The sequence below is a fragment of the Lutjanus erythropterus genome, chromosome 9, assembly GCF_056507025.1.
Source record: "Lutjanus erythropterus isolate fLutEry1 chromosome 9, fLutEry1.hap2, whole genome shotgun sequence".
NCBI classification, from domain to species: domain Eukaryota; kingdom Metazoa; phylum Chordata; class Actinopteri; order Lutjaniformes; family Lutjanidae; genus Lutjanus; species Lutjanus erythropterus.
Genome location: NC_139325.1, coordinates 22,756,482 through 22,871,794, shown reverse-complemented (window position 1 = coordinate 22,871,794; position 115,313 = coordinate 22,756,482). Strand labels below are relative to the sequence as shown.

The following is a 115,313-nucleotide window of genomic DNA, read 5'->3' as shown; positions in this document are numbered from 1 at the left end:
TAATTTACACATTTCACCACCAGGAGGTTCAGTGGCTCTTGAAAACCTGCATGAACCTTCACTCAACATTTCATGGAGGTATCATAAGCAGCCCACACTGTCCAACACCTGTCATCATTCATATTAATGCATTATTTATCGGCTAAGTAAAGTGGAACCCCATTTTTCACGAATTATGCTCAGTTTATGACATTGACGACAGCTGAGAAAGACTCCGCAATTTGCAAGAAAAGACAAATTAATATTCAAATTGCAAGTGTGTGTGTGTGTGTGTGTGTGTGTGTGTGTGTGTGTGTGTGTGTGTGTGTGTGTGTGTGTGTGTCTGAGTCAAGGCTTTCCGGCTCCTTTGATGGTCCTGAGTAAAAGATTCTGTGTTCCTCATTCTCAGTGCACACGATTAACATCCTAACACAGGCATGATTACCATCCTTAAAAATCAGAGCTCGGTGATTAATCAAATCCTAGAAGTATAATAAAATGATTAAGCCTGAGGTTAAGTTCTTGAGTTATGCTTAAATCATATCTAAAATCTCATATCTGTATTTCTTAATAATGATATTGATCTGGAAATGGAGTTTTTTATTTTGGGACGATCATTTTTAAACCTGCTCACGTCGATGTGATTTTTATTTGCCAATGCATTTCATCCACATTTTTTAAAGCAATACGGGTGTTTGTCTGGTATTTAGAGATAATGTTTGTGATTTAAAAGGCCAGTGATAAAATTACAGTCTTGGTTTCATCAATCAGTTATTTGTCAATATTAATCTATACTATATATACTTTTACAGGACAATCTAGACCAGGGGTGTCAAATGTACGGCCTGTGGGCCAGAACCGTCCCGCCAAAGGATCCAATCCAGCCTTATGGATGACTTTGCAAAATGTACAGTTACAGAGCAGTCATTAATTCCAAACCAGAACATAGTCATCTGAATAAACAACACCTGTTGCAAACATATTTAAAGATATTGAAAAATGTGTGTAATATTGTCAATCAGCAGCTTCAGTAGCCTACAAAAGAAACTCTATCAGACTTCTATAGTAAAATAATTTTGGTAGGACCCTGTTGCTAAGGCAATGCCTAAACTATTGATTTGTAAATGGTTTGTAAGGCAGGAGATAACTGTGTGTTTTAATGTAATGACAGAAGACTGACTGCATCAAGAAAAACTGCACATATCTTTCTTAATACATCTCAGTCTTTTCATTTGTTTTTGTTTTCATGATGTAACTGTAATTTGATACATTAAAAGGGGAACAATTTGGAGTTGTTGTTATTGGTATAATGCAGCTATAATGCAGCGGTTTTACTGGTCCTGCCCTCGAGATCAAATGTGGAACTAAAATGAGGCTGACAACCACGAACTAGACAGACAAACAAATGGGACTGAGAAGAGAGATAGTAGAAAGAAAACAGAATGTGGTGTAGATTGTTCAGGAGAAACATCTTCTCAAAATAAAATGTACTTTGGTATTTATTACAATTAGGGATTTATGATCCACTTTTTTCTGTTCTGATCTGATTGTGATACCTGAATTCAGATATCTGCTGATACCAGTACATATCTTGTAAATGACTCAGCCCTCATTCAGACAGCCACACAGGGATCATAAGTATGGCTGCATGTCTGCTCCTCTCTATACATCCATCTGTCTTTCACCTCATGTCTTCTCTTTCCTCTCTGTGTCTTACTAATCCTCACAGACATATAGACCTATATAAAAAGCAGAAAAACAAATTAACTCCAGGAAAGCCTCAGACGGCTGTCATAAAAACATCACACTATGAAATCTGGATTTGTGACATCAGTTGGATAATTGATGAGTGAATGACATCAGTATCGACACCTGATACCAGTATTGGATCGGATCGTTCCTAACTCTAATTACAATTACTAATCTCCAATATATATACAATAGAGGTGCACAGAGACGCCGCTAATTTGTACCTGTTCAACCAATAAAATTATCCGTCTCTGTGTCTGTATTCACACAGAAAACCTGAAGTGTGAGTTGATTACACCAGATGTCACATTAAATAGGGAAAATGTTGTCTGTCCCAGCCTAATATTCATGGACAATGCAACTGTTGTGCCTACGAGCATCAAAATGATTGAATATTGGCATAAAATGAATCATCATACTGAACTTTTCATTTCTCTCTCTTTATTTTTAGCTAAACTAAGTTCATACCAAACCTCACTGGATTATACCTGTCTAAACATGCAGATTATACATAGCTGATGTAAAGTTCATTATAATGATAAGCCATTTAAATATTTACTTATATGCCATAATTCAAACCCTTTTTAATGCTATCTTGACTGCCTAGCTCCAATAATAATTTGCAGTAGCTGGGTGGTAGTTAAACTACATTCATATCACTGTTTCAGTAGTTAACTTGCACAGTTACATGCACCTAATTACTCTCCAACACTGCTAGTGGGTAAACCTTGTTTTAACCTAGCAGCTGTTGATAAATTGCAGCCCCAACCAGCCAGTTAAGAGGAATGAGCAGTTGATATATTATATTGGTTTTATATAGGTTTTAATGCCTTGAAAAGTAGGCACCTTGTTTCTAAACTAAAAAACATCTTAACGGTACTTTTGACCTTTGTATTTTCATGAAATTTCATAGTCAAAGACAAACTTTTTTTTTTCCTGGGGACCCACTTCTTAAAAAAGATAAACCGTTGTGACTCAAGTCACAATAGGCCTTATCAATAAACTCTGGGAGAAGTTATTTTGTGTTGTGTTTTGTTTGTTTTCTCAACACTTTATTGAAAACATATATACATGTTAAAACTTAAGAAATTAGAAAATAATACCATTTAATCTGAGTTAACAGACCATCTCATTGTTTTTATTTCCTCTTATACGGAAAACAACATAGATCATTTTTATAAATGAGACAAAATAGATGCATTTAGAAGAAATTAACAGCTCTTGTTTTTTCCTCTCATCAGTAAAATAATAAACACCTTGCGAAAGCTTTATAAAAGGTGCACTGCAAATATAAAGTTTAATTTGCAGAATTTGCTCAAGAGTATTTTATTTATTTGGGGACCCAAATAAAATTTCCTGTGACCCAGCTGTGGGTCCCGACCCAGTCTTTGAGAATGACTGGTCTAAGATATAATATTCTTATGGTATAACAGGCCTATAAGGCATCAGCCATTATGCAGCCTGAGGAAAAGTTATCATCCTCTACTGAGACTGAGTATCTTTTGATATACTCTTACAGAGGGTTGTGGGAGTGTACTGGACACTTATTATGTGAATATGAACCGTTAGTGTTAAACGATCCCCTTTAACCAGACGGTGGATCCGTTGTGAGCCCTATTCAACCGCCCGTGAGCCCCGCTCGTGCTACCCGGAAATATTACAAGGGCCGGAAAGGACCAATGTTAAGAGAGCACACGTCACTCACTTTTACCCAAAAATATTATCACCGACCACCCAAATTTTCCTCGACGGGAAACCTGTTTAGCAAAAGCTCTCTGTCAGCGCAAACGGTCGTAATCCAATGGAGAGGAGGCGGCTGCGGTGTCGGTGTCCGTTGATTTCTGCGGGGATCGGTGTAAGCTTTCACCCAGCTCAGCATCAGTGAAAATGGCTCTGGCTAACGACTGGAAAACAGCACGCAGAAATGGAAGCGGACGATAGCTAGCTAGGCGGTTAGAAGAAGGCGTGACAGGCCTCATCCATCTGCAACTGTGCTCTGCGACTGGATGCGTAGGTAAACATTTGCCGAAAATAGGTTACGCAGATGTATATGCTAACGCTAGCATCGTAATGTTAACGGTAGTCGGCATGCTTTTAATATTGTGGTGTGGAAGGATGGCTAACGTTAGCAGCAGCTGCAGCACCAACGGTTATGTGGTTTTCTAGACTGCGTGTGGCACCGAACGGCTAAACGCGCCGAGCCAGTGTAAAATATGATGCTAAAGAGAACCGTGAAGTTTTTCATGCAAGCGCGTCCAATGTTTTCCTTTTTTTCATCCAAATGCTTGTAGCCAATACTATTACAGGATGCTACCTCGAGTGCATCCGTTATTACTTGCGCCTGCTAATGTTTACATTGTGCACCGAGTGTGATACTGATGTTAATTTACTGATGTATTTCTGCTCTTCTTCTCCACAGGATTGGTGATTTACAGTAAAATGAGAGGCAGTCAAATATGCAATAGATTATCTCCCCCATCTGCCAGGGGAGCTCACTCCCCGCTAGGTTCATCGCATCGATTAGAGGAAACGGTAAGATTTTACGAGGTGAGCAAAATTAGATTCAAAGTGAGTGATTCTGCTACAGACAGTGCACTTTCAGCCTGTTCACAAGTAGAGTAATGGGATAATTTAACTTCACAACAATTCACCTTTATACAGTTCAATAATTAGGCATAATGCAACAGTTAAATTTTCAAATTCTCCCTGTTTTAACCATGGAAAGTATATTAAAGTGTTTTTTTTTTTTTTGTATAGATTTATCAGGTTGTTCCTGGTAATTAGAGTTAGATATACTTCAACTCTATTGTCATTGCACATAATGAGCACAACAAAAAACGTTTTTCTGTCTGATGAATAGGGCTACAACTAACAACTGTTTACATTATCGACTAGTCTTTTGAATATTTTCACAATTAATTGATTAATCGTTTAGTCTATAAAATATCAAAAAACTTACAAATAATCAAAAAACAAACAAAAAAAATACTCATCACAATTTTCCAGATCCCAAAGTGACATCTTCAAATAGCTTCTTTTGTCCAACCGGCAGTCTGAAGCCCAAAGACTGTTCATTTACTATCATAAATGACAAAGAAACGCTCCAAATTCTTACATGTAGCAAACTTGGGCCAGCAAATGTTTGAGATTATGCTTGAAAAATAACTGAAACAATTACTCATTTATCAAAATAGTTGGCAATTAATTTTCTATCGATGGACTAATTGATCAGTTGTTGCATTTCTACTGATCAGATAGTACAGTAACAAAGTACTATAGATGAAAATAAAAATGAGTCAATGCACAGGATAAAGTATAACCAAGTGGATTTATTTACTTAAATTATACAGAGTTATCCTATTGATATTGATAGTTGGAGTTAGATTAGATGTAATTCACCTTTATCGTCACAACACATAGCGAGTGCAAGTACAACATAAAACAGTTCAGTATCTGAACAGATGCAATTAGAGCTGAACAATTGGAAAAAAATATGTAATTACAATTATTTTGACTCATTACTATTGCAATGATTCACGATATTGGAGGGATGATCATTTTTATCATTATTGTCATTTCCCTTGACAAATAAATTACAGTGAGCATACTTAGTTTTTTTTTTTTAAGAAATATATGTGTCAAACAAAGATGACAAAGATATTTGTAGAACTTAGTCTGTAGAAAACAATTTGTAGGCTGGGACATCTCTACAGCACCACAAAACTGAATTGAGAATAGCATTTTGACTCATATTTTGCCTTTAAAAAGCATTGCATTCTGTGATCTGGATAAGGCACTAGTCCATAACGCAGATTCGATAAAATTCCTGTTAATTGTTCAGCCATTGTGCAAACAGTAACATGGTGTTATAGATATAAATAAAAATGACTCAGGATGAATTATAACCTATGTGCAATGTGAATCGATGTAACTTGATATCTACAGGTTAGTCATACTCTTGAACTACACACATTGTCCACTACTAGTATGCCTTCGAAACCCATCTATATATTTTTACATAACTATATGGACTGATTTTAAGATAAGATTGAAACTGACAGTTTAATGACATAAATACTTGTATGTCTTTATGACTGTCTGGTAATAAACAAACTAAAAGATAGAATGCAAGTTCAAAAAAACCCTGTTTTGATTCAGTTTCAGACCTGATAGTACAGGCAGTAACAAGGTGCTATAGGATGAATTATAACCAGTATTAGGGCTACACACTTAATTGAAATATTATTGAAATTACAATATCCAAATTGCAGAATCTGCATTTTTTTGATAAAAGGAAAATGTGTCACAAAACAGCATTGTAATGAAGTATTATACTGCTGCAGAGATTCCTTGGCCTACAGAGTTTGTTCCCCGGATAAAAGAAATCATATTTGTTTGGTATAGATCCCAACAAATATCATATCGGCATGATTTTAAAAAGTGAAAATAAAAAATGTGATGCAAAGTTGCAAAAATGATCATTCACAATAACCAGGAATCGTATTGAAATATCAAAGTAATTGCATTATGATTTTTACCATATCTTATCTGAATGATTTAGAATTATCCTGTTGTTATTAATAGTTGGAGTTAGATTTTATATAATTCAACTGTATTGTCATTGCAGTGATTGCAAGTACAGCAAAAACAGATAAGTATTTGATGAGATTGTGCAAACAGTAACAAAGTGCTATAGATATAAATAAAAATGAGTCAGTGTTCAGGATGAATTATAACAATATGAATGGATGTAACTCGATATCTGCAAGTTAGTCATCCTCTTGACCCACCTTAAAGTACTACACAGCGCAAGATACTGTGTAACTATGCCCATTATTATTACTCAGATGATTGCTTAGATGATTACCAGTATTACTTTGAGAACATTTATGAAAGAGAATACAATCCCATATACAGATTTTAGGTTGAGAATGAAACAGACATTTGTTTAATTTACTAAATACTTGTATGCCTATGTGGCTAGCTTATAATAAACTAAAACAGAAATGAAAAAAGTGTGATAAACGTTGGGGCTAGAAGATGTGCTCATGTAAGTTCTAAATGAGGATTTAATATAAATAATTAACATTTTTTTGCAGGACAGACTGACCTGCATTTGAAAACATTTAGTACTGCTCTCTGATGTGTAGTTCCACACTAATGACAAATGAATGGTTTCATGTTGAAAAGGAAAACGTGGATAAGGGACAGTGTCCCAATGGTTTCCTCTAATTTAAGGTATGCAGAAATATGACTTTAAAAGAACCTTAAGAATGAATATAATCTTAAACTGTATAAAAATGATCTGTTATTTGAACATTTTCATGATTCAATTTTAATGAATGTGGGTAAGTAATAAAAAGCTCTTTCATTTTTATTTCTGTGATATTGGATTTTCTGTTAACACAAAATGTAGTTAGTGTAGTGGGTAGCAGTAAAATGTAGCATTGTTGCCACCGATATAGGTAGTGTGGGTAAAATCCAAATAATCAGTTACATGTGTACACCTTCATTTAACCAAAAGTGCGTAACTATATTCTGTCAGTACCTCTTCCTCAATAAACATTTAGCCACTTATATACTGTATGTCATTTGTGAGAGGACTTTTTCAGCATATAAAGGTTAAAGCAGTAGACAGGCCAGTGTGTATTACTGTAAGAAAGTGGGTCACTCTCCAAAGTAGCTTTGTTAATTAAGTAATGTCTGCCTCTTTTTACTGCTAACTTACCTAACTCACTCTTATGGCAGAAGCCTAGAATGAACAGCTATATGTGTAGAAAGTAAGTTATAGTAAATATGAACATAGAGTATCATAAAAAGAATTGTGATTCATGTAACACATCTGGTTGTGCTGCCAGGAACCAAAATTTGCAACAGCCAAATGCTTGAAAAAATGTACAAGTAGCAGGTAGATTTATTTCACTCATCAACCAAAAAATCTGATCTGTGATCTGTTAAGTGGCTCAAAAAAAAGCCATTTGGCCAATGGACCAAAAAGTTAATTTTGCACCCTGTTGCAATCCGGCAGAACCACATCATGGTAAGTTATAAAATATGAGAGATTGCATATGTTTGTTACTGTGCCGAAATTGCTGTGAAAGTAGAATTATTTGGAAAGAGATAATTTTTAATTTGTTTAAATTTACATTTCTTCACCTGTCATAAACCAAAAATGTTTCTTTTCTTTTTTTTTTTTTTTTTTCCAGTGTAATTAGTAATTGCATTGGTCACATTTCTCACTTAAACTGAGGGACTAATTGGCTCACAATAATAAGGTAGGTAAATTGCAACATAAATAAGAAACTACTGATAATTGGAACTTAATAATTCAAGTACTTATTCGTGGTGTCAAATCTAATATAAATGTAGAAACGATATGTAAGGGAATTTAAACCCAGTGTCAAAGTATTCGACTTAGAATAAGCCTTGTGACTTTGTAATCACAATGCTGAATGTATGCAGATGATCATTTCCCCTAATATGACCCACTTACATAAACTTATGTGTTTTGTAATGTTACAGCACAGACTTAAGTTTCTGTCTATATAGTTTTAACAGTTGGTATACTTTAATTTTCAAGGGACAGTAAATAAATTTTTTTTCAAAATTATAGTCTTGTTCCTCTCTATGACTTTCATCCTTTTGTGAATTTTGTTTTTTCAGCTTTAGGAACTTCTTGGCTGAACACGGATGAGGAATCTTGCTTAGATGAAGGAAAATGTCAACGAAGTAAAAGGAAACAGGAAGGAGTCATTTGAACTGCTTCTCAATAAAAAACTATTCTAAGCAATTTTGAAATTAGGTGGAACTCATCTACCTGTTTTAAGACATTTTTACCCTGTGATCATAAACTCCTCTTCCTGGCTACCCCACTCATTTTGGAAGTAGAGTGTGGGCAGTGGATGATCAACAGGGAGTAGCAGCACCAGAAGTAAACTATCTGGAGTGACGAACTTTAGGTTTAAGACATTCAAGTAGTTCTGGAAAAATAATAACCTCACACTTATAGGATAAAGTTTGTCTTTCGCCAGTAAGTGGTGGGATCATTGTTGCCGCTCCTAGCGCTGGAGGTTTGGCCCCTACAACCCCATGTGCCAGTGAGTGGGAAATGTTCCAATTTGGAAAATACAATCTGGACATTATAGAGATGTTAAGTGGGCACCAGGCCCACCAGTTCAAAGGCCTTGGTTTAGATCGACAACTACAGCATCAACAGCAAGTGCAACTTCACCAGCATCAACTCCAGCAGCAGCAGCAGCAGCAGGCTGAGTCTTCTGGAGCTCTTCTGTCTGGACTTGGCTTGGGCCCCCTGCAGGGGTCTAGAGGTAACGCCTTTTCTGATTCTGCCTCCATTTTTGCCAAGATGAGTGCCCCTCCTCCCCCACCTTTACAACAACAGCCTTCCTCATCTCAGAGCTCTCGTTCAAAGTCAAGCAAGATGAGCAGCAGCAGCTCAAGCCATTCTTCAGGCTACCCACAGTTCCTGCGCTCTTTCCACCCGTCTGAGGCAGCACTAGCACAGGAGCAGTTACACCCAGGTGTAGGCCGCTTTGAGCACTTTGCTGGGGGAAGTAGCAGTAGTGGGAGTGCTGGGGGATTAGGAGGATTAGTAACATCAGCACCTCCACCCCCTCCTCCTTTGCATCCCGGCCTCTCTGTCCCCCAAGCATCATCTGGTCCCTCCTCTTCCTCTCCTTCCCCTTCAACCTCTGTGGCCACCTCTAATAACCCTCCTAGCAGCAGTGCAGTCAGCTCATTGGGACACCAGTTGGTTGGGGCCCAGTCTGATGCACGGAGTCTTCACCAACAATTTAGTTGCATGTTAGCTGCTAATCAGTATTTTCTTTCTGGGGTGCCTGCTAATGCTAGTTTAGAGCAATTTCTTGTTCAACAGGGAACCCATAACCACTTAGGGATTGGTTTAAGTCAGACAGGTGGGGAACCTAGTACTAGTCTTGCTCCGCCTCCCGCTTTGCATTCTTCTCACTCACACAGTCACTCCACTCCCCAGCCACAGCAGGGTCCACAGCAGCCTCCCCAGCAGCAACAGCTTCCACCTCACACCCTTTCTCATCCTCATTCTCATTCTCATCCTCACCACCCACTCCACCCAGGCTCCCAGCCCTCATCGCTGAGTGGCTTTGACTTCCAGGGCATCCCTGTCCTCTCATCAAATCAGATAGCTTCTCTAATGCAGCAGGAAGCAGGGTTGCCCCTCCCTTTGCCCCTTCATTTATCATTATCTAAGGATGATGGTAAAGGGGAAAGCAGTGGAGGTGGAAGTAGTAGTAGTGGTACCAGTAGCAGTAGGAGGAAGAAAGCTATGGCTGGCTATTTGCCGCAGAGAAAATCTGATAGCGCAAGTAATAGCAACAGCAATCATGGCCACAGTAGCCACAGCGGTAACCCTAGCACGACTAGTAATGGTGGGGGGCTTAGTCATGGTCAGCCCCCAGCTTTAATTGGGAGTGGGGTTGGTATGTCAAATATGGGTGGAGACCCATCATCCCTGCTTGCCTCATCATCTTCATCCTCTTCTGTAGTTTCTTCCTCCTCCTCCTCTGCTCCCTCTTCCACTGCTGCCTCAGTACTGGTTACTAATGATTCTCACCTTTCTAAATCTGATAACCAGAGCTCAATGCAACCCAACCCCACAGAATCTGATACAGAGCCCATTTATAGCTGTGGAGATTGTGGCAAAAGCTTCCCGCACCTTTCAAGCCTTCGCAGGCATATGCGCATGCATGAGCCAACAACAGCAGGTACTAGCAATACTAGCACTACTGGCCCGAACCCTGTTCATATTAAAACACAGTCTGACCCAAGCCTTCCCCATTCGACCCAAGAAAATCCCCAGCCCACCAATTCTTGTCCTAGCCCAGACAAAATATTTCATTGCCCCGATTGTGGCAAAGGCTTTAAGAAAAAAGGGCACCTCCTGCAACATGGTGTTATACACTCTTCAGCCCGCCCATATGGCTGCTCCACCTGCTCTCGGGCTTTTAATCGTAGAGAGTCACTGACACGCCATGAGAAGATACATGAGGAAAAGCCATTCCGATGTCCCGCCTGTGGTCGTGCCTTCCGTGAGAGCACCTCTCTACTCAACCATGCTGCCTCAGGCACCTGCGGCAAGCCAGGTAGGGGACCCAAACAAAGGGGCAGCAAGACAGGAACTGATGGTGAGGACAGAGTCGGGGGAGGGGGTGGAGGAGGTAACGGAGGAGGGGGAACTTATCAAAGCAATAGAGGGATTATTTATGGGAAAACTGAGGAAGAAGATGGGGTAATCATTGTGGGGGAAGGCGAACCAAAATCAGGTTTAGGATGTGATGGTCTGTTTCAGGCTGGAAGGGGAGGGAATTCAAATGACAGGGACAGAACAGATGGTAAATACCCCACTGACTACTCTCGGAATCGTTACACAGGCTACCATGATGACCACCGTTCTCAAGGTAATCCATCTCCATGCTACTCTGGTGCCTCCCCCTGTGGAAGTGGGATGGCCGGCCCAGCTCTGAGAAAGGCACCCCTGGCCCCAACACTGCATCCACACTCACAGAGCCACAGCCAGCACCACCATCCGCAGCAACAGCCCCACCTGCCCCTTTCTTCTCTACTGGATGACTCAGAGGATGATGTCACTAGCTCTGTCAATAATGCAATCTCTGCTATAACGGCAGCTAGTAACAGTGGAAATAGAGGGGATGATAGGGGAGACATCATAGGAGGTCTACTAGGTGGTCTTGGTTTAGGTCCTCTGGGCTCACCCTCCTCAACCTCTGGCATGGATAAGAATTTCAGAGGTGTTGGGAGTCAAGAGGCTATGAGCAGCAACCCACAGAATCCTACTGCCAAACCAAAACGCCCCCGCAAACCCAGAGCTAAGAAGGATCCTGCACCTGGTGGACAACCCCCCAAACGTAGGCAATACACCCCCAGAATGGGTCCCAGTGGACTCCCACGCACTCACCTCTGCAGTGTCTGCGGTAAGGGATTCGCACGTCGCGAGACCCTACGCAGGCACGACCGCATCCATACTGGAGAAAAGCCCCACCACTGCACTATATGTGGAAAGTATTTCAGAGAGGCGTTTCACCTCAGCAAGCATCAAACAGTACACTCTGGGGCAAAGAATTACAAATGCAGCATCTGTGGGAAAGAGTTTGGTTACTCCCAGAGCCTCCGGAGGCACAGCAAACTCCACCAGAAAGGTGAGATGGAGGAAGTGCCCACCACACCAGCTGCGGAGAACCTTAACAGCTTTAACCCAAACCCTCAATGTAGCGTGGCCCAAGACAGGAGCCAGAACCAAGCACCAAGCACCTCCTCCTATTACTACTCTCAAGACGTCAAGCCTCAAGACACCAACCCCCAGCCACAGCCTCCACCGCCACCCCAACCGGAGCCCCCACCTCCACCTCGTCTCTACACTTGTGCTATATGTTGGAAGTCGTTCCGCCATCACTTCCATCTCACCGCTCATCACCAGACGGTTCATGAAGGTGGGGGTGAAAAGCTCTTCTGCTGTGAGGTATGTGGGAAGGCATTTGCTTACTCTAATAGCCTCACTCGACATAGGCAATCACAGCATGGGATGACCCGAACTGAACCGTCTAACCCACAAGAAGGCAGCAGTGGGTCTGGAGACAACAGAAGTGGGAGTGATGTTAATCAGTCAGCATCAGAGAGCGAGGCTGCTACCAATGCCCTGCTACAAATGGCTCCTTCCACAGAGAGCCACGGAGGGCAGAGTCTTAGCGTTGTCACTCATAGCCACCAACAGGCGCCCCCTCAACCACCAGCTGGTTATTCTCCCCTCTTTTACGATGCAGCCCATTCTTCAGCCTCCAACGCTCCATCGTACTCACAGCCTCTGCCTCCAAATTCTACAATCATGGCCCCCCAGCACCCACATTCTCCAGCCGGGGTTAAAGGAGAGCACATATATCCAGCTGGATCCCGTAGCCGCACGCTTCACACCACAGCCCCGTTCCAGCCACTCACGGAACTGCCCTCCACTGAACATCATCATCTGCATCATCATCATCATCACTCCCACCATCATCCCCCCCATCAGTCAGGTTCCCAGTCCCACCAACAGCTTGACTGCAGCATCCAGTTATCACATGATGACATGAGACGACACAAGAAGAAAAAAAAAAAGTCCAACAGGAGAGATTGGAGGGAAAATAAGTGGGAATCCCAAGATTTAGTCAGGTTCGATGGAAGCAAAAAGAAGAAAAAGATAAGTTGTACAATAAGAGGGCAGCTGAATAAAAAACAAGGCTCTCTTCGTTTGACAATTAGGCGAGGAGGAGGATCAGGCGGTGGTGGGTATAAGCTTGTCAACACTGGGGGAATGAAGGTGCAGATCCTGTCGTCTCTCAAAGTCCCTGTGAAACGTTTTGGTTGCCCTATATGTCCCAATTCTGTGTTCTCCCGTAAAGCGGGACTGCTAGTCCACATGGCAGTAAAACACCCACAAAGAGCCTCGACCACTCAGGAGCGACTAAGGTGCAGTGTATGTGGGAAGCAGTCTCACAGAGCTTTGGCAGCCTTCATCCATCGGGCCTTCCATCGTGCCAGAGGGACTTTCTCCTGCCGACGCTGCTCCACTCGCTTCTGGAATGCAACACTTCTCCACAGGCACAAGGTGTCCTGCCGCCGCAGGGCTAAAGGACTGCAGCGAGGAGATGCAAACAGGCTGAAGCTTTCAAAGAGACCAGGAGAGAGACAGACCCAAGAGGGTCAGGGGGAGATGCCATACCTCCAGGGACCATACAGATACTGAGCATCCTGGTATCTGAAAAGAGTGGCATACAAGAGGGATATTTCAGTTCTAAAATAGAAAGGTGTGGAAAAAAGGGACTTGAAAAGGCATAATATGCTGCCTTTTAGGAGAATTTGCCTCATGTCTCTGTTGACATCTACTCTGCTGACTATTAGAATGAGTGTGTTAACAACTACTGTAGAGCATCCTATAAAATATCACCAGAAATTCTTCCAGATTATATTGGAAGGTGTTTTCAAAGATGTGACTGTTTCCATAGGTTCATTAACCCCTTAAGTGCATTGACACTATGCTTGGCTGACACTGTGCAGTTACTAGACAAGTTTAGGTGAAATGACCTGCTAATGTATCTCTCTCTTCCCCATAACTAGAAACCCTGCTACACCTCTTGCTGTATGATAAACGTCTCTGCCGTGTACTTTGTCTTGTTGTTGTTCACTTAGAGGCTCTGAGGATTTTTTTAAAATGTAAAGTGCATTTATTAGGAGTAGGGACACGGGGACAAAGACCTTTGTTGATAGTTTGTCAGTGCATGTTTGTTCTCTGGTCAAGTTTTTTGCTGAGGTTGTGAAATCACTCCTACAGTATGTGATGGTTTATTCAGTATATCCCCAGAAGTTTGTAGTGTTAAACTTGATTTGAAAGTTGCTCTATATTCCCTAGTGATTTAATCACGTATAGATAAAATGTCAAAGTTGCTGGTAATTAGCATTACAAGGATCCCTCTCCTGCCAAAATGAAGAAACTTACAAAAAGCCTTGCTTAGTATGTTCACTTTACTTCATTTATTTGAGATATTCCTAGCTTTTATACCAAGAGATTGAAAACAGGTTAAACAAGTGGACTGTAACACATGTTTATCTCATGTTATTTGTATGCTCTTTTTAGCAGTGATTATTTCTACAGTACTTCACAGTGTGTTAAAGACAAGGACCTATCATATTAGAAACAAATGTAATATTCCATGTATTTATGTGTGTAACCCAATCAGTCTTCATGCCAATCTTATACTTAACCCCTTCTACCTTTTACTTTTTTTTGCTGAGTTGCAATCATATTCTTACTGTCAAGCCTTGTTTTCTTTTTCTTCTAAAGAAAAATAAGTTTTAAAGTTTATTCACATATGAAATGTTCATACCCCTGTCAAGCCTTGTTTTTTTCTTCTAAAGAAAATGATAGTTTTAGTAGATTTCTATCACATTATTTACTGAGAAGTCAGTAGTTGATTATATTTCAGCAATGAATAAACCTTAAGTGTAATCATTTGTTTTCCTTTCATTTCTCCTTCAAAATTACCTACTGCAATATCCAGATGATGGTACAAACTGCTAGTAATTGAACACAAATAAGATGTTACTGTAACCAAAGTCAGTATTGAAGTTTTACAATTATATTTAACTCAATGTCCTATGTGAATTACATATCACTCGGTGGATTAAATGGATTTCAGGATGTAATTGATATACCAATAAACTTCATTGAAGTTTGTAGACTTACCAGTGTTACTGGCAAGATTACTCCAGGGTAATGAATTGTTTTCAGTAGTTAAAAAAAACACAGTATATTGTCATCATACTTGAAATAAATGGCTGTGTAAAATGTCTTACTCCTAGCTCCACAAGATGGCAGTAAGCAACTCATTTATACTATACTCTCTTGGCCTGGTGTGGATGAGTGTGGCAGTCACATGGATTTTGCACTGATAGGGGGTGGACTAGAGAGGCTGAGTGTTGTGTGACTGAATTATGTGCCTGTCTGCTGTTTACTACAAGATTAATGCCTCAAAGAAAACAAAATGCTTCCCAAGTACCACTTCATATAATCTGACTGTGTACAAGTCAGTGTGGTTTTAAGAATGAAATGTAATGCAAGTAGTTTTGCATTCATGGGAACTATAATTCCCATCATTAGAAAATCAAAAAATGTCTTCATGTTAACCTGTTCTGTTTCCAAATTGATAATTTCATGACAGGAAAAGTAGCTTCTCCAAATTATTTGATAGTCATGTGAGTGACACCAACCACAACATCCTGCAAGTGAAAATGCTTTCAAAGTTGTAAGTATCAGGGTTTGTAGGTGCTGTAAATCCTTGAAAACACTTAAATTTTAATGTAGTGTTATCAAGGTTTTAAAAGTGGTTGGATCTTGGAGGAAGTGATCAATTTGCCACAGACTGAAATATTGCAAGAAAGCTTTTTTTTTGATAGAACATAGTGTACTGTTCAAGTCACATCAAAGTTATTTTTCTTCATCTTCATTCTTTACTACTAATTTAGGGACTGAGTAACACTGGATTTTTGGGGCAGATACAGTCATTACGGAGTTCTGATAAAATCTGTTCTGATGAAAATCTGATATTGATATGTCAGCTTGCAAACTTACAAAATATGATGATATGATTGGTAACTGTCTTAGGGGCCCACAGGTGGACAAAACCTTCAGTTATTTAGTTTTATTATAAAGAATTATTACTGTATTTAATGTTATTAACATTTAGTTCATCATAGTCATGTTCACTTAATTATTGAGCTGTGCGATGACTTAAGTATGCCAGCTATTTAAATGCCAAGTTTTTCATGTCTAACTCTTAAAAGAAAATCACAGGGGTGAATTCCTGCAATGCACAATGTTTTTCATGCTCCCTGCAACTGTGAAGTAGGCTACTTTTTCTAATATTTACTGAGACGAGTTCCTACCAGGAGGAAGAACTAAGGCAACTGGCTTCAAGTGATTTTAAAGGCGGTTAGTAGGATGTGTCTGAGCTGTTCATAAACACACTGAAAAGATGGCTGATTCTTGGGTCTCTTTTTGAAAACATCAAATAATAATGAGAAAATACAGAAATATGGGCAGAGGTCAATTTCACTGCCACCGCATACTTCAGTGTTACATGAGTCTACATTGTTTTTTAAAGAAAAATATTGCACATTAGGCATCTAATGTCACAAGTAAGTGCATAAAATCCATCTGCCATGCATGCAAACATAAAAATATGATGATTCATACCCAGTACTGTCTGAGGTGGGGTGACAGGTGGTGCCCAACTTAGGGGCCCACAGCTGAACAAAAGTTTCATTTAGATGGTGTTATTAAAAGTCAAGGAGTCTCACAGCCCAGAACCCTTTCATACAGTTAGCAGCCTTGATGCAGCCAATATTATTCATATTTACTTAATAAAATTCATTCTGACTCTGTAGTATTCATTTTGACTTTATAATTTTTGAGGTGTGTTATGACTTCAGTCACTCAGCTATTCAAATGTCAACTTTTTCACGTCCAACTCTGTCAAAAGAAGTATCAAAGGGGTGTATCAAGGTGGCGCGCAGTGTTGTTCATGTGCTCTGCAACTGTACAGTAGACCAGACAGCCCTCCTCGCGCTTCTTTGTGTTTCGAACTGGTCTCACGCGGCAGTGGCATGCACGGGGGGGAATCTGTGCGGGCGGGTTTATTCGACCTATTTCTGCCCAATCCGCGCTCGTCGTGGGCGGAGCGTCGAATGTTCGAAGCCAATCAGAGGCAGAGCCGCCAGCGGACAGGCCTGGTCTCCCCGTGCTTTCTACACGTGAGCTGGAACAGCTATTGTACGCCGGGAGGCAACGTGCTGAAGCGTTCCTCCCGCCTGAAAAAACGGCACACTCACGTTTTCTGTGGATTACAAGGGAGCTGGAAAAGCCATGCTGCTCTACCTGATTATTACAGAATGCCAAAAGAGACATGAACAAAGTTTTGAGCCAGTGAGCATGAGTAGAACTGCATGAGTGATGTGTGAACGCCTACAAGTTTAAAGGGTCCATTGCACCAGTGCCATCAGTATGTTGTAAAATTTAAACAATAAGCTTAATTATATATGTTTTTCAGCACCGTATCTAAAAACACACACTTAATCTTAAAATGTGTAATGACTAATCTCAGGCCATTTTATTTATTTATATATGGTTTCTAAATGGAAGACGGTGCATGTTTCAGAATAGGACTGAAAATGGAAAGAATAAGTTTTTAGCATGGCATTTGCAAACACATGAAATGTAGCCACATGGCATCAATAAAAACTATGAGAACACTTATAAAAACACTTACTCTTGGTCTTCCCGTGACCTTCAGGACACTAAAATTTTGCTACTTTTTATTCATCGTATCACTTGTGGAATGTCCCAGATTTTTGGACAAGGAGCCAACTAAAAATGTGTAGAAATTATTTTTTGTTAAGTGTGATGACAATATGTTTGTAATGGAACTATTAAAAAAGGAAATTTCCATAAATATTGTGCTTTCTTAGCAGCACTTGAATATTGAAGTGGCTCCTATGAGATGACAATACCAACAGTGGCCCCTAGCCAATTTGAGTTTGAGACACCTGGTGTATCTTCAAATTGCAATTAGGAAAAAGTGCAGGACACTTTGTTTGAGAATACAATAGATACTTTTTATCCATCCATATATGCATGTAATGTCCTGGGGACCAAAAGAGCACAGATTTGGTGCAATGGTCCTTAAGTTAAAATCTTCATTTCTGCAGCACAGACAGACTGTAGGAACAGTCAGTGTGTTGGTACCTGTCAGACAAAACAAACAGCCTGTTCTCCTCGAAGTGTGGCACGAGGGTAGGTGTGTCTCATGAATAATAAGGTCTGTTAAACCTCCCCAGGCCCCGCCCCCCTCGCTTGTGTTCCGCGGGGTGTGACGTCACGTGAACTGCCCGTGTCCGTTCCAGCTGAGAGAGAGAGAGAGAGAGGTAGAGAGAGGACGGTCGTACGTGGACGTCGCACGGCCCCAAACACAGACCGAAGCTCGTGCGCCCGTGACTGGATCCACCGGATGCAAAAAAGTACAGACAGAGAAAGAGGAAACGACCCCCCCCACTCCTCCTCCTCCTCCTTCTCCTGCCCCCGGAGAGGGACAGCAGAGCGCGACAGCACAGAGGAGAGAAACACCAATACAACTTGTCATCTGACCAATACAGCCACTGCCCTCGTCGCTGTGTGTGTGTGTGTGTGTTTTCGGTTGTTTTGTTTTGACGGACTGCAACTATTTTGGATCCATCTGTTTGATTCACTCGGGATTTTACTCCTTAAGTTTGAATTCCAACATTTTCGCGTCCAAGCAGCGCGGATTTCATTTTGATTTTCACGCCTTTGCATTTTTTTTTTCATTATTATGGACAGTATTCTCACTCAGATGGTCTGACTGTCCCTCCCACACTGCTCCTCTTGAGAATAACAGCTTCATCTACTGAACAGTTTCAACAACATTCAACTGCAATGGAATATTTCGATGAGAATATTTCTACGAGGAAATAACTTCAGAACCAAAGGTGAAAGGTAAAAGTTGCATGTGTTTTTTTAAAACTTGAAGATAGAATTAGTAGAATTTGTCAGAGCTGCTCGTAAACGGACCAGAAAGACAAGTTGATTACTGAGTTTCATTTCCAGGACGTCAAATACCGACGTTTTGGTTTGGTAAAATGTCCCGAGCACGGCAAAATAATGAGAAAGCATGCACTTCTCGTGAGTCATAAGTGTTGATTGAAGGGGTTTTGTGTTTTTATGAGTCTATACATTGTTTTAAAGGAAGATATTGCAAATTATGTCTTTAAACTGCGTCATTAATTATGTGTCCATACTTGTATGAACATTACAATGGTTGCTTTATTCTGCATGGACACTTCTAAAAACTATCTCTCTCTTTCTACCCTCCACCCCAACCCTCCCCTCCTCGTGCACACACTCACTCACGCACAGTCATCCAGCAGCACACTTGTCCTATTGGTAGGTGCTCCGGTCAGATTACCACGCCCCTTCAAGTGCCCCAGGTGTCTCTCTGCGACCCCGTCTGGTCCAGGATGTCCAGGCAGCTCTCCCAGCTTCCGACCCCCGACCTCCCAGCTGGCGCAAGCCCACAGTTTGGAAGTTGTACCCAGCCTGCAGGGTCCCTCACAGGGGGGCATCTGAACTCCATGACAGGTCTTAAATCCCTCCTGCAGCACCCAATGAAGGGAGACCAACGCTTAAAAACGCCATGTGACGCAAAAGGTGAGAAACCCCTCTCATTTGATGATGTCCCAGTTGTTGTTTATGTTCAGCACCAGTAGCACCTGACAATCTATCTTCAATATGTGTACTGGCAGAGCATGAATAAATGATACAGGGCTGTTCCACCTACTGCTGCTTTTATTGTTACACAAATATGTAACATTATTATATAACAAACACAACATTTGTCATATTTTACACACAAAAGTCTGATGAAACAATCACACATATGGGGACTATTCCATGACCCTGACGAATTATAATCCCTGCTGTGACTTCAAATTAGGATCCAGATTACAATGAGTGATAACAAGTTTTGGTTTAGCTGTAGTGCTGTGCAGGCATGCGTTACGGTGGCCGGCGGTGCCAAAACGCACCAATTGTGAGATTTGTTCAGGAGCTTATGTATATGTTGTGACAACAAATTGGTTTTGGCTCTTGCTTAATGCTGCAATTCAGCTACCATCTGGTCCATCTGTGAGTATGTTTTTGTGTGTGTGTGTGTGTGTGTGAGACAAAGATGGACATTTTACAGAGGTGCATCTTAAGTTAGCATTTGTTACAGAATAAAGTATCTCAAGAAAAACCTTCTATGAAGTTTTTAGAGTAGAACCAAAATTATTCTTTATCATCTTTAATATACCAACTATACTGTATTGTAATAAACATGTCTGGAAAAAAAATACTGTACATATACTGTGATGTTACATGGTTAATTATTTTATTTCATATTTTCTTTATTTTATTTAAGGTCTGCTACTGACTGCTGCATTGTTTTTGTTTTGCAATTGAGCTGTCCTTAGTCCCGCCCATTTTTGCACTGTGCTCCAATAACAAACTTGGTACCCAGTGGAACCTCTGTTAACTTTTTCCTTTCCTGTTTCTTGTACTTAGATATGCTCTGTGCTACGCTTATCTATGATGAGAAAACATCTGAAGTTGGTTAAAAGATGTTGCTGGCAGACCTTTAAAAGCGACATATAGTCACGTCTTAAAATGCTCGCAAACTAGCGAGCTAATGATTGATGTAGATTAGCTAGCTAGTTAGTGTTTTGCTAAAATTGGCTATCAGATTTAGCTTGAGCTGGGCACCGGTCTTCAGTACTTTGAGGTATTGATTGAAATAACCCAGTACCAAGTAGTATCAAAACGTCTCCATTCAAATGATGCCTGCATTCAGTACTTTTGGTACCCTGCTCTAGAAAAAAATGATTATTATAGTTTTAATCACCACAAGTGTTCTCTATAAAGAAAAACCTTTGAAAAAAGACATCAAATGAAGTACACTGTTGGTATTAGTATCACTTTAAGTGGACTGGTATTGAGTATTTTGAGAACTTTTCTAAATAATGCCCAGTCCTAGATGTACCTAGCTACCTGATGATTGATGTTGATTAGGTAGCTCAGTGTTTCCCAACCCTTGTCCTCAGGGACCTCTGCCCTGCATGTTTAGATGTCTCCCTGCTCCAACACACCTGATTCAAATGATCAGGTTGTTATCAGGCTTCTGCAGAGGCTTGATGACAAGCTGATTATTTGAATCTTTTGTACATACATAATTAAAACATTAATTGCCAAGGACAATTCAATTATTTATTTATTTATTTTTTGCCATGGCTGGCAACTTTATTTTATGTTATTAAAGGAGGAAAGCAGAAGAACTTTAAATTGAAAATGAAAAACTGATTTTATCTGAGCAAAACTGCTTATTTAATAAAGGACATTTTTAAAGATGTAATTTTTCTTTTTTTAATATCCTGATAAATATCAGACTTTTTATTGTGGTGTTATCATACCTTGAGTTTCTAGCATCATTGCATCTTTATTCGTTATTGATAATGTTTCTGCTCTCCTGTCTCTGGCAGATAAAGACAGGCTGGACCTTGACGAGGACTCCTTGGGAGTGTGCTCCATGAGGAATGGCAGTGGAATAGGCAGTAACAGCAGTAGTAGTTGTGGTGGAAATGGAACAGGAAGTTTCAACCAGTTCTTGGGGCCTCTCTTGTGGGATCGCACCCTGCCTGCAGATGGGGGCCTCTTCCAGCTCCAGTACATGGACTTGGAGGAGTTTCTGACTGAAAATGGAATGGGCAGCATGCATAATAACAACAGCTCCAGCTCAGCCCAGATCCCCTCACAGAGCTCCCAGTCCGCTGTCCCCAACCAGAGCTCCCAGTGCCTACCGCCCTCATCCCCACCTGGCTCTTCATCTTCATCAACCTCGTCCTCTTCTTCTCCATCGCTCATTGGCTTGGAGGTGGCTCAGCCGCAGGGCCTCGCAGGAGGCAGCGACTGTCTTCACGGTGAGTTCACTTAACATGGACCATTCTGTTCTTAGCTAAATTGTTGGACAGTTGAAGGACAGTTTATTCTCCAAGGTCTGACCATATCAGCTCCATGGAAGTTCTACAAACTTTGCAGAGTTGACATGTTGAAAAAAAAAAACAAATTGTCCCCTGATATGAGACTAGTAGACCCTACAATTCAGTATTGGTGGAAATGTAATCAAGGTTATGTGGTGTGCTGCATATAAGGTTCCCACGGGCTTGTGATTCAGCATTTTAACTCTCCTTTGAGTTTATAGCAAATACCATGGTGACCAAGCATTTTTCTGTGCTGTGGGGACAAACTGAAGGCAGCAGACACAGTCACATGGCTTGAAATGCAAAGTCAACCTGAAAGAGAGAACACAGAGTTTAGAAATGGCTGCTTTACTTTTCATTTTGTAGCAGGGTGCAGGGTTAAACGTTGGGTGAGGGATCCATGGAGAAAGAGGTGTAGTGAAGAACGAAGTCTGGAGCTTTTTGATGAGTCAACCTCACAGCAATGACAAGGAGTTTTTGGTTCAGTTTGGCATGTGATGTGTGCACTGCAGTGTACAACACAATCAGCATTCAGTCCCAGCCAATTATTAATGTGCAGCAGGGTCAAAACAGTACTCAGAGAGAGGCAGAGAGAGAGAGAGAGAGAGAAAAAGAGAGAGAGAGAGGAGTGTGTGGAGTGTTTTGCGGTTGCGTGTCTTTAAATCTCTCCCCACTTCACACGCCACAGCCATGTGTACGCGTCAGTACACGTGCCGAGCCTGATGAGAGTACTGGAGTGAGAGAACTAGAGGCAGGGCCAATAGACAGGGAGGAGGAGCCCACAGGGGGAGGGACAGACACAGCAACAGGAAGAGTTTCCCTCTGCTGCTGCTGCTGCTGCTGCTGCTGCTCGACTTCTAACACAACATTTTAATCAACAATGAATGACATCAAGTACACTGACATCCACAAGACAGCTTTGTACTGTGCGGGATGTTAAAGCAGGACCTTTAATTCAGTCTTTGAGTGACAAAGTGTGCATTTATTAACTCTGACAATGCATTTATATTGCCCCATGCTTCTGGATTACAGTCCCTTTATATAATGTAAAATCTTATAATTACATGGAATTACAAAACATATTAATAAGAATATTAAGCCTCATCGTCATTTGAAAAGGGGAATATTTTGAGTCTCATTACATAGGACAGGACTGATACTGGATTTTTGGAGCCAATACTGATATTAAGAAGTAAAAAAAAGATCTGGTATTGATCCTTCTTTCACCTGCTCAGAGACTGCAGATGGAAATTAGCTAGTGAGGTAAATCTGGTCTTTTTGAGACTAATATCTTTTGTACATACTCACTGATATAAACTAAACTAAACTAGACTAAACTAAACTAAACTAAACTAATATATTGGCTGATATTCTTTATATAGCATATAATATACAGACTATATAATATATACACAAAGGTGTATTTTTTTGCAATGATCCTTAAAAAGAGGTTAACACTTTGGACAAAGATATGTGATGGAGGTATTTTATAGTTTAACAGTAAACTTTATTATTGAAAATAATATCAGGGAACTGAAACAGTGACATAATACCAATAGTTGTAAGTAAACTTGAATAAAGAAAAAGGATATAAAACTAAGAAATAAAAGCAATCTGCATTATGTTCTGTCAAAAATAAAAAGTTTTGTATTGGCACATATTGGACAACATATACACTGATACTGATGTGATAGGTAATTATTGATCTATAATATTGGTTGACCAATACATCTGTCTGGCTTTATATAAAATCTTACAATTATATGAAAATAAGTAGAATTTCTAATTACAACACATATTAAATAAAGAATTTTGTCTGATCATTGGTTAAAAGTATAATATATTTGAATCTTTTTTTATCAGAACTGCAACAAATTGTTGATTATTAATTGACTATTAAATTAATTGGCAAACATTTTGTATCATTTCTTTAGAAAAAAAACGTCCCAATTCTATGATTTAGCTTTCTCAAATGTGAATATTTTCTGGTTTCTTTAGTTCTCTATGACAGTAAACTGAAGATCTTACATCTGACATTTGAGGAAGTCATCTGAGACTTTCTGATCAACATTTCAGTTTTCATTTTTCACAATTTTCTGACTTTATAGACCAAACAACTAATCAGTTAATTGAGAAAATAATCAACAAATCAGTCAATAATGACGATAATCATTAGTTGCAGCCCTACTTTATATATGTCATTATGAGTTTGGCATGAAGTTGAGTGAATAATTCTCATCACCGCTCCCAAAGATTGAAAATAGAGAAGTTATATTCTAATCTGCTGCATCATAAAGGCTCCCACCCAACAGCTGCTGCATTAATATTGAATGGAGCAACACCCAACAACATGTGATTATATTAGGCACCTAAGAAGGAGCGAGGCTACTGTTGGTGTTGACTGCTGCGTCAGGCGTTCTTGGAATGCTGTTATACGAGTCCTGAAATGTGTGTTGTCATGTATTGGATCATTTTTTTAAAAACGTGAAACACGTTAACAAAAATGCACCAAATCAACTTAGTAAGCTTTCCAGAGCTGTCCGAAAAGCAGGGAGAGGTAACCTCGTACCACAGGAGGGCCGAGGGCTTGGAGGTTTTCATTCCAACAAAACGCAGCACCAAGTGGTTGCACTGACTTGTCCCTGCTGTCAGGTTTAAGGAGCAGAAATCACTTAAATCTGTCTGGAAAATGTGCATGTTTTCTGGCCTCAGTAGCTCTTAGTTGCCCTCGGTATCCACACCACGATCCAGTGACGTTTACACCCGCTGATTATTTCCTATAGCACATGCTTGACTTCATCTTGGTGTGTGTGAAAACACTCTTTCATTTGTTTTGCTGTGTTAAGGAGGCATTGTCATGTGGAACATGGGAATATCATGAGGGAACACTTTGCACCTTAGGGTGCACCTGGTGTGAAGACGTGTCCTTATGTTACCTGACCATTACACAACCATTACTCATTTGATAGCTGCTTATATATTACAGCTCCATAGATAATATGTTCAACATGTGGCAACAAATATCATAGACAGAGGGAATGTTTGTGTTTTTCTCCAAACAGTAACCTGACTGTTCTCCTAACACTCAGTGTTGAGATTTTTTTAGCCCATTTCACCATGTTCTGTACTTTTTATAATGCGTTTGTATAGTGTTTCCACATAGTAAGTCTGTATTAATTACCAGCTTTGTGGAACTGGTTTACAGGCTTTGTTTATGTGATTCTGTAGTAATTTGTAAAGCCAACCTTTAGGGCCGCAACTAATGATTATTACAATAATCTAATGATCAGTTGTTTGTTTAAATATCAGAAATGTATGAAAAATGACAAGCCCAAAGTGACATCCTAAAAGGTTTTGTTTTGTCCACTAGACACTACAAAATATTCATATTTAAGAAGCTTGACTATTAATCAATGAATTGATTAAAAGTCAAGTCTGAAATTAATCAAGTTTTCTTTTATCCCTGACTTATCAATGTTTGTCATATAATGTGATTGGACATGGTTCTCCTTGCCAAATGAAATCATTTTAAAGTTATTTTTATTTTAAGTTGAATTTGTTAGATAAATGTTAGGTTAACTCATTTCCCTGCCTCGCATTAATCTATAATAGTGTCAAAGTAAAAGTTTAAAGTTATCTTCCATTGAATCTGACCCTATTTATAAGAAGAGTATTGATTTTCCTGTTTGTATGGACATACAACAGGAACGGTTAGGGGGCGTTTTGCCTCTTATAGAGAAGGAAAGTCAGTTATGTGAGGTGCTTAAAGGGGGTGGGGTGAGGTATAGCCCTATACCGGCCCCACTTAAAGAAACTGGTTTTAAGGGGAGGGGTAGAAAGTTACATAACATTTCCAGTTTTAGATTTCTCTATTGGTATTTAGTTCTGGGTGTTGGCTTTGGGGTAGCAGAATTTGTGGTTTTGATTAGTAATAGTAACCAATATCATGATCACCAGCTGAATGCATGTGTTTGGGATTTTTCAAAGTGCTGGTTTGTACAGTAGAATAAAGGAAATTCCATTGACTCTCCAAGACCATAAGGACTGTAATTATGTTGTTTTAGCACTGGTACACACATAATAACGGTTTGTGATTGTAGTTTTTTATTATTTACAGTGTGCAGGTGTGTAATAGATTATAATGATCTGATCTAGTATGCAGTACTTTAAATGCTATATATAATCTATAACTATATATAATATATAATCACTGAGTATTTTTTCTACAGCAACCTGTAGTTCCATTATGTCTGTTCATATTAATACTAAAAATTATATGCATTATACTATGTAATTATTTGTATTTGCAGCGTATATTCACAGAATAGTCTTTAGAGATGACCTTGTCCCTGAAAACCTTACCATCCATGAAAGTTGATAGAAAAGCAGTGGAGGGTGAAGGAATGTTGTTTGTTGTTTATAACTCTATGAAAGTAGCTCTCTGCCTCCATCTGGTGGCCATCATCATGTATTACTGCATGTCTTTGTGCTGTTGTCATCAGTGGTTCAATCCAACACTGACAGTGTTAGCAATTTAAGGATAAATGCAGTTCAGTGAAAAGCATTTAAAACCTGTTCTTCTTCCCCTTTCGTTTCAGGGAGTCAGACGAGTATGAACGACTCCTGTGAGTCACCCTGCTCCTCCTCTTCGTCCTCTTGTCCACCTCTGCTGACGCCCACGGGCAGCGGGCCAGATGTGGTGGGAATGTTTGACCTGGATCCTTCAGACACTATGTCCAGCTCCTCTGGCCAGCAGAACTTTGACCCCATGAGGCATTCTTTCAGCGAGGAGGAGCTCAAACCGCAGCCGATGATCAAGAAGGCCCGCAAGATCCTGGTGCCGGACAACATGAAGGTGAGTCTTCACTGGAGCAATGGAGATATTCAGACCAGTAGTGGTCAATTTATTATTCTTTATTCTGCATATTATTCTAAGGTGGCAGCTACTATTCCTCGGATCCACACACGACGAAACATAACATATAAAACAAGACACACAACACATGTAAAAAACATTAAGATGTATGCACATGTTCCAGAGAAGTAATCTAATTGTTATACCTCTAATTCTAAGGTATGTATGATTTAATTAAAGGAAAGTGCACACATTAAACATACAAATAGGTAATATAAGAGCAGAAAAACTTATTGTCTTATAAAAAATAGTAGAGATGCCTGATACAGATTTTATAAAGCCAATACTGATAATTGATAATAACTGATAAGATAACTGACAATTTCACATTTTTGTATTTTAAAATCATAGAACCTGCAGTTTGTTTACACCCGAGGATAACAAAGCCTAAGATGCAGTGAGTGAAGATGGATAATTTAATACTCTGTAGCTCTGCCTAACCAAACTTATTTATCAGCTATAATGTCATCAAGAGAATAATGAGTGATAATTTGAATTTCCAATTATCTACCAATACGTTACCTAATATATCAGCTGCCATATTTATTGTGCATCCCTAAAAATGTCTCATATGGGGGTTCAGAATAATAGAGTAACAGAATGCTGTGAGTAAGTGAGGAAGTAGATATTTATTTACTTTTCAGAATAAGAAAGTCTATCAATAAAAACATTACACACACAAAGAAGCAGGATAATAATAAGCACAAGAGCCACAAAGTTAAGAACACAACATTCTGTACTGTCTATAATACCTTGATATTGATATTTATCAGTACAGGGACACTACTGAAGGGATGACTATTGCTGCTTTCACAAAATATTAACACAATGACAGTTTTGATAAATAATCATCAGTAATGTCGATATAATAACTAAGTGGATAAAAGCAACTAACAGAATGGCTAGAGCAGTCTGGTAAGTTCAGAAGATTACATCACTTTACTGTAATGAAGCCTTAAAAATCAGGAAAAGATAACACGTATGACATATCACAATATAATGATATCCAAAATCTAACGTATTGAAATAATATTGTTACATCAGCCAGTCCCAGTGTATGTTAGTTCTCCAGCAGTGGTTTTGTACAGCAAGTTGTTTGCATACTTTATTTGCTTTCAGACACAAACTCAGTACAGACCAAACTCTGAAGATAAAGCATCTGAAAGGAACTTGTCCCACGCTCATTCATGGCCAAACACCCACATCACCAATAGCATCATTGGAGTTAGGCTGCACAAGAGTACTACACACTTCTTAAGAAAAAACCCTGACCGTTCATTGATTATTTTATCAGAATGCTTCCTAATAATTCCATGATTGGCTCAGGTAAACGGTTTGAGTGGATAATCAATGTGTACTGTTTCTGTCTGTCCTCTGTTAGGACGAGAAGTACTGGACCAGGAGGTACAAAAACAACGAGGCGGCAAAGCGTTCCCGAGACGCTCGCCGTCTGAAGGAGAACCAGATATCCGTGCGCGCTGCCTACCTGGAGCGAGAGAACGCCGCCCTGCGGCAGGAAGTGGCTGAGATTCGGAAGGAACTGGGCCGCTGTCGCAACATCCTTAGTAAATACGAGAACCGCCTCGCTGACCAGTGATGATGGCGTGGAGCAAAATCAGCAAGAGGAGGAATCAAAGCTGGATTAAATTTAAGACTTTTTTTGGGTGGCACAGAATGGACAGAATGGGGTCGAGAAAATGATGATGATGATGAGGAAGCTGATGATTATGATGATGATGAATGTATAAGACAAGGAGAAGGTTTGTGTAATGAAGCTCAGGTGTCTTGTTTTGTCGAGGTGTCGGCTCTTAAAAGTGAAAGACAGAGAGAATAATTTAACAGATGAAAGATGTGACTTTTAAGAGTTTTGTTATTGGAGAATTGTATATTTTTATAATACTTAAAGAAAAATTAGAGGGAGAGCAAATTTGGAGAATAATTTTGTATATTTTCTACATGGCGGGGGACATAGAGGCAGGGCAAAGCTATGGTAAATATCTTTTTATTATAGATGAGGAGTCAGGAGACGTTTAACAGGTGGTCAGCCATCGATGGGTATTTTTCGACTTGATTATTAGTCAGGACGCAGCAGCAGGGGCGAGGACGCATGTAACAATTGTAATATAGAGAGCAAAAATTATCTTATAATCGTATAGTTCAACATTTTTGTGGATTTTACTCAAGCACTTAATTTTTTTTCCTGTTGTTTCTGTCACTGGGAATGGGGCATGCTAGAGAGAAATGAGGGGACACACCATGTAAACAGTCCAGCACTATCTTCAACACTTGTCTTGTGCATTCTTTTGACTTTTTTCAGTTCCCCGACGATATTATTTCTTTGTACTTTGAGCTTAACTTTACGCGACTGGTACATCTTCCTCTTGTCCACACTTGTATCTTTGACTCTTTTTCTCTATCCCAGTCGAGTGCTTTTTAATCTGCGCTGGTGTTTTTCGTATCTTACCTAAGCTGGTGAAAGCCTGCTGTTGTGATGCCCTGGGAAACTCTGCTCCTCTTGATCCTCTCTTTGAGTTGTTTGGGACATTTCTCTTCCTCTGTTTCTCTATTATCCAACTGCTCTATTTCCGTCTCGCCTACCCCCTTTGCAGCTATGTGCAAACTCTTCCCATATAACATTTTGTCCCTGTTCAGATCTCAGTGTTGTACTCAGAAATAGTAATCAATCTTCCCGGTAAAATGCACATCGTTACTTTACTGTAAGTATGAACACACTTTAATTAGCATATGGGAGGGGAGAGATGTGTAAGTGTATATTGGATAGGCCTCTATCCTATTTTGTGTGTTTGATGTATTCCAGGAGATGGGTTTGATGCCCCCATTGAGTGGAATGGTGTTAAATTCTCAGATTTCTGGGAGAAATAAAAGCCAAAATTTCCTATTGTTGATCCACAAAAGCTTATTGCTATTTAGTGCTTTTTCAATACTGCTCCTTTCCTTACTGTTTACTCCTGTTATTACTTTTTACTGTATCTATAAACTTCTCTGTGTACCCACAACAACTACACAGTGGCATGGTACACTATGTTATGTTCCTGGGGGAGGGATGACTAGTAATAGAGTGTGATTTTAATCCCCTTAATGACCATGATGAATAGTTACCATTTCTGCTATTATTATTATTGTTATGATTATGATGATTATCCCTCTTGTTGTTGCTATTCTATATTATTGAATGATTTTCTTTCTTTGGATGAACATGATCTGTTGCACCTTGAAACATCTTTGATCTTCAGTGTTCCTCAGAAAGACTATTCAAATGGAAAAACACCCTCACTGTCTGCTATTTGCATCCTGTCTCAGACCTCCAGACATTACTCGGACACTACCGCTGCCATGGATTTCACAAAGCGTGGCTCAGTAACTTGAACGCCACGCAGACTTACTTTACCTTTCATGATGACCTCTTCTGTTCCCTCAGCGGTGTATGGACTATGCACACTATCAATATGCTCCTTGTTGGTTTATTTCAGCCTTTATCACCTCAATCAGTGATTGTTTGCTCTCCCAACAGGATCTAGTCTCTAATATCCTCACAGATGTGGTTGATAAATCTTTTAGTGACTCTTAATTGAACTACAACTGCCCTGCTGCATCAGTGGTGTCCATGGTGCCCAGCCCCACTCAGTGCTGGTTATTTGGATGTAGTCGAGATTTTTCCAAATACACCAATAAAAGATTGTTCTCATTCACTGCTGCTTTGCTTTTCTCAGGTGTTTTCATCACATTTGTTGCTTTTAGTAGGGAGGCACAATATTGGATTGCTGATGCCGATATATGCACCATTTTTCCAGCTAACTGCAGAGAATGTGAAGGCTAGGTTGAAGAATTTATTCATCAACACACGTTTTTACTCTAAACCTAGATTACATTTAATTCTGTTTCACCAAAACTTGAAACTCTAATTTAAAGTTACCCTTGAGGAGGTTTAACTTTGAAAGCAACTGCCTATTTGAGGTCAGCTGAGCAGAATAATCAAATTCCTCAAAGCAAGGTGAGGGATAAACTGAGCAAGTTTTTAGATAGATAGTTAACAAATAATGTTTGTTCATTTCTTTTAACTGTTAAGATAGCTACCAACCAATGTAACATTTTCTTTTCATTTTTCAAAAACTTTTAATAGCAAACAGTACTTATGAGAAAGGTCCCAACAGCACTTAAATTTCTCATCCATGCTAAGCAGCTCCATATTGTTCAACTCTATTTAGTTTTAGTTTTCTATCACTAAACTTGGATTTAATAGACAGAGATTAGTTTTTAATTGTCCATTTTTAACCTAGTTTTGATTATAACTAATCATAAAATATATTAATCTTTGTTGGTGCAGCCTAGTTAGTCTCTCCTGTGGTGGAATTAACACATTATTGTGCCTCCTCTTATCATGGTGGCCTCCTGGCAGATGCAGACACAAAATAGATCACAATGATTTTCAAAATGTACAAAATTAGTGGGCAAAAGAAAAAAAGCTGCTGCTGACATTGTTTTTAATTGTAATTGTAAATAGCTAACTTTGATATCCATTTCAGACACTTCAAAAAACTCCCACACCACAGACATGGCATACTCGTGTCGCATGAGCACAATTAAAGCGCATGCCAATATGACAGGCGGATACAATATTTCATTTTAAAGCCTTTATTGATCCATGATGTGCTGATAATATTGTGCATCCCTTGTCTTAAGTCGTTCAGGATGCGTCTCTTCAGCTTTGTGTGCCTGCAGCTTGAAATAAAGCTCAGTTTGGACCGGGAGAGAATGGGCAACTGAGGTCAAATTTCCGGAGGACTACTTGTTCTTTTATTTACTTAAAGCCTGATAACCAGACTAGAACATGCAATGAAATGTCTCAAGGCTATTTGTTTTGGTATTCTTTGTTTGTTCACATTGTGTACATTCCTTTAATAGACAAAGCAGTCCAAATGTCTTGCCGAACAAAAGGCAATGTGCTCCCCTTGGACATTCAAGGAGTATTTTACACGTTTATAAATGAAATGCACTCAATATTTAGGGGAATAACGTGCTCAATGCAGCTGATGTAGAATATTCAGTTGAGAAGAGGGTATGATTACAAAATAAAAGTATGTATACCAGCCTATAGATCAGTAATAGAAAGAAAGATATAAGTCACAGTGGGTGGCATGACTGGATGTATAGGAGCACTCAGGACATCAGGTAAAGACCAGTTTCTTCCTGTTGTCTCCATTTCCTGTTTGTTTATTGTGTGTGTTTGTGTTATGTCACCTCATTTATCTGCTGTCTCAACAGAAATGGGTGAAAGGTCCTTCAGAGTGGAATTTTTCCCCAAATCTCTCCTCCTCAACGCGAACCAGATGTGTGCTCCTGGGCTGTGCCCTCTCCCCCCCCTCCTTCTCACTCCCTCTCCCCCTCACACCCACCCCTCGTTCCCCCCTTCCTTAAAACTGCTGTGTCTGTGCCTCTCTCCCTCATATCATCTAAGGCCTGGCTTCAAAGATGCACTCTGCACTGCTGCTGCTGTCCCTGTGGGCTCTGACTGGAACCGTGTCCCTGCAGGCTTCAGGTAAGACCCATGACTCCATTCATCATCACTCACACCTGGTTAGATGTCCGTGAAGCCTGCATGCACAATGAACGCAGCTGGACTGCCACTAAATACTGGGAATAAATGAGCAGGAAACATTAATTGAGGGTAATTACTGAATAGTTGTACTTCTCCTTACATGTGTTGTTACTCTGCAGATTGAATTTGATACAAAATAATAATAACATGAATGATAATATGAAGATGATCATGTTGTTTGTGCAATTAATCATTCAAAAGCTCTATTGGTGAGATTCTGTGCTCTTATAATTTAACTGCTTACATTGATTGTCTGTCTATGCTGTGTCTGTTGCAATGTGATTCCAATTCTGTCATGTTTTAACTGGTTAATTGTCTGCTTAAAACTGTTTTGAATTAATTGTGTGCTTGTTACATGTCCTTCTCATAATGCTACGGCCCTTGGTAAGCTTTTTATCCTGTTTAGCTGTTTACGTTATGCCTTCTCCAGCTCTGATCTTCTATATTATGTGTTGTATTTATTGTTTTAATGGCCAATTTAACATCAGGATGAGGGACAACGGTTAATAATGAGCTGTGTGGTTAACACTGGCATCTTTGTAGTTTATGGTAATCAGTGTGCATTGTCCCTTAGAATAAATAAATACATGAAATCAGGACTTTTAAATGCAATGGACTAACTAAGGCTGAGATTGTGACATATATGTGTGCATTTTGGATGTTCACTGATTGCAAAAGAACAGTGCACTGATTGCAAAAGAGCTAAATCAATATTTTTTATGTCAGTCTCCAGTCTGGATTGGCAGTAACATACTGTACAGGTGTTGCACGCAGTCGTGGTAAATCTTTTATATATTGTCTTGAATGCAAATATTTGTGTTGAGTCATCTTTGACCTTTCACACACCTCCAGTCCAGAGGTGATTCCAGGTCCATGTATGTACTGTACACAATGTGTACACAGTGTCTCCACGCTGTTCTGGGATGATCGTCATGTGTGCATTAGCACAGCAGCACATGTGTTTTCACATGTGCTGTGGGCAGAGTGAATGCAGCACAAGACCACATGTTTGCATTCTGAACAGTGAAAAATGGGGAACCCTGTCTAACGCCCCCCTTTCCTCCCCCTCTCCCCCTCAAATGTTCTGTACATTGAGGGTGTGTCGATTTAGCAAAATAAGTGGAGGTTTTATGATGTGTGATGGAGCGCACATGGAGAATCCAGAGAAATTTAATGATACTTTTAAGTAAAGGAAATTAAAGCTGCACAGTTACCAAGAAACAACAACAGCTCCCAGATAGTACAAATGTAACATAAATAAGATTTTTGTCCATTTTAAATTATACACACGTATTTTAACTTATGAAATTACTGTAAATATGAACTATTCCTTTTGACTCAATGAACTATGTAAATTGTTTTAATAGTTTTACATGTGAACTTAAAGGGACAGTTCACTCCAAAATCCAAGAAACATATTTTTCCTCATATCCGTAGTGCTATTTATTCATCCATCTAGTTTTGGTGTGAGCTGCTATGTTTTGTATCCCTTTTTCATACACATGTGCCGGCTTGGCTTGACTGAATTTGACTCAGTACATCAGTCCAGCACGGCAGGGATTTACATGTCCATTACAACATGGCGTCCTGCTTGAAGGTGTGTATTTTAACTGAAGATAAGCTTAGCTTGAGTCAAACAGCTATAAAACGGTAAATAAATACTTAATTTCCTGAAAATTCCCCAGAATGCATAGTCAAACTATCTACATGGATGGCACTAGAGGTAAGAGCAAAAATATGTAGTTTTACTTTTAGAGTGAACTTTGCCTTTAAATTATTACATACTTGTGTATTATATGTAGACTCCTACAATACTCAATTACTCCTAGAGACTGATCAAATATAAATTGCATTTTTAAACAAAGTTCCTGTGCTGAACAGACACTTGACACAGAAGCACTTCAGCAGTCTGACTTTTCTATATATAAAAAAAACAAGATTGACAGCTGAATAGCAAAGAGCAATAAAGCCTGCCATCTAAATACTTACTCATCTGGCAACCTGGGTGGCAAATGTTTGCCCAGCCACCCACACTGACTTCAAACAAAAAAAAACAAGGCAGAACTGGCAAACAAAATCTCAATTACGGCCCTCAGCATTTGTGTTTTTTTTTTTTTTTTACAAGAGGGCCATGAATGGAGTAGAGACAAACAAAGGGACAATTACTGCGATGGTGTGATAGTGTGTATGTGTGGTATCACACCAACAGGGTCGTGTCCAGAGAGACTTCTGGGAGAGGAGAGGAGGAGGACGTGTCCTCGGCCCTGCAAAGCTGACAAGGACTGTGGCAACAAACGGCAGTGTCTGTGTGACGGCCAGTGTGGTCTCAGCTGTGTGGCTCCAGGTAACTATTTGTATGCATGTGTGCCCCCAGTTGTCACCAGTGTGGGCTCAGCCATTAAAAGTGTTTGTGTGTGTGTTTATACCCAGCTGTGCCAACATACATCTGTGTGAGTGTTTTTCCTGGAAAATAAAATAAAAGCCTTGTCATGCACAGAATCCCAGCCTGTATGAGTACTGGACAAAAGCTTTTTATGATGCATTGTAAAAGGGGGGCACTGTGCACAGAACCAGTCGAGTTATACAACCTCATTAGTGCTATTTTAAAAAGGTTTAGCGCAAACTGTTTGATTTGTCTTGTACGAGGAACAATCGAGCACATTCTCAGAACTGCTTTTGTCACTCCTCTTCTCCTCCCTGCTCCGTCTGGATCGTCTCTTCTCTCCTCAGGTCGAACTTGTCCCTGGCCTCTCCCCCCCAGTGAGAACTCAGTGGCTCACCTCCTTTCTCCCACTCACACATTCTCTGCCCTGCTTGAAGTGCGCTGCAAGCCCGGATTCAAGTTGCCCAGTGGCTTGGATGTCACTATCCGCCGTTGTCAGGGTGACCGACAGTGGAGTGGGGCTGAGCCCAACTGCACAGGTGCGTCTGAGTTCAACAGGAAAATGTTCTTTATCTTTTAGAAAAAGGTAATGATACCACAGATGATGAACATGTGGGAGAATGTTGTGTTTGTTACTTAAATATAGTCTCGAGCAGCTGGTACCCTGCATGTGCTCAGTTCATGTGTTCAGGTCAGTGATGTGGTCAAGCATCAAACGTAGCTTTTACTGTGTTTTTCTGCGCAAGACAGACAGACAGAGATAGACTGAGAGATATTCAGGAATGAAACCCCTCTGCGATTGTGCCGACTGAGACATTGCACAACTGGGACCTATTCTCCTCATCACCATAGCAACCAGAGCTTTAGTTGTTCATACTGGCTGTCTGAAGATTTTACTGGCGAACTGCTGATAAGGTTAAAGAGGAGAGGAGAGCTGAGCACACAAGTGTCTGCATGAAGACCATACAAATGGATCACAGCACAGAAACCTATGTTTTCTGTTACTATATACAGTGCATGTGTATGAAATTATATTTGTTTATTTTTCAGGCCACAGTTTGTGGTGTTATTGTAATGGCTTGCGTTATGTAGTCCTCTAATAGAAAATTAGACTGTAAGGAGTTTCTATGTTGTTATTCAAAGGTGGACAAAATTAACTGTATTTAAATAATAAATATACTATATCAGTATTCGAAATACCTGGTGACAATCAGGAAGTCCCCCCCTACCTACACATAACACTAACAGTGATATACTGAAGTCTTAGACACAATATGCTTTTAAACAGAGCGTAGCCATGATGCCAAAGTAAAACTACTGGCGTTAAAAAATAAAAGCAAAAAGTACAATAAAAAACTTTGATATTTAATGCATTTACCAGTAGCAGGTATTCAGTCAAAAGGGGTTTCTATTTCTCCACATCTTCAGTCTAAATTACTCCCAACCCCTGCTCTGTTCTAGTCAGTGGTCACGTTCACGTCTACATAACTGTGGCTGCTGCAAATACATTTTTTGTCCTGGTTTTCATTGACCCCTTAATAATCAGACAGTATTACTGGCTGCAACAATGCAGATGAAAGGTCTGGATATTAATTGATATTGTTGGCCTATTCAGTTCTGAATCATGATTTTAAAAGTAGTAAAGTGGTTTACATAATGTAGTTCATACTTACATAAGATTAAAATTACAGACTTGAAAAAAGAGTCAGTTCCCAAAAGTACCCAAAAATGACTTGATTACAGGCACTTCCACCCCTGTATACAATACAACAAAAAGCAAAATTACAGCCTAAAATGGAATCAAGGTGAATCACAACTTCTTCAACACAGTTTCAATACAAATCTAGGATTATAAGTTTATTATAGGCTCTATACATGTTGTGTCAAACCTTGTGTTGTTCTTGAATTCGTCTGTAATCTCTCTATTGAACTAAAACTCACACGTGACCAGGTTTGCTTTAACGATGCACATATGTATGTAGACCACAGGACCCAGAACTGAGCACATGTAAACAAACGCATGAGTAACTGAAGTCGATTCTTTAAGAAAAAATGTAGACTCTGCAATAATTATACCCTATTTTTCAACCCAAGTGCCTCTGTGCCCTGACATAATCATGTGGTGAGACATTTGTACTTTCTGTTTGTTAAAACACGGAACAAAACATGATAATTTTGAATAGGTGGCTCACAAAAGATAAAACTTGTTCTGCTGCTGTGCAGCCTTATCACCTCTCCGCTGTGCCATGAGGCTGCACACCTGCACATAAAGTAAAGCCATCAATACTTCTTAGTATCTTGACACATCTCATCATCATACAGCACCTTGAAATATGTTTTTTCTTTCTTGCATTAGCTGATTTTAATTTTACATTAATAGTATAAATCTGCAAAATAACTAGTAACTAAATCTTTAAAATATAATATATAAAATATAGGGTAGTACAAGAGGAAAGTAGCATGACACAGAAATATTGAAGTTAAGTCCAAGTACATCAAAATTGTACTTAAGTACAGTACTTGAGTAATGTTACATTCCACTACTAAAAGCAGTAATACTACAGTGTCCAGCTTTCAACATTTTCCTCAAAGGTAGAACCAGTAGGATTCGTTTGAGCTGTTCGTAAACGCACTGGAAAGATAGCTGATCGTTGAGTCTTATATTCAAAGGAAAATGATGCATATTGTCTAGAGTAGCAATGGTTCACAGACAAAATTTGTCCTACTGCTGTGCAGTATTATTACCCGTAACACTGTGTTATGAGTAGAGCCATCAATACGTCTTAGTATCTAAGCACATCATCATAAAGCACCTGGAAATATGGTTCTTGCTTATTTAAATCATTCATTTTTATTTTGTATTAATAATAAATTAATAATCTACAAAATAACTTGTAACTAAAGCTTGTAACTTATACAGTACATGAGGTACTTATGTTCCACATCTAAAAGAAGTAATACTTCAATGCCAAGCTTTCAAGATTTTTCTTAGTTACAGCAGCAGTACAGAAGGTACGCTGGGAACAAAGAATAAAAGGATTCATTATGCAGATGACAATATTCTTATATATTTTTGGTTTTATGTTTTGGTGTTACATGCAACACTTAACATTAAGTCCCTCTATTTAGAATTTGTGAGCAGTATATAAATATTTAATAAATTGATTATAACAAACTAAGGTAAACTGCTACCTATATTTTAAGATAGCATATTACTACTAATGCATTAGTGTGTAAACAGCATTTTCTTAAAGAAAATTCAAAGGACTCTAGTTGTTTTCCACCAAAATACCTCTGTGCCCTGAGATAATCATGTGGTTAAACATTTGTACTTTATGTTGAACTAAATATAGAACAAAATGTGATAAATCTGAATAGATGGCCCACAAAAGACACCGTTTGTTTTACTGCTGTGCAGCCTTATTACTTTTACCACTGTGTACAGCAGCACATGAAGTAAAGCCATCAATACTTCTTAGTGTCTCCACACATCTCATCATCATGCAGCACCTGGAAATATGTTTTTTTGCTTATTGCTTGTGTAGACCTGACAGCTGTGATAAAAAAAAAACACAACAACACAAGTTCAGCCTTAGTGGTCTGCATTAATCACACACCTGGAGCTGCAGTGAACATGCTTTCTCAGGAAACCTCCACCCAGCTGGGTCCCTGTCTCACCCCGGAGATTTAGTATCTTTTCAAAGATGTGAAATAAGGATACGATTCTGGGCTCTCTCGTAGAGTATCCTCCTGCTGAGAGACAGGCAGAAGGTAGGTGGGTTCTGAACGTGTGAGAGCGTTTGTATTGTGTGTCCTTTGCATGTGTGTTAGAGTGTGAGTCGAGCTCCTTCATGCCTGTTGAGAGGCGGTGGGCGGCAGATCACTGTCAGAGTGGCACCGAGCTGTGAGTGTGAATGTGTGTGTTTGTAGCAGAGAGGTAGAGAGGTAGATTTTTTTTTCTGTATACATTAGATGTGTATGTGTGGGGGGGCGGATTGCACATGTGTGCGCTGAGTTTCTGTGAGTGTGTGTGTGTGTGTGCGTGCGTGTGTGTGGGCGACAGATCACAGTCAGGAGAGTCAGAGAGCTCTCTTGCTCATGCTGCTTCAGGCCTTTCTGTTCCCTGTTCTCCTCTCCTCTGCTCTCCTCTCTCATCCTGTTTTCCTCTCATCTCTTTCTCCTCTCATCCTCTTCCATCTGAGGCCTCTGATAAGGTCTCTCTCTACAATGGAAGCCAAGGACAAGCGCGCAGCTCTGGGCTATTTAGTTTTGTCGTTTTGCGCATGTTTGCGAAGGAAAAAAAAAAAACCTTTGCATCTTCAGTCTCCATCAGATTTCTGTGCATTTAACGTTGCGCTTCATTCAAAATCACTGCGTTATAATTTTTTAAGAGATGGATTTTTTTTTTTTTTTTACCTGCTTCAGAGCAGTTTGGTGCTGCAGCCTGTGTGGGCGGCAGCAGTACGAGGCAGGCAGAGGAAGGTGCGATATGTGAAAACAGAACTCGGCTTCGGGCTCTCATCCGCAGCCAAACAGACTCGTAACTCTCCCTCTCCCATAGGTCCCCTTTACATTCTTATATTAACGTTTCTCGGTTTCAAAAAACCCAAGACAGCCCTCAGGCGAGAGCTGTCTCTGCCTTTCAAAGCCGCGCGCAGCTCCGAAACCCCGCGCTTGATGGAGCCCGGGTCGCTCCAGCCTCTCTCCAAGCACCACTCTTGATATTTATATTTCCACGAGCGTGAGGCACTCAAAACTTCCAGGAATGAACAGTGCCAGGTGTTATACAATCACAGATATAGCTGTGATATCGGAGAGGTGTTTCACCTGCTCATCGAACTTTGATTTATTACCTAAGAAGGGTTATTTCAACTTAAATAGAACAAGACATTGAGTGAAACGCCTCTGTGGGTCACAAACTAAACAGAAACCTTGGTTTAAACAAGTCAAAAAGAGGTTTGTTCCTCTGTCCGTCTGTTTTGATTCCCCACTCTCCCTCATTCTTCATTCCTTCTTTACTTTTAATAGCTGTTACCTGAAAAATCATGTCCACATCCACCAGTTACCCCTGATTCTAATGTGTTTTCTGTGTTTGTGTGGGTTTTTTTTGTGGGATATCTCGGGTTGTGTTTGATTATTTGAATCACAGAGCACATTGGATTCACACTGATTGTCGCTACAGCTTTACACACTCTTCACACATCACTGTCACTACAGGACATTCAGCATCCAGATCCTTTACTCAATAAAATGATCAATACTACAGGGACAGAATGCTCTCTAAATAAAACTGTAAGTAAAACCTAACTCTGTAAGTAAAACTCTGGCATTAGAAATCCAACTTGAGAAAAAGTACAATAGTATTAGAATCAAAATATACTTTAAGTTCCAAAAGTGAAAATACTCATTAAGCAGAATGGCCCATTTCAGAATAATGTGTATTTTATCAATGGACAAGGCTATGATTATTGATTCATTAATGTGTATTTCACTTTAACGTTACATCTGGAGCTAATTCTAATTACTTTGCATAGTGTTGGGTAGCTTAATTTATAATAATATAGCATTTCTTTGACATTATAGTTTATATTAATAATCTAAATCTGCAATGTAATTAGTGAATAAACAGCATAACACTCAAGTGCATCCATATTTTTGAGTGGAGGGGGATTTAACCCCCTCCACTCAAAAATATGGATATCTGGTCTTAACTGTGCAGAACGATGAATGTGCAGAATTTGACACCAGAAGGATGTTTTCACATCCATCAGCTGAAAGAGGAACATTTCTTTGCGCTCACTGAAAGTCTGATTTTAAGGGGTGGACACATGAGCGTGATTACTGACATCACACTGGAACTTTAATTCTGGTCCAACTGGCAACTTAAACAGGTGTGATGTAGAAACTTGAAGCTGCCAGTGCACAGACATTATTATGCCAAGCAGATATGTTTCAATCAATGTCTGTCTGTCTGTCATGTTTAAGGACCTTTAAGTTAAGTACAAGGACATCAGAACTGTACAGTACTTGAGTAAATGTACTTAGATGTACTTGGTTACTTCCCACCATTGGTGAAAGTAATAATACTATGAAAAACTTTTAAAGATTTTCCATAAATACAATAGAAGTACATAAGTATCATCAACAGAATGTAATTAATTAACCAAAAGTGAAAGTATTTATTATGCAGATGATGGACCCTGACTGTAATATATGTTTTTGACTTGAAGCCCCCCAAGTAGCATGTATGAGCAGGATATGCACATTTAAATGATAGTTTATAACACATTAAAATAAAGTGTTACCCATATTTTATTCCTGCAATAATTATTACTTGTACATTAGTGTGTAAACATCATTTTAGTACAGCAGCTGGTTGAGGAGGAACTAATTTTAATCACTTTATACTGTTGGATAATAATTTGTAAAAATGCAGAATGTAACATAAGTGTGCAGGTTTTGTATGTGCTGGCTTGGTCTGCAAAGTAACTAGTAATTAAATGGAGTACAAATATTTACTACGGAGTTTAAATGGAGTAAATATAAAATATTTGCATCTGAACTCTAAGAGAAGTGAGGAAAATGTAGAAGTATTAAGTAGCCTAGTTTGGAAATACTTATGTAAAATATAAGTACCTCAAAAATGGACTTGAGTACAGTACTTGAGTACTCAGACACATTCCATCACTGCTACAGAGAACTTTTCTGTTGCAGAAATGTTATAACAGTAACTGAAGGCTGGTCTGACTGTTTGTTTTTCTGCTGGCCTGGATATTTTTGTCTTAGGTGCAGGACCTGTTCCTGCGGTGGAGTATTTCTGCAATGTGCTATTGCTACTTTTACTTAAACAAAACATCTAACAGTGAAGTCTTTCCCCTTCTGTTCTTGTTTGACCTTCAGAGGCCGAGTCAATCGAGGTTGCCGCTGCCCCAACATGCCCTCTGCCTAAGGAAGTCATCGACACCTTCAGCATCCAGGGTGACGCTACTGTAGGAACATCCATCCGCTACAGCTGCCTGTCTGGGTGAGACGGAGAGGAGGGGATGGGGGAGGATGGGAGGTTAAGGTTGTGAGTGCGTAGGTAGAGGCTCTGAAAACCTGAAATGATGCGAAGGTAGAAATGGAGGAAGTGAGAAGACGGGGATGGAGTGTGAAGAAGAAGAGGGAGGGAGGGAAGGCTTGATTACAGGAGAGGTGTTGGGGAACGACGGATGATGAGCGATGAATGGCAGGGAATTCATTTTGATCTCCCAGCTGACGATCTCTCCATTGAGCTAACTAGGTCATTACAGTCTAATCTTGTATTGACTCCCCTTTACACACTGACTCATCCGCAGGAGAAGATGAGCCTGAGTGGATGTGTCAGCCAGAACTGTGCACACAACATTTAGACACTGTGAAAGAGAGACAGGGCGGAAAAAGGAATCATTTACACCTTTTTTCATCACTTTTATTTAGACGGAGCTCCTTAGCTGTCAATACTGTACATGTCACACGGCCATCTGTCTCCATCACTCTCTCCCTTCTCTCTGCAGGGCCGACATAGTGGGGAGCAGTGAAAATTTCTGCCAGGATAATCAGACCTGGCAGTACCCTCACCCCATCTGTAAAAGTAAGTGTGCAGTCGTGTCCTTCCGTGTGTGTGTGTGTGTGTGTGTGTGTGTGTGTGTGTGTGTGAGCATGCATGTGTGTAACTCTGCCCTCATGTATCTTTCAAGGTTAGCAGGAGAGGATGGATGAAGAAGGTGGTTGTGTGAGTGACTGGGTGAAGAGACCTGCGTGTTCGTGTTGGGGGATGTACATTTGTTTGGTGTGTGCGCATGTGTTCATGTATGTGTGCAGATATGTAAAAAAAAAAAGAGTGAATCAAAGAAGGAGACAGACAGAAACACACAAACCCCTTCAAGTAATGTTCACTAGTCTGTTTCACAGTGCTTTTCTGCCATCTTGTGGTCAAAGCTGGCATTTCATGGCCTGTTCCACAGTGAGGAACATATACAGGATGCTTAATGATTAACACTATGAGGAAAAAGTCTGACCCTGGCTTTTGTTAAAACAAAGTAGATAAGAAAAACAGGACCAAGCAGTCAGTCTCTGTCCTGAAAGCAGATCAGCCAATGGCCAATATGCATGTTTATCTCAAAACAAAAGTCATGTATAATTCCATTATTTCATGCACATTACAATCTAATACACATGGTTATTTGAGCCAGTAACATGTTCTTTTAAAGTGTTGTTTTTATTACTTAATGAAATAGAAAAATACACTGGGTTTTGCTGTAGATTTCAGAGCACAAGTTGTGTTTAAGGAAGAGTGGGGTAAAGTATGTTTGAGTTGGAGCGCTTTCTGTGCTCAAAATGAGTTTGTTTCAGATGCTCTTCGGTAGGGATGTGTGTGCACAAAAAACTTCAAAACTCTCTTTTAAAATGCCTTTACTGTCATGACACGCTCATGTTAGACCTTAAAAAAACAAACAAACCCAGACACATTTGACCATCTAGCCTTCATAAGGGAGTCAAAAACAGTTTTATGAGAGAGTCTTTAATAGTTTTTGTGATTACATGATATACATACTGTATAATGCTAGCTAGTAATGGTTTTAGATTAACTCTCATTTAGTATGAGAGAAACATGTAACACTTAGAAAAGACAATAGTGAAATTTAGGCAGTTGTTTACAGTAGTATGCATGACAGTTGTTGCACAGGCCTAGACAAACTTTTTCACCATCCACCATTTTTTGTTTATTATCATGAGCACTGATACTGATTATCTCAAAATGCAAGAAAATCACCACTCCACTGCTTATGTTTGAAAGATGAGAGGATCTCCTGACTGATAATTTGCCTCTCTCACTCTTAGAAGTGTACTGCCAGCCTCCCCCAGAGATGGAGCAGGGCTATGTGGTGGCTGTACAGAAGACTGAATATGAAGTTGGCTTTGACATCCACTACCTCTGTAAAAAGAACTTCCTGCTGGATGGACCCCAGAAGATCACCTGCCTGTTGAATGGCAGCTGGAGTGCTTCGCCTCCACACTGCAGAGGTGAGGGATGTTTCAAATAACCACACCAGATGCAAAATGTATACATGTGGGTGTAATTGTACATATTTAGAGGGATTGTTCAGGTTTTCTTTTTGAAGTAGGGCTGTACGAGATTCATCCAGTCAGTGTATTACCTACAGTAGATGACAGTTGGCACGCCCCCAGTTTGCAGGAACAGCAGGAGTCCAAGTGTAGTATAGTGCTGGAAGCTAAGCAATATATTTTACCCACCTAAAAAGGCATACTTAAAAACATCAGAATTAGTGTATGCAATGTTTGGACCATTTTCACTGCTTTATTTTACTGTCACACATCCTTTTCCAACCCCCCCCCTTATACAAGCCAAGCGTCATTCTCTCCAAAGTCGACAGACTCCTTTGACAAAGTTGGAGTTGCTAATGTACTGTTGCCTCAGCCTGTTAGTTTGTTTTGTGCCATTGTGTGACTTTGGTGTTTTAAAGGGTTAGTTGAGATTCACATTAGTCACACAATAACACAAACAATCTAACAGACAGAGACAGCAGTGGATCAATGACTCCTGTGTCCTGTGCAGTGAAATTGTTTTTGTTTTTGTCAAAGGAGTTTGGCGGCTTTGGAGAGAGTTTTATAATGAGTGATATAACTTCAGTTTCCCATTAGAAAAGGCTGTCTGATGGGAAGGTAAAATGATGAACATATTTTAAATATAGCGCATGCTTAAACTTAGGGGGACCTCTTTTAGGTGGCTGAAATATGTTTTACCACATTTATTGTAGGTAACACACTGACTATGGATAAGTACCTCATGCAGCCCCACTTAAAAACCCAAACTATGCCTTTAAGCTCCAAAAAACTCATGGAATGGCAAACTCAAATGCTACTTTACATTAACACATACATTACACATAGTCCTAGACATTTACAGTATGTACATACTGTACATATGAGAATCAACACAACATTTTGTACTTGATGATTGTATATTATACTTATAATGTACTTTCATACCTTGTTGATCATTTTTATAGCTCGCTGTCTCATCCCTGCTGAGCGAAGCCGCGTGGTGATTGGCGGAGTGAAGCGCTGGCCGTTTGACGTTACAGACGCTGTGGTTCCTCACGGGGAAAATGTGACGTTCTACTGCAAACATCCTCGCAAGCAGTGCAGCTTCACTGCAACCCAGACCTGCTTTGATGGGAAGCTGCAGCCACCAGCCTGCTACCTTGGTAAACCTGGACCACCCAAACAGGCCGTCCTTCTTATCTTATTATTATCAGTATCAGCGTATCAGTCAGAAGAACATGGGGGGGTGGGAGGGCGCTGATTGACATCTGGAGATATTTTGCAATATTCATGCACCTTCTCTTTGTTTTTCAGAGCCCACATGGCTGCAGTATAAACTCTTCCCTCACCGGCTGGTCTCAGAGATCGAAGCATGTGAGCCTGGTGATGTGGAGTGATGACCTGCACGTCTGACCTCGACCCATCAAACACTCATTAAACTGTGTCACTCCACCTGACACACACCATCACCCAGAGCAGTCCTTCTCCACTCTGCAGCTTTGCTTCATCTATCTACGCTATGATTATGGTCTGTTAGAGATGAAATATTTCTCACAGCTCTTGTGGATCAGCAGGCTAAGCTGTCTGTCCTGCACTCATGGCCTTTGTCACTCTCTCTGCATCCTATCAAACTGCAGGCATAATTATAATCTGCAAACCCCTTAAGTATTACTTTGATCCTCCTCCAGCTTGAGCTGATGCAAACTGTAGCTGCGATCCATAGGCCTCCGTGATGATGTATATATAATGCATTAATACTTGCTATATCAGTTATGCCTGTGATGATACCTTCACGTACTCATAATGGCTTGACTCTGTGATATCTCACTGTGTGATCTCTCTTTTCTCTGTTGAGCGTGACGCATCAAGTCTTGAGGCTTGTTAAGAGTTAATTTGAAATAAAGTGATGTCAAAATGGTTTTGTTCTCTGGTCTCAGTGCTACTGAGTGAATTCAAGTTCATTTTCTCCATCCTCTTTATCTCTCTCTTGCTCTACCTCCAGGCTCGGGGAATAACACATTTCATGAAACAGAGTTACATACTTAAGACACACGCAAAAAAAGAAATTGTATGCCAATACAGTTACAAAAAAAAGTTAGCAGATTGTGGATACATTTAGTAAAAATGGGGATTATTAGCAAGATTACATTTTTAAAATACATTTAAAAATGAAGAATGACATACTACCATGCACAGTGCACAAACATTACAACACCTGTCATGGCCTCCAGTGAAATAATGCTTTCACTGGGTGGAAATTTCACCATTATTTTGTCTTTCAGATGTGCAAATGTCTTGGTATATAATTTAAATAAACATTTATAGGCAAGACCAACTGCTAATGTTAGCCACACAGAAATCCAGTTAACCAGCTAACTTATCAATAACCCCACAGCTATACTACTGCTGCAACTATAAAATATATTTTGTTTTGTATTTAGGTGAGCTGTGGTGAGTTGTGCTCTCACGTTATCCCAGAAGTTTCCAAAAATGTTCAGTTGCAGATAAATCCATATCTATTCAAAGTAATGGTGTGTTTCCTGTCAGCTATTGCTTTGCTAGCTAGCTGTTAGCAAGTTGTTATAACTTTCAGGAAACACATTGTTTGATATGTCAGAGGCCCTAATTATAGTCCTGAACAGACAGCTGTGGACTCCATGGGTGCCCATTAGTTCTGTTTTTACTACTTTCTTTTAGCTTGGAGGAAGCGCTCCATACATACGCACTAGATCAGTGTCTGTGGTGGTCATGGAAAGGTTTGTGAACGAGCCTGCACTGTCTCCCCCACTTTGTGTCTGTCTAGAACTGTCCTATCGAATAAAGGTTAAAAAGCACCCTCCAAAATATAAATACTAACACACTAAAAAGTGAAGAAAACAACTCTCATATCATGCCACTTCATGAAACTATGTCTTGTGTTACTGTGGCAGACCAGCCTAGCGATATAACTGACATATTGTATGTTTAACAAATGTACGTAATTGCTGATTTTAAACTAAACGTGCATTTGAACATAAGAAAGCGCCGTTTCTCCCAGCTGTAAGGCCCAGTGGCAGGGGCCAGTGACCAAGGGTCTTTTTGATGAACAGACTGATGACTGACAGACTGATGGCAGTTATAAGACAGGGTCCTGTGGTTTCTGTGATAACAATCATGGCTGGAATCACAGAACTGAGAATTTAAAAAAGCCATAACACAGATCACATATAGGGCCCTATATTGAGTTGGTTCTAAAAGATGACTGGAGGTTTGAAAACATTACATCATACATTTGTGTTTTTATAAATGATTTATTCAAATTTTTAAAAAAATCAACTATAGTAGAGTTTTACAAAGAATTTGACCATGTACAGTCTTAGAATGCTGTGTTTTCAACAACAAGAAAAGAAACTAGATTGTGACTGTCTTTACTTGTAAAATTATCTTTTAAATTGACAAACATCATGTGTATGTTCTTCCCAACCACTATCTCTATGTTTCCTGTAGAACTGCCCCACTGTTAAAGAAAAAAAAAACAAAACTGAAAAATAAATCCCCGGAAAATAAAATTATCTCATGTTTAGGCTCGGCGGGGGATTAATTTAGGCCAGGGGTCTTAAATGTTTTTCAGGCCACTGACCCCTTATATTACACTGAATATTTTCTGGTCTTCTATCATTTGTGCTTTATCATATCTGCTGTCAGCAGCAGTTGCAGCATGCATGTTAGCCTCGTTAGCTTCACTCTCTGGACTTTCGATTCACTGCGGCTCACATGAGTGTCTGTACACTTGGGAAAATAATACAGCTAATTGGCCAATATGTCAGTGATAATGTACAGTGAGTAGGTCATTATTGTGAAATAAATCCTGACAGGATGATTCAAGACCTCTGCTTTGTGTCAGGGTCCTGCATGAAGGGGTTTATTTCACAATAGTGGCCTGCTCGCTATACATTATCCTGCTTGTTACATAGCTATGTAGCCAATAATGTGACACAAAATATTAATTCTAAAATGATTTTAGTGATTTAACATTGATTTTACTGCTCCTCCAAAGCAACAGTCTGTTCTTCATAACAGAAGAAGACATTAGAATGCTGTCATTGACCAATCAGAATCAAGTATTTAACAAAGCCATGTAATGAAAGAAAATTTGCAGGTGGTGTTATTAATTTATTTTTAAAAATGCAGTAGTTTTAGTGGTAAGGCCCGCTTGAGATCCTACTGGGCTGTATGTTGCATGAACTTAAATGAGTTTGACACCTCTGAGCTAGTATAATAATAATTATACTTTAATGTTGTAATTTGATTAGGTTGTGATTTTAACAAACGACTTGAAATTGTGTCCGAATATATTTTGATAGTGACCCTCCTAAGCCTCGTTAGTGCGTGAGTTCAAGTTCATGTTCCTCCATCCTCTGTACGCCTCTGTTGCTCTGCCTCCCGTCTCTCTGACTCACAGGCGCAGCCACACTGCCTGTCTTTGCAGGCTGCAGGTTCAACAGTACTCATAGGCTGAACATGGCTACTGGTCGGACCCGGTAGGCTGCGACACCATAGCAACTCCCCTTGACCCCTCCCTCCCTCGGCATTCGCAGCATCACCCTTTACACTGCACAGTCATATTTGGTCCTCCGGAAATATCCTCAGCACGGGTAAGCCAGTCCCTATGCAGCGGCTGTATGGGTGGAGTATAGTTTAAAATACAGTTTTAAATGTATCGAAAGGCTGTCCGGCGCGTCCTATACGCCGGCTCTGACAGCAGGGCTGGAGGAGATGACAGCGCGCAGGGAAAGTTTGTACTAAAGCTGCCGGGCTGCGCGCTCGCTGTCTCGGACCCTCGGCTCTAAAATGGCTGGCTGTAGGTCCGAGGAAGCTCCGGTGCAGAGGGAAGGATCCGCTCCACACCGCGACTGTCTGTAAATATACACGATTATCTACTCCGACAGATCGGTGATGGCGTTATCCCAGGTCCGAGAGCTGTCAGGGCGCACACGCACCATCATAATATTGGCATTTCGGACCAGGGACTGTGCGTAATGGCGTCCTCCACGGACAGAGCTGCTCGGTTTATCCCCAGACTAATATTTTAGAAGAGGCTCGTATTTGGAAACCAAACGGAATATGAACATTATTCTAAAGCGAAATAGAATTAAAACGCTGTATTATTTATGCTGCATGTGGACGACAGGAGTGTGAAATGTTATTTCGGACCCTCCTGTGCTCCTCCGGTGCGTTTCTCTGAATGATCGACGGCTCCGGTAGAAAATCGCTGAGCTAGAATTTAGGATCATGCAAGGTAACCGATACAATTAACAAGACGGTCTGATGTGCGGGAGGAGGAGGAGGAGGGAGGAGGAAGGAAGAGGAAGGGGGTCAAATGAGTCGATCATCGTGTCGGACTGAGGGGTTAGGGGGAACACGCGCTGTTATCACAGTATTATGACAAAATCAGTCAATATTTGGCTTTTGTTCAAAACTTGACCCCCAAAATCACAATTGACCCAAGTTTTTCCAACCATCCCAGGATATATTTAATTTTCTTCCCCCTTTTTTTTTTTTTTTTTTTACCGTTAAATGTAACATTAAATATTTTTATGCTCATTTGCTACTCTGAGTTTCTCATTTATTCTCTGACCCCCCCCCCCCTTCTTTTTTTTTATAGAAATATAAATGGGTATGCCCCAAAATGGATTCTCAGTTGGCTTCAGTCCTGACCAGTGGCAGCCTGGATGTCCAAAATGGCAGCCAGTGTGCAGAGGGATCAGGGCCAGTGACAGAGGTTTTTCTGGACCCAAAGGGAAAAACCTCAGCCGGTACTGTGCCAGGTAACCTCCAGCCCTGCCCTGTCAAAGCAGCAGTGACCATCAGGCAAGATGCTCTGTCAATCAATGGGAAAAAGCCAGAGGTGGGCGGGACTTCAGAGCCAGCCTCTCAGGAACACACAAGCAAGATTGGTGGGTTCAGACAGCCAATTACAGTAAAGACTGGAGTGCCTGTGTCGCGCAGCCGACCAATCAGACTCAAAATTGTTGTTCCCCCACGGTGCAAGAGGCCAATCACAAACTCTGCCATCAGCCTGACCAAAGACTTTGCCCGCTCACATTTGAGGAGATCATCTGGAGCAGTGATCACAGAAAAAAACAGGAGTAAAATCCAAATATCTGCTGTTAAAAATGAAGGAGACATAAAGGAAGTTACTCATCAAAAGACTGAGGACGATAAACCAGAATCATTCCATGAGACAGAGGGGAAAATGTGCAAAGAGGGAGATGTTTTGGGTGCTAAAATTCACACTGATGGGTCAGGAAGGCCTTTAATCTCCAGCACTAATACAGTGAAAATACTTGGCGTCAGAGAGGAGTCTGCAGAGAAAGAAACTGAGGAAAATATTCCTCTAATTTTGCAAGAAATGGACTTGAAGTCTTGTAAAATGTTTGAGGTGGGGATGGAGGAACAGACAGAACCACTGGACTTGAGTTTGCCCAAGAAAAGAGAGAGTCGAGAGAGGAGGTGTGGACGCTTTCTGGATGATTCTGGCTGTGAAAGCTCGCTGATCATGGAGGTAGATGAATACGAGGGAGACGGAGACAGAGACATAGTAGAAGAGGACGACGAGGGTGATGAAGAGGACTCTCTCCTGTCTCCGTCTTTCTTTTCTACCTCTGTCTTTACTTCTCTGTCCTCGATAGAAAGTGATACAGAAAACCTTCTTCTAATAGATGACCAGGGAATCCCGTACACGCTCAGTCCAGACGGACTCAAAGTGCCGCAGGTTGATGCTTCCACGTCAGAGGATCCTCCGTCAGGTCAGGCTGGTTCAGCAGTGGTAGAAGAATCACGATCAGCCTCGTCAGCAGAGCCCAGGCTCAGCCAAAGTTTAGATAATGCACTAAATGCACCTTCTGATGATCGTTACCCCTCACCAGCCCCGGCGACTGACCCTCCGTCGCTAGGCATTGATCAGACGAAGACTCCAGAAGTCCTCAAGACAAACTCAGAGCCCTGTAAAGCGGCAGAGACGAGTGTTAAATCTGTCGATGCTAATGCAGTTCTGTCTCCTTCCTCTGGGATATCAGTCCCCACCCAGCCCATTCAGATCCTCACAAACCCTTCCACTAATGCTCCCATTCTCCTCCTGTCATCCTCCTCTTCCTCTCCTCAGCTCCCCCCAGCACCAATGGGTCTCTCGCTTCCCCTTTCTGTTACTCAGACCTCACCTGGTGCTTCCTCGCCCATGCTCCTCCTCCTTTCATCTGTACCTTCGTCCTCTGGTGACTCTGCCTCTACCTCCACCCCCATTGCTGTCCTCAACCCTTCCACAGGTCAGCTATCCCAGATCACAGCGGCCTCTGCTCCAGTCTCCCTCCCTCTGCCCGCTGGTCAGGTCAGCACGCTGGGATCGCCTCTGCCCACGCTGTCTCACCCCGTCATTAGACTGAGCCCCAATAACCCCCCCCTCATCCTGTCAGGAGTAAATAACTCCGGCTCTGTTCTCACCTCTCTCACGGTGGGTTCGTCATCTCCTGCACTTCAAAACGACAGCACGACTCCCCTCCTTCATCCCCAAATCAGCTCTTCCGATTCAAACTCTGGAAGTGAAGCCATAACTGCTGAAGACGTCTCAAATGAAAACAACAAGCCATCAACTTTTGCAGAATCCTCTCCGAACCCGCAGTCTGCTCAGCCCAGCTCTGAGGCCCAATCACCTGCAGCCTCAGAGCAACAGTTTGACCCGTCTGACCTGCACTCACAACATTTACCTCTCGACGACCATCTTTACTTCTCCAATGCTGCTGCACCTCCCTCCCCTCCCATTGGACCCATCCTCTCCTCTGGTAAACTCGAGCCCCTCGACCCACCGCTGGATCCTCTCTCTCCAGCGGCGCCGCCCAACACTTTGGGCCCTCGCAGGGTGCTGTACTGCCAGTTGTGCCCGCGGGTCTTCTTTTACCTCTCCGACCTTGAGCGCCACGCCATCACACACTCGCAGAAGAAGCCTCATGTTTGCCAGCAGTGCGGCAAAGCCTTCAAACGCTCCAGCCATCTGCAGGTCGGTGCAAACTAATTATAACTATACCTTCATTAAAAGCAATAACACTTGAACAGATGTCACAAATTAATAATGCAGTGACTGTTTTGACACTTGAGTGCAGCAGAAACAAACCGTGAACCCAATTCTGACATTTTATCACCTTTTAAGTTGATATGTTAGCAAACATCCGCTTATTTACACACCAATCACAAATGGAGCAACATTAGTTGGTAGGTTAGTAGGCCCCCAGGGGTCATATTACAGACACTTCACATCTCAAAGGGACAGTTCACCACAAAATAAAAAAATACATATTTTTCATCTGGCCTATTTATGTCTGGATAGTTTTGGTGTGAGTTCCAGACTTTTGGAGCACCACAGGACTTGTGCCATTTTGTCTATTATATTGGAGATGGTCTCTGTGGTGAATATAAAACTCACAACAACAAACAAATCTAGATGGATAAATAGCACTCCAGAACATGGGGAAAACATGTATTTTTGATTTAGGGGTGAACTGTCCCTTTCAGTCTTAAGACGAGGAGAGTCTAAGATATGTTTTTTTCCCCAATTTGTAATTACAGGAGTAAATCCTAACTTAAAGAATCCTGTCTTATCTTACTTAATCCTTTCATATCGCAGGTTAGGAAATCCCAAATACTCAAACCAACATTGCTTATCAGCTTTTATGTTTGTTACCTGGCAACCAAAACTACTTTTTTCATTTCGCTGAGCTGAACAACTTTCTAACCGTCAGCTTTTATCACTGAAACATACCAAAACATACACTGAGACATTTCACCTCAAGACAGATGAGTTAGCGGTGTTCCTAACATTCCAGAAATCCAAAGATGACGATGACACAATAGCAGACACAGTCTTCACAGTATCTGGCATCCATTGTGCAAACGCAATAAAAGAGCGGCCATATGAATTTAACAAGTTTACTAACACTACTATTAGCTACTATTAATGAACACTACTGTTAGCTACTGTTAGTAAATTAGCTACTTCTACAGGAGGAAAATTGAAAAACTGTCCTCCTTAATGGTTATTCTAAAATTTGGAGAGTTTATTTAAAGTCCTTGTAAAGGAAAAAATGTAGGTTTTCTTTTAAACACATTACAGTTGCTGTAAATGTGAAAAGACTGAGAACTACATAGTACTGAATTCTGGAGTCCCCCAACAATATACAGTATAAAGCAATGACTGAGGTTAGAGCAGTGGTTCTCAAACTGTGGGGTGGGCCCCACTGGAGGGGCATAGAACCACTGCAGGAAGGATGTGGATGACCAGGGGAAAAATAAAGAGTGAAGCTAATCTGAGTGACTATGATGTAGGGTTAATGAACAAATGTGGTGCTATCATGCTGACGTTTGTTTCACTAAAATTCAACTTGGATGCTTCTTACTTCCCTTATCATCGTTGATGATTGATTAAAAAAAAAAGTGGGGTGTACAGCATGAACTTTTTCTTGGCCGGACAGGACAGAAAAAAATTTCATAACAGCTGGATTAGAGAAAAGTAATTATGGCATGAGATCAAATCATGGGTATATAAATGGATTTACTTCTGTCAAAATCAACCTTGACTGATGCATTAATCAAAGCGCTGGTCAAAATGTGTACAGTTGGGGGAGTAGAGCAGTATTTTTTTAATCCACTTTAGTGAATGTGCTCAGGTTACTTAAAGTCTAAGTTTGTTAAAGTTTTATTTATTAGTTTGCTTAGCTCCTCACCTTTGCAACATTCGGCTTTGCCTCCGTCACTCCGTTTTTTTTTTTGGCCAGACATTTTGGCCATTGTCTCTCTGCTTCATTCTTGTTCTTATCCTCTCTGTACCCTGGTTTTTCTTTTTTGAGCCCATTTTTGGCGAGGCATTTTGACTTAATTAGGCAGTTTGCTTGGCAGTGTAGGTACGAGTTTTCGGACCACACCATTTTCACAATGGTTGGAAGGTTGGGGTATCAGACAGGGCTGGGTTTTTTTTACCCAGTGGACCTGATTATAGCAGCATTAATAAAAGTGTTCAGTGTTATTTTTTTTTACAGATCTTTAAGTAAAATCTGTCCTCAATCTTCTCCTCAACAGAGACACAAGCACATCCACACAGGCCAGAGGAACTTTGTGTGCCCCATCTGTGCCAAACGCTTCAGGGAGGCCGGTGAGCTCCAGCGCCACCAAAGGGTCCACACCGGAGAGAAGCCGTACCAGTGCCAACTTTGCCACACGCGCTTCGCCGAGCGCAACACGCTACGCCGACACACCAAACGCAAACACCCTTACCACCAAGTAGCCATGGAAATGCTGAACGAGAGAAGAGGAGGCGGCGGCCGAGGAGACGGGGGAGGTGGCGGCGGATCGGGAGTGCAGGAGGAAGAGGAGAGCGCTGAATGGTACAGCTCCACTGTGTCTAATTTAGATAACTCAGAGTCTGAGGTGGAAACTTGAAGAGGTGTCTGCACATAGGCTGGGTTGCACCAACAAGGATTCATTTTTAAACCTGATTAAATCATAGTTTAACTTTAAATTATGTTCCACCAAACTTTTAAACGAGCTTAAAACTAAGAAAAATTAAATTGAAATCTTTTTAAACCTCTGTTTGTTTTTTACTCTAAGCCTAGATTAAATTTAGCTGTGTTGCACCAAAACTTTAAACTGCAATTTAAAATGTGATCCATTATTAAATTTAAACTTGCACTTAAGGAGGTTAAGCCTAACTTTTAAAATGACTACCTATTAGCGCTGGGTATTGTTTAAAAAAAAAAAATAAAGTACCAGTAATACCAGTACCTTGAAAGTGATACCAATGCTAATAGAGTACTTCATTCAATGACTTTTTTGAAGGGTCTTCTTTATGAAGAATGCTTTTGCTTTTAGTGATTTGCTGCGAGTAAAACCATATAATTAGTATTTTTTACTACATCTGCACAACAAATGGATTGAATGCAGGTATTGTTTGACTGGAGATGTTTTGATACTACTTGATACTGAGTTCTTCTAGTCGATACCTTAAAATACTGAGTACTGATACCCGGCCCTCTCTTTTTTTCTTACTGTGCTGTTGTCTGTTTTTAATCTTATATTATTTGTATAGTGACTGGGACGGTCCTAGTTTCAAACTGTGTGTGACGGGTCATGACAAATATCTGTAAAACACTAAAATGTCATGGCTTTCACACTTGCTACCTGTGTCCATTTTCTTCCAAATTGCCCCAGTTTTCACCACAGTTAAGCAGGCTGTGAGAGTGCAAAAGCATGCACGGCACCCTCAGTTTAATATTTTGCACCTTTAGTTGAAATTTGAATAATGACTACCATTTGCAAGGTGGTAGGTGATCGGACTGGATGTCTCCATGTGCACCTTTTATTTTGGTTCATGTTTGTGCAGCAGCGCAACATGCAAAAAGCCTTGGTGAAGGTGAATGAAGATTAGCGGGTGTGGTAATCATGAAATACTCTCTGACCAGTCACATGAATGGTTTCATTGCTCTGAATCAGCTGTGCCAGTTAAACATGATAATAACAACTCAGCAATATAACAGAATTTACATGGCGATGATTATATTTGATTATATCACTTTGTACATGGTCGCATCATTTAGTAATTAATGTTACACAACAGAGTTGTGTGATGTGTTTCAAGGATAAAAGAAAGTATGAAAAGAGATGAGCCCTGGTAAACAGACATCACCTTCATAAAAAAGCAGAATATCAAACAACCGACCAGACTCCTGTGTGTAGAGGCCTGTATCGTTGTACTGTAGCAGCCTGGTGTTGTTTTCAGGTGATTTAATGAAGGTAAACACAGTGAGTGGCCGAGCGTAATAGCACTACACTCTGGCACAGCAGAGAGGCTCTGAGGATTTCATGAACTGAAGAGAAGCTTTTCATATGGCACAAAGCAGCTGTGGATGGCTTTGAGAATCACCCGCATTCAGTCATAGATCAATGCATTCTGATTAACTGACTTTCCTGCTTTAACCACATTAAATGTTATTTTCACTCATCCCAAGTCATTTTGTTTTGGCACTGGGCCTGTTAGTAGGTTGTGGTGTCCCCAGTTCACCATTTAAATTTTTAATATGTAATATGATTTTACATATATGATTTTAATTCATTGGAATTTTCTTAATGAAAATGCAATGGGGATGCATACATGTGCACATGCATGAACGCACGTGCACGTGTATTCACATAAGGGTCCTGGTTTGGGCGTTTGAAAAATATGGAGGAGAAATTAAAGCTTCTCAGCCAAGACATGAGAAAACTGTTTTCACTAATTAGCAAACAATGTAAAAATATTTTAAGGGGTACAGAGCAGTTGAAAGTTAATGGTTTCACCCCTTTTTTATACCTCCTATGTCCCAACAGGGCTCAAATGTATTTTTAGCCATTTATTTTCATTTGGATAAGTAAGTGTATTAATTCAACTCTATTTATTTTTGGTTTACATCAGTAGACTTAAATTTACTAAACAGAGAGTAGTTGCTCATTGTGCAACAAGCCTGTGCTTTTTCCCAAACTCTGATTTGAACTTATCTTAGATAAAGTTAATCTTTGTTGGTGCAACCTAGTCAAAGACTCCAAAGTGAAGGAAGGGAGGAGGGGATTAGGAGGATGATCATATGTAACTCTGGTTTGATGCTAAACTTTCCTCATTAATTAACATTCAAAAAAGGGAGCACTTGCAATATTTATTATGTTTTCAAGGTAATTTATTTATATGAATGTATATTATTCCCATTCCATTAAATGGTCCAAAAATAAGCCTTCAAAGTCATACATGATTTTGACATAAGCTTTCCTGTATGAAAAGAGTTACGTATATGAAAGGGAAAGCTTGAAATCATGGTTTTTATGTGAGTTCAGAATATTAATTAGATGTTGCATTCCCACACAGTCCATGATAAAAACCCTCAAGTGCTCAGAAAAGAAGGATAAATTATTTACTCTAAACAATTCTCTGCTCTAGTTGTATATATAAAGAATACTATTTGTAAGAGCTGCACTTCTGCACTATATTATGTGAAAGATGTAATCTATCTTTCGTACCGTCAGAGACACTGTGAGTCATTTGCACTTGATTTATTTTAACTCAATATTCACTTTTTTTATATTGTGAAGGAACAATGCTTACTTCTGCTTTTGTTGCAGCTGTCGATTTTATGTATTTAATTCATATCATGTAAAGAGTTTGACCATATGTTTTGATTTATTCTAACATAAACACTATATTCAGATTTTTTTTTTTGTTTAATGTGAATTATGTTAACTTATTTGAATTAAATTTTGTCAACTGTAACTGAATCTTTGTCCCATCTTCTTTTCAATTTTCTTCCACTTTGGTGTCTTTTCCATGCAGATGTTAGAAGAACTGAAGTATATTTTAATTGGCTTTTAATCACATATAACTCTCAGGGTCCATATCTTTGCTTTAATTCAAGCTGATCCTCAGAGTTGATTCTCTTTTCTACATTAATCATCAGAGACGAGACCAGATTTTACACGGATATTTGTGAAAGAAAGAAAAAAAGAAAGAATATACCTGATATATATCTGCTGGGCTGCCTCCTGGGAATAATTGAGTTTGTAAGGCAGTCCTCTGTTTTTTGCACTCTCTCAATTTTCTGCTCCATTTAAGCCATGGAGCCTAACAGAGCTAAGCTCGAGATAACTTATTAAATACTGTATCGCTCAAATGACCTGACTGGGCCCTCATGGCTGTCCCATTCCTTATTTCTACGCCGGCCATTGTGCAAATAGAGATGCTGCTTCGGCATGCTGAAAGGCCTGCACTAAGCTTCATTATAGGCAAGTTTAGCCAGCTCACTTTTATAGAGGGTCATTGGAAGGAAAATAGATGTTAGAGCAAAGGTTCACCAAGCAGAGTCAGTGAGAATAGAGAATGTGCTGCAGAGAGACGCTCTGCTGCTGGAGATAGTGGAGCGTTTACTCTGCTGAAACTGCAAGAACAGATGTTTAATGCATATTTTCTATTCACTATTTTAACTCTACCTGAATATATGTTTAAACTTTTTTTTGTAATTCACGTTTGAGTTATAAACAGTGTAATGCAGCAGTATGCACATTACAGTAAGTTAAAGCAGAACAACTGATAAAGCAAACATTAAAAAAACAAAATCTTGGTACTTGAGTCTAAAAGATGACAAGAGAAAAATAAAGAGAATATAAAGTACTTTTGCAAATAAAAAGGAATACAAAGTTTAAATGACGTAAAATACCACAGAAGTGTAACAGAAATTAGTAATATGCTTGTTTATTTATGTACGTAAAAAAAATTAGACCAGACTACCCACCATTTCCCTTGGTAATTACTTTGGTAAGTACTTTTCCCAAAGTACAGGAACTTTGTGGTGGGGCTTCCTTGCTGAACATTTCTAATTTGTCAAGTATTTTCAACATTTTATTTCAGCCACAATTCTTAAAAATCTCTGCAGCTGCAAACCGGTTTATTTGTTCATTGTGTTTCAAGACATCAACATGGAGTTACAGACATACGACAGATGGACTGACATCAAGTCCAGGCCTTACTGGGTATTTTTGCAGAGTGGCAGACAAACATGACGTGTAAAAACAGTCGGCCCTTTATCACATGTCAGCAGACTAATCTTTGCACATGTGGCTCCAAACTCAGCTTTCATTGGTTTGATGTCGAGCTTAAACAAGATGGCACTTTAACTGAATATTTGAAGAATATGTGAACAAAAAAGCTGCAAAGACTCTTTTAAATTTGATTTTGGACCCCTCTAACATATACCAAGTTTTATTTTTATTACTGTGCCTTTGTAATACTTCTATGTTGTAAATAAAAAAATTGAAAAAAAGACCTTAGTGGAAACACGGACAATGAGCTGAATGAAACTTTTAGCTGAAGAACTGAGGCTGAAGCTAATATGAATCTGCAACAGTGTGTCTGTCAAAGTTTTGGCGCAAAATTCCCTCTTTGTTTTACCGACACAATTCAACAAGGAAACACTGTCTGTTTTCTCTTAATATCCTCTTCATTAATACTGTGAACTTGCACTTTCTTTGTCCAGTATTTTGCACATTCCTGCATAAACCTGCACAACTCCTTTATTTATTTAAATAATAGTCATATTGCACATTCTACTGTTTTCAATTTTTTGTAATTTCTTATGTAACTGAGAATCTTTATTGATATTTTCTATACTTATACCTATGCACCAACATAGCAAATTCCTGTATGTGAAAACCTACTTTGCAATAAATCTGCTTCTGAGGCAGAAAGAGAGATTTTGTGCCAAAGACTGTAACTTTGGAAAATTCACACTTGATTTAATCAAGTCAAGTTCAATCCTCATATTAACTTCAGCTGAAGTTTATAAATACTTTTTGAACAAAAAGGACTTTGTTTTATCCCTCATGTATCTAGTTGTGTTAGGCTATTTGTGAGTAAAGTTACAAGTAAATGTGGTGATGTTGGATTTACGGGATTGTTGCATCAATGTGATGAAATACCTTTATTTTTCAGGTGGAGTCAAGATTCATTTTCATTTGTTTTTGTTTAGCACCTTTTAAACTGTCCTTACAGTGTATGCATGGTATTGTCTCTTAAAGCACAAACACAAACTCAGCTATAAATCTGACTCATTTTGTCAATTTAACAGAGTATAAAGCTGCCAAAAATACAAGAAAAATGACACAGGTGCCCATAGAAATTGTCTAATTTTTAATGACAATAACCTTAAGATAACCTGAAAAATATTATCATAGAACAGTTCAAAGTTGTGGAATGTATTTTTCACTATTTATCCACACAAATGTCAGAAAGAAAATGTAAGAAATAAAACTGTATTACAGTTTATTAGCATGTAAAGCATGTGTTTCTCTGCCTTTTTCATTGAAACTTCCATGGATGCATCCTGCAAATCCCTGAAAATATAGATAATTCAGATTTAAAGGTTTGTTTCAATTAAATGTTTATGGTGTACAGACATAAATAAGACAGTGAAATGCTTAAATCAACACTTTCTACTGGTTTCCTCAGCTTGCCTCTACATGGTATATCAATTAAATTATGTAACAGTAAAGACAACAAGACAAACTCCAGAGGGTGCCAAAAACAAACATGCAGTACAAACTATGTACTGTGTGTTGATATCACGTTACAATATTACATATAACACAATAAAACATTTTTATTAGTGTTGCCCACACATCACACTCTTTATGATACACTGCAAGATAATGTCCTCTTTATCTATCGCATAAAAGATGGCCTTAAAGGGACAGTTCACCCCAAATTTAAAAATATATACTTGTAAGCAGTCTCATGTAGGAACTACTTTCCTTACCACAGAAAGGAAGGAGTCCCTACAAGAAACTGCTCACAGGTCATAATTTCTGGAAAAAGACATTTCTATTGAGTTTTTCAGGTTTTTTTTCTTTTTTTGATTTATGTGATTTGAGAAATCCCAAATAACACAGTGGAAACAGATATTTCTTCTATCCTAAGTTGCTCAATATTATCAGAAAAAGTCAGCTCAATAATTGGTTAAAAAAAGGTTGTATCTAATCAGCCAGTCATTGGTTTTGATCAACCAAGATTATTTCTTCAACTGAAGAACATTTTATATACTTATCTCATGTATCTTTACTGTAGAGTTTCTATTTTCAGTGAAAACAGCATCTTTCAATTCATAAAACATTTTTTCAGTTTCTGATTTTTTAATATCCCCCAGATAAATTGTGGTCATTTTAGGCTTCAGACAGTTCATAAAACTTAGTTTAGCAAAAAATAAAAAGAGAGACAGAGATCAATGAAAAGTACAGTATGTAGCTGTGGAAATCATAATAATAATTTCATAATTAATTATGCCAATATTAAATAAACTGATGCTCATTATGTATGACAGTTGCATATGTGATGAATATTAGGTTAGAAGATAAAACATTTGTCAGATTTAACATGACCTTCAGCATAAAAAACACCCACTTCTGGTCTTTTATCAGAATACAGATCAGAGACAATTTTGTTAGTTGATGAGATACAGACGCAGATACAAGTAATTACATTTCTGTGCATGTCTAATCCCTACAGCTAATATCTCCAAAACTGCATGTAATGCACACAAAAACAAACCAGATGAATAAATAACACTACAGGTAAATCAAAAATATATGTAATTTACATTTTCTGGGTGAACTGTCCCTTTAAGTGACAAACGCTCCTCACCTTCTTGTTGTTGAGGCTCATTGAAGTGCTCCATACATACTGTTGAGGTCACTGTGAGGGTTCAGCCATTAAATCAATGCTGCTCTGAGAATAAATTGACACAAAATAGATTCTGGTCCCCTAATTGACACCACTGGGCTGTTGCATCGCTGAGCCTACAAGGTCCTCAGCGCATGATGATGATGATGATGAATATTCAGGGTGTGAGATCAGCAGTCCAGCTGGAAGATGTGTGTGTACAGTACAGTAAATATGTGTGTGTTTGCAGGGTTGGTAGCTGTCCAGATTGCACCGAGCTTCAAAGTGCAGTGACTGACAGACAGACAGGAAGATGACGGACAGAAATCTGTGGAGTCTCTGTGTGTGTGTGTGTGTGTGTTTGCAATCGAGCCTTGTCTCTGTATGTGTGTGTGTGTGTTTGTGTTGCGTGAAGTGGAACGGGCAGCAGCAGGGCCTCTGAGTGGCACAAGGCACATGGCCAAGTGATTGAAGTGATAAAGGTAGAGGAGGAGGAGTGCAGAGAGGGACGGGAATAGATCCAGTGATGAACGAGCAGGTCGAGGAGGCAGCAGATGTAATGAAGTGTGTTAGACTGGTATGTTTCAGGTTTTTATTCTCTTTGATACATTCAGCACTTTGATATGTTTGTTGTATATCCGCTCGGTTGCATCACAGACGTCCCATTATTGCCACTGAGAGCCAAAATGATGGAAAGCTCAACTAACCATGGATGGATTTGTTGTTTTGTTGTGGTTGTCATTGCACATTTCAGCCATGTGAGGGCACACTTACACTTAGGATGTGCTGACTTATTCCCTATGCTGTCTCTCAGCTCTCCCAAATGGTGGAGGGATACTTACACCAGGGTGAAAGGCAAGAAGACAGAGAGCCTATAGGGAGAGCTGGATCTACATTCAGACTGCAGTTTCAGCAGCAAAGGAGGCAGATTCATGTGAAATATGAAATATATATGAAATCGCCTGTGAACACTCATACAGCAGACTTTTATTCCAAGCTTTATGATGCATCTTGGTGTGTGCATGTGCATGTGAGTCCAGAATTACACAGAGAAATATGATATTTCACAAGGGGAAGGGTTAACAGCATCCAGACCTCTTTGCTCACCAGACACAGTGCAGGATTAACACTATGGACTCTGTGTGTGTGCATTTATGTGTGTTTGTGCATGAGTGTGTGTGTGCATGTGTATTTGTGTTGCAGTGGGAGGGGGGGAGAGAAAGAAGGAGGGTAACAGGTGTTAATCAGAAAGGGAGTCCAGGCTGTAGAGGAGAGGGTGTAGCTGTGGAGGGGGAACCAATTACATCACCTTTCCCTCAATAATGTGGCATGCTGTCAGTGCAGTCTGTGTTTATATATATATGTGTGTGTGTAAGTGTGTGTGTGTGAGTGTGTGTGTGAAATGCATTTCCCAGGCATGAGAAGGAAAAGCTGTCAAAGGTGAGATTTTATAATGATGAAAAAACGCAGCCTGCGTACTGTGCAAATGGCACCTGAAAGAGCTGTCCGTCTGTAACCAGGTATTAAATTAAGGTTCCCATTCATTTTGTGTTCCATTAGTTGCTCCATTTTGTTCCATGGCAACCGTAATTGGCCCATGCGGTGCTATCTCTGCTCCGTGTTCTCTGATTAGTGGATCTCCACGTCAGATTCTTTTTCTTTCTCCACATCTGATAAAATGGCAGCGACTTCTTTTTTTTTTCTCTGTTTCTCTGTCGACTGCAGGTAGGTGGAGTATCTGTGCGTGGTACAGTACTACAGGAGACACCTACAACATGAGTCGCCCCTGAAACTGTGTCCTTTTAGCTTATTGGCTGGTCAAAAGTTATCTAGAAAGCTAATGTTAGGGTTAAGTTATGCCAAGCTTGGCTTCAAATCCATTATGCACTTTACTGAGAAGATATATTGTTACTGTACAACACAATTGGGGACCGATTCAGAGTCATATTTAAGTTTGCTGGTAATACAAACTAACTTGAACTAACTTTTTAAGATATTTTATTTTTAAGAACAGTTACAGTGGGGTGGTTTCGTTTGTAAACAGATATAATAGCTGGAAAGCTCACCAGTGACATCTGGTGGTTAAAATGTTATGTGCTATAGAGAAGCAAAGTCCCTCCCCTTCTGGTGATCTTCATGGGACCTTACTCCAGAGAAGAAATGTATGTTAGTCAATGGCAAGAAATGAATAATTCTTTGATTCTGTTTGAATTTTGCAATGATTACAACTATGATATTTGTCAATTTATCAAAAGATTTTACAAGTCAAGAAATAACTCTCGCTGTTGTTGTCTAAAACTACTGTTGTCTTTTAGAAAATGTGTTTTGAATTAGTTTTGATGCCCACATTCTTAAAGTGACAAAATCTGCCTTCTAGCACTTCGAAGATATTACCAGTTTTTCCTCTTCAAAAATAAAAACAGGTGCACGCTTTTATAACTAGTATACTTGATTATTGTAACGCCCTCATCTTTGGTCTACTAAAAAAAAAAAAAAAGCAAAAAAACAAAACAAGAAAAACGTCGATCAAATCAATTTAAAATCACTGCACTGGCTACCTGCTACTTTTAGAATTGATTTTAAGATGCCTTTATTTTTTACAAAGTCCTTACTTCTGTTCCTAAATAGTCTTGCTCATGTCTGCCTGTCTGAGTTGGTCTGAAGATATGTGCCCCCTAGGTCCTCAGGTCCTCTGGTAGTTGTCTTCTGAGCCTGTGGAACAGCCTGACAGAGGACCAGAGGGGAGCAGAGAGTGAGAATGTCTGAAAGAAAAAACAAGCTTTTTTGGCCTGACTTTTATCTAATGCGGTCAATTTTCACTTTCTTTTTACTGTTGTGTTTTGTTCCGATTTATTTGTCCAAACGTTTTTATTTGCACTTATACTCTTTTAGCTCTTTTTATGTTAAGCACTTGGAGTTGCATTTAGTGTCAGTCTGTCTCTGGCCCACACCGGGCCTCTGCCAACAAAGACACTTGGCCGCTGGCTCCTGTCAAAAGATACTTGCCACCAGGCCTAACAACTTTGCTGGGGGACACCCTGGTTTAATGTAGAAAAACTGCAGCTCCCACGTTTACTTGTATTTGTTCACAGGTTAGTCTAGCCCTGTCCAATATGGCGGCAATGTTGACGTATGATCCAAAGGCCGATGCAAACTCTACATATGTCAATGGCCTGCCAGGCTTCAGAGAGACCCTTCTTGTCAGCTGCAGCTCTCTTCCTGTCCTCGTCATAAAGTCTTCCCCACTGAGTTGCCCCCTCCCACCCTCCCTCTATAACTTTTGCAGTCTCCTCTGCCTCACCCTCTCCACCTCCCTCCCCTCCCTGTCTCCCCCTCTCTATGACCTGCTGAACCAGCACACACCGGCCTGTCTGTCAAATCCACTGAACAGGTGCTCCCGCTACGAACTCACTTCCCCCATCTCTTTCCCTCTTCTGAAGCCTGAAGGCGTGCACACACACACACACACACACACACACACACACACACACACACACACACACACACACACACACATGTAGAGAGCATGCACACAACACTCTCCTACATGTTCACCCAAGTTGCTTTGGACGCCTGAGGTGATTTTTGCTTGGCACCAGTGCTGATACATACTGTAACTATATGCTGACGGACACTGACTTACTGACCTGTGACATACACTCACACACACACACACTCACACACCTATACTTGCACTCAAACAGTACTAAATCACTTTAAGAGGGTGACCCAAAGGTATCTTGACAGGAGCATATGAGCCTGCAGTCCTGCTGCAGTACATGATTTGATGTGAGTCCAAAACACTCCCGGGCTTTTCTCGCTGCCTTGTAATAAACCGTCTCTTTATCCTGACTTCACTTTTCTATCCATCACATGATGTGGCAGTTCAGGTCAGCTAACATTAAGGAACTGCACCAACTCTGCAAAGACATGTAGAAACAAACACAAAAGTGCGTATTGTCTTTGAATCTCTCAGTCAATCAGTCAGCAGATGTCGGAGGGGGAGTGAATGGCTGGTATAGGGGGGAGAGCAGGAGACGGGGTGGGGGGGTGAGGCCATGAAGGGGGAGGGGTGAAGTTTGACAGTCGCTCACAGTTGGCACCAAGGATCCAGGATGCTTTGGGGCGGATGGGGAGAGGGGCAGAGAGAGCGAGCAGGAGGTAGAGAGGGTAAGTTTCTATCGTAAGGGGACGAAGGAACCACAGGTCCTTTTTCTCTTTGCAGTCCACCTTTACAAGAAGAAAAAAACAAGACAAAGTGAGGGAAAAGAAAAAAAGGAACATGAAAGAAAGAAATCGTCATTAAACGCACTACGAAGTTCTCTCTTTCCCTCTCTTCCTCCATCTTGCACCTCTCTCAATTTAATCTTAAATCCACTCCAATTTCCCCCGAGGGACTCAATTCTCTCTTTTCCTGTAAGTATTCTCTTTCATTCTCTCCTGCTTTTATTCTCTCAGTGTTTTCACCGTGCACTTCTTGTGGTGTCTCAGTGTGAAGTAACGCCTGTACCAGACAAGAAATCTCAATCAATTGCTTGTTATTTGATTGCATTCATGAGTGAGTGGCCTTGACTCCTCCTGTTGTAAATAAGCCAGGAGTGTGTGCATTTATGGGATTGGGAATAGGACGAGAACTGTGGTGATTTAGTATGCATAACCTCAGCTATTCCACAGGACGTGTGTGTGGTGGATTTTGTATGTGTGTGTTTGTCTGTTCCCTTCAAACAGGCTTCCTCTGGGTATTCTGTGGCTGGCCAGTTCAAATCAATATTGTTAACAGGTTGTGTGTGCGCACTAATGCAGCTTATGTAGATCCACAGCTCTCTCTATTTTTTTCTTTTAGTGCAGGACACATTTGTGACCCTGCTGCCACAGTGCAAATCAGAGTGCTGGAAATCCTTGAAAACACTTGACTTTTAATGCTTTCAAGGTTTGAAAAGTGCTTGGAGTTTGGATAAAGTGGTTGAAACCGCTTGAAACTGCAGTTGCATTGCTTTTATAATAAATCTCTACCTGACTAGATAGTTCGCTTCCTAGATAAAGAAATAACATGAGTCAGATGTTAGCTCATCCAATGAAGGATTTACTCACAGGTGACACACTGTGGAAGCAGTGAACTGTGTTGTGTAAAAATTGAATAAGTTGAAAAAACTCAAAATTTCAGGGCAGCTTACTTCAATAGATTATTGAGCCCAACTCAAACTCTCCAACTAATAATGTTCTGTTGAGATAATCTGCTTTTCTCCTTTAGATAAACTTGAATATTTGAATTTTAGAACCAACCACCAACAATGATTTACAGAAAAGCTGAGTAAACTCACTCTTCTGTAAAACCAGGAAACAGTATTTTGGTTGTTTATAACATCTGTTTTTATGTAATGAAGAAGTGAAACAATCATGTGTATAAATTTACTACAGCCGTAAGGTGCTGGAAAACCTTGAAAATGTACCTTAAAAAATCTTGAAAAGTGCTTGAACTTGACTCTTCTGATTCTGACAAATATGTTTTGCGATGCTTGTAGGTGTTCATGTTTGTCCGCCACAATCAGTGTCTTCCAGTCCTGACGTCTTCTTCAGTATCTGCAGCACTCTTAGAAATACAGGTGCTAAGTAGAACCACAAAGTGTTATTCAGCTTGTCCCCATAGGACAAACCTCTTTGGTTCCTGGTAGAACCTTTTATAAAGGTTCCACTTAGAACCCTTTGAGAGAGTTCTATCAAGAATCCATCATAAAGGGTTATAGTAAGTAACATCTATGAAAGATTTCACCCAGAACCCCCTATAAGAGGTTCTAAAGGACAACCCTTCTATAGTGCAATGGCTCGACCAAAAACCCTCTCTAGGGGTTCTATCCAGAATCTTTCCACCTTCTAAGGGTGCTAACAAGAACCTGCCAAGGGGGTTCTACTGAGAGCCTTTTTGTATTCCAAGGATTTGACCTCAAACTCATACAGGGGTTCTATGGAGAACCCATTTACATTCCAGAGATTTAGGCATTCTACCAAGAACCTTTTTATATTTCAACGGTTTCATCTAGAACCCACTGTAAAAAAAAAAAGATTTGACTGAGAGCCCTTTTATGTTCCTAAGTTTTTATCTAGAACCCACCCAGAGGGTTCTGACAAGGAGCCTTTTATATTATGGTACAAAGAATGTTTGCTAAAAGAGTTCTTTGAGGTTTTCAACAACGCTTGATGAGTTCTTTCTTCCAAGAGGGTTTCTTAATAGAACCCATAGTCTTTCAAAGAACCCTCAGCCCCTCAGGAGGAACCACGTTGGAACCCTCGTTTCTAAGAGTGTGTTGCTCCTGTCTCTGTCACTCATGCGACTCTCCTCTTCGTCCTCACTGTGTCTCTGTAAAAGCCTTCTTGTCTGGTTAATTCTCTGTGTCGTTGGTTCTGTCTCCGTGGGTGGGCCTCTGTGGTTCTCTGTGTGATTATGACAGGCCGTCTGTAGGGAGGCCTGCTGTTGCCAGAGCAGCTCACCGCAGTGTGCAGTCTGCCTGTAGGTCTGAGAGGCTTTGCGTCTCTATTTCCCCCTCAATCTATCTCCGCTGTGCTTTGTGTGCCTCTATCAATATCGGTTTGTGTCTATCAGTGGATTAACAAGCATGTGTGTCTCTTCCAGCGGCGAGAGACAGAAGGAGAGGGGTCCATTCCTCCTGGTAGAGTGACACCAGGATCTTCCTCTCTCCATCTCTCTCTTGACTCCCCTCCCTGGCTCCTCCATCCTCCACCCTCCTCCCCTCCACTGCCACCACCACCATGACGCTGCTGGCCTCCGAGAGGTCGCTCCTCATCCGGAACAAGTTCCGCTCAGGTGAGGATCCTGGAGTGTCAACCCCACGCCAATTAAAGGGGAGAGGGATTTATTTTCCCACAACAATGGCTTTACATCACGCGCATAATTGGCAACATTAGCATCGATATGTGGAGGTGAAGTGTTTGTGAAGGTTATTGGCTGGTCAGTCACGTTATCTATCATGTGATCGATGTGAGTGAGGGTATTGATGATGTTGTATAGATTTAGTGATTGCTACCCACAGACAGACGTCTTGACTGGATGCAAGGACAGCTGAGCCTGAGGCTAAAGATTTCTGCATGTGACACTTGCAGAGTATCATAAATTAACTCACAATGATACACATGTTAAAACCCCTTAAAAAACTTGGTTCCAAATCTGGTGGTGGAAAAAGTATTCAGATATTTTACTGAAGTAAAAGTGTAGAAATACTCTGTTACTAATAAGAGTCCTGCAGTCAGAATTTTACTTAAAGGTCCAGTGTGTAAGATTTATAAGGATTTAATGCCAGAATGTGGCAGAAATTTAATATAATATTCATAAGTATGTTGTCATTAGTGGATAATCACCTGAAAAATAAAAATCGCTGTGATTTTGTCACCTAAATTAGTCTGGCTCAAAAAAAGTAGATGGTAGGCTTAAGCCTACCACAGGTTGATTATTTCCTTTGCCTCTGTCTGCTATCTGCATGTTACCACCTTGATACATGAAATAACAACAAGCTGTAAGCTGGCAACCTACATGCTGAAAATGGCAAGTTATCTTAATGTATGAACGTAAACAAGCAAGAAACTGTAACCTTTTCTTCTGCAGGAATTTAGCCATTTTAATGCCAGGACTCACCTTCCTTTATGTAGACTATTCCACCATGTTTCCCACAATAACTATTTTGCAGCGACGCAGTCACTGCATCCTGGACTTAGTGCCACCCAAGACAATTGTTACTGGTGTAAAGAAATACAAACAAGCCAGTGTGTTTTCCCCCTACAGCAGAATGATAATGTGAGGAGCCAAACCCTTCTCGAGGATTGACACAATGCTCTGGAGAGAGGTCGTGCTATGCAAGACTACAGTTGAGGACAAAATTATTATTAAATTTAAATTTCTTTTTCAAAATTTTCCCAAGTGCTTTTTTAACAGAGCAAGGAATTTTCAGCATAGCATTTCTAAACATACTAGTTTTCTTTAGAAAGCATATATTATTTCTATTTGCACACAATAACAGAATTATTTCAGAAAAAAAAAAAATTACCAGGGTCAATATTATTAGCCCCTTAAGAACTGACCTTTTTTATTGAGCCATAGCACAAACCACTGTTGAGCAATGATGTGTAAAGCTCAAAGCTTGTAAAATTAAGTTAAAACTGAGGGTTATCTTCCAATTTACACACAGCATAAAAACTTCAGTGAGGGTTTGAGCTGCCACTTGAGAAAACATCATGCCAAAAACAGATTAGACTTGAGAAAAAGAATTGTTGATGCTCACAAAGCAGGAGAAGGACATACAAAGTTATCACAGCATTTCCAAATGTCAAGAAGTGGAGTGAGAAGTATCATCAAGAAATTCAAAGAGAGACACACAGTACAGAACAAGGCTGGCAGAGGTAGGAAGTGAAAGATTTTAAAGACTCTGGAAAGAAAACTAGTGAGAGATGTGTCTAAAGACCCCAGAACAACTGTCAAGACACTAGTGAATGACTTAGCCAAGTCGGGAATTGTAGTCTTAAAGAAGACAATCACAATCCTAGTGATTGTGATTGCACAGGAATGGACTGTGAGGTTGCAGACCAAGAAAAACTCCACTTCTGCAGAAGAGACACCTTCAAGCCAGACTGAAGTACAACCTGGAGAAAGAAAATGCATACTGGAAGTGTGTCCTTTGGTCAGATGAGACGAAACTAGAGCTCTTTAACCATAGAGACGTTGCTTATGTTTGGAGAAAGAAGGGACAGACATATAACCCAAAAAACACCGTCCTCACAGTGAAACACAGTGATGGAGTATTATGCTGTGGGGATGCTTCAGTGTGTCTGGAACTGGGAATCTCATCAAGGTGGAAGGAATCATGAAGAAAGAAGATATGTGAAGATTCTGAAAGAAAACCTCAAGTAGTCAGCAGCAAATCTGGGTCTGGGTCGTCGCTTTGTCTTCCAATAAGACAACGACCCAAAACATACGTCACTCCTGGTGAGGAACTACCTCCAGAAGACCAAAGTGAACATTATTGACTGTCCTGCATAAAGCCCTGACTTAAATCCCATTGAAAATCTGTGGGGTGAACTGAAGACCAAGGTCCATGACATAAGACCGTCAGATCTGGAGGAGATTGAGAGATTCACCAAAGAAGACTGGGCTGGGATTCCTCAGGAGACGTGTCTGAGACTTGTTGAAAACTATAACAAACGACTGCAGGCTGTTATTCAGCAAAAATGATACAGAACCGACTATTAGCATCAGGGGTGCTAATAATTTTGACCCTGGTTGTTTTTAATTTTTGTGAAATAATTTTGTTTCTGTGTACAAAGTAAAATAATGTAAGCATCCAAAATCAAAACTAGGATGTTTGGAAAAGCTGTGTTAAAAATTCCTTGCTCTGTTTAACAGCACTTGGGAGATACTTGAAAAAAAAATGAAGTTTTCATGGGGGACTAATAATTCCATCCTCATCTGTACCTTAATGAACTGTTTATATCTACAGAAGGTGCAGGTCCTCTTCCATAAGAACTGCTATGTTGCACTGCATGTTTCTACAATAGCCCGGAACAGACAAACCAAACAGTGGCTCCAGATACAGCCTTTTGCTATTTGCAAGTGTTGCTCCTACCGTAGTCTCTCCTACATTTTGGAAGAATAGTTTGAGACAATGTGTTTGCAATTTGAAGCTCACTGCAAGATGCAACTAAGCTAGTCCTGTAACTTATAATAACAAATCATTCACCAGTTGATTTATATTTTATTTTAATAATCTAAATCTGAAAGTAATGAATATAATAGAGTAAAAAGTAAAATATTTGCCTCCAAAATGTAGTGGAGTAGAGGTATAAAATAGCATATAGCAAGTAAAGTACTTATACTTCAAAAGTCTACTGATTGTTGAGTCTCATTCCCAGGATGTTAGTTACTGACGTTTTGGGTTGTTCAAGTGTCCAGTAAAATGAGAGAGAGAGAGAGAGAGAGAGAGAGAGAGAGAGAGAGAGAATAAGAAGTTATGGGTGGAGGGTGGAGTCTCTGTGGATGCAGGCACCACCACACACACCTCTGGTGATTGAGAGGGATTATTTTTGTATGAGTCTTTGTATTGTTTTTTTGGGAAAATCTTGTTTGCCCTAAGAACAGTTCTTGAGTAAGTAATACATTCCACCACTGTTCAATTGCTATAACATTAAATATTTATGTCTAAATAAACAGCAATCAGAGTTGGGGAAGAAAGGTCCTGAAGTGTTGTATATAAACTTGTAAATATTATAGTTAAATGGACTGATGACATCACTACAGTCTGTAAAGTCTGTTAGGCTCATGACGGCAAAAATAGTAAAAAATAGAAATCAATTTAAAATGGTATCACTGAGTTTTACTAATCCGGTACAATACTCTTCTGATTATAGCCTTCAGGAGACAACCAGTACTCTGTGATAAACAGCCCTGAACAGCCTTCATATAAATGCATAATGCTTAAGTTTCCCTACAAGTTGTCGCGGCTGTTGTTGTGTTCCCGGGCAGCTGTCGTTAACGGCTGGTAAAATAGAAAGGCGAGGAAACGACATAGAGACAGTCCCCTAGGTGTAAAAACACCTGCTGGAAAACGTGATTCTTTAGGGCAGCTGCTCCGCTTGAAATCATGTATGTACATAACAGAGCTCGAGGAATATAGACGTCTGCTAGTATGTCACACTGAGGTTGATCCTTTGTGAAATAAACATGAGCTAACATCAGCCGCTGTGTGATGTGATAGTTTGTTTGTTAACAGTTTTATCTTTTTTTGTTGACCTTTGGCATGGCTTTTTTCTTGTCACAAAAGTAGGTGTACATGCTAGATGTTAAGGTTAATGTTAAGGTCAAATATGGCGACTCTTATGTTAAAATAACAGTTTTCAACCTTGTGTGCATTTGCACAATACGGTTTATACATGCACCCTATTGCAGTTACCCAACTTCCCCCCGGAGATCACTATTTCTGATTTTATGTGCCTATAAATTGTTTTCAACCAAAATCCTCTTCTGAGAATGTTTAATTTGAAGGATTTTATGAAGAGATGAAAGTAGACAGTGTTTTATAAGAGAAGTTCAAACATAATTTCTAGAAATAAGTTTATTTTGTGTTAACCTGTTAATCCTTTAATGACACCCTTCAGAATTATCAAAGGATAGACCCCAAGGTTAGGAAATACACTATGTTATGTGATGCATGTTAAGGTTTGTGTTGCAGATAAGATAAACTTTTATTGATCTCACATTGCAGAAAAACACTAGTCGCAGTAGCACAAGGATAAAAAGCAGAGGTAGAAAAAGACAAATATGTGGATAATTTTACAGGATAATTGTGCACGTCATAATATACATGTGGTGTTACACTATACGTTTTATTTACCGAAGTTGATTAAAATTTAGTTTTTCAGAACGCTTCAGAACTTACAAACATGATTTCTTCTAACTCTTGACTTGAAATAATGAGTTGAATGAATGTACTACACAGTGTTCAATCAACTCATTAAATCAAGGTTCCAGAGAAACATGATCAGCATATTAGCATATATCCCAGCATGCATTGTTTGAAAGTAACTCCTGAGACCATTTTTATAGTTTGAAGAAGACACATATGATGAAAACTTGGTGCTTGTCTCTGCTTGAACATAAGAAAATAAGAACTGATTTTTTAAACAGAGAAAATGTAAAAGGAAACCAGATTTGTTTCTAATGTTTGCTACTGCAAGAGAACAGCTTTGGTTCAACTTACTGTCTTAAGCTTATTGAACATATTTTCTCAAGTGCAACTAAAATATATATCAAATTTATTTGTTTTGAATCATTTCACATTTTCATCAACTTGTCTTTTTATATTCAGTCAACTTTAAATTTTACGTTTGCCCGGACACTAACTTTTTTTAAGTAAAAGAAAGTTTACTTTTTACAGTGCATTACGTTATAGTATAATACCATGTTATATTTAATGCAAAGTTATTGTTCTTGACTTGTACTGGGCCTCCAGTTAAATGACAAAACAATCTAATGGTAGACACACACTAACAGCTGGTGAAATCAAAGATAAACCCCAGTGTGATAAACACTGCATCCCTGACGTGTTGTGGCGACTGAGCACAGTGTGTTAATCTGCTTTAAATCCACTTTTTTACGATGTTAAACTTTTGTTTTGAGTTGTCAGAGAGGCAGGGGAGCAGGAAGAGTATACTTAGAGCAGCACGAATGAGGATGACGTGTATATGAGAGGCTTGTGGAGAGAGCGGGACAGCTGAAGGGGGGATGGGACCCACAGAAATAGACATACTGAGAGATAAATAGGCGCTGCCCTCAGCCCCCCGCACAGTCCTCCCCCTCCCCTCCCCTCGTCAGGTCTCTCAGGTCTCAGAACTCACCGAAATGTATCATGGGGGAGAAGCACTTGGTGTAACGGGCCCAGCCCTGCTTCACCTGTTTGTGTGTGTTCTGAATGTTAATGTGTGTGTGCATACCTGCAGTGTGTAAGTGTGTGCAAGCATTAAAGGTGATATATAATCTACCAGCACTGCAGAGTCATGGGGTAATATGAGTTAAAGGCTGTATCATTTACCAGTGATCGTGCTGTCTCGTGTTACTCAACTCTCACCTTTCTACATTAGCGTCTTTTCTTTTCCCAGATACTTTTTCTGCTGTTTTTGTTTCATCAATATAACCTGTGGTATTTCATCATTTTTAAATAATCATTCTGTTCTTGTCTTTCAGTCCTGCAGTTGAGGATTCAGAACCGAAGGCAGAGTGAAATCAATGCAGACTCTGGTGAGTCTATGTGTGTCATTAACGTTGTGATTGATCCATCTACGCTATGACTGCAGCTTGGATTTCATATTAATGACCTTTAGGTCACCTCTGCAGTGAAAGATGATTGCTTATTGATTAGTAAATGCTTTTGAATGTTTTTAATATATTGACAAGCTTTGTTTTCCTTTGATTTTAGTTTTGGAGATAGAATTTTGTTTTTAATTATGTGCTTTAAAGGTCCAGGGTGTAAGATTTAGGGGAATTTATTTGTTTTCATTAGGGTATAATCACCTGAAAATAAGAATTGTTGTGTTTTAGTTACCTTTGAATGTGCCCTTTATATCTACAGAGGGCGTAGGTCCTCTTTCATGGAGGCTGCCATGTTGCATCGCCATGTTTTCTACAGACAAAACACTGGCTTTAGATGCTGCCTTTTGTATTTTGTGTGATTTTTGCAGACACTGTAGCTTCTCACTTGGAAGAGAAGAATGACATGAGATATTTGCAGTCTGCAAGCTCACAGTTAGATGCCACTAAATCTTACACACTGCCTTTTAAAACTTGTCAATGTGCAAGAGCATAGCTTACACGTATATATGTTAAAGGCCAAATGATGGATGGTTCATATCGTAGACTATATATTTAGTAATTAATGCATTAATCAAACAATGTTAATAACAAGCATAAGATTAGAATAACTTTCATGCTAAGAACATGATGCCAAATTTTCATTATGAATCAGGGGAATAATAAAGATGATAATCACAAATATACATGCAAATTGCGCGTTACTTACATGAATGAGTGTGTACAAGGTCACACATTCTGCAGGTCCTGGAAATATAAAACATGTTTTTGTTTTGAAATATTTGAGAATTTTGCCAATTTGTTTGTGTAAATGCACTGAGGCAACATCTGTGCAAAAAATAATCATATTTTCTTAATATCAGGTTTTGTCTGAAGACAAATATGTAAATATTTGTAATATGTATTTCTGCTATAAGCATAAAATGTGGAGAAATCTCATCCATCTGTGCAGCGAATGTGACACAGACAAGTCTAGGCCGAAGAAATACAAACAGTCTCAGGTACTTTGTCTACAGTGAGAGCACCCCGCCTCATTGTCTGAGGCTGAAGGAGGTTGCACAAGAAGCACATTCGACGCCTGCCAACACAAAAGGGTGCCTGAGATGCACCGTGCTGTAACTTGGAAGGATGAGCTGAAGGCTGAAAGTGCTTTGTTGATGCACTGGTTCACCTGAATTGCTCCTCTACTGGGCCAGAAGTCTCTAAAAGAAAAAATATACCTGTATTATCATTTAACCTTATGACCACATTTTTTTTTGTCTCTGCAGGGTTGAAATCTACATGTCCCCCTCAAAAGACAGAGAAAGACCAGAGTGAAGCTCAGGTGAGTAGAGTAGTTTCTCAGTAATCTCCAGCAGCATGTTCACATCATAAATCAAACACTGATTCTGATGCAGTAAGAGCTGAGCTGCAGAGGACCACAAGTGTTACAGAAGAAGGCAGAGTAGCAATTAAGCATTACATTAATTAATAACTAATTGTATACAAATGTATTTATTTATCTATAAATAAATAGATTAAATTACAGAGTAATTCATTATTTGACATTTTTAATAAAACGAGGATTTATAAAAATAATTCAGAAAATAGAATATTAATCTGGCAATAATTAGTTCCAATTTAAAATGGATCCACAAAAGCAACATAAAATTTATTGTTTTATTTATTTATTTTTAATTGTTTCCATGTCTGCTTTAGAGTGTTGTTCGTGTTTTATAAGAGCCAATATTCCTGCAAATAAGCTGCAGCTGAAAGTCCCACATTGTTGTACTGGTTGCATTGTTTATTTTAACAATAGCTACATGTAATAATAATATTTTTAAAAATAACATTTTAAACTATTTATTTATGGTTTAATAGTTAATTTGCATTTTTTTTTTGGTAAATCCTCTTTTTATTCTCAATTGAAATATCAAATAATGAATTACTTGTAATTCCTTTCCTTACCTTAACTAAACCTTAACCTTAATTTGGTCTGTTAATCTATAAAATAATAAATACATTTGTAAACAAATTTATTAAAAGTGAAACTTAACTAAGTTTAATCAACAATTTACCTTATATTCATGATGGTTATTATAATGTGTTACCTAATTGAAACTAATTAATATGAATGAATGAGAAAGTGTTGGTATAGTCCCTCACCATTAAATGGGTTAAGTGGTCTTCTGCATCATTTCACCAAAAAAATAACCTAAAATAGATTTTTTGTAAACTTGTACTAGTTTATAGGATCAAGACATTCTTTCAAAGACCTTGGAAATGTTCTAGGGAAACACTGGTGTAAATGAGTATTTCTTTATCAGCACTGAAGTACACATTTATTAACTTTCACCTCAATGAACTGCATTGTAATCTGTGGGTCCTGGCTGTTGGTTTGACCTGCTGTTTCCTGATGCAGCGTCTAACTGATGACGGTGCCGCTCAGAAGTTGCCCCCTAGTGGTCTGAACACTGAAACTGCACAAGGTGATGCCCTGCCTACAGTAATGTTGCTGTCTCTTTCCTGCTTTACCCTGTATGCTCCCAGAAAAAGTGCATTGTAACATCTCTCTTCATGTCTGCGCTTTATCGTATCTGTGCTGCTCTGTGCTCCCTGTTGTACCGTGGTTGTGCGGGGAAATGAAGTGTGTAGATCTGGCAGTGGGCTTGGTGTTTCATCAGCTGTCAGTTAAATAGAAATATGACCTTGTTGCTCACTGTACGTCTGCATTTTAAGCAGCCTACAAACATATCAGCGATTGACAGCGCATGATAAACCCACCCATCCAGGGATCATCATTTTCTGCCATTACTGACATCTCTCCCTCTCATCTTTTTCTCTCTTTATCTCTCCTCCTCCTCACCCTCCAACCTTTTAATTTGAAAAGACTATTATTACAATATCTGGCCTCTCCAACTGTCTAGTTTCCAAACATTTTCTGCCCTTTTAAAAATTGTTGTGTGAATGTGTGTGTGCTCATATCCAAGGGAATACATCTCCCCATGGGCACAAGTGTTTACTATTTTTTGATGCCTCTGCTGGTTTGAATTGGGACTGATAGCCTGTGGCAACACTGTTGTGCATGCTCACATCACATATGTTCTAAAATCCTGTTGCTTCTATTCACCACTCTCTCTGCTCATCTCCCATCTGTCCCCTTCTCTCCACTTGTCTGCACCATCCCTCCCTCTTGCCCCCCCCCCTTCCTGCAGAGAGGACTGTGTTTGGGGCCCAGAGGCAGAAGAAGGCTCGCCCGGCGCAGGACCTCACCGAGAGGACTCAACGCCCGCCTGGACCTGTGGAGCAACAGCATGAACACATGCTGCCCCTGGAGAACCGTGAGTCAACACCCATCCACATGCACTGGCACACACAGACACACACATTTTTTATTTTTTATTTCCCACCCAATCTCCTCCTCTGCTCTCCTCTTTTGACCTCACCTCCCTTCACTTTTCATTTCCTCAGGCCCTGCCTCGTTACCTCTGTCAACTGATGTCTTCGAAGATGACATCTCCTCCTGCTCTTCCTCCTCGCCCACTGAGCAACATGGCGTCCACCAATCACCAGCCTTTTCTTCACTGCCGGGGCTCTCAGGTGACCAATTGCTGAGCGACTTCTCAGTTGTGGGTCCGCCCCTTAACCACAGCCCCAGTCATGCTCAGGTGAGGACACTGAGGTTTACTTTTGATTAAAGGGATCATTCAGATTATTGAAAGCGGGGTTGTATGAGGAACTTATAGATAGTTAAACAGAAGATGATGATCGACATACCTCCAGTTAGGAGAAGCAACAGAGTACCAGCACGGAATAAACAATGTACTGGTCAGCAGAGAAATGTATTTTAACCACTTTAAAAAACGTCAACCAAAAAAAAAAATCAATATCAGTTTAAGTGTATGCTATATTTAGAATATTTTAACATTGTAATCTTGCTGTCAGACAGCCTTTTCCGATGGGAAACTGCTGTTATACGAGCTAAATATCGCTTTCTCTCACTGAACCAGACTTCATTGGCAAAATCAGTCATTTTAACTTTCAGAATACAGGAGTTGCTGGTCTACAAATGCCTTTATCTGTTAGTTTGTTTGTGTTACTTTGGTGTATTAAAAGGTTAGTTTGGAATCACTGAGTTTACATAACAAACAAATGGAATGGAGGCAGTGGTAGACCAGTAACTCCTGTGTTATGTGAGGTAAAATGACAGATTTTGCCAATGGAGTTAGCAAAAGCAATATTTGGCTTATATAATGGTGGTTTACCATTGGAAATGCTATAGCTACACTGATACTGATAAATTGATATCAGTGTATATAGTGATAAACCGACTTTAGGTGGATGTTTTTTAAGTGGTGGTACTCCTCTCTGCGTCTCATAACTTGTGGCGTGTTGACCGCCATCTACTTTAGGTAATACACTGACTATCACTTTAAGACCCATGTATCACATTATGTTGGCAGCAACATGGAAGTCTGATAAATTATTTCCTACCAATAACCTCTGATAAAAACATTAAAGTGAATATTATCAGACTGATGTGTTTATAAATAGTCTCATATGCCGACTCTGATAACTGATATTCTGCCCTCAGTCTGGTTTGGCGTTGCTCCCGGCAACCGAGGGCATGAGACAACCAATGAGCGTAACACTGGGTGAATCAAACTCCATGGCAACAACTGGGAGACCAAGTGGGATGTATCTGACCTCTCAGACCACACCCCTGCTGCCAAAGGTAACCAGGGGTTAGTGCATGTTAAGGCTGTCATATAAAAACTTAATTACATTCAGTTTTAATTTTTTTTGCTCATTTAAATTTTATAAGGATCTCTTATGTTTTAAATATTGTTGTGACTCCTCAAAATAAAATTATAATATCAAGTGGTAATATAATGCGGTAATATGACGTTTTCATCCAGAAAAACATCATTTAGGTTATGTATGTATGTATACATGCTGCTATGGTGACAGGTATTCACCACAGGCATACAACATGAGAGATAAAAGAGCATTGTAGAGGTCTTCAACCTAACAGGACGGTCACTCCTCTGTTTTGTCAAACACAATGCTGTGCTCTAAGCTGCTCTGCATTCATTACTGTCAATTTGCACTTCTGGGGGAGCTCAGTATTTGCCCCGTAGGTTAACACATTCACACATGAGCAGCATGGCTGTATGTCAGAAGCAGCACATGCTGTCATCTGGTGATTTGCGAGGCATTTGTACATTTCATGTAAGAACTTAACCTTGACATGGGGCAAATACTGTCAAACGACGTGAAATGACTTGACATTTTCTCTGTGATATTTTATAAGCTATTCATGGAATTACTCGCTACAACCACTGTATGGTTGCAGTTTTAGGAAATGTGGTCATTATGTGTCTTGACAGACAGCACGGCCTCCCAGCCCCACCTGCTCCTCCTCCCTGCCCACCTCCCTCAACTTCAACCACCTCCCCCGCCCACGGAAACCGCGGGACACCAAACCCAAAATGAGGAAACTCAAGTATCACCAGTACATTCCTCCAGACCAGAGAGGAGGGTCTGGGACCGGAGGTACCAATATCATGATTTAACTGTACTACATTCATTCAGAAACTCATTTTATTTGTTCAATCAAGGCTTGCTCTTGTGTTTGAATTTAGCCTAAAAATGTTTATTTCCAGGGGGAGGAGCCAAACAGAAGAGCCCTACCCCTACCCAGCCTTTAGACCCAGCCTATTCCCATCTCCTGAAGCAGCAGCAGGTCTTCCTCCAGCTGCAAATCCTCCAGCAGAACCAGCAGCAGCAGCAACAACAGCAGCAACAGCTACAACCACAACAACAGCTCACTGTTGTGCCCAGGTGTGCAAACAAATTGCAGCTGATACTGTGTCAGGTCATCCAAAATTTAGCCGACTAGCACTGCTCTATCAATGAGATATGGATAGTTCGGGTGAGTTAATGCTTCTTGTCATTCCTCCAGCGGGGATCATAGTGATCTTGTGAAGTCCTCTGGAGCCATGCCCCTGAATCCCCAACCTGTTCCCGCCACAACAAACCACACCCCTATGGACACGAACCCCGCATCCAAGCCTGAGCTTCTCCCTGCAAATCTTGTTGATCTCACAGTAAGAAAAGCATTAAAGTACTAAAGGCAGAAAATGTCTAAGAATTATAACTGATCCCCCCTATGTCCTGCCCTTTTTGTTCTGTGCTTCAGTAACAATTGACCTGGTGAAACCATTGTCAACTTTCTCATTTCCTGTTTTCTGTACATAGATATTGTATCTGCTAGGCTTGTCTATGTTAAAAAAGAAAGTCACCTTTTGATGATAGTTAGAAGATGATAGGTAAAAGACACATATAGTCACATCTTAAGTTAGCTAATATTAGGAAAAGGGACTTGCAATGTGTAACACAGACCCCCATCTAGGTAGATTTTTTTAGTTGGACATAATTTAGTCCATCCAAATGTCAATCTATTTTAGCACTATTTAGTTGGACACATTTCCAGTATGATGTTATGATGGATAATTTATCAATAGTCAGGTAAAAATCATTCAAAAATTGGCGGATGTGCAGTCATGGATGCAGCCATGCCAGCAGTATAAGTAGTAATTCATATCACTTTTACAGTTCCCCCAGCAACGTCTTTTAGCCATCTTCAAACTTTGATTTTCTTCTCAACATAGCCTAGCACAGGAACGGAGAATGTTGAATGTTTGAAAAGGGGCAGGACTTAGCAAGGGTCAATTCATGGCAAAGACAAACTCTTAAGTGTCCTTTGCCCCTCCACTTTCACCTCTTCCCTTTCCTCAGGTGTCAGAGTTGCGGCAGCAGCTGCGTAAGCGTGGCCTCCCTGTCTCTGGCACTAAGCCTGCTCTGCTGCAGCGTCTCCGCCCCTTCCAGCTTCCCCACTCTTGCCTCACCCCTGCCCCCCTCTGCCAGCTGGGTACCAGCCTGGAGCCCCTCACCTCCTGCCCACCGGTGCCACCTAGCCAAAGCCCGGGCTCAAGCTCCAGCTCTGGACTAGACTCTCCCAGCACCAGCCCGAACCAACAGATGTACATCCCAGACAGGGGAATTCCTAATGGGATTCTCAGTGACGCTCCAAATGGAATTCTGACCACCGTGCCGCCTGGTTTCTCAAATGCTGCTTCAGTCAGTTTGACAGGTGAACAGTGCGGTCTTACCAATACCGTCTTCCTGGCACCTGCTAGCACCGCCTCAGGAACTCCAAGTCCCAGTCTACCCATGTCGTCGTCCTCGCCCCTGCAATGTGGGACTCCCTGGAGAACCGAGACTGAGCAGCAGCAGCAGCAGCAGCAGGAGCTGAGTGTGGAGCTGGAGATGAGGGAGAGGTTAAGGAGCCGGCCCAGGGACCGCTCCACCAGCACCGGCAGTGAGGTGAATAGAGACAGGCTCTTTGGTCAATGACATGTTGTAGACCCAAAACTAGTTGTTAATGCATTTTTATTATTCTACCAGTCTTGTGGAGGATCTCTTCATCCGTTCCTGCAACAGGATCCTGGATGCTCCAGAGGCAAGTCAGAGACGGACGCACAGACAGAAGTGCTGTATACACAGGTAAACAGATAAATCAATACACATGTATCTTACTTCAGTCCTTTTCAAGAATACACTTTAGAACCTCCAATCTATAAAACTGCACAAACATTTAAGCATACTGTCAGCGCCACCTGTCAACTAATTTACCCCTGCTTTCTAATCAGGTGTTTTGCTGCCAACCGTGTGATGTGATTGGCCAGGATTTTGAGCTGCCAGTGCAGATTACAGCGAGTCCTGTTCAGACGTTGCCCGGTGTTCGCAGTTTGGAAGAAGAACTACAGGAAGCTATCCAGAAAGCACAGGTTAGAGTCTGTAGGTGAACAGGAAGAGATCACCAAAAGTTCATGTTGTACAGTGGGATTTAAAGGCATACTATGCAGGATTTTCCTAAAATAACGATGTATAGACTCATATAAACATAATCCCTCTAAATCACCACACATAACTCGCTACAAATATGTGGTGGGGGCTGTATCTGCACAGAACCTGCCGTCTGTCTGCATTTTCTTACATTTTTCTGGGCTTCAGCCTGTTTGGCAGTGGTGTGTAGCCCCCAGCCAATACAGCACACTTTGAGGTTGGGACTCTGTAAACATAACGAACAACGGTTACATCACTTTCTCCATCTCTATCCTCCTCTTTCTGTCAGTGAGAACGGCAGAGCAAGACATACACACGGACACTGTCAGAAATAAGGGTTCTAAAAGGGTTCTTTTGAAGGGCTCAGGTTCTACCCAGCACCATTTGCTTATGCAGAACCCTTTTTTTGGAAGAAAGGGTTTGTCAAGGGTTCTTTGTAAGACAAAGGGTTCCATTAGAAACCCTTTTCATTCAAAGAACTGAACCAAAAATTGGAGGACAAAGTTCTTCAAGGGTTGTTGAAATCCTTGAAGAACTCTTTCGTCAAGGGTTATTTGGACCATAACATGAAATAAATACTCTGTCTATCTGTCTCTGTTGTTCATTAAGCCGGGGAGGAGGGCCAAACTTTGAGCGGTGCATTTACAAATACTCCTGCACACTCCACCTTTAAGTATTTTTCTTTTCTTTTGGCCACAGATGGACCCACGACAGTCCATAGATGATATTCTGGATGAGCCTATTACTTGTGTCGGTGAGTATCCCATAATTTATAAAGACAATTTAAACACCACTTATATTTCTTTCAGAATCTAATCCTTTTTTCTACATCTCTTCCAGAGAGTGTCTCCGATCATAAATCTCCTGCCCACTCAGTCCCTGACCCTTCGCCTCCTCCTCCTCCTCCTCAAGCCGATCAGCCCCAGGCCTCTCAGCAGCACAATAAGGATGACAACTTCCTGCCCTCACCTCTTTGCTCCTCTCTCCTGCTGGAGCTACCTCCATCTCCTGCTGTAATAAACCCCAACCAGGTGATCCCAGCTCCTCCCCCACCCCCCATCTGCACCTCCCCTCTGCCGTCCAGTGGAAAGTCACGGAAACGACGGGCCCCGACGCTGTTTGATGCCGCTGACTGGCTCGAAACGCTGACATCTGGCCTCCGCCCACTTACTCCACCGACAGCACCATTTGTTGAGTCCGACTTCAGTCTGGATTCAGATCTGAATGTCAGTCGAGTGTTGGATCTGATGATAGAGCAGTGGTGAGGATGTGTGTGTGTGTGTTTCTGTTTGTAAGTCCTTTGTATGTATGTACAGTAGGTGTATTGCATTTGTATTTTTTGGTCATGAATGGGGCAAACTGTATGCATCCCACTTAGGGCACAAGATTGTGAATAGAGGCCTCGGTTGTTGAAAGGCTGTCAGAGTCACCGGCTCCACGCAATGTCGAGAGCTGGATTCAATGATAGCTTTGATGGGGCGACAAGAGCACAAACACACGCACACATAGACACTGCAGAGCGCTGTGTAAAAGCACTTGGGCTCAGCCAGGAATGGCAAACAAGCAACACATCTGTGGATTGACACACTCCACAGCACAATGTTTGCAGTGCAAAACAAAAGAAAACCTGGTGGCATATTAATTTAAACATGCTTCCTGGCTGCACTGGGAGAATGTTGTTTCTGACTTATCTCCAAAACCCGTTGTCGGATTGGGTAGAGTGTGGCCCCTGGTGTTGACTCAGTCATTGAGTCCTAGCCATTCATAAAGCCCATTTAGAGTGTGTAAAAGCCAGACAGGGCACACAGCTTGTGTGTGGCTCCAGACCTTAACCCTGGTGCCAGACACACAGTCGGCATGCAGAGGGAGAAAGCTGGCAGAAGCTACAAACAAGCAGTGTGAATGTGCAGTGTGTGTGTGTAAGCCTGTGTGTTAAGTATGTGTGTGTTCAATATGTATCTGTGTGTGACTGTGCACACAAGGCTGCTTTTGTTTGTATGTGTCAACACCCAAATGCTTCCATGTATATTTATAAGCATTAATGCCAAATGCACTTGTAGCTATTTGCTTACAATTAAGTGTGCCTGTGTGTGTGCGGTACGATTGATCTGTGAGAGGATATGTGTGACAGACACAGACAAGAAGCTGTGGATCTCTGTGTCCACATTTCAGACCAGACATTTCACTGTAGTCTCGCTGCCAGCAGGCAGTAACTGCAGTGTAGTTATCCAGTGTAATCATCAGAACAACCACATTACCTTGTTCAAGTCACCGTTCTCCAGGAGAGCAATCAGGCAACCACCCCAAAAATAGTCCCCATACAAATGCACCAATCAGACAAGTGAGAGTTTCCTTGTCGCTTTGCAAAAACAGGTGGTCATTTTGTTCCCTGATTAACCCCCAACAGCGTCTGGCCCGCTGCACGGTGCTTACTCTGCTAGTAGCAAAGCCAGATTTAGCACAATTTATAGCCCAACCCCACGGCCACACCTGTTCACTTAGTGTAAATTAATTCCACAAATGTTTTATTTGACATTGTTAAATCTTTACTGTACATTACAAACGACCATTTACACTCGACGAAAATATGAACGCAACTCTTTTGTTTTTGCTTCCATTTTTCATGAATTGAAGTAAAAGATCTCAGACTTCTTCTATGTACATAAAGGTTTATTTCTATCAAATTTTGTTCACAAATTTGTTAAAGTACATGTTAGTGAGCACTTGTCCTTTGCAAAGACAATCCATTCTTCTGACATAGCATAACCATGTTTATAATTTACAAAATATAGAATAAACACACATTTTGATCCCTCAAAAGTAGTAAGCTCATGTTGTAAAGATATGTAATGGAGGGAGGATATTTTATAATTTAACATCATTGTCCAAAATCACATCAGGGCACTGGAACTGTAAACTTTTTAATAATTGTTTTTTTTTGTTTGTTTCTTTAATTAAAGGAATGGTGCAGTACAAGTAACAGGATGTATTACATTATCTTCTTTTTTTTCAAACAGAATCCCTCACCTCCCTCCCCAAACTAGCTGATATTTTTACTGCTACATATAATATACTATACAAATACATGTACATATTTTCACTGTGATACGGCCTATGCGCTCTATCATATGTTTGATGGTTCAGAATACACTCATTTATACTCATTTATAACGTGTAATGCATCAGCCAGCTTGTGGGGAAAAAATGTAACTAAAATTTTCAAAGTATGACAAGAATGATTCCCATTTCGAGTGGAACTTTTTTCACAGAGCCCCTTAGTGTAAATTTAATCTTTTTTTAGTTTTAGAAAAAAACATTGCTTCTTCAAGTAGATAATATCAGGTTGGCCTGCATTTAAACCCGAAGTTTCATCGGCATATATGCTGATACGGACATAAACCAATTAGCTTTGATATGAAATATCAGCATGATAACATCGGTTGACCGTTAGATCAGTCAGACTCTACACCTAACAGATAAACTACAAAATTCAGAAGGGGAATTTATTGTGGGCACACCCGTACGATAATCATGCTGTTTAATCAATATACCATATATCATCATCATAATATTGGTATTGGCATCAGCATAGATATTCTGGCAAAGGACAAGTGCTCACTAACATAAACTTGAACACATTTGTGAGCAAAATTTGAGAGAAATAAAACTCTAGTGTGCACAGAAAAAAATATCACAGACTTTTTTCCACATCAGCGCATGAAGATGGAGCAAAAACAAAAGTGTTGTGTTTGTATTTTTGTTGCGTGTATATTAAGATAAAATGCACTGTAGAATTAGCACACTATAATATGTATGGAGAATTATGTAACATGTCACATGACCAGAGGTGAGCTTGTCAGCTGATGCTGACCCAGTAAATGCTGCACACCTTCTTAATGGTGACAGTGATCTTGCTTTTATATTCTACGTGATTTACTGGTCATGCAGAAATGGGTACATTATTTGTTTGCATAATACACTTTGAGTGAGTTATGTCCATTCTCAACCCCACTTAACATAATGACTCTAATGAAAAAGATCTGACAGAGGTTAGCTGCCATTAACCTCCACTGTGACAGATAAATGTAATTTAGATACAAGATCTCATCTACATGAACTTATTCTGCCCTTAATTGGCTGCTTGTCCATCAATCATTCTGGAGAGCTCTGATTGGCTCATTCATATCTGACACATTTTCAAATTTGATATATGACTGGAAGACCATTTTATTAAAAAAAAAAAAAAGTTTGGCTCCCATCTCCAAAGTACTGTGTTAAAATAAAATAAAAGTGCTGAGTGCAATATGATTTGTGTAAGTGGCACTTCAACGGGCAGAACTGAGGTCATGCTATGTTCATGTCATGTTTTTTTTGTATGCAAACTTTTCAGTGTTGCTGCCAGCCAGTTATTTTTCTCTGACGATTAACTGCTGTCTTACTAAGCAAGACAGCCACGGTAAATTGTTAGAAGAAGATATCTGTGCCTAGGCAAACCTTCAACACACAGCTTTATCTTGAAGCAATTCTTGTACAGCTTTCTCTACAGAGACTATGAAAAAATGCAGTTAAATGGGGATGGATCGCTGTGATAATCATAGCGATCAATAAACATTGCCTGCTGCATGAATAAAAAAAAAAGAAAAAGAAAATTGATAGGCGGGAGAGTAAGATGCTACCTCCTGTGACTTCCAATGCTTTAGGGCCGACACCAGTGTTTTCCTCTTTTTGTATTTAATTTCCAAACACTGGTGCAGAGTCCCCAGGAACACCCCAAGGCAGATTTGTGGGTTTGATTAAAACTTTTAGTTTAATACTTGTATTTTAAACTGGGTTTGAAACTAACCTGATCTGGATTTGAAGCTGGTTGGGACAGATGTCAGATGGAAACACCGGGGTGTTTCAAGTGACTGGGACTCTGTTGGCCACTTCTGCTGCTATAAATGCCTTATTGTGAAAGAAAATTAAATGTGTTTGCTTTTATTTATTATGTAACTTATTCATGCAAAAGATATCACCCACTGTCTAAAATGTATTTAAAAGCATTAAGAAAATTAAAGTCTTAATAGATTTTCTATGTGGTTCGTCTTTGTTTTTTTTCTCCATGTGAAGTGAGCAAACAGCTCATTGCTGTGATGTGGCACACTGAAAGGATCAAGTGGATTGCTTCATGAAAAAAGAGCTGCTGATAACTTTTATATATTTCACAAGAAGCTGTCCCAAATTATGTCTTCTCAAATATTGATGATCACAAAGTAAATTAAATATTCATTTGTACCAATATCCTGCTTAAATAGCCATGAAACAGCACTAACATCTACATGGTTTGATGGTTAATCTTCATGATGACACAGTGCTGTAATTTGCAGGAACAATGACGTGGCTGTAAATAAAAAGCTGGATAAACTATGACCTCCAGTCAGTGATCATCAGAGGGCAAATGACCACCAAATGAAACAAAAAAAAAGACATTTAATTTTCAGAAAATGATAATCTCCCCCCTTGTATTTATGTATTATTACCAGTACTAATATGATGTTTTTCAGGGTTTATTACGTGTCAGAATAAATCCCCTGAGATGTATAATCAAAGAAGGGGAGGGACTCTTTGCACAGAGATGCGCTTATTTAGAGCAACCATATTTCATTGTGAACTACATAAACATGTCCTCTATGAACATGAACAGTTTTTTTTTAAATTTTGGTGAAAAGAGTTGGATGCAAACAGACTGGACATTGGTGTTGTCCATTGTTAAATTGGTCCCTCTCTGATGGGATGTAATAAACACAGGCGCAGGACAAAAGTAATGGTTGAAAAAATCGACCACAAAATGAGTAAGTGCTTAATATTTCTGGCATACAGCGCTCATTAATGCTTCAGTTAGTCCTCCAAGCAAATGACTAATCAATTCCTTATGTTAAATGGTGCAATTATATGAAATTAGTCCAATGCGTCAAACATATCTTAGTGCATAATCACCTTTTAAGGACTGTCCCATACATAAAATTGCCTGACATGTTCTAGCACAGTGTGTCACAATTTCTTTTTTTCAGAGGACCCACTTTTTAAAAATGACAAACAATCTGTGACCCAGTTTACAACAGGGCTTATTAATAAATCTTGTGAAGAGTTAATTTGTGCATAAATGAACATTCTTGACCATTTTTTCTGCAGTTTCCACATCACCTTATATTATCTTGACATGTTTTTGAAATCATATACAGTTGTTAAGTACCATCTCGGTGTTTTTATTTCCTCTCATCAGGAAGACAATATAGATCGACACATAATAGGAGCACTTAGGTGGAATTAGCAGGCTTCATTTTTCCTCTTTATCAGTAAAACAGTATAATCACTTATTCTAAATGATTTACAAAAAGGTGTACTGCGGAAATAAATGTTAAATTTTCAGCAACTTAAATAAAATCTCCCGGTCTCTGGGAGTGACTGCTCTAGCACACAGGTCTGGACTGGTGAGACCTGTGTTAATCTTCCTCACCCAAACCCTGGACATTCCCTGCAAATATAATGAGCAAAGAAATCTTTAATAAAAACAGAGCAAAAGCAACACTGCGTTACTGTCATTCCTCCCCCGTCTCCATCAACTTTACCCAGGCTAGCACCAAAGATAGGCTAGCATGCTAAATTCAATCTTTACTATTTAGCCTATGGATAGCTCTAACAGGTGTTATGTAAGAGATAATGTGAGCAGGCCGTTATTGTGAAATAAACCCAGACTGGGTCTTGAATCATCCTGAAGGTGTTTATTTCACAATAATGACCTGCTCACTGTACATCATCCACCTAATTACATGGTTATTTACCAGAAAAAAAAATATTTGCCACACATTTATGTGACACAAAATATTTAACATTATTTTATGGCTTTATTTTGCAACAATGACTTGCTCAATGCACATTATCCAGCTTGTTACCCGGTAATGTTGAAAATCAATAATCTGACGCAGAATATTAATTTTAAAATGATTTTAGCAATTTGACAATGATTTTTATTGTTCCTCCAGATGCAATGATCAGAAATGTGTCCAGCCTTAACCATATATTTACTAATAACATATTAATATTTACAATCTTCAACAAATAAACTTTACCTTTAAAAAAAAAAAGAAAACAGTGGTGTCAGGTCGTTGGCTGGAGCTGTCCAGCCTTGAAATGTGCCCATTTTTCACCGTGTGTAAAAGCAGGCCGCAGAGTGAAATAATATTTAATGTGGCATGACAGACTGGCCAGCAGAGTTTACCAGCTCATGTATTGATCGCGTTGTGCTTTTTTCGGCCAACAGAGGGGGCTGCTCGCTACAGCAGCTTCCTAACTCTCCTCTTATTCTACTTAAGTACTTCCTCGCTGTAGTTTTAGCGGTGGAAAACTGGACCAGAAACTAACAAGGGTCAAGTGAAACCACAACATCACCATAAACGTCTTGGAGTGGAGAGAGGAGAGGAAGACTGGACATGAAGAGGAGGAAAGGACATAGAGGAGGAAAGGTAACAATATGATCACAGAGTCTGTAAAAGTATTACTCCAAACAATGTTTTTTTTAGATAAAATACAAGCATGAGGCATGCACTTTGTCTAATATCTAGAGTGACACAAAGAGAGTCACTGTGTCTGTGTTGGTTGTCTGTCTTCTCTTGCTTGTGCTTGTTGATAATTCAGTAAACTAAATTGGACCATTTGACTGTTTTCTCTGTGTCTCTAGTTTAGCATCGCTTCACTCACCATGGTATTTCAAACTATGATTTTCTGACACTGTTCACTGTACCTTATTTTACCTGTTGGCCTTCACCAAAGTTTATAGTTAGAGTTACAATGGTCAAAATACATAAAAACAGAACTGTCCTGCTTTTGTGCCTCTTCCTCTGCAGCTGAGGACTGACAGCCTCTGTGTTTGGGCCACTCACTTTACCAACTGAGCTACTAGTGCGCACATGCTGATAACTTGATCTCTAAACTAGAAAAATCCCTGTTTTTTGTTTCAGAAATCTGGTCACCTTATCGTAAATCAAGGGTCAGCAACCCGCGGCTCTTTTGCCCCTCACCAGTGGCTCCCTGTGGCTGTGATGGGACCAGATCATCAAAGCCACAATTCACCCTGAGGGGGAGCGAGGATATGTTAACTGAATCTTCTCATTCTCATTGAATAGTAGAGATATTTTGCTCAAAACCAAAAATGTCAACCTCATGTTGGCGCAAGAGGCAAAGTGAGGATTCATCCTCTTAGCATCATGAATGACAAAGATTCATGGCATCCATCTAGTAGCAGTTGTGATAAAGTTGGTTAAGTCTTAAGTGGTGACAGACCAGTAGCCTGTATTACCATCCATGCACTCATATTGTTAACATGGCTAAAAATAAGCATTAAACAGGGCTGTGACCAGACTTTTTTTGACCAGGTGGCCCAGGTGGGGCACTGATTTATACAGGGGTGGCATGAAGTACATGTGCGCCCACAGCACACAATTTATTTGGAATAGTATTAATTTACCATCTCTCATATCCACTTTAATTACAGTATTAACATTACAGCATCTTGTCATTCCTCTGTGTTTATTTTTTTTAATTTAAAATGAAAGTAGTCTTGCCAGTCAGAACTCACCAGAGTGGCACCATGAAAATGTACAAATATAACATACAGCTTCCATACTTTATTCTTTAAGTCCTCACGGAGAAATTGTACCGTCTTTGTGTCCTCAGGCTGAGACTCGCTCATTTCACCATGAAAAATAGTTTAACTTCAATGGTGTATTATTTATTCACCATTTGCTGCATATTGTGTTTTCGTGAGAAGCATAAGGGTAACTATAAGTACAGTAACATCTCATTATAGAACCCTGTGTTGTAAAAGGATCAATAAATTAACAATGCATATTTTAAAATACTTGTCAAACAGTTGGCTCAAACTAAGGTCCCACCTCTCACTGGACAGATAGCCAATCATACTTGAGGATAATGGGATGCCACACTTGGGGTGGCCAATCAGATTTTAGGGGTGACCAGGGCCCCTCTCTAGAAATGCCCCTGGTATTCACTAAATGTGTTTTTCTTACTTGTTGTGACGTTGATGTAGTCTGTATTTTATAATCCATTATTTTATTTTTTTTGCATTAGCCAGTATTCCTGCAAACTGCCTGTACTGTAAACTGCATCTCCTAATGAATGGAGAAACTTGGCTTAATGGATCCTCATGTATGTGATGGATGAGTCAGGATGTTTTTCCTCTCTGATGTCTTACCAAACAACTCATATTTCTCTGCAACGCCAGAAGACAACTTAAGAAAATCTCCCTTTTTCTCATCAGGCTCGATGACTTCACAGTCCTCTCCGGTGGTTAAGACACAGTTGCCGCAAATGAGCCACCTCTATAAAAGCAGGTGAGTTGATTAATTGATTGATTGATCACAGAGACCGAGATGTGTTGAGAGGATCCACCTCTTTTCCAATCAAAGACAGGAATATAAAGGTACAGCAGACAATTCTTCAGACTCACTCACAGCTCAGAGAGATCTAAACCAGCCTGTCTGCTGGCTCTACAGCGAGCTACAGCTGCATATGTTGATAAGTTTAACCCTGCCGTACCTGTCTAGAGACCAGGCACAAAGAGAAGAAATGAGATGAGACAATCTACTCTCTTTGACTTATCCCCCCACGGGTGAGAGTGTGTTTTCACAGGGGTAATACTCCAAAGCTGTGACCAGGGTGTAATGAGGGATTCTCTGTAATGGCCCCTCTAGCCGTTCCACATCACTTCCTCCTCGTCCCCCCTTTGCAATAACCGCTTCCTGCGCGATTTCATGGGAATTAAAGGGAGAAAGGTGTGTTTCATATGTAAAGCAGGTAGCTCTTGCTGAGACGTGAGATGGTTTGTGCGGATTCACTCCCTCCCTCCCTCCGTCTCTCACTCTCTCGTTTCGTCTCTTGGGTCGGGGCTGGGGTGCGGCGGGTGTTGGGGAGGGGAGAGGGGGGGCTGGTTGAGGTAGGCTTTGATCACTGGCAGAAGGTCGCTATGGTTCGATTTCTGTGGCGCTCCTCTGAGAGGTTTGCTCTGCAATTATAAAGCATGTGAGAGAAGGCAGGGGGATGTTAATTTCTCAGCAGCTACAGTAGCCCGTGTGTCAGTTAGCCAACAGTGAACATGAATCACATTTACAGTATGAGGCAGAAAAAAGGCATTTGGTACCACAGCAACCAATACATGGATGTAAAATCCATTAAATAATCTCTTTACTATGTGAGCTGTGTGGTTATAAGAGATTCACTGAAGGACTGTAAGAGCATGAGACCCTGAACATCTGCTGGCTGCCCATCACAGCCTTATATATACTGCAGATACCTCAAAGTACTTACTGTAATAACTGATTTTGGGCTACTTGGAGGCAGCAGAAACAAGCTGTGAACACAATATTTGCATACTATCACCTTGTAAGCTGATACAGATACGGTACTTGGACAGTGGTCATTCCAGGCTGCTGCAGCCAAGGACTGGAACAACCTGCAAAAAACACTAAAACTGGAGGATTTCATCCCCAAGCCAGTTTTCAAAAACTCTATTTTGGATGTTCTCACTGATACATGCAACTGTTTCTTGACCCCGTAGCATTTTTAAAACTTCTGTCTGTTGGCTGCTCTCTGTTTGCCCATTGCATGCTCCCTATTCTTTTTGCTGCTATTGTTATTGCTCTGCCAGTCTGTCTTGCTATTTGTTGCTTGTCTGTTTGTTTATTTGTTGCTTTACTTGTTTTGTTCTCGCTGTTGTTGCATTTCATTGTGTGTCTTGCAGCATGTGTTTTGTTGTTGCTGTACTACCTGATGCTGCTGTCTGTTAGCCATCTGCCCGTGGCTGTGTTTTATGTAATGCGCATTGTGTGTGTTGCTGTCTTTTATCTGTTGATACCCCTTTTAGTCCCTGTCCCCTTTTCCTCCAGAGGCTCTTGCTTTTTGCCAGGCTGTCATTGTAAATAAGAATTTGTTCTTAATGACTTTCCTGGTTAAAAAAAGGTAAATTAATAAATAAATAAGGCGAAAAGTTACCAAACTGTGGCCTATTTACACCCCAGGAGATACAGAGCAACAGCAATTGTTTCTTGTCTCTGGCCTCTAAATGATAGTCCAACATTCGCATGCAAGTTTAGTTGCTAAATGTTGCGTAATCATTAATAAAAGCTAATCACTAACTTTGTCCAGCTACTGTTTGGTGCTGGGTGGACAGTGTAAAGTTGGTTGTTAGAGCTTTTTTGTTGTAAACATCTACTTACTGTGGCCAAAAATGATGATGATGAGCTTGATGAGAGTGAGGTAAAACACTTAAGCACCACAGACAGCGACATGAATTTATCATACCTTTTGTTGCTGACCCCGTCCACAGCAGTTCTTCTGTGCTGGTACTCCTCTCTGCTTGTCATTACTGGGGTTGTGCCGACCGCCATCTACTGTAGTTAATGCACTGACTATCGATTAGTGCCTCATACAACCCCACATCAGACAATACAAACTGTCCCTCCAAGTTTGTGTACTCATGTAAAATTTAATTAAATCCAACTTACCCATTAATTGACTGTTTTCTAAGCCTACCAGTATTACTGTTGCTATGCCTGTCAAGCTTTCCATTCTTACACTGGCTACAGTTTACAGTGTCGATTTTTCCAGCTGAAATGACGACTTGCGTGAGCATATTTTATCCCAGCTAGCTAGCTATTTATTGTGAATTCCATAAGTTGAGTATTAAATATGTACTTGACAGCTAAATACACTTGTACACATTGTTCTGGAAAACTTATGGTATGTCACAGGTAAAGTCAGTATCCTCTCTGTGGCTGGTGATCCATGTATGTTGTAGAGGACATGATTAAGGAGCAGCATTGTTCTTGTACTGCTGGGTAGAGCTAGTTAGTCCTAGTTTTACAAAACCAACCTGAGGACAGTGAGAAGCTGAAAGCATTGCATTCTCATGGGATTGTCTCATATTTGTACAAAGACTGCATATAACTATGCTATAATGACATTAAATGTCGACACATTGTGGCTTTAAACCATTCCATTTTTCAATAATTAAAACCTTGGGTGAAGATCCCCAGGGTTGAATGGGTCAAACACCAGCATCCTTGAAGAAAACTGCAGACTGTGACTTTTTTGTCACTAACAGGCTTAGATTTTGTGTTTTGTTTTGTTTTTTAATGTGTGTTGCAACATTATGGAAGGGATCCCTGCAGAGATAGACCGTTTTGTTAAAGAGTAAGATCCTTTTTGTTTAACCAGAAACAGCCACAATATTGCTTTCCTAAAAGCCACCAAACTCCATTAAAAAAAACAGTCATTTCAGTTGTCTCAGTCAGTTAGTTCGTGTTGTTGTGTGACTTCGGTGTTTTAGTACACCACTGTCACTCCTAAGTTGTAATGAGATCTGCACCCTTGATTAAAACAGAAAGAAAGAACAAAAGAAACTGCCACAGAGCTGAACAGACTCTTGGTTTTGGATTTTGATGAACACTTTTATCTTTGCAAAAATGTTGTAGTTTTTATATGGACCCTCAGAATGCTTTCACAAGTCTATAGGAAGAAAATAAAAACATCTGAATGTATAATTTCCTCTTGGGACATAAAACATTGGGTTTCAATGAAACCACTGCAGAAATCTTGTTTTCTGCTGCAAAAACTGGTGAATTATTACTGCTGCTCTGCCCCAAGCAGGAAATATTTGAAAAATTCAAATGTTGCTCTCTCTTGTTGTTCTCTCTGCCTTCAGAAGGTAGAAATACTGTTGTGACAACAGACGCATATCAGCAGTGTCTTACTGCACCTAATTATATAATTTGCAAACAGTCATTTGTATAATTTGTATTTGTAAAAGAGGAATAATGGAGAGAAGATGTGGGTTGATTCACGATGATAAACTGCCTCTGTAAAGAGGCTGTTGTTGAGGAATGATTAATTATTCTTCTTATGCTCAGAATAACTAATTCCCTTGTACTTCTCTGTTCAACTGTGTCTAACTGGTTCATTTACACGTCCTTATGAAATCTGTTATCACGCAGCACACGCAACCAATATGGAACGTGCCCTTCAGCACTGCTAACCATGATATTATGGCTGTGGGAATTTTACCTCCACACTGCAGTCTGACTCCTACTGCACAGAGCCATGTTTCTGTGCTAAAATCTTGCTAAAGGGACATATGCAGAATATTTCAAAAGATGTGGCATGGTGCAGTTTTATCCTGTGAAGCAAGGATGCCCTGGAACTGTTTAAAGTAGCCTGCGTCTGTGTCTGTAACTAGAGGCTTGTGCAGCTTTCCAGCGCTACCACACATCAAACTGCGGGGCTGGTTAAGCTGAGCAGAGCTGCTGCTCGTCTTTGTTTAAAACTGTGTGAGATGGGGAAGGCTAATTGGACTAATTAGCACCAAAACAAGGCTTGACTGAACAGTCTTTCTGTATCACAGATGTTTTGCCTCCTTTTAGTTGGAAAAAAGATGCAGGAAGAAAGGAGCCTCATTTTCAAGGCTAACCCGATGTGGCATTTTTAGACTCTGTGCAGTCACAGAGCTGGTGTGAAGACATGTTTCTGATGCACTCCTGCTTAAACTGACCTTTGACACAATAGCGGGAGCCTCAGCGACTCCAGCCGAGCTCCTTGACAGTCAGTAGTTGAGGTGCACTGCCCTGCGGGATGAAAGCTTAACCAACTTTAAACTTTTGTCTGAACTGTATTTTTTTTCTGGGCTTAGTGTTACCTTAAAATGTTTGAAGTTTCCAACTGCAATCTGAAGACTTCATGAAGACTTCATAAAGACTTTATAAACACTACAGAGCTCTACCTCAGCAGTAACACAAAGTGGTATGACTTGAATTCTGTGAACAGTGTATTAGGTAACACTTTAAAATAACCAGCATTAATAAATGGTAAATTAATTGTCAGTTAAACTTCAGTTAATAGTTATTTCATTGTTAACAAAAAAATATGAAGTATTTAATGATTACCAAATGATTTGTAAACTCTGATGGACCAGACATTTGTAAGACATTGTTCATGTCTAATAATTACTGTATAAAAGTTAATTAGATGGCTACTGTAAAGTTGCAATTGGTGTTAATGACGTACATATGTTACATTATGTATGTGAACTTACATAACATACTCATTTGAATAGAAAGATCTTTTCCCAGCCTTCCATCAGAAAAACATGTATTTGGAAGTGCAAGCACCTTATTCCAGCTGATATGTTTGTCATTCAGTGGTGCCCCTTAGTGGACATAGTAAACATGACAGGAGATGTACAAGGAGCGAGAAAGTCTTGTAGCTCTATTGCCTAACCAATATGGCAAGTAGTTTTTGTTCCTAAACCTAACATAATTGCAACCATTTTACAAGGTAAACTACGTATATCATGGGAGTTATGCTGTCATACGAGTGACATCACCACTGTCTTGTGATATATGTAAAGTAGTCATTTTAACACAGTCCATGGTCTTTTCCTAACCCAAACCCTAACCATAGTACTTTTTGTGCCGTAACCTAACCGAACTGTGACTTTTTTTTACAACATAAGCCATGTGTGTAATGCCACGTGAGTTATGTAACATGACCTATGTAACGTAATTTAAGGTTAAGGTAAGTTAAGGTCAGATAAGCCTGTTGCTGCCACGTACCCTAAGTGAAATGCAGCAATCATTAATACACTTGTGAGATTCCTGCTGTAAATGTAGAATGTTGCAGCTAGTCACACTTCCTTAACCTGTCCATGTAGTTTTGTTTCTCAAACCAACATAGTTTTATGCCTTTATTTTGAAAGTTATATTTTACTATTGCTAACCTGGCTGGGGAGCGTACACATGCTAAAATGATACTGGAAGGGCACCTACTGTGTCACAGTTTAAAGCATTGGGCCACTGATACAGTGGCCATATTTGATGAGTTGGCATGTCATCAACATGTTTGTTAATATGATCTGGATAGGTATTGTAAAGTTGGAACTGGTCTTTATAAAACTCACTAAATGGTTAATAACTATTGTGTAATGCATCTATAAACATTACTTGGCTCATCCTTATAAAGTTGCATCTGTTGTTTATACAACTTATAAAGTATATATATACACATTATTTGAATATTTGTTTACAGTAAAATAACTATTAATTAAAGTGTAATTAACTATCGAGTTACAATATATTAATGATTGTTATTATAAAGAGGAGCATGAGGATCATCTGATATTTTTGTGCCTCATTTTCATCATTTGCTGCTACAATGCTTCGTATTATCACCCAAAACGACTCCGCTGTGCAGCACTCACATTGACTTGTACGTACAAAAAAAAAAGAAGTCACCCAGAGGGTTTTTGGTAAGTATCCCTATCTTGAAAATCTTACAAGCATGCTGTAGGCTTAGTGTGGGATAAATATAGACAGTATTTTCCATTATAGTGGTTCATTACAATATAAAAGACTGAAAAGCTTTTGTGGATCCTGTGAATATTTTAATATAAAATTTATGTTGTTGTAAAAAAAAAAAAAAAAAAAAGTCTCTTCAGGACATTGCTCCAGTGACAGGACCTGCATTAGCTTATGTAAAATAAGGCAATTAAAAACCAACAGTATAGCAGAGTATGTTGTGTGACTCTCAATGCATTGATGTTGGGGTGTATTACAAAGCCAATATCTGAATCTGTTTTTTTCATGAAAATATAGGCTTTGTATTTGGGTGTGTTATCTTTATTCAGCCATTCTCTACAGCTTTTAAATAATTTTTGTATGTATAAATGTAGCCATCCGCAATACAAGACAAGGACAGAGCAGCTATTGTTTACTGCACCTTTCTCCTCAAGAGGCCCCTTTTCTATCATTGTGTAAACTGATGGCCCCTGACTGAATTACATATTTTATGGATATTTCCACAATAGCCGCACAGAACAACTGATGGACTGTACAAGACAGTTAACATAAATCATGAACACAATAACAGGAGGACGTTTGTGTAAAATTAGAGATTTGGATGAATTATTTCCAGTTTATTTCCTGTGACTATTACATCAAAGATGAGTTTTCCTGCTAGTAACCTTGTATACACTTCTCTATCTGTAATATGTATATATAGATGTCTTTTTTTGTCTTTAACAATCATACATGGGCTACTAAATGTTTTCTTCTCCCTGACACTCCGTCATTGTTCTGTTAGCTCTTGAGTTGTTTTGACTGCGTACTTTTCTAATGTTCAGCAGAGAGTGAATCTTTGTGAATGTAGCAACATTTTTCACCATTTTACAGACCAAACCTGTGATGAAAATAATTGTTAGTTGCAGCCTTACCGCAGACTAGGGATGAACAAGATTAAATGTCGCCACCCTCGCTAGTCAGCACCAGAAATACTAGATCGGTTTAACTATTTATCAATAGTTTATTCATGTACAATGCCAGTTAACGGTTTCCTTTGAGGTGTTATGCAGCCGCCGGCTACTAGTTGGGGCTGCAGCCACATCAGACGGCAGCCCCTCTCGTCCAGTGCATGTGCCCTGATGTCCCACCCAATCCTGGATGTTTTTAAGCAGCAAAACTGGACAGATGACAGCTCGTAAAAACCACCGCCGTTTTGCAGTGTTTTGATATAGAAAATGGAAATAAAGTTGAATGTCGGCTGTGACAGAATAATCTGATACATAACCACTCAACTGGAGTGATGTGAGACCACATTAAGCACAGACATGGACATTAACCTACAGACAGAGCAGCTGCTGCCGCTAGCTTTGCTAATAATAGCCACACTGTGTAGCAGGCTGGCAGCTAATATCAGCCCCAGATAAACAATGTTGTTTAACCCCAGACACTGTGATCCTTTTCGATCTGAAAAGGTGAAGCATTTTGTGTGATGTGGTCATGTTTTGTAGGTTAATGAGCAATGTCTGTATTGCACGGCACATTTAAAATACGATTCAGCGATTGTAGACTGTGATTAACAGCTTCAAATGGCTCTTAAGACAGTATTTTTTCCGGACAGTGTTTAACATTATCAGTTAGTAAACTGTTCGATTTTAACTGCATTCTGAGTATTTTCTTACTGATAGACTAGTATAAATTAAATGTGTTTAATCGACAGGGAAAGACTGGGTGATTCTCTTCTCTTTCTCAGATTTGGGTGGCAAAGTTGACAGCGTCTCTTGGCTCTGCTCTGCTGTTTTCTTAACAGTTCCAGGTGTTAACCTCTCAGGGTGAAGACAGCTAACGTGGTTTCTCAAGTTAGTGGTATTTTCACGATGTTTGATTTTTGTGTGACAGACTTTACACACAGCATGTGTCTTGTTCCGTGCTTCCAAGTTCATAAAATCTGAAATGTGCCCAGAGGTCTGCTTTGAAAATACTAGGTGCATTTTTTTTATCACTTGCTCTTGATTTTCACCTCCCTCTTCCATATTGCGCTTGCCCCGTTCTCCCACAATTCAATATGACATCGCTAGGATGCTCATTGCTATGGCGCTGGTTGCTATGGCGTTGGTTGCTATGGCATTGGTTGCCAATAGGAATTTATTTTGAATTTTAGAACTTCATTGTCCAGCCGTGGCCAGAAAATCAAAATGGAACATCTATGCAGAATCGTCCACGTCTGCATCGCAATGCATCTCAGAAATTTTTGACCCCTACTTTCCAGTGAGCCTACATGCACAAAAGCAGCACCCTGACTCAGTTTGACCTGAACCTTAATTAGTCTCATTGATAACGCCTGTGTTAACAATATTATGGTTACCGTGTTAAAATGGCTGCTGTGAAAAAGGTCTATTTAGCAAATTCTGTCAGTCTGCCGACAGATCAGTATGGGAAAGAGGCCGGCGGTGAATATCACTGTAAATATTTGGATGCTGTTCAGAGCGCATTATCTGTTTATATCTGAATAATGTATTCATGTTCGTTTGCATCCCAAGTGTCTGTGATGTGAAACTGTATACTCTCACATAAGCAACTGAAATCTTGTCAAATGACCATCCAACCAGGTGAAGCTGTTACAACTGGTACAGTTTTGTGATAAGAATTTAAATGCCTTTCAAATCCTGTGAAAAGGCTCAAATCTCTTTAAACCTCTTAGAAAAAAAAGGTCAATGAGCAGAAGGAGAGAAGAACGAGTAATGTGATTTTTGAATTGAACAATTTATGTAAGCCTTGGGAGGAAAAAAAAAGGTTCATAAATGGAGAGCTTAGCTGTGTTGAAGTCGGTGACCTCCGTCTTCGACAGCCAGATAAAAAGCAAGTTTCATAAAACCAGAGCAGACAGGAGGTGAATTCTGTTTCCAGAGAAACAAACAAATAAACAGGACAAGACATTTTTGTTTTGTTTTAGCAGCACAGTTGACAGGAAGAAAGATGACAGAAGCGTGATTCATTCCAACACAAAATTAGCGCTGTAGTCCTCAAAGGTGATGCTACCTTCATTTTTAGTGTTGAGGTTCTTCATGTCAAGTTACTCTGCATAACAATGATGTTAATTTTAGAAGCCTGGCCACGAGTGTCAATTTGGTCCAAATTGAAATCCAAATTTAATATTGCAGGTTTTCATCTTTATAATAAAGGGCAAAGATCTGACAAAAATCATCAGGAATCTCTGTAAAGTCACATCAAACATCACATTAAGAAGTGCACAGAACCAATTTCCCCTTCAGAGGTGCACGCATGTGTAAGTGTGTTAGGAGCTGGATAGTGACACACATTAGACCCAAAAAGGTGTGAAACTTTACAAATAATGCAACCATGTAAATAGTCAGTGCATGCTCCAATTGTTTGTGAAAATAGAATTGGCAAATGGTACACAGTGGTATTATTACCAGGTGTTTTAGGTTTCAGAAAACTGATCTTTCTGCATTGTGACAGAAGACTAGATCATTTTTTGTGTCCTGTCCTCTCTGCTGTGTTTATTTGTGTCTGTTTGATAGTCTGACACCAAAACAGTAGGTGCTGTAGCTATTGTTCTGACAGTCCTGACATGTCACATCTCTGAGTAAATTTAGCACAAGCAAACTTTTTTAGCTGTTTACACTTGATCTTTTAAACTTTCAAGGCATCTGATATACTGTTATTGTCAATCAGAAAGATCTGTCTTGTGTTTATGTACACAAAACAACACAAAGGACAATATTACTGGACATGTCCCGGCAGCTCTTCACACAGGACAAAACATGGACATACATACGAGACAGGCCGTCTGTTCTCACTTTCAGTGCATCAAATAGAGCAGCTTGGTCTGTGCCCCTGTACTTCATTCTGTAGGTATCCTTCTGCCATAAAGTCTGGAGGTGCCCCTCTAGCGTTATGTTTTGATGTGCCGTCAAAGCTAGTTGACATGGCATAGAGAGCAAGAACGTTGCATAGAGGTTGAGGGAGTGTGGATGTGCTCTCGTAATATCTATATACATTGACAACTGCAACTTCTACATTCAAACCTCTGCAGATGATCCACAGTGCAGCGGCACATCTGGTTTTCAACCTGCCCAAAACAGCAAATGTCACCCCACTGTTCAGATTGCTCCACTGGCTTCCAGTCACTGCACCCATCAAATTCAAAACTCTGACACTTGGCCACTTAACAGCAACTAAAACAGATCTGGCCTTCCTCAGCTCCCTCATTCTGGTCTCCAGTCCTTCCTGCTCACTAAGCTCTGCCAGTGAAAGGCTCCTGATTCAACCACCACAATAGGGCTCTAGGTTGTTATCCAGACACTTCTTTTTTGTAGTTCCCTGGTGGTGGAACGAGTTACCTAACTCTGTTCAATCTACAGAGTCCCTCTCAGTCATTAGGAAAAGACTAAAGAACCAGCTCATTCATGTGCACTCGATTGACTGCAAAAAAACATCCAAGCACTCTATGCACTGACTATTGCACTGCCTTTATGCACCAACTGTATCTATCAGAGTTGAACTTTGCTTTATGAACATCTAGCCAGATTTATGCAAATGTGTTATTGCTGTCTTGACCACAGAGCCCTGCATGTGCAGAACTGATGACAGAAGGGTACCTGCAGCGTCATATTTGAAGCATAGTGGCCACTGATGACGCTGCCATATTTAACATGTTGGGAGTGCGAACATGTTGAGACATTGTGCAGGACATGACACAAACTGGTCTAATTCTAGCTGTGCACTTTGTTAACTGCCTGTACCTGAAGTGTAGATTCATCCTGTTGAGAGTTATTGTCTTGTGGAAGCAAGATTACAGCCAGATCAGATAAAACAAAGCCTGTGCCACAAGCAGTCTTGTGTGTGTTTGACTGAGTGTGTATCTCTGTGTGTGTGTGTATTTGTGCTTGCAAAGGACACAGCTGAGTTCCAGCAAAGGATGTGTACTAGACTACACCCCTCACCGCTCCCTTTCTGCTCCCCGCTGGGTCTTTGCTGTACTTCTTAGTAACGACTCATGTTTGAGGCCGAGTGTCAATGACAGCCCACCTCGCACACTCAGCCGGTGTACAGCTGCAGTGTAACACAGCCTAACCTTGCCTCCAGCTGATTGTATTGTAATAATGAAAAATAGATGCTGGGAGTCTGCTCATGCCCGGCTTCTCGTCTGAGTGTGTGTGCATACATGGTGCATGCATGTACGAGCGTTACCTTCTCTGTTAGTTTGCTTGGAGCCAGAGTGAGCTGGTAGGTATGTTCACCCTGTGGCCACACTTCATCCATGTTAATGAGGATGTAAGGGTTCCCATCCCTCCAAGGTCATCCTCACTGTAGAAGCGCTGTAGGGATTAACTACCCCCTGCATCCTTAATGCATATGCTCTGAATATGAGGACACATAGATTAGATTGACATTGTCGTATTTGTGGGTTTCTGTCTGTGCAAATATGTATACATGTGTATCGTAACCCACATGTGTGCTCAACGTGCTCAATCCCACTCACCCCATCATCAGCGTTTTTTTTGTTAACTTACATTCATGTTTAACAGACAACAAACTTAATTTTGAGAAAGATCTTTATTGGCTTTCTTGCTGCCAGTTAGATGAGAAGATGAGAAGATGAGAAGAATGATTTTTATGTGCGTTAACTACAAGGCTGCATCTAGCAGCCAGTTAGCTTAGCACAAGGAGTGAAAACTGTGGAAACAGCTAGCCTGACTCTGTCCAAGGGGAACAAAACCTGCCTACCACCAGTCTAAAACTCACTGATTAGCACACTGAATCTAATTTGTTTAATCTGTACTAAAACTGAAGTGTAAAAATGTATAGACAAACCTTGAACATCACAAATGATCATTTTAAAGCAATGTTATGCAAGAATTGGTAACCTTTCAGCAGAGAATTCCTATATGGATGGTGCAAGTTTGCCCTGGCCCCATACTTTAACCACACAATTTTATGCTAAGCTAACAGCTGCAGGTGGTGGCTTCACATGAACTGTACAGATATGAGCAGTAGTTACACCATAATCTCACTCACTAAAAGAAATCATATTACCCAGAATTCTGAACTATTCCTTTAAGCTGCAGGTTACATGGTGTGCAGTAACAGTCATGCGACAGAGTAACTATGCAGTGTTCAGTTGCTGTGTCTTAGTGCAAAAAAAAAAAATTCCTGGCATAACTGTGTCTGTTGCACAGTTTTGTTGCTGCTCTATGGCTGCCTCTTTAAGCCCTCCAGAATGCTTCCAAGGAGAGATTGCCATGCTTGAGCTAATCTCAGAACCCAGAACCAAATCTTGCTCTGTGGCAAGCTACTGGTTGTCTGTCAGGAGAGATTCTGCTCCCTCTACCTTAACAACCAAGCCAACCAAGCATGACCCCCCTCTCCTTCAATGGAAGACCCATATATGCCAACACTCTCTGCTCATGTCTGTCTTTGTCATTCAGTCTCGAAAGTCTGTAATCCAAATTGATAGGAGGGATGAGGGATGCAACATGAGTCATAAATGGGGGCTCAAAACCTATTCCAGCTTTTGAATTGTTTTTCCACTAAGCTCTCTCAGTTTCTTGTGGGTGTAGCTGGAGCAGAGGCTGCTCAACGAGGCAAAGTGTCCAGTGGTGCCGCTGTCAAAACTGTATGATGTGCAGACCAGCTGCCAGTGAGTGCGTTACATGTGCATTCTCTGATCGATTTCCGTCTCTCTGCAGGATCAGTTTGGAAAAATCTCTTGTTGCTTTAGAGATTGCAAGTATTATTGTTTGCTCAAAGACCCTTCAGTTGAGCAAGCTCTATGCAGTAGCTAGAATCCAAGGGTGTGTAGTAATGAAGAACAAATGCTTGAAGTTAACGGTACTTTACTTGAGTATTTATTTTTCTGACAACTTTTTTCTTTTACACTCTATATTTTAAAATATATATATGTAGTTTCTATGTCTTACATTTTTAAAACAGACTTGCTACTTCAGTTTTAATGCACTTAAGGCCACAACTAATTAGTATTTTCAATATCCATTAATCTGCCTATCATTTTTTCTATTAATTGATTGTTGTTTGGTCCATAGAATATCAGAAAGTGGTAAAATTGCTATCAACATTGCTATAGGTGACATCCTCAAATATCTTGTATCCACAACCCAAAGACAAGCAAAAAAAAACAAACCAAAAAACAAAAACAGAAAATATTCCTATTTGAGACACTGAGAATGTGAATATTGTTTCTTCGTCTTTCTGCACCAGAGGGCATTTATTTCAACTGATAGCTCAGGCATGTGGCACCAAAATGAGAGACTGTAATCTGTGTTGTAATTCGGTTCAGTAAGTCATTTAGGAACCAAGGTCATATTGGCACTGGATTTCAGTTCCCAACTCTAGTTAGATTTACTCACATCCACCCAGTGGAAATGTCCTTCAGAGGGCTACTTTTTACTTTCATACTTTGAGTAAATTTCAGAGCCTGTACTTTTTGACTTTTACTTGAGTAAAGAAGGTGAATCAGTACCTCTACTTTTAGCTTTGTTTACACAAGGATCTGTACTTCTGCTTCAGTAAAGAATGTGTGTACTTTTGCTACATACACTAGAATATCGGTGCTCTCTGGTTGAAGGGTGTTTTCCCTCGTCAGTGTGACAACCTGATTAGGAAGTACTGGATACATTTGTTCAGGAGCTGTTCTGCTTTGGTTTATCCAGTTAAGAGGAAGTGAGCAGGATTGATGGAGGGGAGGTAACCAGTCGACAGCCAGTTGCTCTCCCACAGATGGAGCTGGTTCCTGGGCTTAGAATCATGTTGCATGTCAATGGAACAAGAAATGTAGCCCATAAATGCTCCTAATGTGTTCATATTACGGAAATAACCGAACTGATATTGAGTTTCTGGCTTCTAGTGAATTCATTCATATGTGCACTCTTAGAAATAATGGTTCCAAAAGGGTTCTTCCTGAGGGCTCAGATTCCACCCTGAACCGTGTGCTTCTGAAGAACTCTTTTTTCAAAAACGGGTTAGTCAAGTGTTATTTGTAAGACAAGAAACCTTTTTATTATAAGAACCCTTTCTGAAAGAAAGACTTCGTCAAGGATTGTTGAAATCCTTCAAGAACTCTTTCGTCAAAGGTTCCTTTGCCATAATATAAAAGGGTCCTCAGTTGAATCCCCTGAGTGTTTCTAGATAAGACCCTTGAAATATAAAGGGTTCTTGGTAGAAACCCCTGGGTCGTTTCTTTTTAGCTCCCTTAGAAGGTGGAAAGGTTCAGAGGGTTCTGGGTGGAACAGTTACACCACAGAAGGACTCTCCTTTAGAACCTCACATAGGGGGTTCTGGGTGAAACCTTTCTAGATGGTTCCATTAAAAACCCTCTGTGGAAGACAGTGTTCTTCAATGATTGTTAAAATCCTTGAAGAAATCTTTCATCGTGGGTTCTCTGTACTGCAATATAGAAGGGCTCTTGGTAGGACCCCCTGGTTGGGATCTAGATAAAACTTGTGGAATATGAAAGGGTTCTCCATAAAACCCCCTGGGTGGTTTCTAGATAAATCATTGGAATATAAAAGAGTTCTCAGTAGAATCCCCTGTGTTTTAGATAAAAGTCTTGGAATATAAAAGGGTTATCTTGTTTTTTAGCGCTCTTGGAAGGTGGAAAGATTCTGAGTGGAACCATTACACCATAGAAGGGTTTTCTGGAGAACGTCTCAGCTGGTTGTGGGTTATACCTTCCACAGATAACTCTAGGTATAACCCTTTATATTGGTGGAGGCTTCTGAAAAGGCTCCAAGTGTAACCTTTATAAAAGGGTCTACCAGGAACCAAAAAGGATTGTCCTATATGGACAAGCTGAAGAACCGTTTATGGTTCTAGTTAGTGGCGTTATTTCTAAGAGTGTACCCAGTGTGCAGCAGAGGCAGGGCTGCATGCAGAGACATTATATGGGCAACATTATTTCTCAGCGCTGGATAACAGAGTCTATTTCACACAAGCAGATCTTAGGTGGTGAGTAACAGGCCCTGTAGAGATGCAGATTATGTGAACTAAAGGCTTCGACATCGCATCCCTTCCCCCTAGTCTCTTCTCCACACACTCTCATGATGCACATGCTGCCCGCTGCCCTTCGATACCACAGCATTTATTTTTTCTGTCCGTCCCACACGACTCGAGCATGGCTCACTTTTTCTCGCCTCCCTCTGTTCGCCCTATCATCAGTGTAAAATACCTCACCCCTGCAGACAGAGACAGATGGAGGGAGCAGCACCAGCCCCCTGCTCAGCTCCAATGATTTATGCCACGCTAGCACGGACCCACACACATACACACACATACACACACACACCTATGCATTCACGCATACAGTATGCATGTGATCATACATCAGCGGATGAGATTGCATGCATAAATACGCAAGGACTCGCGGGTGACACAGAGCTGAATGCATGACGGCACCTGTCTTGTGTTAATGTTAAATGCCAGAGCTCCAGGGCTTTTTAAAAGGACATGTGCATCTTTGAAGCAGTGGCAACCGAGTCTGACATCATTTGTCCCTTTCTATGACAGTTAAAGAGGAACAGGCTGCGGGCACATTCTTCCTCCTTATTCCACCTGACTGAGGTGTCAGCCCTAAAAAAGCTGTGTTACACTCGGCTGCAACGCTACGCTACGAGAATGGAATATCGCTTGTACTTTCTGTTAAATGTCAACCAAGCAAACTGAGTGCATCTTTAAGGGTAGATAATGAGCATACAACGCCGCGGCAGACTGAGAGGAAACAGTCAGTGCACATGTTTGTGTGTGTTCACAAGTGTGTGTGTGTGTGTTTGTTTATTCCGTGTTGTGGTCTGGGGCTCGGAGCTGTTATGGTGTTGCAACAAGGACATGCTCGCCGTACATGAGGCAACGATTTGCGAGTAAGGTCATCGTACATGCTGTCCTCCTCTCATCACCCCCTCCCTCTAACCACGCACACACACACACACATACACGCTCACACACACTCACACAGCCACCTTTTTAATATTAATTCTGCTGTGTAGAGGAGTGGGGAGGTGGGAAGGAGGGTGGGTGCAGAAATAGGGTTGGGATGAGGAGACAGGGGGTGGAGGGAGGGCAGCAGAGGGGACAGAGGATGGAAAGAAGCAGTTAGATGGCAGACAGGTAGAAAACAGGAGGACGAGGGCTGATGGAGGAGTGGATGGAGGGATGAAGGTAGAAAGAAAGAAAATAGGGGAGGAGGTAGAGCAGTGGTGGAGGGGAAATCGTTTATCCTGCAGCCCAGGTAAGGGTGACCTGTTTGTCTCTGTCGGCCTCTGTTACTCCCCTGATGTCTCTATAATAGGCCGGTGAAGCAGGTAGACACGACAGCACGAAGCAGCGGCCCACAGTAACAGAGGCTCGCAGGCGCGCTAAAGCTCCATTCCACCCCAATAACTTCGGGGAATTCACAGAAATTTCAGCTAATGAATTAAATAGCACCATTTGTTATTTCCAATGACTTGTTTTTAACAAATGCAGCTTAAAGACAAAAAAATCCACAGTAAAAAACAAAAGTCTTCAGGGCAGCTTTGCTGCTGCAACCTGCATTTCTGAGTCAGTTTTGTTGTTTAATGGAGTATTTTTTTGTATTATTTTTCGACTATTTTGTTCCAGACAGAAATATTGTTTGTGTCTAGATGGTAACCCCAGACCCATGAAAGATCTTGCAAGATTGATCATTTTAACCCAAACTGTGATCTGAAGTATTTCTGTGCCTGAACCTAAACGGATCTTAATGTGGTAATAGACAACTTTTTTCCTTTAAGTTATCATTATGAAATGAATGTTGGCTGTTAGACAGTTTCCCTATCAGCCCCTCTGTCACTATGCAAATCTGTCTGCCACATGAATCATCAAAAATCATGTCTCTATTATGGATTAAATTAATGAAGAAATTCACGCTTTTTCTCTGAATGTTTTTGTCTAATGTTACCTCTCCTGTAATTACTTGTTTCTGCGAAGCAAAATGTTACTCAAACTATGTTATTACCATGCATCATTACAATAGCTTATGCCTGTTCCCAAATGAAGCTCAGCATAAGTTCAATCAGGAAGACCATCTTATGCCTCATTCATTCATAATTGTCTTTCTCTCCCGTCGCTCTCTTTACACACTATTCTCAATCAGCTATCCATGGGTGTTCACTCCAAGTTAACCAACCAGATTTAGCCACAGTCTCCATCAGCCAATCATGTCGTGTGGCAGAACTTAAAATCTGTTCTCTTCTCTGCCGCTGTCAGCTGTCATTTCTGCACAGAATTGTCGCAACCCTCCTCCACTCCATTCTCCTCCGGTTCTTCTAATCCAGTGCCCAGGCTGAGCTCATCAGAAGTCCAGTCCTCATCTCATCCAGATTATCAGCCATCACTTCACCACTATCACCAGTGTCTAGACTCCATGGGGGGTTTCTTTGCTAATCATGGCTTCACTCCCCTTGATCATTCACTACTTGATGATGTGTCGATGGAGTTTGCATTTCTCTCTAAATCATGCACATGTCAAATATATATACTTGTACACTCAAAACGAGTCTCTCCTGATTGAAATTCAATTGTGACAATTTCAGTCCACCTCTTCAGTGAACATGCATCTTTCTTCTCTCTTATTTCAAAAGTGGTGTTGATCATTTCTCCACAAAGCTTGGCTCTGTGGAGATGGAAAGATGGTGTTGTGTTTATCCCCTTCAGAAAGTGTTTCCTGTGCCCCTCTGCGGTTGAGGATTAGGTTATATGAAGGTGCAGCGGAGTACGGGGGAAACAGACAGGGAAACACCTGTTGACACAACATCTGTCATATTTGCCACAGCAGCACAACAATACTACTTGACAACGCTAGGGGGTTGAGAAGCTCAACTTTAACCAGAGTTGCATCATCATAAAACATGCTTAGTTTGCACAGTGTGCACAGTCAATAAACACTGCTTACAAATGTCACAAGAGAGACACAACCTGAAATATCTTCTGAATGGATTGTCATGTAATTTGGTACAGACATCCATTGCCTCCAGAGGATGAATCCCTCTGACTTTGATGATATCCTCACTTTTCCTCTAGTACCATTTGAGTTCATATTTTTAATTTTGAGTAAAATGTCAGCAGTGGTTTGCCATTAATTTGGTACAGACATTCATGTCCCCCTCAGGAGGAATTGTAGTAACTAGTGATCCCATGACTTTTCATTGCTGTCACTGGGTTTTAATATGTTGGTTCGTGATCAAATAGGCCTATTTGCTAAATTAGGGTGACCTTATTTTCAAATCCTCAAACCAGGAGCCTTAAATGTGGGGTGTGCTATTCTAATCTAATACGTTTTTTTAAAAAAAGATCAAATTCAGCAAATATCTCCTCACCGTCCTCTAGCTCTGTGTGTGTGTGTGCTGAAAATAAAGGTTTGTGCCTGTGCACAGACAAGGCGAAAGAGAAACAGAGCAAAACAGACGGTAAATCTTCTGATGGTGTACTAACATCGGATTTGTTTGGTTACCTAGTTTAAATATAAACAATCTTTCTCTAGAGTTGCGCACCCCACCTGTAAGTGTACCATATGATCATGCATGTGCACATATATGCACTTACCCATGTACTGTAGGCATTTTCATGAGGATGGAGCATTTTAAGTTTTTAGTACACATATTGAGCACACATGAACTGTTAACTGTTAGAGCAGTGCTTTTCAAACTTTTTGTGCCCAAGGCACACAGAAAGACAAGCCAAAACCTCAAGGCATACCTGTATTCATATCTATGTCAATTAGCTTCTATAACCAACCTAACCAATGGAGGCAACAAGTAGCCTACTACCCAAGCAGAGTGCGGGTATAAAAAAAAGCAATGGTGACGGTCACTTTGATGGAAAGTTTTTCAAGGATTTTTTTAGGGAATAAAATTTGCCTCAGAATTGACTATACAAAGCAGTGGTGGACTCAGGCTGTCTGAGGGGCAGGGTAAAAAAAAATCCAAAGGGACACAAGCCTTTGCAGTTGGGCACCAGTGTGCAGAAAGTCGTGATGCACTTTGCACTATGTTTTCACCACTGGAAGGGCACCTTAGAGGGCACTTTATCACATTGTCTTGAATGTTGAGTCACTCAAGAGGTAACTTGATGAGGGAACTATTATGTTTTATGTACCATGGGGGCATCCAAGAGGGCAGTTGTGCAGCATTTGCAGTTATTGCCCCCCTTCCTCCCCATTGAGTCCACCACCAACTACTGAAATTAAAAATGTATTCCTAACTTTTTGTGTAGTTGTATATTGAAATAATAATGTATGGTTTTCACAAAATCCCAAGGCACATGTGGAACTGCCTCACAGCCCACTGTTTGTGAACCGCTGTTCTGTGACAAAGAGCCAGAAGCATCGTAGCCTGTAGTTGTTGCATATGACTCAGAGACTAGCGACAGACTTGACAACGACACATTAATTAATTGGCTCACATGTGGCAAAAAAATCAGTGCTGAATTGAGACCTGTGGTGCATTGTTTATTTTTTTTATACTGAGTTACGTAATAAAGACGGAACATGATGAATGTCTATGTAAACCCTGAAAACAAGAATCATATTATTGTTTATTTGTGGTGAAAAAGGGGCATTTGTTTGGACTCAGGATGCCCAGCTTGAAACCAGATGATAAATTAATGACATTCCCAACAGTCTCAGCTGTACTCTGTATTTAGTGCTAATTAGAAAATTGTAGCATGTTGACACACTAAACTAAGATAATGAACATTATATAAATAAATATTTTACATGCCAAACATCAACGTGTTAGCACTGTCATTGAGAGCATGCTGGCTATAGCATTTAGCTCAAAGCAAAACTGTGCTTTGGTGCAGCCTCACAGAGCTGCTAGCATGACTGTGGAGTTTCTTGTTAGACTTGTTTCCCAGTGAATGACTGTCCAAACACAAATGATGTGACGTCATGTCAAGATTTTTCCAGCGAGTTCAGTAGCAGAGAAAAATCTTTTTTCTGACATATCACTGTTTGGCAACTGCACCTCAGAATCAAAGAACAGCAGCTCCTTTCTAGATGTACGACTTTGCACCACTGTTCAACAATCACACAGGGAGAAATCCATTGTAGAGTAAAAATGTCAACACTCCATGACAAACGAACTCCTGCAATCCACTGAACACCACAGATTGATGACTTATAACAGTGTAAGAGTATTCAAGGGTGGATTTTTCCTTAAGGCAGTAGCTATAGATCTAGCTGGAACTTGAAATAAAAGTAAGCCAGGCAGCTGGGTCTCTTTGATTTGTGTCTCTGCTCACTTCCTCCTCCTGTTTTTCATTTCACTCATCGTCCCCTCTGCATGATGTGGTAATGACAGCCCCCTCTTCGCTGGCTACAAAATCACCTCAGTGAAGATCCATTTCATTACTTTGATTTGGAAATAAAACAGAGTGTAGTGGTGAAGTTGGAAATGAGCGCAGATGAGAGAGGCAGAAAGACAGAGGGTGAGGAGAAAGAGAGGCGAGAGGAAAGCTTGGCCTAGAGCTATGGAAAGTTGTAATAGATGTTATGTGAGCAGCAGGAGAATAAAAAGCATGTGGGCGTTTATATGGAATTAAGGCCTGGGTAGTCATTACCATATTGTCTAAGATTTTCTCATACATTTGCATTGGTTTTTCTCAAATTACATCCCCAAATAATACACACACAGATTCAGTTACACACACTTACAACAGTGTGAAGCCCCTATCAAGCAGGCTGATAGAAAGTGTAAGAACGGGAACAGCACAGAAAGGATGATTTCTGGGGTTTCTAATCTTAATTTAAATTCAAATTTATAAAACCATGGACACCAAACTCTTGATTGGACTGTACCTTATCAGCATCTCATTTGAAAAACAATAAGGGGGAGGAATAATGAAATGATATTATAGAATAAAAGTAAATAAACATTCTAGACAACATGCACACAAACAGTCCCAGAGTGAAGAAGCCAGCTAGTTTTTTTTTTTATTTTATTTTATTTTTTTTTTTACATCAAATATGAATGTTAAACCTCAAGTCTGTAAGATTTAGGGGGATTTATTGGCAGAACTGTCATGGCAGAAATGAAATATAATGTTCATAAGTGTGCCTTATGAGTGTTTAATGACCTGAAAATAAGAATTGTTGCGTTTTTGTTACCATAGAATGAGTCGTTTATATCAGAGGGCATAGATGTTGTTTCTAGCCTTAGTGTTTTTTGCAAGTTGTGCAGCTACCGTACTTTTTCCTACACGAGGAAGGGAGTGAAGCAAGTGGTATTTTCTTTGGTTGCAATCTACAGCCTCACCACTAGATGCCACTAAACCCTACATACTGATCCTTTAAAGATATAATATGCAATATCTTCCTAAAAAATAATGCATGCACATAATCATTTTAAATCATCACGTATGAACCATTAGAAGTATGTGGTGGTGGCTTTATCTGCTGTGTTTATTTTCTTTCATTATGTTGCTGTGTTTGTTATGCTTTACCAATGCAAAGACATCCTGGCAACTTTCTAGTGCATTTATGAACAGCTCGGACAAATCACCTTTAAACATGCAATGTGTACAATATAGCTAGAGTTTTAATTTACACTTAAAAAAAGACAGTACATCAGCTCCAACATGTTTCCACTGTGTGGTGTGGCTCCACTTGACTCTAGTATATCGTTTTTGGTTTTTCATTGTCATAAGTTGTGGATATTACTCGGTATCACCTCAGTTGAGTTTCCAAATGATCTGACCTGATAGGAACAGAGGAGAGAAAAAGTTGCAGACCACTGATTGGTCAGCGAGAATTGTCACTTACTTGACATGAAGAAACCAGGCGCATCTCGTTGTCTGCCCTCTGATGTAGGATCTCCCATCTCTTGAGTTTTTAGCAGTCTTTTCCTCTTGATGCATTCAGTCTTTTTGAAAATCTCTTGGGATTTTGTCCTCTTATCATGCCATTCCACTCATTCCTTTGATATCCTCCATTGTTTTTGTGATTGTGTGTCACATTGAGGACGATGTCACTGCAGTTTCACCTGGAATCACCATGACGATCAGCCAAGACTCCTGCCCACGTTGAGAAGGTTCTATCTACAGTAACATAATCGGGTACTAAAAGTGCGTCAAGTCGAGGAGAATCGAGCTGTTTAGAAGCCCAGGTGCTCCATGAGCAGCGAAAAGTAAAAACAAGGAGCCGACAGTCGGGACAAAAGTGACAGGTGAGCTGGGAGAAATGGAAGGCTTCCTCTGCTCCAGTGTGCACATTGACTGGCACCTCACTGTCATCCTTAACTGTCACCGAAGAACCAATCAGCTGTTGACATGAATCTGCCTGTGTCCCACTGTACAGACAGTCAGGACTGACCTGTCAACGCGTCCTGCAAGTCACACACACACACACACACACACACACACACACACACACACACACACACACAATGGCACACAGACACACTGCACGCAGTCACATTTTGTATGAATATTTTCTGAATGGCAGTGTCTGGGAGAGTCCATTAATCATTAATACCTCTTATACACTCTGAAGAAAGACTGCTTGATATACAGGTCTGTATGAGTGCTCCATATATTGAAATATATCATCAGTAGCTTCTCCTTGTGGCCAGTTATGAAGCTCTTCACATGTACATTTTTGACATACATCTACTCCCACAAATGTACAACTAGAAACATGCTTCTGCTTCTGAGACTGTTGTATTATTTTTCTAAACATCTCTTATAATAGATTAAATATAAATGTTTTATGAATATTATTTTGAATGAGAGAGTGCATAAAAATCATCAATATCTAAAATGCTGCACATACCAAGGAAATAATGCTTTCTAATACTTTCACATACTACAGAAATAACACTTTTCTCTATGACACACTGATCAAGCACGACAGTTCATTAGGATTAAGTTTTGTAGGTCATTAAAAGTACAGTATTGAAGTAACTGACAGTGAATCACCCCTACTTGACAACCTTGAAACCTAAAAAAAAAAAGGAAGGTTTTTGATACCAAAAATTTTCAGTTTCAGAGACTGTTACCTGCATTGTGGTGACTTTAAAAGAATGAAAATACCAAAATAATAAGTATACTGAAACAGCATTTTTATGTTGAAGACTTGTCAGGAAATCTGTGTAACTCTCTGGCATAAACTAATATTTACAAGTTTCCTGTCAGAAGCTTGACGTGGCAGATTTTACAAAATGCATGCCCCTTTCTTTTAAAACTCTCCTTAAGAAACTTTAATTCTTCTTAGGAAGTCTGGTTTGGTGTTGTTGTCTGTTGTCTAGGGCTTATACACGCTGTACAGTGACAGAAACAGGTTGTGATATTGAAAAGGAAAAAAGGGCAAGGTGAAAATTTATCAGAAAGTGGGAGAAATACAGGAGAATTGTAATCCTGGGAGGAAATACGCAGAGGACAATAAAGAAAAACTGAGTCAGGAGGGTTGGCAAATATGGAATAACCTGATTGTATGCAGAACTCAATATTTTGTGTCCATTACTTCTCTCAGTCACTGAATTTGATTTCTTCATGTTACTCCTCTTGGTTCATTTGAAAAAGGTCAATATATGCAGGAACCGGACTAGAACTGAAATGCAAAAATATGTAATTATTTTTTTTTTTTGTCCAGACCAAATTCACCAAAATACAGGTGTGAAAACTCTTATGTACCATTTTCTTGTTCTGATGGTCCAGTGGTCTTAGACACGTAAGTTGTGACCGTAAGATAACAAACAAACAAACAACAAATCCAGCTTGGGAACCGTGTCCACATTGACTATTTTGCTTTAAAAGATGCTTCATCTATATGTACTAAGACCGTATGCTTAGATATTGCTTGTAGCTATTTATTTTCAGTATTTATTTGTAAATGTTATTTTATAAAACAAAAAAACAATTTTAGTCATTATTTTCACAGTTTACATTATAGATACATTTTTTAGAATTCTGTTGGGACCAGTTTCCTTACATGGCTTACCAGTTTCCTCCTGCTGGAAGCACA

General features: G+C 40.1%; 5 protein-coding genes across 10 annotated transcripts; all 5 read left to right on the top strand.

Moving 5' to 3' along the window:
• The first annotated feature begins 3,377 nt into the window (after positions 1-3,377).
• Positions 3,378-14,782, top strand: LOC146321474 (uncharacterized). Of its 6 annotated transcripts, XM_084726645.1 has the most exons (4): positions 3,384-3,742; positions 4,148-4,260; positions 8,392-9,053; positions 11,157-14,782. In XM_084726645.1, the coding sequence occupies exons 3-4, from the start codon at positions 8,837-8,839 to the stop codon at positions 13,520-13,522; spliced, it is 2,583 nt and encodes an 860-aa protein (XP_084582771.1). In that variant the 5' UTR covers positions 3,384-3,742; positions 4,148-4,260; positions 8,392-8,836; the 3' UTR covers positions 13,523-14,782. The 6 variants fall into 6 exon arrangements, with proteins under 6 accessions (XP_084582768.1, XP_084582766.1, XP_084582767.1 ...); XM_084726642.1 differs by having other exon boundaries at positions 3,378-3,738; positions 8,392-14,782; XM_084726640.1 differs by having other exon boundaries at positions 3,378-3,742; positions 8,392-14,782.
• Positions 14,783-18,233: 3,451 nt separating this feature from the next.
• dbpb (D site albumin promoter binding protein b) lies at positions 18,234-30,540 on the top strand. The gene is made up of 5 exons (XM_084726639.1): positions 18,234-18,841; positions 19,262-19,552; positions 21,418-21,855; positions 26,514-26,770; positions 28,212-30,540. The coding sequence occupies exons 2-5, from the start codon at positions 19,363-19,365 to the stop codon at positions 28,425-28,427; spliced, it is 1,101 nt and encodes a 366-aa protein (XP_084582765.1). The 5' UTR covers positions 18,234-18,841; positions 19,262-19,362; the 3' UTR covers positions 28,428-30,540.
• Positions 30,541-32,290: 1,750 nt separating this feature from the next.
• ntd5 (ntl-dependent gene 5) lies at positions 32,291-45,835 on the top strand. The gene is made up of 8 exons (XM_084726638.1): positions 32,291-32,387; positions 34,657-34,791; positions 35,178-35,369; positions 41,731-41,854; positions 42,366-42,442; positions 43,693-43,875; positions 44,883-45,080; positions 45,232-45,835. The coding sequence occupies exons 1-8, from the start codon at positions 32,321-32,323 to the stop codon at positions 45,312-45,314; spliced, it is 1,059 nt and encodes a 352-aa protein (XP_084582764.1). The 5' UTR covers positions 32,291-32,320; the 3' UTR covers positions 45,315-45,835.
• Positions 45,836-48,499: 2,664 nt separating this feature from the next.
• Positions 48,500-55,932, top strand: LOC146321471 (uncharacterized). Its single transcript, XM_084726637.1, has 3 exons — positions 48,500-48,551; positions 49,562-51,949; positions 54,022-55,932. Exons 2-3 carry the CDS (start codon positions 49,586-49,588, stop codon positions 54,379-54,381), a joined length of 2,724 nt encoding a protein of 907 aa, XP_084582763.1. The 5' UTR covers positions 48,500-48,551; positions 49,562-49,585; the 3' UTR covers positions 54,382-55,932.
• Positions 55,933-65,277: 9,345 nt separating this feature from the next.
• Positions 65,278-86,992, top strand: LOC146321470 (uncharacterized). Its single transcript, XM_084726635.1, has 16 exons — positions 65,278-65,584; positions 67,797-67,988; positions 73,908-73,961; positions 75,299-75,354; positions 76,432-76,498; positions 77,225-77,350; positions 77,481-77,677; positions 78,604-78,744; positions 79,400-79,565; positions 79,676-79,853; positions 79,975-80,119; positions 80,811-81,398; positions 81,480-81,578; positions 81,725-81,862; positions 82,620-82,674; positions 82,761-86,992. The coding sequence occupies exons 2-16, from the start codon at positions 67,934-67,936 to the stop codon at positions 83,183-83,185; spliced, it is 2,490 nt and encodes an 829-aa protein (XP_084582761.1). The 5' UTR covers positions 65,278-65,584; positions 67,797-67,933; the 3' UTR covers positions 83,186-86,992.
• The last annotated feature ends 28,321 nt before the right edge of the window (positions 86,993-115,313 follow it).

Excerpts from the sequence above, each read along its gene's own strand:
- LOC146321474 (XM_084726642.1), top strand. The coding sequence starts at position 8,837 with ATGTTCCAATTTGGAAAATACAATCTGGACATTATAGAGATGTTAAGT.
- dbpb (XM_084726639.1), top strand. The coding sequence starts at position 19,363 with ATGTCCAGGCAGCTCTCCCAGCTTCCGACCCCCGACCTCCCAGCTGGC. Across the intron at positions 21,856-26,513 it reads AGGCAGCGACTGTCTTCACG|GGAGTCAGACGAGTATGAAC; the intron begins GTGAGTTCACTT and ends CTTTCGTTTCAG. Across the intron at positions 26,771-28,211 it reads TGGTGCCGGACAACATGAAG|GACGAGAAGTACTGGACCAG; the intron begins GTGAGTCTTCAC and ends GTCCTCTGTTAG.
- ntd5 (XM_084726638.1), top strand. The coding sequence starts at position 32,321 with ATGCACTCTGCACTGCTGCTGCTGTCCCTGTGGGCTCTGACTGGAACC. Across the intron at positions 32,388-34,656 it reads CGTGTCCCTGCAGGCTTCAG|GGTCGTGTCCAGAGAGACTT; the intron begins GTAAGACCCATG and ends TCACACCAACAG. Across the intron at positions 41,855-42,365 it reads CGCTACAGCTGCCTGTCTGG|GGCCGACATAGTGGGGAGCA; the intron begins GTGAGACGGAGA and ends TTCTCTCTGCAG.
- LOC146321471 (XM_084726637.1), top strand. The coding sequence starts at position 49,586 with ATGGATTCTCAGTTGGCTTCAGTCCTGACCAGTGGCAGCCTGGATGTC. Across the intron at positions 51,950-54,021 it reads AACGCTCCAGCCATCTGCAG|AGACACAAGCACATCCACAC; the intron begins GTCGGTGCAAAC and ends TCTCCTCAACAG.
- LOC146321470 (XM_084726635.1), top strand. The coding sequence starts at position 67,934 with ATGACGCTGCTGGCCTCCGAGAGGTCGCTCCTCATCCGGAACAAGTTC. Across the intron at positions 80,120-80,810 it reads CAAATCTTGTTGATCTCACA|GTGTCAGAGTTGCGGCAGCA; the intron begins GTAAGAAAAGCA and ends CCCTTTCCTCAG. Across the intron at positions 81,863-82,619 it reads AAGCTATCCAGAAAGCACAG|ATGGACCCACGACAGTCCAT; the intron begins GTTAGAGTCTGT and ends TTTTGGCCACAG.